Source organism: Epinephelus fuscoguttatus, linkage group LG21, assembly GCF_011397635.1.
Source record: "Epinephelus fuscoguttatus linkage group LG21, E.fuscoguttatus.final_Chr_v1".
Lineage (NCBI taxonomy): Eukaryota > Metazoa > Chordata > Actinopteri > Perciformes > Serranidae > Epinephelus > Epinephelus fuscoguttatus.
The window spans coordinates 36,038,542-36,182,720 of record NC_064772.1 but is presented as its reverse complement, the minus strand read 5'-3'; the positions used below and the strand labels follow the sequence as shown (position 1 = coordinate 36,182,720).

The window sequence follows — 144,179 nt, the reverse complement described above, 5'->3', positions numbered from 1 at the left end:
AGGATTCTTCTCTGCAAATCTGCTGCTGTTACGATTTTACAGGAGGGACTGCCTGTGAAATATTCTGCTGTTTCATAGTCATGATTTTCCAAATCCACTGGCGATGTTCAGGGGTCTCATTCATAAAACAACGCGAAGGAACCACACTGAAATATACATACGTACAAAATACAAAAATGGTGTACACCAAAATATATTCTCCGTCTCAGTGGCGTACGTTTCTTTGAGGCCTCATTTTGTGTGCATGCAGCGTTTATAATTGAGACCGGAGGAGTTTATCCCAGCATACACTGAGTGAGAGCCAGAGTGCACCAAGGACAGGTCACCAGTGTGTCACAGGCCTGACACAAATAGACACACTTTCACACCTATGGGCAACTTAAGGTCTCCGATTCTCACAACCTTCGGACTGTGGGGGCAGGTCCCAGCCAGCCAGTGGATTTAAACTCAGGACCGTTTCATTGACCTTGAAAGTCCTGCTGAGGATTTAAACAGGCTGGTTAGATGTTGTCTTCCTTATGAATCAAGTTAAACAAAAGAGCATCAAAATTACATTGACAACCCTTCGCTAGTGATGGCCTCATGAAGCCTTATGAAGCATTGTCTTTATTTTCTGAGCCCACTAGATGGCACTCATGGTTTAAAGAGAGAGGCTCAAAGAATGGCAATTCAGTGTGCTTTCAACCTTTTGTTGAACCAGAAGCACCTAGTGGGCTCATAGAATAAGGTAAGTGCTTCATGAGGCTTCATTTGGCCATCGCTACCCTTCGCTCCATATTAAAGAGGTCTGAGGATACAGGTGAAGCGATTTCAGATGAATTACAGGCGAGTGGATTAAAACATGTTCCATTAATGCTGGACTTCAAATTATTCAGTTTAAAGTCATCCATCACCTGCATTTCTCCATTCCCTTCCTTGTCCGTTACATGTGACAAGTGTAAATCAGGCGTGGAGATCTTAGGTTACGTTTTCTGGTCTTGCCCCAAACTCAGGAATTTCTGGGTGGACATTTTTCAATTGTACAGTAACATAAGCCCCGTCTCCACCAAACCCTTTCAGTCCAGCACCTCTGGAACCAGCAGTAAGCCTTCAGACATGGTACCTAGACCCTCGGTGTGTTCAGACAGTCCTCTTAAATGTGGGCGGGGTTGTTGTCACTCACTGCTCCGTCCAGCACTCGCTGTATTTCCTCATCAGCGGTGACACAGATGGAAGTCTGCACCTGGTTTATCGTCCACAGAACGAGGCTGCACGCCCACATTTTCACAACAAAATAGAACAGGCTGCAGTGAGAGTCTCTCTCCATGGGATATTTCAAAATAGCAGCTTTGTGCATTTAGTCCTTCTCAGGCAAGCTCAGGGGTTTAGTGTTGCTGTAGCCCACAGGAACAATGCTCGACGGCAGCAAAACATCCTTTATCTAACAGTTAATGTCAAGGTTTGAATGTGATGTTCTGTTTCCTGTTTTATTTTGAAAGTCTGTTGTTTGTCTCCCCATGTCCTGTCAAGTTTCCTGCCGCCCTGATTGTCCGATTACTTTCACCTGTGTCTCATTATCTCCCCTTTCAGACCATATATAAGTCTGTGTCTTCCCTTTGTTCTCTGTGAGATTGTCTTGTCCTTCATGTGAGCTTTCCAGTGTTCTTCCCAGTGTGTATTCCTCGTGAGATTGACCTTTTTGTGTTTAGATTTGGTTACCTCTGCCTGTGCTGACTGCCTTTTGTGTACCGACCCTGACTAGATTAAAAACCCTGAACTCTGGATTTCGTCTCTGTCTGCATTCGTGAGTGAGTCTACAATTGTGTCTGATAGTTCCAGTTTACTATTAAAACTCTCCACAGTATGAACAGTGGTTACATGAGCCTCAAAACCAGACTGCAGTGTTCACAGCTCCACCTTTTAGTACCAGATCTGTGTGCTAGGTACCTACAGTACCTAACTGAACTGAAACGGACTGTACTGCTCTGTGGAAATGAGGCTATACAGTATATAGCGAACAGTTTATAAACTCTGACTCTTTCCCCTCCATTACAGCAAGCTCTTACGTTTGGTATCGTCATAGCAAAAAGAGTTATTTGGTTCCTGCTTTACAGAACGGCTAAATGACACGGTTTCTTGTCTACATCTACAAGAAGTCTGCCACACTCTGTCTAACTCCCTCATTAAGTTTTCTAAAACTTTGGGACCCTCTATTGAACATATCCAAATGGTGAGGAGTCAAGCTGAAGAACCACATTGGACTGTACGCTGAGCTTCGATGTACCAGGACACTTTGTCTCCGTTGGACCTTCCCAGATCGCCCATGGTCTTAACCTTCCTGTGGACATGGTACAAACTGGCGTGTAATTGTACTGTTTTTCATATCGCTGGCAGTATGTTATTCTTTATCTTATAATTTCTTTCCAACATTATTATTATTACTTTGTTTCCGTCGTCATTTTCTTTATTTTTTGTCTGTCCTGTATTTCTTATGTCTGTGTTTTTGTATTGTTAAAGTGTTATAAACTCAGAAATAAAATCTCTTTAAAATAAAAAGCATCAAAATAAAGCTTGCCCATTGAAAAAAAGGATCCCAGGAGAGATCCCATCAGAACTCCCTACAGAAATCCAGAATAAGCCCCCAGTGTCCTCACATACTAGAAATACCCGCATTATAAAGTCACATTCCTTGTATGTACGCTTCCTTTACCCTGCCACTTCAACAGATCCAGACTCAAGAACATAAAACAGATTTTTGATGAAACAACAGACCAGTATGAATAATATCAAAGTAAGTGTGAACATATTAAAGTTTCATTGATGTACAGCGTAGCTCTGCACACTGGAGGAGCATGTGGATATATCTTAACTTGAGCATTGCCCCTGAGGCCTGAAGAGTGAAAACAAACTTTTTACATCAAAAGAAAATATAAAATATTAATAAAAATAATACGTTTTATCTCTGTAGCACTTCAAAAAAGAAGTGAGGGAAAATGTCTGAGCTGTTGGAAGAGAGAATTTAGAAGGAAGGAATGGAGAGGGCCCGGTGCTTGGGTGAGAGGGGTGAGAGGGGTGAGAAGGTTGGCGTTGGCGGATCTAAGGATGCAGGAAAGAGTATATCAGTACAGGAGATCAGTGAGGTAGGACGGCACCAGGTTGTGATGGGATTTGTGGGTGAGGGGGAGAATTTTTAACAGGCTTCTTTGCCGGATGGGGAGCTAGTGGAGGTTTTGAAAGGACTGCGGTGATGTGATCTCTGGTGTGGGAGTGGGGGAGCACACGGGCAGCTGCATTTTGGATGTGTTGTGGTACGTTGAGGATTTTTGTGGATGTGCATTGTGAGATAGTGAAGGTGTCGATTAGTGTTTTGGCAGCTGGGAAGGCAAGGCCAAGGGGTTTTTCTTTTCAGATGAAAAAAGGCAGTTTCTTCTTGCAAAGTTTGAGTGGCGTTTAAAGGACAGGGTTTGACCAAAGATAGCACCGATCTACGGCTGTGTGTGGGAGCAGGAACAGTGGAGTTTCCATGAAGAGGGAGAAACTGGCAGGATTTGTTGAGGGATTTCGGGCCAGTGATGAGGATTTCAGATATGACACGGTTGAGCTTGAGAAAGTTTGCTCGCATCCAGGATTTTATATTCATGAGGCTGCTTGTGAAGGTGGAGTGAGTGGCGGTAGTAAGTGGACATGTAGAGCGGGGTGTTGTCTGCATAACAGTGGAAACAAAGCTTTGATTTACTTTATTTTCACAGACAAGAAACAATAAATTGTGAAGACAATAAAGCTTCCACAAAAATAACATTTTAAGTCCTGTGTGTGATTTATCCTGGCTTCTTATGAGCAGAGGAAATCTCCGCTAGCTGCTAGGCTAATTAATACAATGTAAAATGCCACAGGCTTGTGCTAATAACGTTAGCATGTTGTATTTGTGGGGAAAATGTGTCCAGATAAAGATAAGTGTTTGTCTGTGAATGCTGCGAGTTATAGTGAAGCTGATTTGTGTTCTTGCGTTTGAAATTGACTCTATTAAGCCATGTGTAATGTGTGTTTAATGTGTGTTTTGAATCAACTGAAACTCTGCTGTCAACTAGTGTTTTGGAGGTGTAACTGCAGAGTGACACAGACACACCAAACACAAGTAGGCATCAGAGGAGAGGAGGAGGTCATGAGTGACTTTGATACAGGTGGTTTCTGTGCTGTGTTGGGATCTGAAACCAGATTGAAATGCTTCATAGAGTTGGTTGGATTCCAGGTTTTGAGTTGGGAGGCAACATCAGTAGAGACTGATCAGGGATGCAGCCCAGGTGAAGCAGCCAGGATTCAGTAACTGTGGCAAGCAGCAGGCGGGCAGGCAAGTCAGTGGTGTTTGGATCAAGTAGTTCAGGCGATCGGAAACAAACGCAGTAATATATGTGGAGCAGGGCTGGCCCAAAGTGTTCTGGTGGTTAACAGAGTATCACAGCAACAAAAAAACCCAAAAAAACCCATCAGGCAGCCAGAGCGCCCCACGTCCCCCAACGTTAACCTTTCAGAGTGAAACCTGGAGAAGTACATAAACAACTGTTGGTTATTTTATTATTAACTTGCTTGATTGTTTAGTTTCATATTGCTTTGGTAAAGTTTTGAGGACTCTTGCTCACACAGACTTGTTGAGTTCTGGAAAAGGGCAAAAATCAGTGGTTCTCAACTTGTTTTGAGCTAGCGCCCCACGATCCATCATCCAGGGCCCTTACCACCCCCGTTAATTCAAACGTAGGCTAATTGTCTGCCCTGAATATTAATGTTGATTATTATTCTGTGTTAAATCATTCAAAAAACATCTCACTGAATGCCAAATAACTTTTGCTACTTTTACTTGTGATGGACAGTACTGGTAAAAATAAGTGTTTTTTATATTTTGGTTTTGAGCGTGCAGTTCAGCCAAAAAGCCATTAAAACTGTTCTGAGCAGATGGAAACCCGAATAAACAATCTCTTGACAGCGCTGAGTTTGCCTTCAGCTATACAATTTGCATGCACCAAGAGTGAACAAACAAGTTGCGTATTCATTATTATATAGATGCATTCAGGCGCTGCAGGAGTTTCTGACAGTCTATAGAAATGAAGACAGATAGTACGCATCACCAATCACGCAGAAGTCTAACAATTCATATTTAATGTAAATCATTTCTCGCTGTTACGTCAGAACAAGTCCTGAAAACCGAACAGTGAAATGAACCGAGGTGATGTCAGAACTGCAGGACTTTGCAAGTCCCATTAGCACTTGGACTCGACACGAGATGTGAAGGCTGTCTGCTGGAAGCTGAAATCTTGGATAATGATTGCCTGGAAGATTTGGTGTTGAAAAATAAATAGCTGGATGACTGAACATAAAGAAAAACCCAGAGGGAATACTGATGAGAGGAGCACCTGCTGACCAGAGTCAAATGGTGGTTTAATTACTATACAGGCAAGACATCTAATAATTCATGAATTACTCCTCTTGACATCCTTAAAAACATGTTTCATTACAAAATTAGTACGGCATTAATGTAACTTGACATTAAGTCAAAAACAGCTTTGAGAAAACAGACATCATCTTCTGGATATTAGATGAATGGATGATCCTCTGACAGGCGTGGAGTGTGTGAGCAAAGGTGTCGGGATTTTAAAACTTTTCATTTTTTGTTTCAGGGAATAACATTTTCCTATTTTGTCACCAACAGTTTAAAGAGTTAAGATATACAGTGGCTGCAAAAGTCTGGACACCCCTGGTCAGAATTTCATTGACTATGAGTAGTTAAGTAGAAGAACTGATTTCCAAAAGGTATGAAGTTAAAATGACACATTTCTTCTGTATTTTAAGCATTGCCTTTTTAATTTCAGATTTTAGTTTCAAAATGACAAAAAAGAAAAAGGGCCTGAAGCAACAGTTTGGGCACCCTGCATGGTCAGTGCTCAGTAGCGCCCCCTTCTTCTAAACACTTCTTGTATCCAGCTCAGAGTCTTTCAGTTCTTGTTTGGAGGATTTTCAGCCATTCTTCCTGCAGAAGGCTTCCAGCTCTGTGAGATTCTTGGGCCGTCTTCATGCTCTGCTCTTTGAGCTCTATCCACAGATGTTTAATGATGTTTAGGTCGGGGGACTGTGAGGGGCGTGGCCAAACCTTCAGCTGGCTCCTCTTGAGGTCGTCCATTGTGGATCTGGAGGTGTGTTTAGGATCATTGTCCTGTTGTAGAAGCCATCCTCTCTTCATCTGCAGCTTTTTTACAGATGCTGTGATGTTTGCTTCCAGAATGAATCCATTCTTCCCTCTACCTGTGAAATGTTCCCCGTGCCACTGGCTGCAACACAAGCCCAAAGCATCATCCATCCACCCCCGTGTTTAACACTTTGTTCTCCAAACATACCTCAAAGTTCTGTTTTACCTTCATCAGTCCACAGGACTTGTTTCCAAAAAGCATCAGGCTTGTTCACATGTTCCTCTGCAAACGTCTGACGCTGAATGTTGTGGTGAGGACACAGGAAAGGTTTTCTTCCGATGACTCTTCCATGAAGCTCATATTTGTCCAGGTGTGTCTGCACAGTAGAACAGTGCACCACCACTCCAGAGTCTGACAAATCTTCCTGCAGGTCTTTTGCAGTCAAACAGGGGTTTTGACTTTTAGTTTTCAGAGTGCTGGGCAGCTGTTTAGAGGAGCCCATGGCTGCTAATTGTTGGGACAAGGTTTCAGGAGTCAGAGTATTCATAAATATTTTAAATTTGCATCAGCTGGAGCCCCAACAAGCTCATTAATGTCTGAGACCCTGGTAAAAGTTGTCTGAGAGCTCAAATGTCAAACTTTTGCACGGTGCTCCTTTCATTTTTTTCACTCTACAACTGTACCAAACAAAATTAATGCACTAATCTTGCTTAAAATGTCGATAAGCAGACATCTTTAACTTCATGCCTTTTGAAACTCACTTCATCTTCTATTTAACTATTCACAGTAAACAAAATTTACCCAAGGTTGCCCAAAGTTTTTGCAACTGTATACGGAGCTGTCAGTCCTTTTTACATTCAAAGTTTATAATATCTCTGAACTGTAACTTCCAGATATGCCTCAAAAAGCAAAGCTGTTAGAGTGGAGGAGGTAAAGCACACTACACGTGTCTGACTGAGTGGAACTACAGCCGGAGCTGTCGTGTTCAATCATCACTCTGAGAGCTTGCACTTGACACGTTGGCATTCTCATAATTGTCTTAATGTACTAAAGTGGGATTTGGTATTTCTGAGTTAGAGACAGGGGTGGGGTGAGTTTGTCATGCGGTGACTGTGAGCGTCCAGGGTGCCATCTTCTCCTTCACGGCCCAAGATTTAAAAAACCAGCAGTAAATGAAAACACAGACGCTCGTGTTGTTCATTTGGAGGAGCCAAGTTAGCTCCGCATGATTTAATCAGGGCGCCCTCGGCTTAGCATGCATAATTAAGCATGCTCTTCTGACCTAGAACCGAAACCTCTTTATCCATACCATATCACTCAGTCAATTATTCAAACATTACTTCTCTTACTGCAAGTTCTGCTGCTGTTTTTCACTGTGGACTAAAAGGCGTGTATGACTTGGAGAGGAAGTATCTAAAATAGGTTGTAATATAAAGTATGATCTTGTGTGAAGTAGTTACATATGCAGTTGTTTTAGGAGGCTCTGTTGTATTGGCAAACTTCCCTTTCGATGAAATAGATTACAATGTGGTCAACATGTCAGTATTAAGTTGGATAGTCTGCAAAGAGCTTGTGTAACAAGTAAAACATATTGATGATCTAAATGCAGGCGGCAGTAGGTGAGAACCGTTCAGTTATCCAGAGCGTCGCACTCTCAGAGTGGCAGAGCGCACTCTGGACACTCTGTCTGTGGAGACGGAGCAGCAGAGCGCCGAGCGGAGTGAATGTGTGATTAACTTAACCGTTGGTTCATTCATGTAGAAATATAACGCTGCGTTTCTTCCACCAACAGGGCTCTCATTTTAGTGTAGAGCGTCAGACTGAATTTACCAACGCACCATGTCAGGTCACTCACTCTCCGGGACCGCCAGTGTTACTTGAATAAGTAAACACTGACCAACGGGACCAGACTGGCCGACCCGTATGCTCTCACTCAGTGGATGGATGATGTCACAGGAAGCCAATCTTACAAAGGAGGACCACACTTGTTTGTTTTGCTATGGAAGCTAACGTTAGCTAATGTGCTAAAATGTTAGCGTTGCAGAGAAATCCAATCTTCCTCTTAATCCCTCCCCAGTTTCTGATGAGGTGGACATGATAACCCTTAATACACATAACCTTATTCATCCCTACAACAGGAAATACTTTTTCCCTAACCTGATATGAAGTGTGCGCTGCACATGTGAGCATTTTTGATGATGGCCTCCGTCCAGTCCTTTGGTCTTATCACATTTAACCATAGTTGTCTTTGTTTTTGTTGACGGGCAGTGGCGGCTGGTTTTGAGCCATGACTCCTTCTATTCTGGCTCCCAATAACACAACAAGACAAACACATTTTAACACTCCTATGGAGCCTACAGCCCTGTGGGGGAGAGGCAGCTGCACCAAGAGTCTGGTGTATTTACTGCTGTCATGTCATCGTGGTCAGGACTCTCCTCTAACAGAGAGTTTTAATCTCAGTGAGGCATTTCTCCTGTTAAACGATGTTACATAAAATAAATGTAGTTTGTAGTAAATGAGATACAACTCTGCTCTGGGCACCAAAGAGGTAAATCAGTTCTGAGTTAATGGCTGACAATTTTAAGAACTCAACTAAGTGGTGGAAGTAGAGATGTGAATGGAGAATGTAGTGTCTTTAAGCTTTTGCTGTGGTCTTTCTAACTTTGATTTGATATCTGATATTTGACCAGCGCTGCCGAGTTTGATGGTTTGACAACAACTCACAAGGAGTGAGTAATTGACAGCTGAGTTAGAGACTCCTCTGCTTTTCAGTGCACCGTGGTCTGATTCAAGCATTAAGCTCCGTCTCCACCAAACCCTTTCAGTCCAGTTCCCTTGGAACCAGCAGTAAGCCTTCAGACATGGTACCTAGAGCCTGGGTGTGTTCAGACAGTCCTCTTAAATGTGGGCGGGGTTGTTGTCACTCACTGCTCCGTCCAGCACTCGCTGTATTTCCTCATCAGCGGTGACACAGATGGAAGTCTGCACCTGGTTTATCGTCCACAGAACGAGGCTGCACGCCCACATTTTCACAACAAAATAGAACAGGCTGCAGTGAGAGTCTCTCTCCATGGGATATTTCAAAATAGCAGCTTTGTGCATTTAGTCCTTCTCAGGCAAGCTCAGGGGTTTAGTGTTGCTGTAGCCCACAGGAAGTGAGGATTAGAATATATGACCTTCACATAATCTGCTCCAAATGAATCTATATTTTTAAAGTCATTACTAAAAGTGTGTGTCATATAAAAACTAAAGTGATGGTCAAAGTTGTCACAGTGAAATTTAAGGTGTGCTGATGGATTCACGTCATCAACTCATGCATTGAGTAACATTACAAGTTAACGTTCCACCTTAAAAGTTGCCGGCAGTCGGCCCAGTGAATGAAGTTATTTTTCTCAGACTCCAGCTGCTGTGAGAGGCAGCAAAACATCCTTTCATTTTATAGTTACAGTTTACTAATAAAACTCTCCACAGTATGAACAGTGGTTACATGAGCCTCAAAACCAGACACAACTCAGCCCTGAGCAGAGTGAGCGTCCTCTACTGACCAATCAGACTGCAGTGTTCACAGCTCCACCTTTTAGTACCAGATCTGTGTGCTAGGTACCCCAACAGAGGGGGGACCAAACATGGGGACGCTAAGGAACGCTTCTGTTGGGACCATCCACAACTTTACACTGTGGAAACGTAAAAAATGTGTACCGAACTGAACCTTACTGTTGGGTGGAAACGAGGCTTCAGAGGCAGTAGGAAGAAGAGGAGGGATATGATTTCTTTCACAGACTGTCTGTCACATACTTCTTTTAGAATATAGTGACATTTTTAGCAAATGTGACTCTAAAGGCCTGAACATACTAGGGCGGAACGTACACGGAGCGGACTCGGCGGAGGTCCGCCTGGACCAAAAGTGGACGTCCGCAAGCCCTGTGTGCGCAAAGCTCAGATTTTACGACCACGCGGACTCTGCTCCATGCACCAGTGACTGCTCAGCATGTATTTTTCACATCGACACGCAAGAATTGTGGGTAATATAGTGTGCTTCACGGACAGTTTTACAGGAAACTACAGCACGGAAGTGCGCTCGACTATGGAAGCCCGAATGACTGACTGAAAGTGTGGCTTTAAGGACAAAGAAGAAATGTTGATTACAAACCCAATCACAGATAGTCATTTATAAAAACGTGAAGACTTTACGAATAATCTAAAAGTGATTTATTTTTGCTTTTATCTTATCTTACTTATGATATTTGATTAACTATTTTTGACAGAGGCTCCTGCGCAATATCAAGGACTTGCCTGACATCAAACAGGAAATGATCATTAGAGCAGAAATGACTTTATTTCATGAAACATTCAGTTAACATTTACATGCAGGAATCCATGATACGCCTCATGCTCATGAACCTCATGCCGCTCATGCCCATCTCCCTGAAGCTCCTGTACTCTCCGGGCCTCAGGTACATCATCCTGCCTCTGTAGTGGGGCTGCTCGTACATCAGCCAGTGGCCGTCCATCACGTGGCAGGACATGCAGTCAGACATGCGGTAGCGGTCCATGATGCTGTCGCAGTCGTCCATCAGCTCGTTCATTTGACCGCCGAAGTTCTCCCTCTCGTAGATCTTCATCCTGAACTGGCCTCTGTGCTGTTTTTCAAAGAGAACCAACACAACGTAATGTTTTAATGTTAAGTTTCATGTGCGATGTCACCCGCAGTAGAGTGCTAGTTTTCTACCTACCATGGGGATCATACGGCAGGACCTGATGCAGTCCCTCATTCCCATCATGCTCATGTAGTCAGCGTACTCGCCCCTCCTCATGAAGTACTGGTTTCCCATGAAGTTGGGGCGGTCGTAAACCATGAAGCAGCCGCTCTCCACCCTGCAGGAGTGGCACCTGTTCAGGTAGGAGCTCATGTCAGAGCAGTCGCTCATGCACTCATAGGAGCGACCCTGGAAGTTCCTCTCCTCGTAGAAGATGATCTTGCCCCTCATGTTCATGTTGCTCATGTTGACTGAGGACGTGCTGTTGCTGTTGCTCCTGAACTGCCTGTCCACCTGCTTTAACCCTTTCCTTTTATACCTGACCAGAGCGTCACCACACCCCCCGGAGAATGCCTCCACTCAGCAACTTGCTATTGAAGCCAAAAGAATGCAGCGGTTACGTCCATTTTTTGTTTTTCAGCGCCTGGGTACCTCACAGTCTTTAGAAACAGGACAGAAAACACTCCCCTCAGGGCTCTTAATGTGTGAATAGGACTGTTGTTTGTTTGTTTGAGATAAACAAAAGGAAAAGGCAACAATGAAGACAGAACAATTAACAAAAGATTTTTCAGACAAAAAGAGAACAAGGTGTTAGCTGCTGGTGTTGTGTTGATTCAGTGTTGGCGTATGTATGTGTGTGTGTGTGTGTGTAGGGGAGGTGGTTAACCGAGGGAAAGCGTAGAAAAAGAAAAGAATAAATAAAAAAGCAAAACCAAACAGATGTACGCTATTGAACCCAGCAAACATTCTTCTGTGGAAAAGAACGACTGATAAGAAGAGGTTCAGAAAAGATTCAAAAGAATAAGTTTGTTCATCGACTATTTGAAGATGTTGATTGAACATTAGACCATATTTCACTGTGATCTGCAACAGTTTGAGTTTTCATCCTCTACAGTGTGCAAATCGTACCCTACCCAGTGAGCACCAAGCGGGATTTCTAGTTGAAAACTGGTTGATATTCAGTCTGAACATCTAAGACCTCATTTCAACCACCTAAAATGAAAACACAATGACGATGATACTGATCAGTGTGTGAGGTATTTCTCCAAATTCACATTGCACTGGTGGGTAAAACATAGTCCGCACAAAGACCTAATGTCAACGTACTTAATGTTTAACATGAAGTGTCATAAATGTGGTCGGTAAAAAAAAAAGCTATCCAGCCGAAGCTACACGTAATGGCGATTCCTCCGACGTTCACATTGAGACACACATCTGAATTTTGGGGAGATACGCAATTACCAACTTTATGGGGTGTAACGGAAAAGTAATGTAACAAGTGTAACGAATTACTGTTGACAGGGAGCAATCAGTCAAGTAATTTTATTACTTTTGTAAAGAGTAATGAGTAATGAGTGATATATTACATTTTTTGAGTAACGAGCCCACCACTGCATTTTATACAGCGTCAAAACTTTTTGAAATTTGAACATCCACAACTCCCGCCTACCTCCATTACGTCCTCATTACGTCTATGATAGATGTAGGCGTTGGCATGGTAACGTTAGATACACGGAAGAGGAGAGTGAGTGTAACATTACAACCAAGACAGTCAAACGCAAAGTTTTAAAACTCAACCAGAGTCAGTGATGACTGATGAGTTTTAGAATCAGGTTACAGTGCTAACGTTAGATAGTAGCGTTAACGTTACTAGTAAGTGGAAACGCACAGGGAAGATAACGTTAATGTTTCAGAGGTTACGCTACAGGGGGCTAATGTTAGATAGTAGAGTTAACGTTACTAGTAAGTGGAAACGCACGAGTAAGATATCGTTAATGTTTCAGAGGCTACACTACAGTAGGCTAATGTTAGCGTTAACGTTACTAGTAAGTGGAAACGCACGAGTAAGATGTCGTTAATGTTTCAGAGGCTCTGCTACAGTAGGCTAACGTTAGCGTTAACGTTACTAGTAAGTGGAAACACACAGGGAAGATAACGTTAATGATTCAGAGGCTACGCTACAGTAGGCTAACGTTAGATGGTAGTGTTAACGTTACTAGTAAGTGAAAATACACAGGGAAGATAACGTTAATGATTCAGAGGCTATGCTACAGTAGGCTAATGTTAGATAGTAGTGTTAACGTTACTAGTAAGTGGAAACGCACAAGGAAGATAACGCTAATGTTTCTGAGGCTAAGCTACAGTAGGCTAATGTTAGATCGTAGAGTTAACATTACTAGTAAGTGGAAACACACAAGGAAGATAACGTTAATGATTCAGAGGCTACGCTATAGTAAGCTAACGTTAGATAGTAGCGTTGACGTTACTAGTAAGTGGAAACGCACAAGAAAGATAACGCTGATGTTTCGGTCCAAATGAAATGATTGGTCGGATGTTTTCTTAGAACCATATGCGAATGATGTAATTATGAGTTTTTATTTCTGGTGGAATTCACTTACATTTCAGTGTGCCATCAGCTTATTAGTAGCATTTTAACCTAAACAAAGAAAAGCGTAACATTTCCAGAAAGGTAAGGGTTGCTTTAAAACACAGAAATATATTTTATTCAAACATCACATTTTAGACATGTAGTAGCCTCATGATGGGTCCAACATTAACCCCGCTACATTGAAAAGATAACCTCTACTAATTAACTAATACGTCATATTTAAAGTGACCAATCAGAGTCTGTGAATTCAGCAGTGCATGCTGGGTGGTTTCTGTCCGTCAAAGAGGTCACTGACTGCCTGTGTGATCAGCCAATTGAAAAGCAGCTGGGGGAACTGAACAGTTAGTTTTAGATTATAATAACACTTAACATTCAGCTGATGCTGTTTTACAGAGCAGTAAATACAAGCGCAGTGGAGTGAGCACATCTCTAAGATCTGCAACTTTACGAGAGCAAAGGACACAAAACAGCACCATTACAACAGAATATAGCACAGTTAAAGATAATAAAAGAGAAAAGGTTTACAGTGTTCTTCCTAGAGTTTAAACCTGTGGATAAAATGTCTTATTAGAAAATAAAATTAATTGTTAAATCATGTATTTTAAAATACACAAATACAAGGTCTTTTTTTCTTTCCAGCAAAATAGAAATTACAGAACACTCTAAATTAATTAATTTTCAACACATTTAATTGAAACACTGCCTATCTCTGGTGCATTCATATATTCACAGTGTGACTCTAATTATTCATGCCTACCATGTAATTCACTGAACAGGTGTGAGTTGAAATCAAAGCGTCTCTCTTTAGTTAGCATATTTCCCCCTGCCCTGCTCACTGTTAAATACCTTTTACATTACAGCGTCTGAGAGCCATGCATAATGTAAATGGATATATCCTCCACTGTCGGCAGACTGATTACCCCCGCTGCAGTCCCATCTGCTAAAAGAGGTGTTAAGCATAATATGCCACTTTTAGCTTTAGAGGAAAATGTCATCTGGAGAATATCGAGGTGCTTTCAGTCTGCCTCCTTCCTCTGGCCCCTGCCATCCATCCACACTCTTAATATTCATCTTCAGGATCTGCACAGAGATTCCTCAGAGTGTCGTTTAGCGGGAAGGTTTGTGAAGTTCCCACCTCCCAGCGAGGTTATTAGTCATGAGGAGAAGTATGGAAGATGATTCCATATATCAGTTGCTCTTCAAAGCAAGTAACTGCAAAGGCAGCATACAAGGAACATGATCCGAAAGGCGAGGGCACTGCCAGGGAATTAATGCTGTGCCATGAAAAGGTGTTAAATGCTCCGCCTGAGGGCTACTTTGGTACGGGACCCCTTTGCTGCCTGGTGGAATGTTACACAACACTGTTAGTTTGGATGAAATACTGCCGGAGCGACTCATCTGTCGTTAAAGGAACGAGACAACAAATAAAGTCCTGCGAGCAGCTGATCATACTCATCATTCTGAGTGCGGCGATAGGCCCAAAGCTGTGAGGTTCATCCTCTGGTGATCAGCAAACTGTGTCAATCTTAAACTCTGATATTTACTTACATTTTTATATATTTGATAAGATGGCTCTATTCTGTGGGTTGCTTTTAATGAGCTTGTAACAGTGTTAGTTTAAGAGTTAGTTTTAATCTTGAGACCAAATTGCCTTTCAGCTTTAGTCACACAAGTTTTGGTCGAAATTAGAGTCAAGGTGACAGGTTGTATAAAATAATGTGTGCGTCATGTCTCCAGCAGTGTTTAACAGGTTTAAGGGCTGATTTACGAGCACACACTAGTTCCCATTACATGATTTTCACCGCAATTTTGACGTCGCAGAGGATCTTGAGAGCCACCTTGGGCCGGAGGTGAGTTGGCAGATGGTCTGCTACGAGTCCTCACATGTGAACAAGTCTATGAGCAAGTCGCCCTCTTGTCTGTGACTGGGACTGGATATCTGGCATGCTAGAAAACTGGAGAAGTCTGACACGACTGACAAGATCTGACAACACTGACAAGCCGGCAAGCAACAACAACAATGGCGGCATCCACAGGATCACAGGGAGCGCGTTGTGTTTGGACCCAGGGCAATAAAGAATATCCATGCCTTTATGATGTGTCGTCTCCAAGTTTGGTGGAGTCACCGTGTTATCTGGGGCTCTGTCGGCGAGGCCTCGGTGGAGAAATCTTGTGGTGTGCACACACAGGTCGTAACGCAGTTGGCGAGACTCCCGCTGAGAGAAACGCACGTCACCAGGTATGAACACTCAAAAGATTACAATAGTCTCTGCGACGCAAAATCAAGGTGACAATCGTGTAATGTGAACTAGACTTTACTGATCATCATTTGAAAAGCTCAACATCTGTCTATTTCTGCTCTCAACAAATAACTAATGTGAGCCAACTAGGATTTGTCCCCAGGTTCATTGTAAACTTTGACTTATCCATGTGACTGTTAAGAAGCAGAAACATAACTTGTTTCTTCATGTGCAACATGTTAGTCTGGAGGTTTAAACTGGTGTCCTCTCACAGAGTTGGTGATTCAAACTAAACTTTGATCTCTGTCAGAGAAAACTGATCTGAGTTCAGACTGTTTACTTACAGCACAGCTACACTCACAGATAACTGAGCCTCCTACCTGCCTGTCAAACACCATCAACCCACAAACCTTCTCCAGTCCGGACTGAGTGGAGTCCTGCGGGGTGAAGCTGTGGCAGCCGCTTGCTCTGCTGCCGTTCAGCAGCTAACAAGCGGAGCTAGCTGCTAACAGCCACCGCTGCAACTAACAAACTCCACAAATCCATTCAGCAGCTCCACCATCCACAGTCAGACACACACGGCTGATTATTTACTGCTGAGTTACAGCTCACAACTCGCACCAACCCAAACATCCTGGTGCAGACTATTTACTGGAGTTTACCAGCCTGTTGCTCATGCTGCATCTGAAGAAAATTGCAAGCATGGTTGTTCTTGACTTCCAAAGTCCGATAGTCCAGCACTGACATTTCGTCTCATCAACGAAGTGAAACATAGACTTTTTCTTAGTTTCTATTATTTAGATCTGTTTTCAGCTTGTTGTCGTCACAGAAAAAAAGTGGTTGACAAAAAGTTTTCATCATAGTTTTCATCAACAAGATGAACACTGGCTGGTAATTAGTGATGGCCAAATGAAGCCTCATGAAGCATTTTCTTTATTTTCTGAGCCCACTAGATGGCGCTTTTTGTTCAACAAAAGGTTGAAAGCACACTGAATTGCCATTCTTTGAGCCCCTCTCTTTAAACCATGAGCGTCATCTAGTGGGCTCAGAAAATAAAGACAATGCTTCATGAGGCTTCATTTGGCCATCACTACTGGTAATGTGAAATTCAAAATTCAATTAAAAAATGTTTGTTTCCAAATCTGCGGAGATGTCATCAGAATTCTGTCGGCACAGATTTCGTGGGCCTGCTGTTGCTATATGAAAACAATAACTGATATGAAAGCAAGAATTTTTTTTAGCAGCTCTCTTACGCAGCCTGCACCACTGGGCCGTTAGTTTGTTGGTGTATCTGATTCATTCTCACATGTTAAAGTCACACAGGCTGTCAGTCAGATTTATTACATGACACATTTTTTTCAGCAGCTGGAATCAAGTTTGATGGTGTAACATTTCAGGTATCCAAAGCCTCAGTTGTAAATCACAGAGGTTCCCCACAGTGCACGGTTACTGAGCATATTGTAAGTTCTTATAACCTCCAGACCTCTGTGTATTTACACCCCACTTTCCACATGTAACATTTAAAGATATATAGTTAAATGTCTGACGTGTCGGCTGTTTATTTTATGTACTGTGTTGCTTTGCTAGTGTCTTTAAACCAAATCTACCATCATGGAAGCTGAGCTGTACTACTGTGGACGGGGCCACAACAAAACATACTTCAGCCACCTAAACAATCAATAACAGACACTATATTTGGGATATCTTCTCTGCTCTACCTTACACACTAATCAATCATGACAGCAGTAGGCCAGCAGCTCCCCTGGTCTGCGTAGTAAAATGATTTTGAGATAACGGCTTGAGATCTACAACACTGAGTGCCTGTCTTCGTTCCTCAATGACCTCTGAAGACTTGTGCCAGGTAGGGAAAAGGGGCAAATGATGCATCCATCCCTCCTTCGTCTCTTTTCTGCTGCTCCTCCTGAAGGTTTCCTCCTCCATCCCGTTCTCGATGAAGGGAAATACATTGTACACATAAATAATGATGGCCAAATGAAGCCTCATGAAGCATTGTCTTTATTTTCTGAGCCCACTAGATGGCGCTCATGGTTTAAAGAGAGAGGCTCAAAGAATGGCAATTCAGTGTGCTTTCAACCTTTTGTTGAACAAAAAGCGCCATCTAGTGGGCTCAGAAAATAAAGAAAATGCTTCACGAGGCTTCATTTGGCCATCACTACGCATAAGTATTAAGGTCAATGGTGGAAATGTTTGTCCATATGGGCACAGCCCTCCAACCCAAGGGTGAGAGTTACAGATAAAAACTAATGTCACGCAAGCTAAAATTAAGATGTCGTGCTCTGCAGACCATAATGTTCACCTTTTGCTGAATAAGAAATATTGATGAACAGACGACCTTCTCTCTCTTTCCTGAATCAACAGTCTAAACTGCAACACACACCGCCACCATGCGCCGCGCATCAAAATGCCCGCCTCCATTATATTCTATGAACAAACCCACATCGGCGCCGGCCAGCCCACTGCTCTATTTCCAGCGCAGCCGCTGCTGCGAGAAAAGCCTTTTATGTACATCTCAGGGGCCGTAGTATCAACTCCAGTTGCTTCAAATTTTTAATAAGACGATTTTCATAAAAAACTCACCCGTGAAATCCAAGTTGTTGTTGCCTCAAAGTTTTTCCTCTTCTTCTTCCGTTACTAGCAGTTGGCAACCGTTGGCAACTAGTGTAGGTACAGCCACCTAGTGGGCTGGGGTGGGAAATACACTTTAGTGTTGACGGTGCCGCTGCGCTGCGCGGCGCTGCAGGTATTTAATCTGTTATCACACAGACAAAGTTTTGCAACCTGCAAAATGCTATCTACAAAAAAAAGTTGCGTTTTTTGCCACTAGTAAAACAAATGAAGAAAACACCTTTTATTGTTGCCAGGCAACCACCCCATCACCCCCTTACCCAAACCTTCCCGTGTAATCAATGTACCGATTACTTTGGCTAGCTAAATCAACCTAATTATTTGAGAGGCTGTCAGCAGATAAACAGAGATCTGTGTGGGTACATGAGACCCTAAAAAAGAGGCTGGATCATGGGGAGTACCACCAGTTGGTCCAGGAGCTTCTCCTCCATCATGGACGTTTACAGTACTGCACTTATCTGCTGTTTTCTATTCAGATGTGGTTTGTAAAGTCATATAGCTCTGGGTATCCAGCAACCACTACCACCAGTTTCTCCTCCACTGTTTAAAGTTGTTGTCGTGACCACCACAGAAGCTCCACGTCTCAGCTCATCCGATTGGACAATGGGGAAAAAAAGACGTAGGACACTTTTCCGCTCTGAGTTGAAGTTGTTTTCAACTCAAGAGTTCAGAGCACTCCAGCAAAAATGCCAGGTGCCTAGAGAACATAGCAACACAACAACAGCGAGCAAAAAGTTTCATTCTCATTAAAAACAATTATAAAAAGCCGCCTCCAGCTGCTGAAACACTCTCTGTGTGATCAGGGCTTAAGTGTAGAGAATGTTGTGTGCTGCACAGATTGTAAGGCACTTTGACACAGATGTACATAAATTGATTTCATCTATTTTCATCAAGTCATAAATTTACTCATGCAGTAAGAACAGAAAAATACAGAAACAGAATAATGTTAAAAGGAGGACTGGTCCATATTCACCCCATCCTTCACAATTCAGAGCTTAAATAGATTACAGTAAAACCTAGAAAAGTGCATTCAGTCGAGTGCAGCCAGGTGGCAGAGCGCCACCCGCACTGATCGCAGCCACCGCAGACAATTCATGTAATTCCTGCAGAAGTGTCCCTTCCCAGAATTTAGATACACACCTTGTAAATTTGTGAAGGAGCCAACAGCACGTTGCACAGGGCAGATTGATTTCATTTTTAATAACCAAAACAAAGGCACGAATCTTTGATCCATTTCATACATGCTTATTGTTCCAATAGTTTCCGGGATTATCTGCGCACAGACAGGCACACGCGCTCGCTCACACACACACACACACACACACACACACACACACACACACACACACACACACACGGCCAAATGCATGACCCCCTCCAGGCTTTACGGCTGGCAGTGATAAAAATGGGGAAAAGGCGAGATTAAATTTAGCATCCAAGAAGAAGTCACATCATTCATTTAACTGCTGAGTGAAACGTTCAATTTGTAGCTCAGCAGAGGAACGCTCAGCTCTTGCAGGGAGGCGGATATATATCATTTGTTTCCTGAGAGGAGACGGTGTCAGAGTCTTTCACAGGGCTGGGTCTGAGTCTAAAATAAAAGCGGGAGAGTGGTATGACTGGCAGAGCTCCATCCACACCACCAGATATCAGGGCGGAGTCCCAGAACGACCCCTGGACAGGGCACAGTCCGTTCCCTTTAGTTAAACACCGTGTGTGCGTGTGTGTGTGTGTGTGTACTGAAGCCGAGATCTGTATTCCAAAATGATGGGTGATTTTCCTGTTCAAACATTTCCCTTTTTGCCCAAGATGAAATAATATTTTCTGTATCTGACGATTCCAACTGAAAGCTCCGGTTACAGGATTCAGCCCAGATTTATAAAGTACTTGGACTCTAATCTGTCAATTATTCAACACAAATCTTACTGTTTTTTTGTTTTTCATTTCAAACCATCGTGCAACTAATTTGAACTGGAAAACAAAAACAAGCCTCAGATTGAAGTGCACAACACAAATGAAGTCATTCTACTCGTCAAACATTTGGAAATGAAAAATATGGATTAAGCCAAATATTTACTTCCCAATAAAAATAGTGAAACAAATGAAAGCTTGTCGAGATAAAACAGAGCATACAGCAGCGATGCTGTTGATTTCTTTGACAAAGCCGATGCAGTGATTGACGGTATGATGCATTTATGAGTCGACATCAAACCCTCGGCCTTTGATTTGGAATTTCCCCCTCTCTCATCATTCCTCAGTCGTTTCAGTGTGTTGGAGTAATTCCTTATTGGACGTGTCTTTTTGTAGCTTGAGAATGTTGTGGCTAAAATACAGTCTGCACGTGAGAGACAAATGGTTTCAACTCCACACCTGGTCCTGTGCAGGGACAGATATAAGTGGTTTAAAATACAAATGAAAGTAAAAAGAGGTGCTTGATTGAATGAGAGCAACGTCTCATCAAAGCAGAACCTCCAGAGGAATCAATTTTCTGACTGAGGTCAGCTGCATATGCACTTAACCAAAGTAGGACAGAAGTTAGCTTCAAATGGAGGCTCCAAAAAAGGAAGTCAAAGTGCTCACAGAGACAGAGCTAATGTTTAGCATGGTCGCCATCTTAGCTAAATATAAAGTGCAGCTGATGCTGATGGGAACGTCATTAGTTCTGCAGGTATTTAATCATAAACCGAAGTGTTGGACACATTCAAATGTTGATCTGATGCAGCCCAGTCACCAGGAGAAAGTGCTCTGAGGATTTCATCCTGGTACCTAACAGCAGTCAGGGTACAGTTGGCTATGACATGAAGATCTGTGTGACCCTCCAAGGATCTGCCTCCCCAGACCATCACTGACCCACCGCCATACTGGTCATGCTGGATGATGTCACCACGGCGTCTCCAGACTCTTTCACACCTGTCACATGTGCTCAGTGTGAAGCTGCTCTCATCTGTGGAGAGAACTGAGCGCCTGTGCAACCTGACTGGGCTGCAGGTACGGCCTCATGCTACCAGTAGTACCAAGGACACTAGCAGAAGACCAGGCTAGAGAACAATCAGTCAGGAAGGATAAGGAGAGAGCAGCTGTCTGTGGACACCACATGTGAAACCATTCCCTTTTTGGGGCTTGTCTTGCTTTTGCCTCTCCATTGCACCTGTTGTCACTTTGATTTGCACCAAAGCAGCTGAAGCTGATTCACAATCACTTGTGCTTCCTACATGGACACACTGATATCCCTGAAGTTTAGACTTCCTGTTACACTGTGACCTTTAAGTGTTCCCTTCATTTTTTGGAGCAGTGTAGATAAGCTGACTTTGTCATCGGGAAGTGGAGTAGATGGTGAACAGTACGTCACCAAAGTGAGATGTCTACCAAGCTGCAGACCATAGTTTGAGACCAACAGAAAGCAAAATCCGGTTGTTTAATTTGTGAGTCTTTTCTTTGTGTTGAGCTTTTCAGCAACACGTTGGTGTTTTTCGGCAGAAATAGTGCCATAAAAAGTGGTTGTTTTTACTGAGATATCGCTGTGTTTCCTTCTGGGCCTCCAAAAACTGGGTATTTTAAGCTGAAACACGTTTTTTTTCCGAACCATGACCAAGTGATTTTTAAGCCTAACCAGAGCTTTGTTGAAACATAAGGTTCCAATGTGAAACGGACAATGCTAGGGATGCATGGAATTTTTATGGATATCCAACATGCCGATATGTAACAAGTCATTTGGCCGATACCTGATATCAATATTGATATGTCCACTTTTTTCCCCACCAAGTCGGGCGGGTGGGACGGATGGTGGATGGCTCCAACAACCACTGACTTTGACTTAGGAGGCCAGTGTTTGCTTCCTGTAAAATCATCGAGTCTGTTCTTTTTTCCCTAAACCCGACCACATTGCTGAAGGCAATAAAAAGTCAGTGTTGTACCAATGTAGTGCTTTTATTTTGAAAGAGACTGTATGCAAACTGTACATTTCCTGTGAAAACAGAAGTGTATTTTGAAAACAGACAATGCATGTAACAGGCTGAAGTTGACACGGCGTCCCAGAACGTCAACAACCAACACACCCAGGGTACCTTGCCATCGTATCTGGATGTAGAAAGTCCATGACCAAACGCTGATATGTGACGAGGTCGGAGTGAGGATGTGTTGGTTAGTCAGACATGCTAATGAGGTTTTAAAGTCAAGACACTGGCATCGTAACTAGATGACCTCAGGCATCCATTGCTACAGACCATGTCATGCTATCTTATCGGTAAGATTCGGTATAACGCTTTAAAGTTTGCCTAAATTTTGTCGAGGGAACAACTGGCGTGGCTGTTTTTCAAAACAGTGCACTTGACTATTTTTGCAAACTCACGTCTCCTTTAGGAATTAAATATTTAACATATTAGATTTAGGCCTATTTGTTCACTGATGTTTTAATCTTATGATTTAATGCCTTGCAGTAATTTCTTCAATTAATATTTGATTTTACTTTCCTCTGATCTTTTATCACAGGGCTCTATTTTTCTCTCATTTTGTTTTTTAAAGTACAAATAGAAATAATTGTCAGTCTGGTTTGGGAGAAAATGTTTCTCCGTGTTTTGAAATCGCTGTCTTGACCTTTTGTGATATGTAATCATATTAAAACAGCCTGGATGAGTCTGTTACACTGGATGTAGACATGGCGGTTAGCAACACATCCTCACTGTGACCTCGTCACATACTGACGTTTGGACTTTCCACGTCCACATATGACGTCCAAGGTACCCTGGGTGTGTTGGTTGTTGACGTTCTGGGACGCCGTGTCAACTTCAGCCTGTTACATGCATTGTCTGTTTTCAAAATACACTTCTGTTTTCACAGGAAATGTACAGTTTGCATACAGTCTCTTTCAAAATAAAAACAACATCAGTCCAACACTGCGAATTAACATTTTCTTGCTTCAACAACAAACACACATGGTTAAGTTTAGGAAAAAAGAACAGGTTTGGCTTTAGAATCTTTCAGGACATGGACACTGCTCTCTTGGGTGAAAGTTGGTGTTTGTCGCCCCACTCAGAGTTCCGCCACCTTAATTTTGGTTCTGGTTCTGCCAAGTTTCCCCCTGAAGCCGGCTTTTTTCATTAGTTTCTGATGCCGTAAGTCACTGCCCACGCGCCGGATTTTGACGACTTCGGAGTGAGACCGCGCTCTTGTTATGTGGAATTTATACTTCTGCGCTGAACTGATGCCGTAGCCTGACGTGCACCTCCCCAGAAATGTAACTGCATGCCGTGGCGCTGCAGACCTCCTGTCTGTCTCTGTAAGCTGAAACCATTTCCCTCAGTGGAAACAAAACTTTTATTTACTTTAATTTCACAGATAAGAAACAATAAATTGTGAAGATGTAACCCTTACCTGCTCCTGTCACTTTAAGATAGTGTTAAATGTATCAAATAGGAAATGAGAGTTGACTCTGTTCTAGGTTCAGTGAGGAGACTGCTGATATTTACCTGCCTAATTGTTGAATTAGACCTACAATATCCACCCCAAATACCACACACACAACAGACTGACAGTTTTAAAGGAGATATATTGAACCCAGTAAAGATTCTTCACAACACAGTATCTCAAAAAAATAATAAAATAAAATAGATCGTGAGAAAATTGTAAACAAAAGTGAGTACTGGATTAAAATACTACAGTACCTATATCCATTCAAAACTGGATTCACAATACACAGCTCTATTAAGTACCTTTTGTTGTACCACAATTGGCCAATCGAATATTTCGAACAAAAATAAAACCTCTCTGAGATCTGAATGAATGAAAAAATGAATAAATAACCCATAAAAGAACGAAATGAGTGCACTCAGAAAGTCCTACCACCTTCTTTCACAGTGAATGTCCAAGGTGAGTATTGCGATGGGGGGGGGTGTGTGGAGATGTGATCGTGGATGACCCCTTTTCCGAAGGTGAGTGACAACCAGGATAGAGATGTAGGTGTATGACAGCAGAAAATGGTGGAGGAATCGAGGACCCAATGAAGGACTCTAAAAAAAACTGGGAAATCAATTGTTTACAGCTCTAAACAGTTCTACGCCGTCCCACTTGAAGTCGCAGCTCGTCAGTCGTCTAGTCTACATCTGTGTTCAACTCTGTGTTAGATTTCTGACTTATGACTCTGTTTTTATCAACCAGTTTCTACCTGTTTTTTTCCTCTTCTTGCATCAACACACACCACGCAACATCGGTTGAGGGGACACGCAGAGAGAGACATAAAGTTAAGATGATTACTCGTATCAGTTTTTATCACACTGAAAACAACACGTAACTGCCATCCGAATTAAAGGGACAGTAACACAAATAACCTGGGGTTTACTAACCCTGGTTACAAAGACAATAAAGCCTCCACACAAGGCATTTTAAGTCTTGTGTGTGATTTATCCTGGCTTCATATGAGCAGAGGAAAAGTCTGCTAGCTGCTAGGCTAATTTATACAATGTAAAATGCCATAGGCTTGTGCTAATAACGTTAGCATGTTGTATTTGTTTGGAAAACGTGTTTAGTATAAGACAGTTGTATTGTCAGTGAACCTTGTGAGCTGTAATGGAGCGAATTTTGTAACGTTACCTTTGTTAAATGTTGCTGTTGTCCCTGGCTTCATATGAGTAGAGGAAAAGTCCGCTAGCTGCTAGGTTAATTTATACAATGTAAAATGCCATAGGCTTGTGCTAATAACGTTAGCATGTTGTATTTGTTTGGAAAACGTGTTTAGTATAAGACAGTTGTTTTGTCAGTGAACCTTGTGAGCTGTAATGGAGCGAATTTTGTAACGTTACCTTTGTTAAATGTTGCTGTTGTCCCTGGCTTCATATGAGTAGAGGAAAAGTCCGCTAGCTGCTAGGCTAATTTATACAATGTAAAATGCCATAGGCTTGTGCTAATAACATTAGCATGTTGTATTTGTGGGGGAAATGTGTCCAGATAAAGACAAGTGTTTGTCTGTGAATGCTGCGAGTTATAGTGAAGCTGATTTGTGTACTTGTGTTTGAAAGTGTCTCTATTAAGCCATGTTTAATGTGTGTTTAATGTGTGTTTTGAATCAACTAAACTTTAAAACACTCTGCCGCCAACTAGTGTTTTGGAGGTGTAACTGCAGAGTGACACAGACACACCATATGTTTCACAAGAGGCCACGTGCAGAGCAGAGACTAGGTGTACACTTTCATAGAGCACACTGTCCCACAAATGATCAGAGTAATTATTGATCTGTGTGAGCTATATGATGTGATCATATGTTGCAGAGGTGTTTCAATCATTCTCTGTCGGACTGTCATGCACAGGAAATAATGAATTAATCCAGTGAGAATGCACCGTGGGTGAGATTCATCATCGACTGTTGACTCGGTCTCAGTTAGTTGAGGTGGGGCTTCAGACTAATGGAACACAGAGATCCTCCTGAATGAGGGTGCCAAAGCAAAATGAATGCGATCGTATTAAAATAACTAATGAAACAGAGCTTTTGTCATCTGTCCTCGCTCATGACCTTTGACCTTCCTGCTCCAGATGGAACCATCAAAGGGTGAAAATGTACTTCCTGAAGGCATATTTATCTCTCCGATTAACCCTTCAGCCATGTGAGTTTATTCTGAAAATGCGTTTTCTCTCTGTCCTTCACTTCTTTTCTTTGCACCTATTTTTTTTGCAACATCATTTTATGTTCATAGCAAAATCCTCCCTGACCTTTCCACTACTTACTGTGGGTTGTTTGTAATTTTGTGATTAAAAATCAGAGCTTTCTCCACCGTCGCACACATTGCAAGTCACTGTGGATGAATGCGTCAGCTAAATGCCAAAATTGTAAATGCAAATGAGACAGGTACAAGCACGAGAACACGGGCAGCATTTGATTACTGCTAAGAGCAGCTGGCGCCTTTGTGTGTGTGTGAGTGACAGTGTGTGTGTTTTAGGGGGGCGGGGTTGTCAGAGGTGCCTCTCCATTTAATAACATCTGTTTGAGTAAATATAATATTTAAGGGTTTAAATAAGTGTCTTTTAGCATCGCGTGATTCATCTGTCTCCTGTAATACGCTGCTCCGTTTGTTTGACCAGCAGTATAATTCTTATTCTCCATCTTTTAGGCAGAGCTACAATAAATATGCATGAGAGTGCACCAGTGTGTGTGTGTGTGTGTGTGTGTGTGTGTGTGTGTGTGCATGCAGGGCCATGCAGGGCTCAGTTGGACATCAAATAATAGGCCATCATCAATCTCTGTCACACTCTCCAGGGACTAGGGAGGGGGTGTGTGTGTGTGTGTGTGTGTGTGTGTGTGTGTGTGTGTGTGTGTGTGTGTGTGTGAGTGTGCACGTCGGAGGGAGGGGGAAAGAGGGCCTGGTCAAGTGTGTGTGTGTGTGTGTGTACACTCTACGAGATGGAGTAAATGTGGATGAGACAAAGGAAGGGTTATAGGCTTTAGAGCTACGCACGAGGGATGTGTTTGTGTGTGTGTGTGTGTGTGTGTGTGTGTGTGTGAGCTACTGGGATGGTGTAGGGCATCTGTGTGTGTGTGTGTGTGTGTGTGTGTGTGTGTGTGTGTGTGTGTGTGACTGACATATGGACCATGGTTAGCCACAGCATGTCATTGAGGATATCTTATCAGGGAGGAGAGGCAGCAGTGCGAGTGCTCTCTCTGTTTGCTGATGTTATTATTATGATATGTTTCCTCAGTCAGAGCCACAGTGACATGTTCTTTCTGTCTGGCAAAATCACATGAGTGTCACCTTCCTCGCTGTTGTCCTCTGGCACTAAAAGTTGTTTTTTTCCCCCTCTCACAAAGACTACTTCTCTGTGGAGGATTCTTTTTAAAGCACAGCTGCGTGAGCAATGACGAGAGAAATCGTAAAAATCCCGTTGAGCCTGTGACTGTACTGAAGTTTTCCTTTGTGCTCCTGACGGCTGAAATGCTGTTAATCTCGTTTCCAGTGTAAAAGTTGTGGATGGTACCAACAGAAGCGTTCCTTAGCGTCCCCATGTTTGGTCCCCCCTCTGTTGGGGTACCTAGCACACAGATCTGGTACTAAAAGGTGGAGCTGTGAACCCTGCAGTCTGATTGGTCAGTAGAGGACGCTCACTCTGCTCAGGGCTGAGTTATGTCTGGTTTTGAGGCTCATGTAACCACTGTTCATACTGTGGAGAGTTTTATTAGTAAACTGTAACTATAAAATGAAAGGATGTGTTGCTGCCTCTCACAGCAGCTGGAGTCTGAGAAAAAATAACTTCATTCACTGGGCCGACTGCCGGCGACTTTTAAGGTGGAACGTTAACTTGTAATGTTACTCAATGCATGAGTTGATGACGTGAATCCATCAGCACACCTTAAATTTCACTGTGACAACTTTGACCATCACTTTAGTTTTTATATGACACACACTTTTAGTAATGACTTTAAAAATATAGATTCATTTGGAGCGGATTATGTGAAGGTCATATATTCTAATCCTCACTTCCTGTGGGCTACAGCAACACTAAACCCCTGAGCTTGCCTGAGAAGGACTAAATGCACAAAGCTGCTATTTTGAAATATCCCATGGAGAGAGACTCTCACTGCAGCCTGTTCTATTTTGTTGTGAAAATGTGGGCGTGCAGCCTCGTTCTGTGGACGATAAACCAGGTGCAGACTTCCATCTGTGTCACCGCTGATGAGGAAATACAGCGAGTGCTGGACGGAGCAGTGAGTGACAACAACCCCGCCCACATTTAAGAGGACTGTCTGAACACACCGAGGGTCTAGGTACCATGTCTGAAGGCTTACTGCTGGTTCCAGAGGTGCTGGACTGAAAGTGTAGAAGTGGTGCTATTGTGTGCCTCTTGGATAAAAGGTGAAATGTTGTCAAGAAACTCAAGCGAGTCCAGTTGCCTACGATGCAACACTTACAATTTCCATGACCTGAATAAATGAGAATCTTCACCAACCAGCAACCAATCCGTATCCATCTGTAGAAGATGCCACCTCTGTGTTGCTATGTGCCAGCATGGATCAAAAAGCAAAAGGCATGGGAGGCCTTTATTACTGAGGCATTTCTGGGTTTGAAAAGTATGAAAACAAGACTTGGTCAAATAGCTGTTGCGGTCCAGCCAGAAAGAATGACACAGAAAAATCTGAATCGGCACAACAAAAAATGTTTTGAATATTTCTGAGTTTTGCGTGAATACTGGCTGTGTCTGAAAGCCCTCACGACTCACTACATACTCCATTATATGGTGCGTTCACCATTTTGTAGCGCCTTCCAAATGTATTATTATACCCTGTACAGTGGACTCAAAGTATCCCACAATGCACTGTGAAAGGTAGTGTACAACTGATGGTCATTCAACAAGCAATTTTTTTGCCATGGAATAAACTGTTAGTTTCATACATAGTTTTCTATTTCATACTCCTATTCTTGCTTCCCATAATTGGAATATTAATTATATATATATATATATATATAGATAGATAGATATAGATATATAGATAGATATATATATAGATAGATAGATAGATAGATAAAATATATGCTATTGTAAAATATTTCTGATTGTGATTTTGATTCTGATGAATATATTCTGTCAGTCAGCCATTACACAATTCAACCTTAATTTCCGCTGAATGCCTTTGTGATTTAATGACACTTTGCAAAATTATAGTGTGTGCCAAAAAAAGGCAAGCAAGCATATTACAGCATGAATTATGATCTTTTCTCTAAAGATGATTTTATTAGAGATGCTAAACCCTCCTGCAGTCTGCACCTGTGAAAAATAAAATAAAATAAAGTAAAATGAAATAAAATAAAATAAGATAAAATAGAATAAAATAAATTTAAATTAGATTAAATTAAATTAAACTAAATTGAATAAAATAAAGTAAAATGAAATAAAAATAAAATAAGATAAAATAGAATAAAATAAATTTAAATTAAATGAAATTAAACTAAATTGAATAAAATAAAATAAAATAAAACAAAATTGAATTAAATTAAATTACATTACATTAAATTAACAGTTGATAGATTACTGTGTGAATAAAATAAGGGACATATTCCAACAAAGTTTTCTTTCTTTATGTTACACTTTTTATCATTAGCTTGAACACGTCTGTCCATTCAGAAGTCTTCATTATGGTTCACACACGGGCATAAACTGAAACTCTCTGATCAACAGGACAAATTGTGTTTGCAAAATGTTCTCACATTCACAAACATTAACAACATGCAACAAAAGCAAATATTTCCATCAAACATCACAACTTGTGGTCAAAATAATATATTCTCATATATAGTCGTTACTCAGTGGAGCATACAGCATGCAGCTGTCAGTATGAACCGGTTCACTCTTGATTTGTGTGACATGCCTGTGCCATTTAATGATACTTTACACAGTGTGTGCCAAAAAAGGCAAGCAGGCATATCATATCATGAATTATGTCCTTTCCTCCAAAGACGATTCCTGCTGCACTCTGCACTTTATATTTACACATATTTGAGATGCCCTACTCAAACGCAGTAAATAAGAGAACGTGTTCTTCATTCATTTTATAAAACTGGCCTCCTTGACCTACGTTTGCAAACATCAACACAGAGCTGGCATCTCTTACAGATGAATAAGGACTGATTGCTGACTGAAGTGTTGTGCAAAGAGGTGTCACATAGCTGCACTGAAGATTTATTACTGAGGTACAGTAATTTCTATCAGCCCTGAATAGCTTTGTTCTTTTTGTTTAATGCCGTTAATTCAATATTTATGAGATCTGTGCTGACTGTTGTGATAAATGAAAACCTGTGACACATCTGCAAGAGGGGACTTCTGCTGTGGGGAGGAGGTGATGATGAAGATCAAGAGTCTTTTATTGTGTCTTAGCGATGGAGATAAACTGTGTAGTTGTGATCAGACACTTTCAGTTCAGGCCTGTGTGTGAGCTATTTTTAAGATATGAAACCTAAATGTGTCCAAGCAAATGAGAGAAACTGTAAAATATAATTATATGTAATGATATGTAGTTTAAGGAGCTGTTAGTTCTGCTAATAAACTAAAAGGTGTCGTGTACTGATAAATACCTGTGATATGAATGTGAGTTAATCAATGTGTAGTTATTAATTATAGTGAACAGCAACAGTGTTTGTTTACAGCAGTGCAAGAGTTGCTCCAGTGGGGCGGGGTGTGGCAGCTCTCTCCGCCAATCAGCATCGAGCTTCTCCCGAGAAAGCGCTGGAGAGGCGGGACTTGCGGCGCCATCAGCCAATCAGCGCCTACCTTCCTCAGCGCTGGGAGAAGTTAGCACTCGACTGCCAGTCTGGTCCGTAGCCACGATGGATGCAATACCATGCCTTCTGTTCGTCCTCCTGTTCGGGACAAGGGTACAAGAAAATAACGGTAAGTGTCCTCAAGCGAGAAACACTGAGCTGGGGTTGATATTTGTCGCGTGTTTCTCTGAAGTTACTCTCGCGGGTCCGAGCGGTGCCGCCAGAAACGCTCTTTGTTCAAGAAGCCTGAAGAAGCAGAGTGTGTCTAACTAAGATGGCGCAGGGTCGGCGGCCAGCCTGCTGCTGCCTGTCTGAGGAATGTTTATTGTCTGGGGGGGAAAAAGGAGCACGGAGCTAAAAGTCACATCGGGCTCCAAAGGGCCGACGGCTGTAGCTCCGGAGCAAAGCTGGCCTCTGCTCGGCTACATTTCGGGCACAGCTTTGCGTTTGTGCTCTGCCAACAAAAGAGTCCCGAGGAGCGGTGCTCAGTTTGGCAAAAACAAAGTTGGCAGCATCACTAAGTCGATGTTTGCTTTTTGTCAAACACTGGTTGTTCATTTACTTTGCGGTCGGAGCGTGTCCCTCTCCTGGAGTTAAACTGTAGAAGTTAATGTTACCTGAATGCCTCTGTGTAGTTCACGGGTTACCGTTGTCTCAACATCACGGTTGTAACTTAGTCATTATTCTCCTAACATCCCACGGCAGTGACGTGTAGCTCAGCGGGGTTTGTGTACAAGCTGTGGAGGAAAGTAGCCAGGTGAAGCCGTCACTGTTTCCTCCAGCTAGTATTTATGCTCGAGTCTAAATGTCCCATCCGCATCCTCGTTAATGAGCAGTTGGAGATGTTAACTGGTGGTTTAACTTCTATTTAATGCTCTGACACTGCAGCATCACGTTAGCCTGCTAGCTTTAAATCTGCTGCGAGCTGCAACAGAGTTTGGATATTTTTAGTCACGGTTTGCAGCTGGGGGAATTATTACAGTGTCTCTCCTCAGCACAAACTCAAAATGTGGCACATTGTAATGCAGCTTCGCCCCATTGAAGTCCTTAAACGCACCATCTAAACTGCACATCATTTACAAAACTCGACTTTGAGCATAGCTTTGCAGAGACAGTGACACAGTGTGTTTGCAGCTGAAATGTTAAAAGTCTCCTGAAGATGGTGAGTCTTGTGTAATGGGGTGTTTATGGTCACAGATAAGCTGTACTGAATTGGATTCATCATTCACAGCCTCTGATTAGCGCTGCAACCATCCATGCTCAATGCACTGAGGTTTTTATTTCTTATTCCTGCAACGGGAGCTGCGTCTCTTTGTTCCAGTGGTCAGCACATTGCAAACTGAGAAGCCTCTGTTTAATCATCGATAGCCGATAGTGTTTTCTTCCTATTGACTCACAGACTCACGCGTTTCCTTTGTGTGACATTCCTTTGTGTGTGTGTGGAGAGAGAGAAAGAGAGAGGGAGATGATGAGTGGAGGAGCATGCTTTTCAAACGGCATACATAAAGATCTCATCAGAGCCTCCCCATGCCAAAATCAGGGTCGTGTCCTCATATACCCCGTCGCTGCCTCAGATGCAGGCTGGTTATTAAATTGATATGTTGGCTCAAGGACACACAGGAAGGGAGGGAATTCCGCCGTCTTTGTCCAGCAATGGGATTGTCATGGCGTGGCTCCATGGTCGGAGCTGCATCATTTACATCAGAAAAGAATCCAATATTTTACATGCAGTGGTGTGTTTATGTGTATAAACACAGAATCAGTGCAGCACATTTCAGATGAGTGAAATAAATAACCTGGGCTGCGTATCATATTTATATACATCCACAGATGATTTAATCAAAGAGCACCAGGTGTTATTGACTCTCTAACGTGTCACGTTGCTGTTCGGCGTTCAGCACCACACCCCTGCAGCTCACACACACTTGCTTCAGCAGCAGCATTCACATACACAAAAGCACCCGCACACATCCGAGTGCTGGCAGCGGGCTAAATTGGGTGGTGTCACTATTACTCTCCTCATCCTACCAGCCTCAGTCATCCTGCCGCCTAATAGGCTCTGTCCTCGTGCTCTGTCACTAGTCCCCCCCCCGCCTCCCCTCGCTCCCTCAGCCCTCCCACCCTCCAGTTTCATTTGTCTGCTCCGAGTCTTGTGCTTCTCCCCTGCCCCCTCCAGGCGTAGTAAGTAAACGGGCCGCATTTAGCTGGAGTGGCTGGTATAAAAGATGAGTGTTGTGTCAGCACTCTCAGACTAATGCAAGCCACAGTCCAGGGAAAGGGTGTAATGGTCTGTGCGTTTGTGCCCGACCATCGGGGTTCACGGTTTGGTGCACGTAGCCATACACACAGAATGCATGGTACGCAGATTGATGTGTATAATGCTGAGCTAAGTTCACAAGCGCAAGCTCCACCTAGAAACTTTTATGCCGTTAGCAACATGTGCTGAGGTTAGCACAACAAGCTCATTGGCGTGCAAGTCAGCCACGCTACGGCGAGCCCGAATTTAATAGCAAAAGTAGAAGACCTGCCTGCGGGTTTGAGGCCGTGAATTTGCATTTCCAAGGATTGCAAAAATACGACACACCCTACTCTGCTATACTCTGCTTCTGATTGGCTCACCCTGACAGTGTTACCCAGCCTTAACCAGTCTCACTCCCCATGTCCATGACACACCAAACTGACTCCAGAGACTTAAACGCCTCAAAAAATTGCACATGAACACACGGCTAAGACTGAAGCTGACCAACCAGCACGTTTCTGTGCCTGCGTTAGAGGCAATAACTTTCCACGCCAGCCGACGGCGGTAGTCTGTATTCTTCATTCAAACAAGGGAAACAGGAAGACCGTCTTGATGCTAGTTAGCCAGTTAGCACATTAACCACGCAATACAGTGTTGATAGATTCAAGCATGTTTACTGTGTGCCAGTGAACAACACAAACCATCATGAAATGTTCAATGGAGGCTAAAGAAAAGTAATCTGACCTTATGTAACAAGTTTGTTTCGACCTCACTCCCTCTGGATATTAGCGCTTCGTTTACTTTCCTCACTTCAGTGTCTTTTCTTGAAAAAAGCTGGCAGTGGTGTGGCTCAGTGAAGGCCCAACGTTCACCGATGGCTGACCAGCATCTTGGGCCTTTAACCTGATCAATCGGAGGGAGAGCAGGGCGGCTTGTCCCTTTGCAATCCTAGAAAACATAAATTCCCGGTCACCCACAAGAGCAACGTAAAGAGAGTTGTGTAGAACAGGAGGACGGTGTGTCAGTGTTGCTCCACCGTTGAAGGTCTGCCAATGGAAACACATCCAACATGCTAACGCACATTCGACTGCATCACTCAGACGTGACAGTCAACACTCCTCCTAATGCACAAGCTTTAATTCTTCCATCATTTTGTGTTTTTAATTTAATAGAATAAGAGATGGTTTTCAGTTTTAAAGCCTATTGTGACCTGTTACCTTGAAAGTGTGTATTCAGTGTTCTATAGAAGTGTTGCTTATTTTTCTAATTAAAATAGTTGACCTCAGTTGCCAGTGGGCAAAATGTCGCCTCAGTCCCCCGCCAGAGGATTTTGTCTGTCTGCTCTGACACTGGCACTGCTGTCTGTTCATAATAGATTTAAATCAACGTATCCTCATGCATTTGGGTTTTTCTTCCCGCTGAACTGAACTTGCACCGAACCGTGACTTCAGTGTGCCATTACAGCCGTCCCAGTCTGTCCTGACTGTCCCAGACAACAGAGAATGTGACGGATCGCTTTGGGATGTCGTGTTTTTCGGCTCCTCTTGCTCTGGTGTTGCTACTGGTCATGAAATTGCCTGATAACTTTTATTTTAGGGACATATATCCTACAGTGTGTCCCACTTAGGATGCTGCAAAGTGTACACTCTAACAAAGATGTTGCAATGTTTTGGCAGTTTGAATGCAAGAAAGGAACAGGAAGTAACACGTGCAGAAACTGCAACCAAGTGCGTCACAGTCATGGGAAACACTTTTCTCATTTCTAGTGTCACTTTTTCTCAAAAAGTTAGTCCAGTGTTTTTCAAGAGATGCATCACTTAATTTAATCTCCTCTTTTTTTGTGTGTGTTAACATGTGCTGTTGTAGCCCAACAACGATCCGGTTATTGGTGAATCACTGTCAGGTGTTGTGTTTGTAAACATGTCCCAGAAAGCCAGATGAGCCCTTATTCCAGTTTTGGGATACGCCGCCTGAAGTATTAAACTTAAAACTGAAGGGATTAGGCAATTAATCGATTAGTTAGTTGACGTACAATTACCTGGCAGCTCATTTGTTAATTAAATCTCCAGTTTCCAGCAGCATTTTTTACACTTAATAGTAAACTGAATGTTAGGGATGCACCTAGCCTCGCGTCACCAGGCTCTTCACGTACGGCGAGGAGCCTGGCTTTCATTCACTCTGAATTTTGTCTGGATTCTGGTCCCGGTCTAGAGAGCGGATCCGGAATTCACCAAATTCACCGAAGTAAAACTTTAAATTCTGGCGCACCATCGATTTACAATAAAAGAAAAAGGTTAACTTCATGGCTTGGGGCTTTTCTTGTAAATTATATTCTTTAAATTAAAACGTTTCACTGCATTTTTATTAGCTTGGTGCTTTTATTTTGGCGGAAAGGTACATCCATCGAATTCCGGATCCTGTCTCTCTCGCCCTGGTTCCGGTTCCTTACCAAAACGGCCACTAAACGGCCCCAGACTAGGATGCACCATATGACTTTTTTGCAGACTATGCCAATATGTAACAACTCATGACGGATAACTGATACCGATATCCACTTCTTTCCCACCTAATGTTTAAGTTTCTTTTGTAGTCTCAGTTACGATCATATTTGGGTGATGGTTTACATGAGCACAGAGAAATCAGATTATTCATATTTCCCGTACACATCCCAGTTTCTTTCAGAGTATTCCAGCATCATATTCAGGTTTCTCATAACCAAAATGTGGTGTTTACATGCCCAAAAGCCTGACCATAAACTCATAAAATCATGTCCATGTGACCTCACTTACAGTGATTGAGTGTTGTGATTGATTATTTGAGAAAAGAATCAGCAGATTGATCTGTGATGAAAATAAGTTGCAACCCAACTCCACTTCTTCTGATAATATAAAGCTTCAGGTGTATCGTCACTCTTTGTTTTCTGTTCCTGGTGACCGCATGCATCGATTCAAGCAGCCAGAAAGCAAATATTGATTATGAATCAGGTATCTCTGTCAGTGTAGACATGAGTGGCTGAGATGTTGAATCGGGCAGGTTTTTCATCTGTAAGTTAAATGTCATGTCCCACATACGATTAAAACAAAGGCGCTAACGTACGTGTTAACTCATTCATTGTGTGTATCATGGCCCGACTAAAAACCTGCATTTTTCGTCGCATACTGTCTTTTTGAAGCGCCTCTCTTTTGTCTTTCTCCAGTAGCATTCAGAGTGAAGTTAGCAGTAGTTTAAAGTGTCAGCCGGGGATCACGGCCAGTCACTGCTACTTTGAAATGTATTATTAATGCAGTAAGATTCATTGAATCCTCCGGAGATGTTACTGTACGCTGAAACTGCAAAGGAAAGTGACTGATTGATGCAGCTAAAAGTGGTCTGTAGCCTGAGTAATTGAAACCAGAGGGTTTTCTCCTTCAGAAAAAACAGCAACAAATCAGGAAGGAATATTTTTCAGTGAGGCAACGGTCAGGGGATTTTTCATCAAGACCACTGTGGGAGCTCTGCTTTCTCTTTTCTGTATGTTGTGTTTTTTATCTTGATACTGTAAAAATCCCACAGAGACTGCAGAGAGTCCATGTTTTGCGCTTAGTTTCATCTGCACCAAATTCTCCCGAGCTGCTGGGGGCCGTTTCTGTGTCTGTTTTGTGTCGTACGAAAATGCTTGTGTAGCGTTGTTTTTCTGGGTGCTGTGTGCTGCTGCTGTCAGTACTCGCGGTGGAGGAATGCCAGGCATGCGGGTGACCCTGGACGCCCGTTGTCCCGGCCCAAGGAACCACGACTAATTTGAGAGGTTGTAGCCATGCCAGTGACCATCGGATTCAAAGGCACCAACGCGTTAATGAATGGCCCCCCACTCTGCTCTCCTTCATGGGGAGGCCAGGGAATCACAAGCTGTACTGCTGATTCTATAGGGGTGGGAATCTCTGGGAACATCACGATGCGATTTGATCCTGTGGTTTCTAATCTGATTCAAATTCTTGATTTAGTGAAGAGAAAAAGGGCGCACAGATTTCAGTCTCTTGCTCCGGTATCGTGTGTGCCACTGAAATATGAAGCATAAATGGCAATTAATATAAAGGGTCTGCACCCTTTTTATTTTAAAAAGCATGAAGTAATTAATTTAAAGCACCTCACAGTAAGAGAAAATACAGCGAGGAGCAGGCGGAGCTGCTCTGTGTTGTTATTAACGTTATGCCTCCAGCAGTGGAGAGCAGCCTCTCTGCTGCACTGAGCGGACGCAGGGTTTTCAAGGCCAAGCTCAGCACAGAGTTATGTTTTTCTCCCCTGTCATTTTTGTCAGGCTTGAATTGATCAGCCATCGATCAATATATGAAAATAGTTTAGCTTCAGACTTTGCTGTGGCCTCTTTGAGTTTGTATTCAGCATAATAGTACCTTATTATCAAAGTGAAATGAAGTGAAACAAATGTATACGTGGCACAAAAAGGCAGTTTAGATTTTGACCGTTACAAAATATGCTTGGCTGATGGATTTTTTTGTGTAGCAGTCCCCTTGGCTGGTGAGTCAACATGTGCGTCCTAGAGCCGACGCTGTAACCTCCCCAGAAATGTTAGTACGTGTTGCGTCGAGGCAGGCGTCCTATGTTTATAAGCTGAAAACCATTTCCGAACAAATCTTGTATTTACTTTAATTTCACAGATAAGAAACAATAAATTGTGAGGACAATAACGCCTCCACAAAAATAGCATTTTAAGTCCTGTGTGTGATTTATCCTGGCTTCTTATGAGCAGAGGAAATCTCAGCTAGCCGCTAGGCTAATTTATACAGTGTAAAATGCCATAGGCTTGTGCTAATAACGTTAGCATGTTGTATTTGTTTGGAAAACGTGTTTAGTATAAGACAGTTGTTTTGTCAGTGAACCTTGTGAGCTGTAATGGAGCTGAATTTTGTAACGTTGCCTTTGTTAAATGTTGCTGTTGTCCCTGGCTTCATATGAGTAGAGGAAAAGTCAGCTAGCTGCTAGGCTAATTTATACAATGTAAAATGCCATAGGCTTGTGCTAATAACGTTAGCATGTTGTATTTGTGGGGAAAATGTGTCCAGATAAAGACAAGTGTTTGTCTGTGAATGCTGCGAGTTATAGTGAAGCTGATTTGTGTACTTGTGTTTGAAAGTGTCTCTATTAAGCCATGTTTAATGTGTGTTTAATGTGTGTTTAGCTCTATTCACTATAAATGAGTATTAGGCGAAGGTAAATTATAATTTCCTCGTGATGTGTTTAATGGAATCCTGTAAAATGTAGTTTTTAGGGAGAAACTTAATACAGTTGTTTTCAGGTGAAATTTGTTGATGCTTTCACAACAATGTAAAATAGATATTAGTGAGGGAGTTATGATATACATAATAAAAAGCAATTATTTATTTTTTATCAAGTGAAAGGTTGTTTCATAAATTTGTATGATTGAATTTGGGCCCAGGTGGTGTAATGAAGGGCTTAATTAATTAGTTCAGTTATTGTTTTATAGTGTTCATGTCTTTGTTTCCCTGGCACAGAAACAGGAATAAATAACAACAAAAACAAAGCAGACATCGGTGTAAAAACACAGGTATCAGCTTTGGGACAAATTGTCATTTTAAAAGTCGGTATCAGCCTGGAATTTCAAAATCGGTACACCTGTATTTCCTGGTGTACTGTCTGTGCTGCATGTGCTGAATGCACCGACTTAAAGCTCAGTGATGTATTATTGTACTTGTTAGCTCAGTGATGTGAGACGGGGCAGCAACAAAGAGAAGTCGCTGGAACATTTCTTTTCTGGATTTGGATTTGTGTCAGAAAAAGTGCCCCCGTCTCAGACATGAAGGCTGAAGCTCTCGACCAAACTATAGCACAGCATGTGACCCTGCGTGAACTCGTTTGCTCAAATGAAGCGTATTTCACTGAATGTCATCATACGGTTAAGTGTGATGCGTTTGTGCAACAATTTCAGTTAAGTGGCTTCATACTGAAAAGAGCCCTCTAAGGATAAAGGCATATAGTTCGCCAGTTTCTGAATTTGTATTGAGGTCGTGAGTGTTCTAAATTTTGTGGCTTTTCAGGCCGTTTAAAGGACGGCCAACAATGTTCTGCAGGTGTTGTAGACATTCAGCCCAAAATGTTGTCAGTGTCTTTCAAAACTCAGATAGCTCTGCACAGAGGTGAAGGGTGCAACCTTGAGTTCAAAGTCCCAATATTGCTTTAAAAGAATCTTCCACAGGGTGATTTGTAATCCAGACACATGCTCACAGTGGGATCTCGCACAGCGCCGCCATCACACCAAATGCTCTGATAAAAATAATCTCTTGATGCTACATGCTAATGTCTCACTAATATACTTACAGTATGCCAGCTCCCAAACTAATGTAGAGGTTACAGCTGAGATTGATTGCTGAATGACTCAGATTATTACAGTAAGTTTAAATGCGTTCTTTAATTTCTTACAATAAGCTGATTCATGTTAAATTAGCGACGGAGGCGACTCTCTTAGATTGGTATGGTTTAGTTTATCTCTTTAGTTTCATACATGAAGAGAATCAGGAGCCGACAGCGCCACTGTAGAGCAGAGCAAAAGAAACACCGAGTGTATTAATGTCAACAGCAGCTTTCAGAATTTCTTTCATCTTGATAAAGTGGTCAGACAGACAGACAGACAGACAGACAGACATCACTGCCACCATTTTCCTCCACTTTTAATTTAACAGCTCTCGCTGAAGGCGGTCCATTCCATTAACTTCTCTGGTGCTCTCCTCCCCTGCCTCCTCCACTATCCCTGCTTCAGGGCTTCTCTCTGTACGTGTGTGTGTGTGTGTGTGTGTGTGTGCGCCTGCCTGCCTTGGAAGTGACGTAGTCATTTATCTGAGACTGCCCCGCTGCTGGGCCTGTTCAGCTTCATCCGTGCTGTGTAATGTGCTGTGTGTTCTCCCACCTCCCTCACCACCTGCCTGCAGGACATCATGTGTTGGATGAGCAGCAGCTTTTTGAAGCATCCAAGTCCCACACATCAGCATCGATAACTTCCCCGTACCCTTTTCCCGCCAAGTCGAGAAAGTCATTCTGGCCATCACTCTTTCATTCGAACTCACGTCACGTTATCACGATATTTGCGATATTTCGACTTGCTGATATTATGACATCATACTGTTACCCACGGCAACAACGAGCATGGCTGGAAGCAAAATATTTCCGACCCTGCAGTAGTTCCAAAGAGGAACCGCTCTGTGGTGTCGCTCTGCTGATAACAACCGGTGGACGATTGATTGGAGCGCATGTAGTATGTTCGAGTTTGGGTGAAATGGAGCTTGTGAGAACTTGGCCCAAGTCCAAGACAATTATAACCGAACCTGACAGACTTTCTAATTGTTAAGTCCGAGCCCGACCCGAGCCTGACGCAGTTTGTTTCCTGACATAGTTATTATGGACAGTGTGTAAATGACCATCAGAAGGCTGCTGTTACACACATTCAAACACACAACTCGCACAGCAGCGCAACACGGCACAGTACACACTGTTGCGTTCAGGCGTTGCCACGTAAATAACAAATTCCAGCACTTGAATAGTCCACAGCAGCATGTCAAGTCGGCCGAACCCAAACAAAATGTTTGATTTGTTATCTGATTACTAGCCACGCACTGGTCCATACACGTAATCCTTATTAACCAAAACGCTCTCTGTGCGCTCGGTTCTCACCAAAACTGCCATAGATTCCAATTGAACTGGTCACCGTTAGTTTGGTCAGCAAATCTGCTGTGTCTGTACTGTGTTTTGGTGTCATTTAGGAGCACACTTTGGCTCTGCTGCTGTCTGTATCGGATCGCACACAATCTACAGATGTGTTCACATGTGCGTGTGAATGCTCCAACTTTTGCGGCACCGTTTACAGTACGGGATGTCAGCTGATCTGCTAAAATATCACTTGCTGACTGCTCACCAGAGGGAACTTATTCTCATGCTGACACTGTGGTGATGAGCTGCTCAATATATTGTAATCGCTCTGCTTCAGATTTTGGTTCGGCATCTTCTTTAAGTTTCTATTCAGCCCTGAAACCTCATTATCTCCATGAAATCTACTTTGTTCTTCTATCAGGCCCTTTGGCTGGTGAGTCAAGAAGTTAATTTTGGTCGCTGCGCATTAAGGAGCGAAGATGAATTCATTTAAAGTTCCTGTGTCGTCTTTCGGCTTGTCTCAGTGAGCAGAGATTGAAAAGGGAAGCCACACGTTTGTTTGTCGGTGAAACCCACCAGCTGCACCACCAGATGACTGAGAAACAAACTGAAGGCTGGAAGAGGAAGAATAAACAAAGGAGAACCTTCCTAGGGTGTGTAAAGGGATGTTGTTGTACCTGCAGTTCTGCATCCATCGACATGTCACAGTATATCATGATATCTGGTTCTCAGATGCATCTGTGTTGGAGAGTGTTCTCAGTAACGCCTGATCTGGGGCGGTGTGGACCACACACAGGTGTAAACCAGGCCGTCCTGTATGAGGTGCCGTAACAATGAGTTGGAGCATCCTTTCTGTTGGAGTGTGTTCGGCTCGTATTGAAGCAGAGGCTCATTGTAACAGACACAGCCTTGCCCTGTCTTGCTGGCAGCTTCATAAGGAGAGAGGCTGTACAGTAAAGTTGTCTGTGTTAGGAAACAGTGAACAGAGAGGACATTTGGGAGATGATGAGGCCGATTGTTTTGTTGGACTCCTTGATCAAGGACTCTGCTTTGAACTCGGTCTATCGTAACTGACTGTGCGTGTATGATTGTGGGGGTGTGTGTGTTCATGGTGTCTGGATGGAGCAGCTGGCAGGGTGCTGGCTGTCTAACCTTTAGATCAGGCTGCTGCATATTTATAAGAGCAGCCGCCCAGACAGATGTACGGCCTCTCCTCCCCTCCCATTCTCAGTCTGTATGGTAGGAGCAAAACGGTGCCACAGATTTATTCCATCTTTTGTGATAAACAGCCGGGCTGCAGGCTCACACACGGTGTTCATGTGCACCGTATTCAGACGGCGGATTGCAGACGATGCAGCTGTCAGCAAATTCTGCTTATGCGCAAGCGCAAATGCAACACAGGAGCAACACTGAGCGCCTCTGTGATCTGTGCATCAATTGTTAGGCTCCCTATATTATTTAGAGAATCAATGCACACACACACATGGAAGGACACACTAATACCTCCATGTCAGAGTCACACCACCATCCTGTCCTGTCCTGAGAGGGTGGCATGTTGCTGTGCATCCCTGGTTACCTCTGCACTTCCTGTCTGTGTTTCGCGTGCAAAACTGGCAGTTGATCCCCAGTCTGCCCAGTGTCAAGGACAGTGTGTTGCATCTGTTATAGTGTGAGCCACAGTTTGGTTTACACCACGTCGCTGAGCTTTGGCCCCAGCTTCGACCTGCGAGGACAAACAGTTCAGCGGGCCAGATAGCAGCCTCTGTGTTTGTGTGAGGGGGAGGTTCATCCGGGTCTGGGGCAGTGGGCCCCTTCACCCAACACACACACACACACACACACACACATACACACACATACACATACACAGACAGAGCTCGCATCTGGTGTGGACAAAGGGCTGGCCATAATGGAGGTGGAAGGCGGTGGGGTAGATGGAGCGGGTGGGGCCATGACCTATGGAAATGACTCTGGGAGCTGAAAGGTCCGTCTGAATGAGGAGGAATCAACTCACATAAAATGATCTAAGGAAGGCAGTGGGGGCAGGGCAACATGTGGACGGTAACGTGTGTGTGCGTGTTGGTATATTTGCTTTTACAGGGGGTCTATCATCTGGAGGTGGATATATCAGGAGATATCAAAACGATTGCTCCTAAAGGTAGAGCAGTGTCACCAATCTGTCGTCTCACCTTAAACACCACCCAGTGCAGGACACTGCAGTGAAGGACCTCCAAGATGACAGTCAAACAAGCCCTCACTTTTTTTTTTGCAGTGCATGTATATACTAGGCATTACGGTAAGAGTTTGTAAGAACTGCCTTCAAAATAAAAGCGACCTTCCTGTGAACAGAAGGCATTTTAACATCCACTCAATAACTCAGTCAGTCTGTCAGTAAGCAATAAAATAAGTATTAAATGATAAATAAAATGACTGATAATGTAAGAACTACTGCTGACAAACTGTCTCAGATAAAAGTTGAATTGAGACCAATCTGACAGTACACCACCTCAGTGTCACTTGTACCCCTTTAGCGTGTGTATGGAGGTTTTTAAACACGGGAAAACCCACTAAAAATATGTGATAGACACCTTTTCCGTCCGAAAACTGGTTAACTGGTAAATGGTAGAAATCAGCATGGACGGCAATAAAAATGTTACAGTGGTTACTTCTTTTTATGTATCTCTTACGCCGACGTCCTCGCTCCCCCCCTCCTCTGTTAAATGGTATCTCCCAGGCGCACTACGTCATCAAACCATGTGATGTTTGGTATTGCTGGATTCAGGAAGCTCTCGACTTTTCAAAAATAACATTGTTTTTCTTTTATTTATTCTGTATTTTGCACCACAGCAGCCTAAACACACAAAGTCCAATATCGTGATGAGTGGTGACAAGTCATGTCATGCCGTTTTTCGACGGGAAAAGTTAAAGGATTACTCGCGATCTTATGTGGAGCTGTTAGCGAGGACTTAGCTGTTTTATAAAAGGTAAGAGTCTCACTCCTACCACTATTGTTGGCTGAGATACACCGTCTAGAAAGTGGGATCATAACTTTCACGTTTCATATGGCTTTATTTGGTGATATTTTATGGTGTTTCTGTGTCATAAACAACATCAGCTATCATAATCACACCTGATTTCAATAAGGTACAATGTTTGAAGCTGGCTGAGTGTTGTTTGATCACTGATAGTACTGTTTTGAAGCAGAGTGACCGACTTGTCATTTGGAGCTCCGCCTGGATCTTTTCATGGTAAAAACACTGTAGAATGGTCATACTTTGAGCAGTCTTCTTCAAATTTGAAACAAGTGTTCATTGATAGTGTGCCTACAGCCCCACAGTGTCATTTACCTGCTCAGATGAAGCCACAGACAGTTATTCATCCTGAAACACATTTTTTATTTTATTTTAGGCAAAATCTTCAATTTTTTACTGACTTCAGAGGCCCATTACTCTGTCTCTGTATCACCTAGAGTGTTTCTGACACTTTCACAAGAAACTTCAGAGAGTTTTCTTTCTGGCAAGACCTCATGCATGCATGTAGTCAGAGCGGTTCAGAAGCTACAGTTATTTTAATTTGGGTTTTGCTACAAAATGGGGGTGGAGTGCAATTAATAACCTTTTTTTCTGGCCTGTCTGTGACGTCAAATGTGACACACCAGTTAAAAACAAAAAGTCATGCTTGTGCTGCAGAGCAGTGCACGTAGCTGTCACGTAGGGCTGCATGATTAATCGTAATAAAATTGTGATCTCGATTCATATGCATATGCGATCTAATTTTTCAGTGACCGCGATTCTACCGGCCCCGCCCATGCCGGGAGTCGGGACATCATCTGCATGAAAACAAGCACTCCCAACGACGCAGCGTTACACCACGTGATGCAGAGCGACAGCCAGCCGGCAGTTTGGAAAGCAGCGAGACGGGGGAAACACACTGCTAACTGTAGCCTCAGTTTGTGCCTCATACAGATCTGCTGGTAAAGTTAACTTAGCGTTAGCAAGCGTGATAAAAGACGGTAGAGAGGCGACGTTGTGCAAATAAACCAAAGATTTATTAAATCTCTGTAGCAGTAAACACATGGGCCGATAACAAATCTGTTAACTAATTATGCTAAAGCTTTACAAGCTATTCAGGGCTGCCGACGATAACGTCAACATGACAAACAGCAAGGCTACGGCAAGTTAACGTACTGACACTCCTCATACAGACACACACACACACACACACACACACACTGGACAGCCTCTCAGTCCTTAGCTGCTAACGTTAGCTCATGTACAACACAGGTACCACACAGAAACTTTTACAAAGGGTCATAATGTGCTTCTAGTGACTGTCAAATCGCCAGCGAACATTGTTTACACTGCGGACACGGAGAACAGCGTGCCTGCTGTCATGGGACAAAGATCCTCTGAGAAGAAAGATGGATCACTCTGCTCTGCCGCCATGAACAAACTGGGAGGCAAAGATCCTCTCTGAGGAAGAGGGCTCACTTTGCTTCAGGGTTCACCAAAATGTTTTTTGTTTTTTTCTTTTAATAAATTGAACACACATTAAAGAACATACAAGATCCTGTAGAGAATTAATACATATAATACAATACAATAAACGTTGTCAAATTAAATGAAGGAAGAGGATTTTTTAAAGGCAAATAAAATATTGGGGGTTTATGTAAAAATATACATAGAGACATATAAATAATTATATAATTAAAGATATGTAGGCTATGTTAGGTGAATACTTCCACTTGACTTAATTCCAGGCCTGGAATACCCACCTCAGAAAAATGTTGTTCAACATTGATATTATTGTTAAAATCGTTCAAAAGCTGTAAGAGAAGACAAGAGACTAAAGCTAAAATAGGAGTGTTCCCTCTCTGCTGACCAGAGTTTTCTCCTGTATCAGGCACAATCATAGGCTTTGTCCTTTTGTATCAGGAAATAAGCACAATATATCTTTATGTTGAAAAAAATGTGATTCTCATTTTTTCGAGAATCGTGCAGCCCTACTGTCATGTCAGCTTATTTTGGGGGGATTTTCCGGTGTTTAAATAACCTGCGTACACCTGCTAATATTTGTGGGAAAAAAAGGTGTAATAAACAGGTGAACTTGTGAGTCTTGTTTTCCATCAGAAGTGAAGCCTGCACTGCAGAACCCCCCCTCACATCCTCCCTCAGAGTTTCAGGATTTACATCACCTATTGTTGTCAAATACAGTAAAAGATGGTGTGCGCTGATTTTAGTGAAGCACAGAACATGATGTAAAGGTCGTATTTTTCTTGTTGCTGCAGAGTATCTGTAAGTTTTCTTGAAGGAAGAATGAAATGTGAGGAAACAAACCTAAAAAAAATGGCGAGCCGATCCGTCACTGTGAAAGCAGGCCTGCACTGTGTAATAACAAAAGTTCAAATGAAAAAAAAAACAATGGGGCTTCGAAGCATAATTCCATACAGGAGAGCCAATCTCTTTGCAGAGATTGTGGTTACCATGGTGATAAAAGTAATTAATTCAGCGCACGACCAGGGTGGAGAGAGAGGTGTGATGTGTTCATGTGACTGCACATTCACCAAGGTGTTGCTTGTAGCGCAGAGAACAGATAGCGTGCCGTAGGTGAATGAGACGGTTGCTGGCTGGAGGCAGAGTGATTATGGAGGATGAGGCGCTGCAGACGCCACTTAGGTTTATTAAAGACAGTATTATGGTGTTGTCATTAGGCTTTTCATTAAAGATACTCAGCAAACAATTGATACAGGATATAATCCACCAGTGAAGTGTCCCACAGCAGCGGGCTTCCTGTGGAAAGCCTATTTCTGGTCCATGTCATCATGTAACCAGGTGTGTGTGGTGACGTCTCTATTGAGCTGGCTAAATTTTTAAAATGCTGTTTTTGTGTGAAATTACTTTTCATCCATGCCAGCATTACCAGCTTGTTTTTGTACAGACACAAAGGCCTCTTACATGGGTTGGAAAAACACAGTTTTTGTCTGAAAGCTGCGCTAACATGGAGACAAAAAGATGGGTTTGCAAATGCAATCTTCTTAATGTAGACGCACTCTGTCCACTGTCTTTCTGCCTGTTAGTATTTGCATGACAAAGACATGAGACAGAGAAAGTAATGCCTTGAAAGCAGAGCTGCAGGGCGGAGAAAAATCAGTACACAAAGATGTGTCTTCACATTCACAATTCAAAACTGAGACATTTTGTGTCCGACTAGTTTTAAAAACAGTTTAGAGAAGTCAAACATTGATCTGTTTCTAAAATTCAGACACAAATGCTCTGGAAGGAAATGTTTGATAGCTGGTGATCAAGATCTCTGCAGGATCCCTCAAAGCAACGTTACAAAGGAAATTATATTTTTGTGATTTGGCGCCGCTGCTGCCAACAAAGTTTGGGTTTCTGTGCACCTTCACCACTGTCTAAATACAGATTGACCTGCAGATTGCAGACTGTGTCAAACAGTGCCCCAGTCTAAGCTGTAATGATCTGTCTCACAGTTATGTTATCTATGAAAGATTGTGACGTAGGCTCTAACCTTATCGGCTCTGTGTAACAGAAAGTTTGTGTATTTATGATGTATTCATGACATGTTTCAGATCCCAAAAACCCGTACACCCTAAGCTAAAAAGTAGTCATTGAATTTGAAAAAATAAACACAGAAAACATTTATCCTAAAGATCTCTAAATGTAGAAACGTGATTTACGTATTACTCAAAGCTCCATAACTTATTTGAGCTATATACATTTTTTAGTTTTTAAGATTTGCTCATTTTAATATGCAGAGTGGTTTAAGGTATAAGAAGAGGTTTAATATCCAATGATGGGGGGTGTTGTCTCTTGTATAGTGGGGCTTTTTGATTGCCACTTTAGGTAGTGATGGCCAAATGAAGCCTCATGAAGCATTTTCTTTATTTTCTGAGCCCACTAGATGGTGTTTTTTGTTCAACAAAAGGTTGAAAGCTTCACTGAATTGCCATTCTTTAAGCCTCTCTCTTTAAACCATGAGCGCCATCTAGTGGTCTCAGAAAATAAAGACAATGCATCATGAGGCTTCATTTGGCCGTCACTAACTTTAGGCTGCGCCAGGTCAAACCACACCACGCTGAAATGCATTAACATTGTCAGTTTGAGCATGACAGGCTGCGCCACACTAGACCTGAGCGGTATATTAATTTTTCACAGTATGTCGATATATTTTCAAGCAAGAAATTGAAATATGTTTATGACTGAATTAGCGGAACTTTGTCAGCGGCTTTTAACGTGTATCGCCGTTTAGTTGGCATTAAACGTCAGAAAGAACTCAGTCTAAGTTGCATAAACCCAATAAAAGGATTTTGTGAAGAGCAGTCTTCGTGGTCATGGGAGGAAATTTGCCTCATTGATGTTTTATTTATGTGTGTAGAGAAGTTTGTGTGAAGTTCTCTCTGTCTTATCTGCCTCTGTTTATAATTAACAAACCCGTCAGCTTGTGTTATTTGTCCTGGTTGGACAGACTTCAGCTTCATCTGCAGGGGAGACGTGTTCCTCAAAGGTTTGTCAAGTTCAGAGGCTTCCTGTGATGTGAGCGAGGTGACGGTTCAGTTGGGACTGTTGTTTAATTCAGGACGGGCATTTGAAATGTGTAATGGCGCTGCTCGTCCCGATGCCGGGGAAAGCAAAGGACTGACAAGTTTGATTCTCCTTCAAAGTGCCTCATGTCAAACTCTGGTTCTGTTGTTTGTGGAGCCCCAAGACGGGACTTTGTTCCAAACTGTCACAAACACCTTGCCTCCCTCCGGGGACAATGTCTTTCTAAGTATTTAAAAACGCACAATATCTGCTTCTTTAAAATTCTATTACCCTCTTCCAGACAGGTTTTAGACTCTTTATACTGTAAACTGAGACAATGCAAACTCTCTTGGTGTCAGTTTGACTCTTAAGTGGAAACCTCTCTATATTCATGTCTTTTATAACAGTGTTCTTCATGCTACATCTCAGTGTAACAGGAAAACAGAATGCACAACACAGACTTATATGGATCCTATTTTTTTAAAACACTGGAGCCTGCAGTTAATTTATTGCAACTCCATAGAGCACCTTTCAAACTCAGTGTCTCCAGTTCGGCACACAGACTTAGCGACCTTAACCCTTTGCCATAGAAACGGTCCACCACTTATTGTGATGTCATTTCTGGGAGAATTTTTAAATGCTTCATGTCTCTAAAATGTTTACAACCAAAGCTAAAAGGTTATGAAAATCAATAAACCATTTTAATTAATAACAATTTTGAAATTATGCCATGAATTAAAAAAAGAGATTTTTTAACTGAATTTCAAAAATTAAACACACAAAACATGTCGATTTAAAATATTTTATTTGAACTATGTGCATTTTTAAGTTTTTTTTTTTTAAAGATATGCTAATTTTAATAAGCAGAGTGCAAAGCTTTTTTGATATTTTAATCTGCAGCAGAAATATTTTCGTAGTGTCTACGTTGGTATTTTTTGGTGTTTCATATCCCTAACATCTGTACAACCTGAAAGCTAAAAGGTTATGTAAGTCAATAAACCATAAAAAACGATTAAAGTATTGAAATTGTGTCATAAATAATGTTTAAAAAAAAAAAACAGCAGACATTTGTATTGGCCTTCCTGCACTCCTCTGGGACCACCACACAATTATACCATCTCCTGGACGTAATGACATCATCGCAAGCAAACAACATGATGGCGGGAAAGACAAATGTTTTAGCTTTCTGCCTCTGCAAAAAATTAACGTTGTAGCTATTATAGACAGAAGTTTTAGCTTTATATTTCAAAAAGAATGAATGCTCTCGCTCTTGTGGATTTTTTTTTTTTTTCAGATCAATTTTAAACAGGCTCATGAAAACAACAACTGCCCACGGCTAATGATGGCCAAATGAAGCCTCATGAAGCATTTTCTTTATTTTCTGAGCCCACTAGATGGCGCTTTTTGTTCAACAAAAGGTCAAAAGCGCACTGAATTGCCATTCTTTGAGCCTCTCGCTTTAAACCATGAGCGCCATCTAGTGGGCTCAGGAAATAAAGAAAATGCTTCATGAGGCTTCATTTGGCTATCACCACCCACGGCCACCCGTGAGAGCACCAGTTTTAATACCAGGGTTAATAATTGCAGTCATTTTAGAATTTCAAAGGTTAACAAATAAGGCTTTAGCTTCAGGTTGTCATTGTATGACCAAGAGGAAGTGGCTATTTCTTGTGATTTACCTTAAAAAAAAAAAAAGCTCATTTTTAACATTACGTCAAAAAGTAACTTCAAAGTTTGTTTTTAAATTAGTGTGTTTTAACTTCAAAATAAGTTACAAATATTTTACTTACTCTGAAAAATTCTGACTGATGGGGATAAAAAACAATTAGGGAACAATTCTACAGTTTAATCCAGTCACAAAAAGACATACTAACCCCATTTTAATGGGTCTTACTTTCATGCCCACCTCACAAAAAAATCTACGTTAGCATGATTGCATACTTAAGATGTACGCTCCATTCTTTTATTTTGAAACGGCTGCTCCCCACCCAATCATGAGCGCCTCCTCAAATCAGATCCTTCTAGTTTTCTCCACTACTGAAAATAAGTGAGTGTTGACACACGTTGGCATCAGTGGGGAGACATCAGAGCCTTTTAACAATCCCTGAGTCCTTTCTATAATTACTGCTATCAGGCTGACAGCAGCTCATGTGTACAGGAAAGCATACCTTATAATTATGTGTCACACAAGGTGCCAGTAATTGGGCATCAGTCAACTGCCCACAGGTTTACCACCCAGGTGATGTGTAGGGCTTCGTACCACCTGTGTTTGATCCTCCCTGAGAGATAATGAGCCACACCAGGTAAATACAGGTTAGCGACCGGGGCCGGCTCAGTAACTGTTAGTGACGAATAAACCTGAGATCCAAAAAAGATAAGTAAATGATACTGCTCAAATATACATTTACACTGTCGTTTTGATTTAAGTATGTAGTCGCAAGAAGTATGATGTGACAAGTTCAAACCTTGTGTGATGCAGCATGGCAGATTCTGGTTAATAAGGCTGTCATTTTATGTTCGGTATGATGTCCAACCAAATATTCAGTCGGACAGTTGCTGGTGTTACTTTAATAAGGCTGCGTCCACCAAAGCGTCTCTTTTCGCAGCTTAAAACAGCAGTAGTTGTTGTTCAGCACTTATATGGTGATGGCCAAATGAAGCCTCATGAAGTATTTTATTTTATGAGCCCGCACTGAATTGCCATTCTTTGAGCCTCTCTTTAAACCATGAGTGCCATCTAGTGGGCTCAGAAAATAAAGAAAATGCTTCTTGAGGCTTCATTTGGCCATCACTACTTAAATGTCCTATGTGACGGTATTTTGCTGATGTGTTCATACCGCGAGAATAAATTACATGTGAAGTCAATTTAAAGACGCGATAAGACTGCATTTCCACCAGGTGGCGTGATGTGAATGATGCGAAATTAGCTAACTTAGCAGCGCAAATGAAACAAGTAGCGTAATTTCGCATCATACGCTTATTTGCAATAGTTGAAAAATCTGAACTTCAGCCACCAATTCTGCCGTGATGGCCAGTCACCTTTGAGATCCTCTGGCGATGTCGAGGACATACTGGTTAAGTTCATGCTTCGATTCAGCGATTTCACGCGCGTATGACGTAAGTCAACACAAAAGCCTGGACTATAAAGCTTGTGAAAGGGTCACGATCACAAAGGAGCCTTTGTTGGAGTAGCACGATGGTTAACGTTAGCTACTGGGCTAAAAGCACTAAGTCTGTTTCATATGCAGTGTTACAGAGATATTTAACATGAGTAACGTGTTGGGAATGACATCGTCAGTGTCCGGTATGTCTGATTTTTATCATCAGTCCCCTTCACTGCTTCATGGTGAGACGACCTCGTGCCTGCAGCTCTGCTGGACTCTCCCAGTGTCACAGTGCAGTTGATTTCCAAATAATATTACAGGAGTGGACATCCCATTAATGTTTCACTGGATGCATTCCACTTGCCTGAACACAGAGTTAACTTGCCCGGGGTGAGTGTTGATGTCGAGCTCTTTGACAGGAGAAAAACACGTAGGTAGACACACAGTGCTACCAGACTCCGTGCTCTGTGGCCCATTCGGTTCATCTGAAGATAACATGCAGAGTTTTTCCCCATCGACCAATTGTTTGGTTGAACAGTAGGTAGAATTTCATCCGACCAATACTTTTCTTGGTTGATTACAGCGCTACTGGTGAAGATGTTTCAGAAACTTCAGCTGCAAACAGTCATTCAGCTCTCACTCCCACACCTTCCAGCATTCAGTCTGCTGAGACTCCACTTCAGACATGCATATTCTGTGTGCCTGGCAGCAGAATAGGAGGCTTTCTGAGTACACCTCCAGCTTCCAGTAGACTGGTAGTAGAGCCCACACATTCACTGGAGTGTGCAGGCTCCATTCTGTTTCACTGACGGCCCAATTCAGAACATTATTCAACACAAACAAGGAAGTAGAAGTCTGCCATTTTAGTAGTAAATGGCCATATCATACTTCAACAACAGCAGCTTGAATATCTCACCTTAAGCAGGGACGGGAATTAAGATTTTACTGATATGAATGTCATTATTGATTTGACTTATCGGTCAGGTACTTTATTGATTCTCCAAATGACTCCTCATCTTTTTTCTGTGTGGAAAAAACAGTATGCTAACTCAGGTTTTTAACATCAGTGCAACTGATGTGTGTCTGAACACAGTGTACCGACAGTCTGTCTGTCATCATCTAAAATGGTTGAAAAAATGTTTTTACAGCATTCTTTTCCTTTCATTCAGTTCGGGTTTTTAGTCAGAGAAAATATCTGCTAAGCCTGCCTGCAAGACGCTTTTGTTATTATAACATTGGGTTTACCCTCGGTAACAGACATGTCAGATATGTGGCATTCCCGGAATTTAAGCATGTGTTGCTTAGAAAGACATTTCAGCATATAACTGGTGTTTCCACCCTCACCTAAGATTATAACTTTACAGACTTTACAAGCAGCACTGCTGTGGTCTTTCTTCATGAAAAGAAACCCTGCTTTGGACCTTTACTTTGGCCGTGGAAACTGTAGGACAACAACAGCCCAGCCTTTTTTGATATTTCCTGTAGGGACGTTAGCACACAGAGTAACATTATCAACCCGCTGAGTACTGCCATTAGCATCAAGCTAGCAAAGAATGTTCTTTCTTCATAATGGAGGATATAAAGGAATAAAATGTGTATGTATTTGTATTTTTACTTTTTATCCGCTCCTGTTTGCCTTGATAAAGTTAATGCATTGCGCTGTCATTTTAAACTCAACACTTCCTGTTTCTGTTAGAAATCAAAAGCCCCTTATAACTTCAGCTGAGAGAATCCCTTCATTTTCTAAAAAGGCTTTTATTGTGAAACATTTGCAGGAACTTGTTGTGGAGGATTCAGTGACTGTGTTAGTTTGCATGTGGTACGTCAGATGTAGCTCCGCCCATCTGCTGACACTTTTTTACATTACTACAACAACAGTTCAGCTGGCACATGAACAGACACAGTGACTGAAATAATAGTATAATAATAAAAACAGGACAAGATTAACCCGATGACATCACACATATCATGAAAGATGAACAAGGGTGATTGGTGTGGACCATCGTGTAGTCTGTCACGTCTGTTGGCCAAGTCACGACAAGATGTTATGACTCCACAATCACCTAATGTGACATAGTGAAAATGTTGTGTAGTCTGAACCCGGCATTAGAAAGACACGCTAGCATTGATAAAAGCTGCTTGGCGCACGCAGTTCTGATCGAACAATTTGGATCCGTTCTTAAGTCATGTCATGTGGTGTTTTATGAGGAGTGAGCACTGCACTGGACTTTTTCAGTGATGTCGTAAACAGCATAGTAGTGGATTTACTGTATTCAGAATATCTCTGTAGCTTTTGTAATCCAGCATTGGAGCAGCAGAGGCTTTATTAAACTAATAAATCCAACAATAAATGTCTTCTGTGATCACGAATCACGTACTCCAAGGAGACCTTCAATAGTTTTTCTCCTTTGCCTCTGCCACTCATCTCCTCTGATTAGTCACTCTCTTCAATAGATTGGCTCTTTCTACAGGTTTTTAGGAAGTTTGATTTTAGAAGTCTGTAAAGAGGTGATTCTGCTGACTTTTAATTAAATAGGCTGCATTGGTTGGATCGTAGTGTTTGTGTTTTATTGCTGTTTAAATGTAGGCTGTTACAGGGCTATTTAAAACACATGTCTGGCAATCATTCACCATGGATGAAATTCTGTAATATTAATGGCACGGCTGGGTGATATGGATTAAAAATATTATCGCAGTATTCTTAGGCTTTATCGCAATATTTTGAATTCTTCTCCCAAGTACTGTCGACTACTGAAATACAAATAATCAAATAAACTACAGTTACAGTTAAGTTAAAGTAGCTGCTGTCATAATAAAGTTAAATAAAGTCTTGTTACACAACCAAAGCAGAACCACTGATGCTTTTATTTTGAAGCACCCAGCTCTTTTCAGGCTAAAGTGTTGATGTTTTTGCTGTAAACGTGAAGCTTCTGGTCCACCTGTCAGGTGTTAGCAGTTAGCACAAAGCTAAACCGTTGCCGGTGCACCTTCAAAGGTGAGGATTTATTCACTGTGAGCTGGAAACACACAAACAGCTCTCCAGGTAATATATTAATAGCATTTGCAAGTTGCAGTGGTGCTCCATGGTCGCAAAATGTGACTAACTAGTTGCAATCTGGAGCCCTGCAGATACAAAGACACCCACTTCCTCTGCTCACACTATTGTTATACTCATTAATTTTAACTGTAAGTGCAGTGCCGTTAAATGTGACGATTATTCTTTTTCCTATAAGCTGGAAACCAACAGCTCTCCAATCCATGTATAAATAATCTTTCTAAGTTGCAGTGGTGCTCCATTTTCCCATAATGGCACTAAATAGTTCTGGAGCCCTGCAGATGAGTAACACACCTTGCCTGCTATCGCTCAGGAGAAAGTGATCTGGATGGCCGGAGGGGTGTGTGTGTGTGTGTGTGTGTGTGTATGTGTATGTGTGTGGGATATTGTCCTCGACACGTAGAGTATATTCAATTAAGCGCCCACTCCTAATTAATGGCCATATTGGCCGTCAAAAGAAACGTAAACTCTGCTCAGACTATTTTTATTGCACTGTTACATTTAATGAAGAGCTTCAATAATACGACGCATGGATAGCGAGATTACCGTGTCCTTTCAGGAGGCAGGGTGTGTCCCTAGCATCATGACTGCGTATGATGATTGAAGCCGTGGCCGAATTGTGGCCAAACAGTGATGGCAGTGAAAGCTTGCAGTGGTTTGGATGAATGGAGCCGGGAGGATTGGCTCTGTGTTTCTCTCTGCAGCACTTCATCCTCTTCTCTCTGTGCTGCAGAGCCTGAGCGCTGAATGCCAGATAATTCAATTACTGCCTTGGACATCTCAAATGTGTGTTTGTGTGTGTGTGTGTGTTCGTGTGTGTGTGTCTTTGCCCAGGTATGTGTAACTTTATGGTTTTTGCGAAGGGGTTGTGGAATTAAATTGCTATTGATTTGTGCAATGCGAAGCCATTGTCTTTTGCCGTTCCTCTTTCCCCGCTGCCCTCCGCTGTGAGTCGATGTATTAGATTAAACTTTATCCTCTCTTTTCATTTGGAGCGTCTCCTGGGGCTTCCTCCACGCTGCACTGTAGCCACGCCGATCTGTCTTTCCTTCCTTCCTTCACTTTGCTCTCCCACCGTCTTGTGTTGGAATAATGGCTCATTTAGCTTTAATCCAACTGTCAAGAGTGGCATCAGGTTCATTTAGAGGAAGTACAGATGTTCAGTGACGGCGTGCCACCTGCCTCCTGGACTGTGTTTTTATACCTATGTATGACACATGCAGACTGTTTGTCAAAATGAATCGAGTTTTACTGCATCTGCATCTGTACTGGATGTTTGCAGTGCCTGTGTAGAAGTTTCACTTTATTGAAGAGTATTTTTCTGTTCTATTGAGGCACAGCAGAAAACACTCCTCTTTCCAAACCAAACATAAATTAGTCACTTTACTGCTCAGCGGAAAATTTCCTCTGGATACCTGGCCGACACCAGGCGCCGTGGCACTGCACTCTCAAAGTACAATTTCATAATGTCTTGTGGTTTTGCTATCTCTACTTCTCTCTCCACCTACACATGCGATAACCCGCCACCGAATGAAATTACTTTTCAGATGAGTTGTTTGTTCAATATTTTGGAATTGAAAACACAGGCAGTTTGGTTTTGTTGCACCCCAGTTGGACTTTCAGCAGTTGTTTGCAAGATAAAGAAAGCCACTCGGGAAGGGAGGCAGAGTTTTCCTGCAACTTCAATATCAGCATTTGAGCGTCATTAAAATGTTTTGATACTCAACCTTGGAAGAAATACAGAAGTTGAGTTTGATGTAGAGCTGAAAAGATAAGCCTATTAATTTAATTACTTACATTGATAATCAGCCGATAAACAGCTTGTCAGACAATCACGTCTGGTGTGACGAACAACAGGCCTTTCGTTTTGGTCCGGCGCTCCGCTGACTCACTGAGCTTCAGTACGGCATTTCAAAGTGCTACTCGTTTAGAGAAGGCGACATTTTAATGTTGTGCCTTGTAAGTGCTTTTTATTTTATTTTCTGTTGGCTTTACTGACAGACAGCACGTCTTAACAGGCAGAAACATAGTACCCTCGGCCCACCCTCCAGTCTCCACTGGTTGGCTAACGTTGCCTTGTCTGCTCTGCACTGCGCACCACCTTGGTTGGGTGAAGCTAACGTTAGCTAGCATGCAGCTCATTCAGCGATTACTGCTTACAGCGTCTCGGTGAGGGCACTGCATTGCTATGGTACATGGTAGCCACCATCCAATCACCCCTCCCCCAGGTCACCCCGGTAAGTAATCCGCCTCATTTTGAGCCACAAAACCCGTTAGCGTTGTTAACTGTTAGCACCTCTTGCCGTGGTGACACTGCTAATGTTGCTAACAGAGCTAACGGTAGCCATTAATGCTAAAGGGCTCAAAATTGAGGCATAGTTGGATCGGGATAGCATTACAAACGGTGATCACCAAATTAGCAGCGCTGCTAGCTAACGTTAGCTCCCACCAGACCATCAGTGGTGTGCAGTGCAGTAAAGTTAAGAAAAGAAAAGTTAACCTATAGAAAAACATACATAACCAATCAAATATAAAACATTTTTGACTGATGATGGGTCAACCAATGACATCCCTAGTTGAGCCCATAGTTTCCCACAGGTAGCTCTGTCAAAAATGTGTTTTTAAGGATTGTTTATATAGTTAAAAAGACGATTACCTCCAAAATATGAAACACAACTAATATTGATTAGCAGTACAAAACAATAACTTGGACATGAAATTTTATTGCTTCTTTTATTCACAGAGCTTTAGCTGTACTACATAACAGGGCTGCAGCCAAGAGTTATTTTAATTGTCAAGTAATCTGATTACATTTCCATTGAACTAATAAGTTGTTTTGCCTGTGGAATATCATAAAATAGTGACATATGTCCATCACAAGTTGCCAGAGTCCGAGGTGACGTCTTCAAATGCCTTGTAGTGTCTGACCCACGTTCCAAATCATAAAGATATTCAGTTTACAAAGATATAAAATCCCCCGACTGCAGAAGAAGAACTTTTACTATTTCTTCTATTTTTTTTATTTTTTTTTTTAACTGTTTTTTGGCTTGAAAATTTTCCAGTTCAGTCAGCGATTATTTTTCTGTCATTCGTCAAAAAGATAAACTGACAAAACATTTTATCCTCCTATTGTACAGTGGATGTTTTCTGTCTGAATCACACAGTTGATTCCTAAAATAATTCCAAAATGCTTGTGTGTGTGGGAGTATTTTATGTCAAGGTCATCATGTTAACTTGAAGTGGCGTTTTTGACGTTCTTCCTCCGCTTCCTCCTCTGCTGCACAGTGTGATTTACATTTCCTTTGTGTGTTGACACAGTTGTCTGGTGGAAAGAGATTAAGTATATACTTGATCCACTCGTGTAGAAAGCAGCGTCATTCTGCTGTGTGTTTAATCAAACATAGGTTGTTACTGTCTGTCCAACATGTGTCCTCTCCCTAAGACAAAAGCAGCTCCTGTCCCCAGTGTGCAGGTCAGTCTGACACTAAACAAACTTATTATAACTTTAAACTTACTGACGTTTCATTTGCAGAACTTTAAAACAAAGGATGCAATGAAAAGCTTAATGTGCTAAAGCGTCGCTCTTGAAACGGCCCATTGTTTCTCCTCAAGGTTCGTCTTTGCAAGCTCCTCTGGCCGTGTGATTCGCCTCGTCTTTGGAGAGGAGCCTTTTTGATTGGCTGCCCGCTCACACTGAGCATAGAGACCGATTAGTGGTGAAAGGCTTTTAAGGCCTCAACTCATGTCTCTTTTCTTCCCTCCCTTTGAGCACCCTTTGAACAATGTGACAGACAGGCACCAAGGCAAGAAAACAAATAAGCCCCAGCGTATATTGTGTAGTTTACTTCAGAGGCCGGCCGAGTATAGGCATCAGACATCAGAAAAACATCAGCCTTCCTTTGAAAACGTCTCTTGTTTGGCTGTGCAAGTGCCAGCACTTGGCTTTAGAGGTATTTGTTTTCATTATTAGTTGATCTGCAGACACTTTTCTTGATTAATTAATTGCTTGGCCTGCTTTTTTAAAGTGTTACCAGACCTTACGTCCAATGGGGAGATGTCCTGAGTTTACGATCTGTGACCTTTAAGGCCCCTCTCAGCTCCACAGCAACTATTAGCTGTTCGCTGTTAGCAACATGTGTGGAGGTTAGCACACAAGCTGATTTCCATGTGAGTAAATCACACTAGCTCCTTTCACACCATTTTGCTGCCTCGCTAAAACGTAAAAGGGACATCTGGCATGACAGGGGTGTGATGTTTCAACGATGTGTTAGATGTGTGACTCACAGCGGATATTTAAAAAGTAGCTAAGTCAAAGAAGGACAGCGGTCGCAAATGTCTGCAAATTGGGAAAGCGCTGAGGTTTGGGAGCTCCTTACCCTCCGAGATCAGCCGCCATGTAACCGAGACAGTAAATGATTGTTATTGTCATGTTAATGCCAGCGCGTTTGTTACACATCACGCCTCTTGCACATATTCAGTGGGTCGCATACCGCAGAAGTAAACCTGGAAGCCAGAAAACTTTTCATGACATATGAGCAACTCCACTGGAATGAATAGGCGCCATCTTGGCATCCGATATCCAGTTATTATCATACATCTTCCGAACTCACACCGTGACTTTGATGTATCGTTACACCCAAAGATCTAATCACCTTCTCACCACTTCAAGCTCGGTAAGAACGAGAGACACATTCACAAATCTTCACAGACTAAATGATCAAACAACGAGCGATATTTTGGGCCCCCAAATTCATTGTTTGTGATGTAGACGAACAGAGTTCAGCTTTTGAAATGCTGCAGCACACACCGCATGTCATGTGACAAGAGCCAACCAATCACAGCCTGCAGATAACTTTGTCTTCTTCTGTAAATATCAGTCTGTGGTAAATATGAAGAAGTTAAAAATGTTAGTGCAGGGCTGCCAGAGCCTTGCATCTGTTCCATGGACCATATTTTTGGCCTTATACACACTCAAAACAGCGCCTGGAAGAAGATCAGCTGTGCCTAGCAACCTCAGACACAACCTTCCTCTGCGCCCTTGAAAGTTGGCATGGAGTAGCACCCAGCGCCGACCTTGCGTCTTCCAGGCGGTTAGAGACGGGGCATGTGTATGGCCCCTTACAGTTTGCACGCTGCAGTCAGGGTGCATCTGCAGTGAAGCTGCGTCGCTCGCTGAGCTGAATTCAGGAATGTTGCTCTAATGTCACAGCCAGTATAATTACCATCAGCTGTGACAGATGAAATACGTGCTCTGGCATCAGTGGCAGGACCGTGGCAACACACAACACACAACACAAAAGCTGCGAACACTGCAAACAAACAAAGCTCTTTCACAACATGGTGCAGATATTGATATGTCTCTCTCAAAGCCCCTGGAGAAATTACATCTTTCTGGCTGTAATTTCTGCCTGCACACATGGGCAGTCTCACACTCTCACTATTAGGTTTCTATAAGTACGACTCTGTGACAGAAGCCCCTGATCGATGAGGCTTTGCACACATTCCTCCTTCTCATCCAGTCCAAGGCCCTGGAAGAAGAGAAATGGCTGCCTCCTTTTGCTCTGCGTGCGTCATAGTTAATGCACAGCTCCATCAGCAGGTTGGTGGGAGGTGTTGATATACGACGTAAGGGTTCATATCAGCTGTTTGATGAGATCACATCCTGTTCAGTGTTTAGTGAAAGCAGGTTTCTCCTGACCACAGCCAGCCTGGGTGCTGCGATTTATTGCAAAGGACTACCATAAGCTTAACCACTAGTTATTGCATTTTCTTTATCCAATATAAGCTCTTTATTTGTTTTTATTTCAGACATTTTTATATCTTTATTTAATAGCAGCAGTGGAAAGACGACAGGAAATGAGAGAGAGTGATGCAGCAAAGGCCCCTGGCTGGATTTGAACTGGGGACGTTGCAGTTATTGGTTGGCGTCTTAGCCCTTAAGCCACAAAAATCACTAAGTAGAAATGTTTTGCTGCATCTCCTCCTCAGTTTTGTCATTCCTCTGTCTTGTTATGACGTGCAAACAAAGAATAAGGTCAGGAAAAATGGCTGCAGAGTGGAATGTCCCCTCCAAGGGGACAGTCTTTGGTGTTCAGCAGCACTAGTTTGATTGATAAACTGACCCGTCCACTACTCGTACCTGTCAGCTGGACGTGGTTACAGTAGCGCACACCTTCCTGACCAGAGGTGTCACTCCAGCTCGGTGTGGTGCAAGAGACTTTTAGTAAACGGACAGTTGAAAATAGAACCTGCCAAACTCTGCTGTCAAGTGCGGCTCACAAGACTGATCACGTAAGCTGTCCACTCATAGGTGTAGTAGTTTTTTTTAAAATAGAAAGGCTTAGAGTGTTTGCTTTCCTCCTAAGTGCACCACTTCCAAGCATCGTTTACATCTCAATGAACCCTGCTGATGAAGCGGCCTGTCCTTTTCAGCAGTTAAATAAATGCCATCTAAAAAATCTCCTGCCGCATAGAAATGTTTCGACGCCGTCTAACTGTTAACCACACAAAAAACTAATGGCAGCTTTCACAGTCATAAGCCAGCATTGGCATACAGTTATCTGTGTCACAACAGCCACAATGAGTTGTCATTAATGTTACCCCTAGCTGGTGCTCTAGTGATAAATCCCGGCTCACAGCCTGAGTGTGTCAACACCATGCAGCTAGTGCAGCTAACTCAGGTGAGGCAGCTAACGCAGCTAGCCCAGCATATTATAACAACAAATAGCGTGCAAATCAACTCAACTGCCCCCATCCTTGGTGTTCCCATGAAATCCGACAACAGGAGCGGGGATGCGCCGAGGCTCCACAGCGGGCTAGCAGCTCCAGTGAGGCTAACAACAACAGCGCCCTGCCTGCTGTCCACCTGGAGCGGGGATGCGCCGAAGCTCCACAGTGGGCTAGCAGCTCCAGGGAGGCAAACAATAGCGTGAAGTGAAGCTACGGCTTTGACCCCTTCTGTCTCTCCGCCATTACGTCTTCTTTGTCGTTGAACGTGCTGCTGACTGACGAGCATAGATTTGGCATAATGAAAAGAATTGATAAGGGAATCGTTAAGCATAAAGGCTCATGATGTCGATGAATTGGACCAGTTGGAACCGGTTCTCGATTCCCATCCCTAGTCGTGGATAAACATCTGTCACCCTTGTCAGTGCAGTGTGTCCCACATTGTTGCCCCTCGTTGGGCCCCCTCTGCTTTTTTTTTTTTGTTGAATTAGCATGTCAAATGGGCGTTGACGATGGCAGAGCCCATTGGTGAATGAAATCACTGTGGTTGGCAGTTCAGCTCAGTGCTAGAAAATAGAAATGGAAGTGAGGAAAGTAAACAAAGAGCTAAAGTCAAGTTGAATCAACCTTGTGACATAAGGTCAGATTGTTTTTCTCTAGTCATTGAACCCTTGGCAGAAACGTTTCCTGATTGTTTGTGTTGTCGTTAACTGGCACACGGTGAATATGCTCTGTTCTTTCAACATTGGATTGTGTTGCTAACTGGCTAACTAGCATCAAGACGGACTTCCTGTTTCCCTCTTTGAATGACAATATACAGACTACTGCCATCTGCTGGTGTGGAGAGTTCCTTCCTCTCACGCAGGTACAGACCGTACGTGCTGGTTGGCCATCTTTGCGATGTGGTCATGTGCAACTTGAGGCAGGGGGCTCTTGTCGCTGCTAGTTCCCTGAAGTCGGTATGAAGTTCCCATGGCAGGGATGTGTTACCATCTCCATTCAAGCACAGGTACTTCTTAAACATTCAGACAGATAATGGCAAGCAGCCAAGAAAAAGACCGTGAGGATATTTACTGATATCGCCTCATATTGATCACAGGCCTCAGAACTGAGTCTGACCCAAACTGTATCGTGGCAGACTTTGTGATGTCAGCAAATATCGTATCGTTGTCCAGAGAACTGTCATAATATCATGTCTTGATGAAACTTGTAATTGACAGTGTTAATAATTATTTGAATAATACCATCACCATTGTTAAGCGGAAGAAAGAAAGGTGATTTAAGTGACTTATATAACCATTTCACGTTCAAAAATTCTATCAAAGGGCCTTTGTCTCGACATTTTGAGGCACTGAATGCAGATTCAGGGCAAAAAATGCTATTTAATACTGCGTCATATTTTTAGCAAGTGATTAGTTCTGAGTGCTTTTACAAGCTATGTGTGTATGTGAAGCAGTTGCTAAATTTGCCTCCATTGAACTTTAAAAGAGATGCGTAAGCCTTTTTTGTGCCACAGCAGGACGGATTCGACCCACCAGGACGGCAAAAGGCAGCGTCTTTATCAAAGCTCAGATGTGCTCAAAGTGTTTTATCAATTTAAACACTCCTAGCCCACAGGTCGGCTATATGGGAGTCAGTCAGCGTAGCTCTGCTGCGCAGGGTTGAAAATAGATGGAATTAATTGAAAAATGGCCTCTATGGAAGCTGCCTTGACTTTATATAAGATATTCATAGCATTCAGCCACCAAATACACAAGCCATAGATTTGAGTGAGTACCACTCAGATACATCCATCCATTAGATGAAGCTGCTGGAGGGTTGTGTGGAGGCCAGTCTCAGCTGACATTAACCTAAAGATGGAGGCAGACAACCATTCACGCTCACATTCACTGCTACGGGCAATTTAGAGCTGCCTGTAAACCTAACCTGTCTTTGGACTGAGCATCTGTGGGGAGAACATGCAGCCTCCGCTCTGAAAGGCTCGGGCCCATCAGCAGGTTTGAATCCAGAGCTTTCTTGTTGTGAGGCTTGACCACTGTGCTGCCCACAAAATAAACCTTATAAGTTTCCCCAAGAAGTACTGCAAGCCTCCATTTCATCACTGTGGAGTGTGGGTGTGACCGTTTTCTAATTTTAAGTTGGAGCCAAATGGAAGGCGTTGCAATAAAGAATCTGCAGTTACTCAGAGGGTGATGTCGGCAGTACTCGGGGTGCTTTTCCTGCCATAGACGTATGAATATATTAATCCAATTTTTTAATGTGCAGCCATGATCATTCTGTAGCTGATAATCAGATAAGTTTTCTGTCATGATTCTGAGGACTTGCAGCCCTCCTTGCAGAAGTAAATGCCATATTTAATCTCATTATCAACATACCTGCACCGTATACACTGTGATTACCTGCCATTACTCTCAGCAGGGAGAGCTTCATCAGAAATGTGAGATGACAGGGGTTGATACCATGCTTCACCATGACTAGTTAGCCCGTAGCTGGCTGTAATGAAGGTCTATTTGCAGCAGTAGGTTTATTTCAGGTCAGGACTTTCTCTCTGCTGGACCACCAGCAGCTCTTAAGCATCAAACACAGATTATACATTTATTTTAGATGATGCATATTTCAATATTAAGCAGAATTAGATGAGTACAATAGCAGCATTACCCTTCGAAATGTGTTGCCTTTTGACAGTTATCAATGAAGTTGAAGGAAAAACAACATGCTGGTTGGTTGTTGAGCTGCAATGGGAGCAGATAGCTGCCGGGATGTGTGAGCGGAGAGGAAGTGGAAAGATGCTTTTTTTAGGAGCGGCGAGGCTGAAAATAGGATGGTTGCATGAAATTTCATGGGGCAGCAGGCTGTTGCCTGTGTGGAAGTTGTAAGTAGAAAATAATAGGGACGGTCATTGTGACGTGTGCTGATCGGCGGCAGTTACTCTCCAGTTGTTGGTCTTGTAATGGATTCTACAGGGAATCCTGTTGAAACCCATGAAGCCTTCCATTAGCAGGAGCTTCAATATCAAATGTGCTTATCATAGGGCTGGGCAATATGAAGATATATTGTTGTTGAGATAGGAGACTATATATCGTCCTTGATTTTGGATATTGTTGTTGTCCCCCTCATTTTAAAGGCTGCATTACAGTAAAGTGACGTAAATTTATCAACTTACCAGACTTAATTTGTTTTAACGCTTGCCTTAACCCACTTAGTCGAGAGTTAGAGTACTGATCTGATATCACTACGTTAAAGAAATGAACAGCTTTGTACCACAAACCTTGTAGGAGCATTAAATGATTGTTATAATGAGCCTTTTTCATACAGCGATCGCGCGATAAAACCACTACAGAGTCCCTTCTTTATGTCACCTTTGCATTTTTACACATTTTACACAGCATGCAGGCATTGCAAAATCAAAAGAACGTGATGGGTAGCGATGGCCAAATGAAGCCTCATGAAGCATTTTCTTTATTTTGTGAGCCCACTAGATGGCGCTCATGGTTCAAAGAGAGAGGCTCAAAGAATGGCAATTCAGTGTGCTTCATGAGGCTTCATTTGGCCATCATGACTGAAAGCACACTGAATTGCCATTCAGTGTGCCATCACGACTGAAAGCACACTGAATGGCAATTCAGTGTGCATGCTGTGCATACACAGCATGCAGGCATTGCAAAATCAAAAGAACGTGATGGGTAGTGATGGCCAAATGAAGTCTCATGAAGCATTTTCTTTATCTTATGAGCCCACTAGATGGCGCTTCTGGTTCAACAAAAGGTCGAAAGCGCACTGAATTGCCATTCTTTGAGCCTCTCTCTTTGAACCATGAACGCCATCTAGTGGGCTCAGAAAATAAAGACAATGCTTCATGAGGCTTCATTTGGCCATCACTAGTGATGGGCGTGACATGTAACACAACAGCGTCGACCTCTAGCGTGGCAACATACAGCGCGTTATAAACAATAACAATGGCATTAACAATCATTTATCGTCTCTGTTACTCGTCCTCTGCTCAGACCTCATTGTTTTCCCAATTTGTGGACATTTTCGGCCTCTGTTCATCTGTTTATGAGTTAGCCGCTAACTGCTAGCACCTACTTTTACATCTCCCACGATGGGTCACACACATGACACGTCATCAAAACATAACACCAGTCCCACCCATGATCCCGCCCTCCATCCATTACTAATATGTCAGCACATAATGTAGCTGATACAAATGTGAATGTGCACTGTTGCTGAGATACTTGTACATGTTTCAGTTACAGAAACAGCAGTCCTGTTGAAGTGCAGTGCATGATAAGTGGCGCCAAGCTTTTCAGATTCTGAGGCTCAAGTACCATATGATACAATCGTTTTTACTACTTGATGTTTTGGTGCTCAAGAGCTGGATGTATAAACCACAGGAGCAAATCTCTACAGGAATGAAATTCTGTCAGGACTTAAAGGTTTGAAATATCAGTGTTGTTGTTATTCTGATTGCGGTGTAGAGTTCAGCCAACACAATAGATGAGACTCCCCATGTCACGTAGCACCAGGCTACAGACACGGCAGCAGGAGATCTTCGCTGACATGCTCAGTCTACACTGAATCAAATTCCTGGGGGTCACACATCTAATTAGTCATCAGACCTTCTATGATAGAGGCAGACAGGTTTAAAGTGCAACAGGAAGACACTTACAAACCAAATGTTCCTCTTGTTAAAGTATTGCTGCTTGACGATAAAACCCTGTGGAGAAAAACTGTAATCAATTATTGATACGAGCTCATTTTGTTCACCCAGCCTGTTGAAACGCCTCAGCCTCTGGCTCCCTCGTGCCACAGATGAGTCAGATTGGAGTGAACTGCACAGAGACATGCTAATCATTGAAATGGCTCTTTAAGTCGTCCTGATAAGACAGACAGGGAGAGCCAGCCGGAAAAGAGCTCGATAAGGACGGCCGTATTAAAACACCTTGGCTCCAATTCTCTGTTTGATTTAGCATGAAGCGCGTAGGCTCAGTTTCTCCACCATGAACGAGATATTCTTTTTGTTGATGTACATGATAGTCCGCTCTGTTACCTTGGACTCGTCCTGCATGACACTGCTCTGCATTCTGCTGGAGCCACAGCTCTGTCCTTGTGGCAGTTCAAATGTCCAATCCAAGTGTTGGAGAAGTGGAGCGTCTAAAGCACTGTGTTGTTTTTCAGCAGACAGTGTTCCAGTATAGTGCAGAGCTGTTTCTGTGCACAGTGGATATATCTGTGCAGCTCATTTATAATCAATGCTGTAACAGATACTCTGCGGCTGTGCTTTACTCATGCACGCTGTCTCAGCTACATTTTCTATCCTTATGTACTTAATTAGCAGAAGGTAGACTACAGCTTTACAAGAGAGGCATGAACACAAAGAAAAAGCAGAAACACTGTGTAAAGGTATTCACCAGTCCAGGGTTAAATGGGCTCCTTATATGGGAATAACACAGTCAACCATCATGTGTGTTGAGATAAATATCCTTCTCATTACTGTGGACTATATAAAAAGACTGGTCCTCACCAGCGACATGAAGAGAACTACCTCATTTTTATTTTAAAGCTCTTCTGTAGGATCAGCCTCAGTACATCACTTCTTAAATATGAAAGCACTGCTCAGTAGAGCTGATCTCGGGCCTGTTAAACAGTGTTTATCCCTCAGGTAAACACTGAACCTGGACAGACTGCCTTCTACTATTTGCACTCTATAAATGGATTGAATCACAGAGGATTTTAAAAGTTAGACATCTAATCTCACTGGTTGATTTCAGACTTTTAGCTTCCAGTGTATTTAGTGTCTCTGATTGGCTCTGAGGCTGAATGTAAATGTTTGTTATTCGTTCTATCTGCTGTACTTGGGTCTTTCTTGCAAATGAGATCTTGCCATCGTAGAGTCAACGGGGCGTGACGGATGTGACATGTAACACAGCTGCGTTGGCCTCTAGTGTGACCTGTATACTGCCTGTTATATGGCGGCTGATTTCGTCCTCTGTTCGGAGGGTAAGGAGCTCCCAGACCTCATTGCTTTCCCAATCTGTGGATATTTTCAGACGATGTTCTTCCTCTTTGAGTTAGCCGCTAACTACTAGCAGCTGCTTTTTAAATCTCCCACTGGGTCACATGCATAAAACTACTTCAAAATGTCACACCCATGTTGCCCATGATCCCGTCCTTCTCGCAGTCCCATATATAGACATTGTTTCGGCCCAGTTACTACCTCCATACCGCAATCCTACCTTTTATGCAGAAAGGAGAGGTGGCATAACAGCGTGATATTTCCGCCTTGATCAAGCAGTGTAAAAGGAGCTCATGTTAGCACCACAAGCTGTGCTGACACTGCTAACGGTGCTAAAAGAGCTAACATATAACATTGTGATAATGCTAATGGGGTTTTGTGGTTTAAAATGAAGCTGCTTGCTCACTGGGCCGATGTAGGGGGCAATTGGAGAGTGGGCACAACAGCGCCGTCCCACCACCATGGGTCAGCGTCACCAGCGGTAATCCCTGAATGAGCGGTGCAGCTAGCTAGCTTCCAACCTACTTGGGTGGTGCACAAAACAGCAGCAGCGGCTAATGTCAGGTAACCAGTGTAGCATCAATACCGTATTGGCCTTGATTTGGTTCAGCATAGCTCTACTTCACTGAACAGACGAATAGCAGTGTTGACTGACGTAACCAACGTGTGTAATCGATCAAAAATGTTCTCTGCGGTTAAGCAGGATAAAATTGAATCATTACCCACAGTGTAAATCAATCCTCCTTAAGGTATCAAATTCAAGAGCAAGTTTATTTTGCAGAGCAGTTTCATACAAATGCAGTGTAAACATAGACACACACACACACCCAGAAATCAGATTCCCCAGACCTCACTCATAGACCCAACACCAGCGTATCCTTTACAAATCCTTCCTGTCAGCAGTCCACCCAAGAAACATCCCATCTCTTCTCCTGCAGTGCTGCCCAGAGCCCCATGAACTTTGGAGGTGCTAACACAGCCTCCAGAATAATTTCTTTACTGCTGTCGCTGTGAGCACGCTCTGTTTCAGCCCCACACCAGGCTCGCATACAAACACAACCATGACCAGGCAGATTACACTGAATTCATTTCATGCTTGTATCTCGGAATATTGACTCACACTGTCCGCAGCTTGTAGATTTCTTTTCTTTTATTTGTTCTCGACACTCGTCTCAGCATTTTCCCTTTTATTGTTGTAAGAATGAGAGGGACGGAGCAGGGAGGGAGAGGGTCAGAGAAGGGGAGGAGAGGGGAGGAGGGAGGGAGGATGTTAAAAAGGAGGGAGCACAAGGCGAGGAAGAGAGAGGAGGGGTGGATAGAGGGATTAATGTGGTTCGGCCCCTGCTGACGGGCGGCTTTGTAATGTATTGTTCCTCTGTTGCCTGGCTACTACACAGCCAACAATGCACAATGTGTAACGTAGCTATAAAACGGTGTTTTCGTGGATCAATGTGGTGGGAATGAAGCGATAAGGGTGCAGCATAGACTGAGCCTCCAGATAGGGCCGCAGTTACTCGAAAAATAGAGACTACAGAGAAATTCTGGGCCACTTAGGAAGAAGTAAGAGGTCAGAGAGAAGTTGATAAATACTCCACTAGTCAATTAGTTGCCTGACAAAAATAATCTGCAACCACGTTGATAATAAATGAATCATCATTTTATTTATCCAAATCCAGTCATTCTGTTTCAGCCTATCTCTTTGTAAACTGAATATCTGTCTGACATTGACATGAGAAAAACTGAGTTCAGCTTTTGGAACACAGCAGCGCACACTGCATGTCATGTGACGAGAACCAAGCAATCACAGCTGACAGATATCTTTCCCTTCTCCCGTAAATATCAGTCTGTGATAAATATAGAAAAGTTGATCATGTTAGTGCAGAGCTGTCAGAGCTTTACATCTGTCCCACAGACGACAGGCCGACACACTTATAAACAGCTCTTGGAAGAAGATCGGCTCTGCACTCAGGATTTCAGGTAAATAGGCTACGATACGGTGCTTGTTAAGCAACCCACCGCCGTGCTCTTGAAAACTGGCACAGAAAAGACACAACACCCAGCACCCAACCTCACGTTTTCCAGGCGGCTAAAGACACGGCATGCGTGTGGCCCTTAGGCTACATCCACTCTAATGTGTTTTTGTTGAGCATGTCTGTAAAGGCATATCGCGTGACCATTCACGTACACTGGGTGTGTGTACACAAGTAAAGCCAGGAAGGAGGCTGTCTACTCATACCGCGGAGATGGCGAAAAGTAAGACTAGAGATTTATTTGCTTGGACAAGAAGGTGAAGGCAGCGGGAAACAGGTTGGGAGTCAAGAAACGCAAGGAAGTCCAGCTGCCTACGATATTAGTACTTACGATTACCATGACCTGGATGACTGAGTCTTCACCGACAGGTTGGGAGTCGTTGCAAAGCAAATTCAGTGATATATAATCAGGAAGCATCATCCATTGCTGGAGGAGGTCATGGCAGTGGGGAAGAATATAACCCACACAAGGACGATAAAATCTCAAATGTTTGGCTTAGGCTTAGCTGTAATGTTCGCTGCAACTCATAAGACCCAATCGGGAAGTGAACATTAGTGTTTGAATCATCATTCCCAAAAGTCTCAGACTAGAACACAGCTGTGGAGTTTCCAAACTGAAGCAGTTTCAGCAGTTTTCAGGGTTCTTCCTCTAGTTTTAGGGGTTCCACATCACCAGAGTTCGGACGCGAGGCGTAAACATAGCAATAGTTTTGCATTTTAAAGCCTATTAGTTTGGATGCAGCCTTAAACAAGGTGAAGACAGAGCCATTCTCTGAATTATCTGAAATTCTTCAAGAATGAACAAGTGGCCTACTTTCCCACTCCAGTCTATTTCACAGCCTAGTGAACTTAAAGCATGGAGGAGGGGAGGGGAGCTGGCAGAAGAGGCTCAGCCTGGCTTGTTCTCAGCTTTAGGGCTCCAGGATTCTTGGTTCGAGATGGAATTCGGTGTGTTTTCAGAGGCTGCCAAATGCGGCGCTGGGTGCAAATAGCAGGTTGCCGGCTGTGGGTGGAGGTCTGACCTGCCGCACTGAAAGGTGGCAATGATGTTGCAAGAAAACACAACCGTAAAATCCAAATTCAGACTGATTGTGCTTGATTTCACTCTGGGATAGAGAGCTGTAAGAACTGAAGAGCACTGACGGTTGTTTTGTCAGGTATCTGCTGGTATCTCCAAAAAAAATCATTTATTGTTCAGCAGCCAGATTTGTCTTGTTCCTTCTTCCTTGATATCACTAACTCGAGACAGTTTTTGTGTTTTACAAGCGCACTGAAAAGACTTGCTGCTCATTTCTGATTGATGTGGTGACAGATGTGTTGTGGCTGTATCCATGCTGGTGAGGCACAAACACACCCGTGCATAAACACAACAGAACGGAGACTTTACAGTGTGAACACACACGAGTGACTCGTCCTGCTGACACTGGCGCACACACTGGAGTGGCAGTGGATCTTTCCTGGCAGGCCGAATGTGACACAGCTGCGTCCAGAGGACATCAGGGGTGATAAAGTCGCAGTAACAACAGATTGCATCAGGCAGTAACCAGGTTACTTTACCTCACAGCCCTGTCGAGATGCTCGGCATGAGACACCAGACATAAGAGGAGGAGTGGGGACAGATGGAGGAGGATCGCTGCACTGCTGAATCAAACATCCGGGGCTAATGACAAATGCCACGCTTGCATAGATACCACACTATTCACACACATAGTGACAAGCCCCCTGCCTTCACACCTCACTGACTTGTTGAGAGGCAGGAACTTGCTCTCAGATGCACGCTGTGTTAGTACAGCTCTACTCTATCTAAACACCTCCACCTCCCAGAGGAACACACACACACACACACACACACACACTTCATATTAAAGTAGGCCGGAGCAGCCTTGGGAGCAGCGAGGCAGGCTATTGGTCCATGTTGTGTGTGTTTAGTCTGGCTGGCTGCCTGGCGTCATCTAAGCAGCGTCTCAGATTAGTCAACCACATTCAGTCTGACTACATCGTAGTCGTCTGGCGTTGTGTCTGTCTGCCCTCTCGTACTTCCTTTATCATATCAGAGACTGTGTGTGTGTGTGTGTGTGTGTGTGTGTGTGTGTGTGTGTGTGTGAGACTGTCCTGATTACAACAGGGCCACACAGGTTTTTTCAACAAGTGTCAGATCTTTTTAGGCCTTAATTAGAAGCACACTGTCCTCAATACTGATGTTCCACCACCTGACAGGTTTTGGGGAGGTCTGGGATTTCTTAAAGTGTCACAAGTATAATATTAGCAGAGAACAATGGTATAACATGTACATACACACGCACTACAAATTTGTTTTTACGCACACGTAAACGGTGGCGAGAGTTGATCATCTCGAGCGCTCCTATTTTTCTTCAACCAGCCCCTTTTAGTCGGCGAGTCAAAAAGTTAATTTCGGAGACTGTTTCTAGAGAAATCATTTTGTCAGGATGTCACTGGTGTCCTGTGTTGACCTGAGAGCTTGTTCATACTGAAAGTAGCACTCAGTTAATCAAAGTGTACAATATTTCTGTCACTTCCCTGACTTCTTCCCTCATTTATTTGTCTGCGTTTGGTAATATATCTCCCTTCACCCTAATGAAGGTGAATCAAATCTTGTTCGTGGTAGATTGGTGGTGGTATGAAGTGGGATGCAACTCGTGCTGCCTGATCTGAAACTACTTTGAAGGAAGTCTAAACAGGGCTGCACCTAACAATTGTTTTTATTATCAGTTATCTGCCAGTAACTCACTAGAATGTCAGGATTATGTCCTTGGATGTCTTAATTTGATGCCTCCGCATTGGCAATAGCTGTTGCTGAAGCCAGTATGTTTTCTAAAGAACATCCTGAGGGGATTTCTTCAAAATTGGCACTAACGTCCACGTGGCCATAACAATTAACTGATAAGAATTTGGTGGTGAAAGGTCAAAGTCACTGTGGCCTTGCTTCCATCTCATTCTTGTAAACACAGTATCTCAAGAAGGCCATGAGGGAGTTTTCTCAAATTTGGCGCAAACGTCCACTTGGACTCAAGAACAAACTGAACTGTGCTGATTGTGTAGATTGTCTGTGCTGCAGTGTGAAGATGTGTCTGAAGCATCTATGTTTCCACAGACATGGGTGTAAACTTTAAGTGCAACTTGCAGTTATACAACCACTGAGCGGTAATTCTAGGTGTTGTCAGTTATGTGTCAATAAGTCACTGGGATGTCAGGAAATGGGGGGAATAGATCATCACAATTATCCAGAACTCAAGACTACTTGCTCAGATGTTTTTTTGTGATTGATCAATAGTCGAGACGCCAAAGATATTGAATTTCACATAAGAACCGTTACTGACTTCTGCAAAAGTGGTCATCATGAAACTGCTGACCATGTGATTTTCTTCAGTTTTGTTTCTGTGCTCGCCATTTGTCAATGCTGCGAGCACCACAATTGAGATTCCAACGAGAGACAGACAACTCAGAGACAGATATCTGAGAGTGTGCTCATATCGTAATAAACCAAAGTACAAGGTGAACATCCACAATCACCTTGCTCTGCAACTTCTGTTAAAAAAGCATAATGTCAAGGTAGCTTGGTGCCTTGTTCAACTCAAGCCGAGCCAAACAAAAACGGTTACTGTCTGACTGAGGAAATACAGGCAGGGGGACAACGTTCTCCAAAGTGGCCCCTCACCCTCCTCCTCAAAATCAAAGAATAAAACGATTTCCCTCAAAATGTCGTCGAATTTAGTCATTTATTATTTTTAATACCTCAGTGTGTCCTGGACTGAAAAAAGCTCTCGAATGAATGATTAGAAAAAAGTAAAATCAAACACTGACTGAAGAAATGACTGCTAGGTATTAAATGGAACGAATGAATTATTTCTTCATTTATTCAGTCTTTAGGGCCACAGTAATCAAATACTGGTGAAATTGTGTGCTGAACTGAAATAGTATAAAGAGTATAAGGCTGTCAACTCTCTGTTTTCCAGTCGCACCCAGTTTATGCAATTCAAAGACTTATCTACCCTCCTTTCTGACATTCATTTCGGAACTTTGTGAAACTAATTTGAGCGGTAAAACTTTGAGCCGGTGCTTGTTTTGGCCGGAAAATGAACAGTGGAACACTTGAAGAATTAATGTTATGTTTGAATATGTTGTCTCCTGTTGGGTTGAGCATTTTCAAAAGTATACTTTCTCCGCCTGGCGTCTCGTTATATTAACATTTTTCAGTGTTGTGTTCACGTTTATCGCAGCTTCCTCTTGAATTTGTGCTGCTCAAGGTTTGCCACCTGGTCGCTAGTGATGGCCAAAAGAAGCCTCATGAAGCATTGTCTCTATTTTCCAAGCCCGCTAGATGGCACTTCTGGTTTAAAGAGAGAGGCTCACGGAATGGCGATTCAGTGTGCTTTCAACCTTGTGTTGAACAAAAAACGCCATCTAGTGGGCTCATAAAATAAAGAAAATGCTTCATGAGGCTTCACTTGGCCATCACTACTGGTCGCTACCTTTTCGTTAAGTCCCGACCTCAGCTGCGAGCTGTGCCCAGGCACGTCCCGAACACAGCAAAGTAAGAAGAACATCAGAAAATACACCGTCCCACACCGAGAGTGGATCACAAGTGAGGATTTGGTTTTGAGGAAAATCTTGCAGGGTATAGTATAGGATTTCATTTTGTTTCGTATATTAGTTGCATGCAAAAGCCATCCATCAGAAGCACGACACATGCATGTTGGATTTTTGCCAATATCCAATTGCTGGCCGATTGCCGATGCAGGTAACAGTATGCACATGTGTTTTTCCATCCAGTTGCAGAGAACATCAAGTCAAGACAGTCCTGACAATAGTCAAAACCACGGCAAATTTGACCTGTTTCAAGTTGCATAATTAAATCGTCATCTTACTGGCCTGTCATTTTAAAGCCATTATCTGACAGTACCGATGACGTGCTGATATTATGGCGCATCCCTACTTAAACATATTGTGTGTGTAATTTGTGTTTCATCCTGAGCATTGGTTATCAGTAAACCGTGTCCCACGCACTCACATTTCATTCTTCTAACCAGTGGCATTGTAAACAGCATATTCTCTCTGGTGTTGTACAGGCTAATCTGCAGATGCTTCATATACAGAAGGGCTCTAATTAGCCGCTTGCACACACGGGGACACTCGCCATGCTGCTGAGAGAAAGTCTTGATATAAAGAGGGTGGCTGCCCCCTCAGAGGACAGGGCTGCGGGCGCCTTATTATTTCCATAATTGTTCAGTTGTTTTATTGAAGCGTTCAGTTGTGTGTTTGGGGACACATTGAAATTCAAAATCTCAGCAGGTGACTGCTTCATGAACTTTTCCTCGAACTCTGCTGCTCAGACCAAACCAGCTACTAACTTTATGATGAAGGGGAAACGGAGGGAAAGAGGAAGATGGAATGATCAGTTGCCCTGTTTAATATCAGAAGTAATGGGTTTGTTCATCTGCCGCTGACTCGTCTGTGTTGTTGACTCAGAAACCAGTAACCACCGCCTGCATCCAAAGATCTGTCAGTCTGGTTAGGTTTTCGTCTTCGTCCACACACCGGCTGATTCATGATCTGCTGGAGGAGCCCAGTTAGGCCCAATCTTTATCACTCATCACCACAAACTGCATGTCAGAACCTGTGTGTGTTGTGTGTGTGGTTCACAGAGATCCTCCCAGGGCTTCTTCTGCGGCTCTGCTGAAGCGGTAAAGACAGTGAGCTCATACAGTGGCTCTGTTCAGACATGGAGTACCTAATATTTGTGGCCTCATCAAGTTAATGTTCCTCATGACTTCATTCAGAAATGACGGGACTGTTATGGAACAGACAATAATACAAAATAGTAGGGTTGGGTCGGTACCTTTTTTTAGCACTGTTCTGTTTCTGTAATAAACATTAAGGTCTTGAACAAGCTGCGGCCAACAAACATTTCTGCTCTCAATCACACTTCATGTTTGCCGGCTAACTGCGATTATGTTTGAATCCAGTTTGAGTCTGACATGTTAGAAAAATGCTAGGCATGAAGGGTCTTCGAAAAGTCATGGAAAAGTGTTGAAATGTTCTCCCGGAACATGCGATGGTACCCTGAGAGCTACATCTCTGTCTGACACAGTCGACAAACACTTGGAATATCTACGTAGTTTAAGAAATACAATCGCAAACAGCAGTGATGCAGTGCAGAGCAGATAGACCAAAACTGTCAGTGCTGCAGCGATAGTTTCGACTCACTTGGAGGTCGACAGAGCTCTGTGGTCGACTTTCCCGTCGTCACAGTACTTTGTGGTGCTTCTGCATCTCGTCTGAACCTGGTGTCCTCACCCAGGATTGTGTTTAGGTATCAGAATTTGGCACCGATTTATTTAAAGTGAATCGGAATCTGCAGTAGTGATGTAATTTGGTCGGCACCCATTAAAAGTATAGTTTGATACCCAACCGTACATACACCAGCACATCCTGGACAGATTGCTTTGTATCATGAACGGGGTACTTCTACTGTTTACCTAGGGATGGGTACCTTTAAGACTTTAACGATACCACCACTCTTATCGACACTGCTTATCGACCTGGTACTTAACAGGTACTCTTGATTTAACATTTATAAAGCCAGATTTCACAAATCACAGTTTGCCCCAGAGAGCTTTACAACATCCCTCTGTCCTTGGACCCTCACAGTGGATAAGGAAAAACCTTCAATGGGGAAAAATGGTAGAAACCTCAGAGACGTAAATGAGTAACTGTTATAGACCATAACATACCTGAGGTGGACGGGTAACAGGAGATGAACTACGAGCTAGGCGGTTGAAAACGATGCATTTGTCGCTGTTGTGTTTCTGCCCTCAATTTCGAAGGAGTTGTCGAACTTGTGGCAACAAGCAGTGTCGGCATCAACTCTTGTGTAGTGACGGCCAAATGAAGCCTTGTGAAGCATTTTCTTTATTTTCTGAGCCCACTAGATGGCGCTTTTTGTTCAACAAAAGGTTGAAAGCACACTGAATTGCCATTCTTTGAGCCTCTCTCTTTAAACCATGTGATAGTGGGCTCAGAAAATAAAGAAAATGCTTCATGAGGCTTCATTTGGCCATCACTACTCTTGTGAAGTATGACCATAACTTCAGAACGTTTTGCTCTCTCTGCCATTGTCACTGAGAGCAGGGCCTCTGTTTGTGCGGCCCCGCCCCTCGCACACAAATTGAATAGCAAAAATGCATCCGTGTCGAATGTCTTAATCTTGATGCAAATTCGTGACTGAGTACGGTCTTTAATAGTTTGGCCCCTTGGCCCTCATAATACCGGGTTTCGGGGATAAAATAACAACATGATAACTTTCTAGACTTGTAATTAATCTTGTACTTTGTCGTATAAACCTCTGATAAGCCTTTAAACACATGGATCTGGAACTTGAACTAGACTTTCTGGATCATATTTCATCCTCTCAGTGCATCCTGAACAAGCTCGGCTCCACAACAAGAGTAACTCAGTCTGCACGCCCAGTAGCAAACTCAGAAAACACGCCTGGCCACTCCAAAACTAGTTGTTGCTTGATCAGATCTGTCCGTTGAGTATCAGCACGTCGCTGCTTACTGGCAAACAGCAGGACTTTGAACCACCACTTCTCATATTTAATAAATCCAACACCACATGGAGCAGTGTATTTGTGTTGTTGTCTAGACATGTGAAGCTGACACAGTACGACGTGAGTGTGTGTCGGTGGGGCAGACAGATCTGACTTATCTGCTCTGAGGCTGAGTCAGAGGAGACAAGTGTCAGCTGGCTTTTATTTTGCCGTCTCCTGACGTCCGCTGCTTGGTCTGGCGTCTTTTTTCCTTCTTCTACACACACACACGCACGCACACAGTCGTTGTTGTTGTTTTGCTGTTGTAATTATATCCACCTCCTGCACTTTGTCTGGAATTCACCTCCAGACAATTCCTTGAATTCCTTGAGTGAGCGCTGAGATGATGTTTTAACATTCTCAGACTGGTGCTGTTTCCCTCTCAGTAGTGTAATGGACTCTTACTGGCATTTACTTAATAATTCATTGTATTTAAATCCTTACGTTGGCACTTTGAAGATGTTGCACCATAGGGTGGATTTCCACTGGTGTTCCTTTGATACTGTTAATACCATCTGCCCATGTGTGTGTGTGTGTGTGTCTGTGTGTGGATGTCAGACACTCTCTTTACTCGGCAGACCGTGTGCCTGCGCTGTTAATTATTCACAGGTTGTGTCTTAGAAGGTGTGTGTTGCTTTAACCTGGCCAGCCATGCACGATGTGCTTCTGAGCTGCATGATGATGATACCAGACTCAGCGCCCCTGTTTGCCCTGTGCTGGGGCAAGGACACTGTGGAGACACACACACAGAGACAGTGACCTGGTTTATTCATACAGCTCCATAACACCACTACTAATGGTTTGGAGCCTGAGGGATGGCTGAGCAGACTATCGTACATTAAGCACATCTCTGACTCTGCCAGTGTTTAGAGGTGATTAAAGATGTCCTCCTGACCTGTGGCACCAACATCTTTTCAGAAACAGAGGAAAACAGCCAGGATAACAAGACATGCTTCACATTCTCTGAATGTCTCTGAATAAGGCTCAGCTCAGTTGAGTCGAAACACAAAAGAAAAGTGTGTTGGCCTCTTTTTTTGTTGGATTTGACAATGGGTGGCTGTAAATCAACACTTCTATGAGTCAGATATTGTTCAACTAATTTATTCTGTGATGGTAGTGTGCAGTAGGACCCGTCATAATAGGGTGCTACCTTACACCACTGCCTATAATATCTACTGATTGGAAGTGGGGGTTATTTTAACCTTTGTTTCCTCTGACACAAAACACTTCGGCGTGGACTATCAAAAGCCATGTTTCCATCAGCCTGTTTAGATGCGCACCTAGAAGTATCGCATCGGAAAATTATGATGGAAACGGCAAAATTCGAATTAAAATCCCCTATTTCGCACTAACTAAAATACGCCCGTTTTAGCCGGGTTTTGGTTGATTCGAAAAAAATGTTGATTCACAAAACGGGGGATGGAAACAGTTATGTTCAAATGAAGTCTGACGTAGCGCACCTCTCTCCATGGTGATATCCACACTCCGGGTCGGGAAGGTGGTAATGCATTTACAAGCTGGTTGCCAACCGCCAGAAGACGTAGAAGAAGAAGAAGAATGCGAGACTTGTTTTGTTTCCAGTTCTGCGGAAAACTCGCGCAAGTTCATAGTTTTCAAAGTCCGTACATTTAATGGAAACACACAGGATTCGTATTTCTTTTAATGCGCATTTCCCAATGATTCACTTTTGGATGGAAACATAGCTATAGTCAGTGTGTGAGCTATGAGCATGTGCGGAGGTGTTTATACTCGATATGTTGGTCACTACAATATCCTCCAAACGCCAGGGAGGATACGAACAAAATACTCACACGATGAACGAGAAGTCAACAGGTGTTACCGAAAATAACTGGTAGTAACGGCCAAATGAAGCCTCATGAAGCATTTTCTTTATTTTCTGAACCTACTACATGACACTCATGGTTTAAAGAGAGAGGCTCAAAGAATGGCAATTCAGTTTGCTTTCAACCTTTTGTTGAACAAAAAGCGCCATCTAGTGGGCTCAGAAAATAAAGACAATGCTTCATGAGGCTTCATTTGGCCATCACTAGTGAATGGTTGTCTGTCTATGTGTCAGCCCGGTCAGCATTTGCGTAGTGACGAGTCTGTCTCAAGCTTTTTGACCTGTTAAAGCAGCTGATCACTGCGCAGTTTCCACAGTGTCAATAATGAGTCGTTAACATGTGACTTTTGCGACACAGTCCCATGGAGGGGACGACTGAAGGGCCCAACGTACATCCTGACCCGTTTCTGATGTCAGCCATGTGCTCTCCAGCTGTACCACAGCTGTCCGTCTGTCTGTCTCACGCACAGGGCGCAGCAGCAGAGCAAACATTCAGAGGAAAATAAGTCTGTGTGTGTAAAGTATGACTGGAGTGATGTAACGTCTCACATGTCCTCAGCGAGAGTCGCTGCAAAACGCCCACACAACACACAAACACAAGCAGGAAGTGGTGTGCAGATGATGGGTCTCAGCCTTGGATCTAAGTGCTGAGATTCAATGAAAAACAGAAACAGGAAAATAAACATGTTTTTAAACCTTCCTCTGAAGCAAAATGAAAAGTGCACATGAAGTTGGTTATTTGTGTTTCAAAATGTTCAAAGGTTTAATTTTCTCTGCTGCCAGTAAATATGTGGTGTCAGAGGACTGGCCGTGTTGGAGTGTTACTGGGAAGCCATTGTTCAGATGCCACTCATCACTCCCAAACTTTGTTTTGCTGCCAGATGACTTTGGTGTAATTACATGTCTGAAAACTAAACGAGCTGCTCAGTTAATATCGTGAACCTTCATGACTTGTTACGTTCGTGTCTTCTCCGACATTTCAAGCCTCAGTTTTAACTCTCCATCCCTTTCTCCTCTCCTCTTCCTCCTCCAGCCCTCCAGTGTTACTGTGACCGCTGCAGTGCCAACTCCAGCTGCACGACAGACGGCGTCTGTTTCGTCGCCATCCGCAAGTCGGGAGGCCGGCTTACCACCGAGCAGCGCCAGTGCGTGCACGAAAACGAACTGATCCCACGAGACCGGCCCTTCATCTGTGCCCCATCTGTCAAACATGACACGGGCATTTTCCCCATGTGCTGTACCACGGACTACTGCAACAAAGAGCCCAACCTCGAAGTCTTCCCTGGTAAAAACACACACACATACTTTAATACACCTTTGAGGGCCTATTATTGGCTGTGTTTATATGCATACTAATATTCCGAAGGCCCGCCTCTCAAATCATCCGATTGGACAATGAGGAAAAAAGCAGAGATGGATGTCGAGCGCTTTTCTGCTCTGATTTGAAATGTTTTTTAAAACGCCAGGCAGGTAGCGACGCAAAAACAGTGAGCAAAAAGCTTCATTCTCATTAAAAACCATCACAAAATGCCGCCTCCAGCTGCTGAAACACTTTCTGTGAAATTGGGGTCTGATTCTGTTTGAATTCAAAGCAGGTCCACTGGTCTTTAATGTTGAGTCATAGCAAAAAAATACACCAGTAGAAACATCCTTAAGCAAACTCTTTCTCTCTGCTGTTGATCTCCATGTTCGGTATGTTCCAGCAGCTGAAGTAGAGCACCCATCGTTCTACAGAACAATAATATTACATACTGACTTTAACACCTGTGATTTAACTGTAGTCCATTAGAAATAACCACAGGCCCAGTCAGCACCTTTCTGACACGACCAAAACTGAGCATTTGAAGTTTGACATTAATACTACTTGTGACAGAGAGGTTGTGTGAAATTATATTTCACACTGGATTCTTTTCATCTGGTTTCTCAGTGTATTCAAGGACACCCGATAAAGGTAGGTGAAAGTTGGATGAAACCAGAGTACTTTTTTGTAACTGTGCCTGTTGGTGACAAAAATGTGACAGCAAGTTTGAGTCGTCCACAGTTACACAGATATCTGTCCTCACAGGGAAGGGGATGCAAAACAGCTCAGTGTGACGTGTCTGTAAAATGATTTACGGTTGTCCGTCATCGGCCGTCTGTGTCCAGCTCTTTAACCAGTGTTAGCTGTGTGAAATATGTGCATCAGAAATTGGACATTTAGCACCACATTTTCACCCACCCTGTCCATTACTGAGGCTTTCTGTCACACATCAGTCACTTTCTGACCTCAGCTCCTTTTGATTTAAAGGAATAATAATGTGACACTCATTTCAAGAGCAAATACAGACTCCACATCAGTCGCACCTCTTTGCTAACGGCTTCATCCAGTCAAACACTTTACAATATTCCAATGGCTTCAAAATACACATAAACACCTTCACTTGGCTTTGCACAACACTTTTCTGCTGACTTGTGCTTCCTCATGTACTTTCATTTTAGTTTTCTGTTTTACAATCATGTGATGATAAAAAAGGGAACAGCAAAGTAATGTTTGAGGTGAAACAGAAAATCATAGACAGCATTAAGGATTTGTGTGTTACAGGGAATTTATACTTCTTGAATCGACACTGTAGCTATGACGGAGGCACTAGTTCCTGTGAAGTGCTGTAAAGTTTAGTTGATTCAAAACACACATTAAACACACATTAAACACGTCTTAATAGAGACAATTTCAAACACAAGTACACAAATCAGCTTCACTATAACTTACAACATTCACAGACAAACACTTGTCTTGTCACTCTGCAGTTACACCTCCAAAACACTAGTCAGCGGTAGTGATGGCCAAATGAAGCCTCATGAAGCATTGTCCACAGTCACCACAATGAAAGACAGGAAACTGACATGTACTGTACCTTTAAGGAAGCATGTAGATTTCAAATAACATGGGTCCAAGAATTGAGCCTTGGGGAACCCCACAGATCATTTGTTTCTGAAGCAATTTGGGGTTCAGTATCTTGACCAAGGATACTTCGACATGCAGACTGGAGGAGCCGGGGATCAATCCAGTGACAGTCCGATTAGTAGTGATGGCCAAATAAAGCCTCATGAAGCATTTTCTTTATTCTATGAGCCCACTAGATGGCGGTTTTTGTACAACAAAAGATTAAAAACACACTGAATCGCCATTCTTTGAGCCTCTCTCTTTAAACCATGAGCGCCATCTATTAAACACACATTAACACACACTAAACACACATTAAACATGGCTTAATAGAGACACTTTCAAACACAAGTACACAAATCAGCTTCACTATAACTCGCAGCATTCACAGACAAACACTTGTCTTTATCTGGACACATTTTCCCCACAAATACAACATGCTAACGTTATTAGCACAAGCCTATGGCGTTTTACATTGTATAAATTAGCCTAGCAGCTAGCAGACTTTTCCTCTTCTCATATGAAGCCAGGGACAACAGCAACATGTAACAAAGCTAACAGTACAAAATTCAGCTGCATTACAACTCACAACGTTCACTGACAAAACAACTCTCTGATACTAAACACGTTTTCCAAACAAATACAACATGCTAATGTTATTAGCACAAGTCTATGGCATTTTACATTGTGTAAATTAGCCTAGCTACGAGCGGAGATTTCCTCTGCTCATATGAAGCCAGGATAAATCACACACAAGACTTAAAATGCTATTTTTGTGGAGAATTTATTGTCTTCACAATTTATTGTTTCTTATCTGTGAAATTAAATTAAATAAAAGCTTTGTTTCCACTGAGGGAAATGGTTTCAGCTTACAGAGACAGACAGGAGGTCTGCGCCGCTGTGATGTGTAGTCACGTTTTTAGGGTGATGCACGTCAGGTTACAGCGTAGGTTGCGGCGTCCAACTTCAGGCCCAGCAAACATACTTTGGGCACACTGGGAAACACATTGAAAAACTCTGACACAAGAGATATCACTTCTAACCAACCAACTTTGAGCAGCATGCTTGCCTTTTTGGAAACCAGGAAGTGAAACAGGTGAACTCCTCTTATGACTGTTTGAATATTGTCTTTGTAGAAATCAGGCGTGTTGGCCGCCATGTGCTGTATGTAGCACACTGACTGTAGATAAGTACCTCATACAGCCCCATTTTACAAAGTCTGAACCATCGCAGAACTCCTGGAAACTTCCTCCACGTAGTCAGAGTCACTTTTATAACAGAGTTGTAAGTTTTTAATGTGACGTTGAGCGACACATTCAGCTGAAGTTTTAATGACAGAAATGGGAGGACTGGGAGGGGACGTGTCGTCTGTACAGTGTGCAGGGTTACCAGAGTGCATGCACAGGGACAGCCTCTTTAGGATGAATTATTTAACGTCAAGTGGCTCATTTGTTTACGACAAGCACTCACTTTTTTGGTGTCTCACCCACACACACACACACACACACACACACATACTGATGAAGACACTAGATGCCTCTTTTGGCTTGTGTGTGTGTGTGTGTGTGTGTTAGCTACAGGCCAAATCTCCCATCAGCCTAGCAGATGGAATGTGCCCCCGCACCACTTGGCCTGTTAGCTTCCTGGCTGGTGGCGAGCACTTCAGCCCCGCCACTTGCCAGCCCTCAGTGTGCTCGCAGTGAACCTTTCCAGCAGTTAGCCGCCTCACTCGATCTCTCACGTTGATCTCAGGGCCAGGTGTAACCCGCTCCACTCACAGGTCATAAACCTAACTTTGGAATCTGTCATATGTTCTGATGATCCCTGTGTGTGTCTGTCTCCTCTCTGTCCCACAGTGCCCACAGTAAAGCCTCCTCCGCTGGGCCCCGTGGCCCTCGCAGCAGTGATCGCCGGCCCGGTGTGCGTGCTCTGCCTGCTGCTGGTCTTGGCATTCTATGTTTGCCACAGCCACAGGGGTCTGGGGGCCGGGGGAGCTGGGGCCCATCACCACCACCACCACCGGGTGCCCAATGAAGAGGACCCCTCCATGGACCACCCCTTCATCACTGTCGGAACAACGCTGAAGGACCTCATCTATGACATGACCACCTCGGGCTCTGGATCAGGTACAGTGCTGCACCTCAGGGTCCACGTGTTTCTGGACAGTCTGTGCCGATTGTGTGTGCGTGTGTGCACTGGACTTCAACTAATGATGTCATCTTGGGCTGGGCGATATGGAGAAAATCAGTTATCACAGGTTTTTTTGACCAAATACCTCAACGTCACAGGGTTGACTCATGGGGCATTCACAGAATATTTATGCAGCGAGGTAGCAAAGGTAACGGAACACACCTATCAGCACCTCTGAAGCTTACCTATCACCTACATCTCACATGTTTAATCTGTGCAAACATGAAGTGTAAAAAGCACAAGGTCTGGTTCCTGGATTCGCTAAGTCGCTAAGTAACCTCACAGTGGTCACAAGACTGCAGGGAGTGACTGCACCTGGGCAGGAAACCGTCTCTGAGGGCTGTGGTGTGAGGCTTGTTTGCTGCGGTTCATTCACAAGGTGTATTTGTTAACATATAAAGGTCAGACTCTACTGCTCAGTGCAGCACAGCTGTGCTTACAGTCTCAGGTTTGCAGTTTGTAGGGCTGTGACTCACTATGCGTCGCCATCCTCACAGGTCCACCTGGTTCCTACTAAGTTAGACCTGTCTGTCTCAGATCTGCTGCTTTTCTGTGCAACGTTCTAAAATTGTTTCATCGTCTGGACTCTTTGGTCTGAACTGGGCTTTCAGAAAAATAAGTGCAGTTTCAACAATATGTCTCAGTTTTTCCACATTCAGCCCGTCGACCACTCACTGTCATTACATGTGCATTTCCCCAAATATTTCCACTCCTGTGTAGAAACACTTCACCACACCACACTAAAGAGGAGGCTGTTGAGGAAGCAGGTGAAGTTATCCCCTGCCTTACAAACCACTGACAAATAAAAAGTTGTGGTAGCACCTTAGCACAGGGATTTTACTAATGTCGTCCATGTTTAAAACAAAGTGTTGCATTAACAGCATTTAATATAGACGGAAATTCAAACTGACATTGATGCTTCAGTATTAAAGGCAGCCGTCAGTTTGTGTGATCCTGTCTTTGTGAGTGTGTATCTCCATTTTAAAGGACTTAGGAGCACACACACTGTCCTCTCTCTGCGTGCACACATGTACAGACTCTGCAGCTGCACACATCTTAAAGTACAGGTCTCTTATAAAGAGTGGCTGGCCCAGATTCAGGCTGTGAAGCTGCATAAACACTCACACACAAAGACACACAGCACTGGCAAAATCTGTTCTTTATGCTCGCCATAAATTAGCACCTCTCTGTGGAGACTGGCACCTCCGACATGCTGCCAAGGAAAAATTTGGACTCAGTTTTTCTAGCTATTTACACCATATTGCACGATATGCGATTGTGTGTGTGTCTGTGTTGTGTGTGTGTGTTGGCAGAACTGTGTGGGCTGTTTTAATGACTTTGCTGACTCAGAATATGTGTGTGTGTGTGTGTGTGTGTGTGTGGTGCCTGTTGAAATCGGAGGAGGATTTTCATTCCTCTATCATTTTGCGTTTCCTCATCAGCACGTTGGCAGACTAGTGATCCGGAAGAGTTACAGTTGTTGTGCTGAAGGTCCAGGTTCCTCTGAATATGCTGAGTTATTGAGCAGAAGGTAAAGGTTATGTTTACCTCCCACCAAACTAGTAAACATCAGCTGTTCAAAGGTGAGGAGGCTTGAGAAAGATGCACCGCTCAGGTAAGTGAGAGATGAAGCGCTCAGACTGAGAATGTCAAACAGTGGTAGAAGAGCGGAGCATCTTTCCTTTAATTCAAGGGGTTGAGTCAGTGGTCCTGAGTATGGTGCCATGTTAGGGCCACTTTTAATAGAGAAAAAGAAGGAGATTTTGAATATGAAGTTGTAATAAAGTCAGTTTATTTGAGGATTTGGGGGGGTACTCACACTTACAATATGATATTTAATCATAGGGTTGAATAACAAACTTGGTGCTTTTAAGAGTACTGACCAAATATTTGAGCACTGATTCACGTTAAATTATTTTGGGTACCTTGAGTGCATCTGGGTGAGAGCACCGGGTTCAGACAGGAGGTGGAAGCGCCCCAAGCCAGGAAGCCGGCCGTGGAGCTCCTGGCAACAGAGAGCGGAAGAGACCAGCAGACACAGACAGAGCTAGAGAGCTAGAGAGAGAGAGAGGTTACCCGTGATGAAGCTCAGCTCTGTGTGTGATCAGAAAAAAGCAGAGGAGCAGAACCGCCTGTCATTCATTCATTCAACCTTTATTTTAATCTGCAGCTATTACTGTGCTCACAGAGACGGCGAGACTGCGTCAGCCTGCAGATTGTTGGAAATGATAATACAGATAAAAGGAACTGTTAGCTACCAGTGCTGAATTCCAGGCTCTGGTAGCAGTTAAAAATAAACGGTACCCAACACTATTAAACAGTGACGTAACACTAAATTCACTTTTTTGAGTTGTATTATACCATCACTTTCTTACACCGTCACTTGTGGAGAATATTGCGTGTTAAAAAATACGCCCCTATTATTTTCTATGTACAACCCCACACCGGTGGCAGCTCCTGGACACACCGCCCCACAGCACTCATTTTTCCCTCACTCGCTCTCTGCTTGTACAGACCAGCTCCTGCGGCAGCTCGACTCCTCTCCTCACCATTGATAAAGAGATAAAAAAGAGTGGGCGTCGGTGGCTTGGTGGTGGAGCAGGCGCCCCATGTGCAAGGCTGTTGCTGCGGCGGCCCGGGTTCGACTCCGGCCTGTGGCCCTGTGCTGCGTGTCACTCCCTCTCTCTCTCTCTCTCTCCCTTTCACACTTGTCTGTCCTATCAGATAAAGTTAAAAATGCCCCCAAAAAATATCTTTAAAAAAAAAAAAAAAAAAAAAAAAAAGAGATAAAAAGAGAACTCGGCATCTGTTGCCGTGTCACGTGTGTGACGAAGACTGGACGAGGAGAGATTCGTTGTTGAGGTTGAGAAATATCTCGAGCTAAACGTCCCACAATTCTGTCGTTAAAAAGACAGTGCCCTGTGTGTGTGCCAGGGGCATCACGTGCTGCTGTGGCACCCGCTTTAGAGTGAGCCGTTTATTAGTGATGGCCAGATGAAGCCTCGTGAAGCATTGTCTTTATTTTCTGAGCCCACTGAGGCACAAAGAATGGCAATTCAGTGTGTTTTCAACCTTTTGTTGAACAAAAAGCGCCATCTAGTGGGCTCATAAAATAAAGAAAATGTTTCATGAGGCTTCATTTGGCCATCACTACCGTTTATATCTACATAGGGAGAGGGTCCTCGTCTATAGAGATCGCCATGTTGCGCTGCCATGTTTCTACAGTAGCCAAGAATGAACAAAACAAACACTGGCTTTAGGTATGGACATTCACATTCTTAGGTCAGCCAACGTAGTGAGCAGCAGGTCCGTTTGTTCGGGGAGGTAGACATCCCGGAATAAAGGAATTCTGACTGGCACATGGGAGAAGGTTCAGCGGGTTGCTGACTTACCTCACTTTTACCTTTTGTTTATCATTACGTGACTGAAAAACAGGAAATTAAAATGAAAGTACATAATAAGTTAGTCAGCAGAATAGGGCTGCAACTAACGATGATTTTATTGTCGACTAATCTGTCGATTATTTCTTCGATTAGTCGACTAATTGTTTTATTGAAAAATGTGTTAAAATGTTGAAAAATGTCAATCTGTCTCTCCCAAACCCCAAAATTTTGTCATCTAATGTCTTGTTTCGTACTCACGCCAAAGGGTTTTAGTTCACCGTCATGGCAGAGTGTGTAAAGCTGCCAATATTTGAACTTAAGCTGCATTAAGGGTATTTTGAGTACTTTTATAGTACTTTTCTATGAAAAATGACTCAAACCTATTATCCGACTACTAAAATAGTCACCGATTATTTTAATAGTCGATTAGTCATCAATTAGTCGACTACTCATTGTATCCCTACAGCAGAAATGTGTAGTGTAACGTAATGCAAAGGTGTAAAGATTTTTACTTTCTATTTGAATGCCCCAGCTTTCCTCTGTAAATGAAACAATGCCACCCTGTCGACCACTAAAGACTCACGTGAAGAGTCTCTCAGACACTCCCAGGCCCCGCGCAGCTCTGTCAGATGGTTGCTCCAGTGTTCCACTTCCTGTCGCCTGAACTGACACGCTGGACATAGTGTTCCCTCATAATATAGGAGCAGAGTGTCCCAGGGAACATCACAGACTTACACAGATTTGCAGGGGTCAAGAGGACACCATTACTAGATGTTTTCTGTAAAAAGAAAAATAAGTGTTGCAAACAGCACCATCAAAAGGGACCAGAGAAGTGTAAATAAGTGAAGATTTAAAAGTTAAGATTTAGTGTTGAGTCACCTTTGAAGCTGCAGTTGAAACAAGCCCATCTGAGTGTGTTTATATGGCCGTGAATAATCCGTTCATGATCAGGTTTTGGGAGTATTTGAGATCCTGTTAGCCCTTATCCCATTTATAATAAACCCAAATATGCTACCTGCAGTACTGTGAAATTCTCTGTGCTATGTTCACACTATATCCTGAGTTTGATTGTAACCGTGTTAAGCCTCATAAATAGGTTTTTGATGTCCGTGTAAACACACTCCCTGATGCAGTATTTTCAGGTTTATGAACTGAGTCTTCTGCCTCCTCTTAAATTTAATAATGTCAGGGTTCTTTTAACTGCGGCATTTTCCACAGACTTTCCTCTGTATTTCTTTCCACACACTTTTCCCCCGAAACAAACGATATGTTCCCTATCACCAACTTGCTGTCAGCTTTTTAAATGTTTTTATTATGCCTCTGAGCCGGCGATAGGTGGTCAAAGGTCAAGATCACTGTGAGCTTACATTTGTCTCATTTTGTGAACCTGATATCTCAAAAGCGCCCTGAGGAAATTTTCCAAATTTGACACAAACGTTCTCTTACACTCTGGTTAAAGGTCAAAGTCATGGGTGTAAACTGTGACTGCACCCTGATGGGTTCATAGAGGCAAACAACCGCAAGCTGGTGATTCTAGTTTCTGTCTGTCTCCAGGTCTGCCACTGCTGGTCCAAAGGACGATCGCCAGGACCATCATCCTCCAGGAGAGCATCGGGAAGGGCCGTTTCGGGGAGGTGTGGCGGGGTAAATGGCGCGGCGAGGAGGTGGCAGTGAAAATCTTCTCCTCACGGGAGGAGCGCTCCTGGTTCCGCGAGGCTGAGATCTACCAGACGGTGATGCTGAGACACGAGAACATTCTGGGCTTCATCGCTGCCGATAACAAAGGTGAGAAACCTCCAGGAGAGCTGTGAGAGGCTGGATTCAGAGCTGCAGAACAGAACATACAAGAATAGCTTGACAAAAAGAAATGAATGAAACCAGATGATGAGGCTAATTCAAGTGCAGTCAAAGACTCAAGATTGATTCAAGCATATCAACCAAACCCTGTAAATGAGATGTTCTCGGGGATGAGCTGTGTGGGCTGCTTTAATGACATGTGAACCTTGAGCTGTCAGAGCAGCAAAGCAGCTCTGCTGAAGGTGAAGTTAGTGCAGACGAGCCTTTACTGTGAATAGACTGGCTGGTAGACAGTGTGGGGGAGGAACAGTTCACAGTGAAGGCCAAACACACATTATCACATTGGCGAACAACTCTAATAACACACACACACACACGCAGGAGTTTAAATGGGTTAGTGTGTTCGCACAGTTTGACTGATGGGCGGTTTCTCAGGCTCTTATCTATACATGGTATGTAGGACGTGATGGAGCTATGGTGGCGCTGTCTGAGGAAAACGTGTCTTCATGACTCAGTCAAGTTTGGACGCACAGAAATAGCCGCAATCACGGTGACTCACTCTTTCCAGGGTGATGTCCATCTCAGATTAACGGTTAATCTGTTTAGAAATCAGAAAAAAATGCCCTCCAAAGATCTGACAGTCATCATGTTTAGATGTTTTTTCTACTATCAGCAATAATCCAGTGTTTGCTGTCTGTATCCATGGCTACAGTGCAAACAGAAACTGCAGCAGCCAATGCAGCATTTTATAGGAAACAGATTCATGACGACATTTACTCAGAGTTTCCCGTACACAAATTTATTTGTGGCGGCCCACCACAATTTTTTACCATTTAAAATCCGAGCGCCAGTAAAATAGATTAATTAAAAGAACTACAGAGTGCTCCAGGGATGAGTTACCATTTTAGCGCTCTTGGTTCCCTCGTCTTGAAGTCAGTGGGTTTTTGGTTTGAGGCCTGAAATAAGGTCTGTGGTTCACGCAAGCTGAAGAGACTTTCATGGTTTGTTCTACAACAGAAAATACGACAGTTGATCACTCTACTTGTGATTTCTGGGGCTTTTATATGTCTTTAAAAAAGTTGCTAACATGTCGCTAAATGAGACTACAGAACACCATCATGCTGTGCACGGCTTTACAGGCTCATTGTGGTGGTGACATTAAGTCATGAGACCAAAGTGGAATTTGTTTATAACCCAACGTTAGCTTTTTACTTCTGGTGACTTCATTCAGGCTTCAAAAATCCTAAGTATTCCTTTGTGAAGAAGTTTCATAAATTTTTGTCGGCCGTTTGGCTTATTTTCTGCAATGATTAAAAATCCAATGGAAAAATCCCAAAGGCTTTTTGATGAGGGAACCAGTGTGATGCTAATTTATACAATGTAAAATGCCACAGGCTTGTGCTAATAACGTTAGCATGTTGTATTTATGGGGAAAATGTGTCCAGATAAAGACAAGTGTTTGTCTGTGAATGCTGCGAGTTATAGTGAAGCTGATTTGTGTACTTGGCTTTGAAAGTGTCTCTATTAAGCCATGTTTAATTTGTGTTTAATGTGTGTTATGAATCAAATAAACTTTCCAGCACTTCACAGAAACCTTGTCGCTGACTAGTGATGGCCAAATGAAGCCTCATGAAGCATTTTCTTTATTTTCTGAGCCCACTAGATGGCGCTTTTTGTTCAACAAAAGGTTGAAAGCACACTGAATCGCCATTCTTTGAGCCTCTCTCTTTAAACCATGAACGCCATCTAGTGGGCTCAGAAAATAAAGAAAATGCTTCACAAGGTTTCATTTGGCCATCACTACCGCTGACTAGTGTTTTGGAGGTGTAACTGCAGAGTGACACAGACGCACCACGGCACAGGTATAAATGCCACTTAATAGTAGTTACTAGATGTAACTCCAGTTCTATGAGCACCAGAGCTGCGAGGAGAGGAAGAGGGAGTGAAAAAGCACCTGGATGCAGTGGGCGGTGTGATCCATGACCAGAAGATCATAGTTTATAAAAATGGAGTGCAGTGTCAACACAGACACGTGCAGACCAACTTCGCGCGGTTCATGAGTCAGCTGTCTGTTTTAGACTTAAGTCTGCAGTGTAGTTCTGATAAAGCAGAGGATTATACAGTAACTTAACATGATCAAGTTCAATTTTTGGTTCGTATCAAATCTAACCTAACTGTAACCCACCCAGCAGCTGACGCCACGTGGGAAACACTGTATGCTCAATGTCTTTGTTACCTACGTTTATTTTTCTTTCTGGTAGGAAAATCTTAACATCTGTTTATTTCTCAACAAAATGAGAAGAAAAACAATATTCACTAAATCTGTCTTTGTTTTAGTTTGTTTTTTTATGACACTTCTAAAGTTGCGAATGTCCCATCTGTATGGTCGTTATATCTCGGACACACAGAACACTCTCCTCCGCCTGTGTCTCTCCAGAGACAAATATTTGTGTTAAACTGTGGGTATGCAGGCAGAATCATCCCAATTAGATCAAACTCGCACTGTGGCATCAGATTAAATCAGCCAGGCCCTAGTGACGTTCCCTCTGGAAGATCAAAACCACCTTCATCTTTAACCCTTCATGTCCTCGCTCCTCTTCCTGTCTGTGTGTAGATAATGGGACGTGGACACAGCTGTGGCTGGTGTCTGATTACCATGAGCACGGTTCGCTGTTCGACTATCTGAACCGCTACACAGTCACTGTGGAGGGCATGATCAAACTGTCCCTGTCCACAGCCAGTGGCCTCGCCCACCTTCACATGGAGATCGTGGGAACACAAGGTGAGACACACACACACACACACACACACACACACACACACTTCTGTTTATCACAGACAAGTAATACACTCTCCTAAATTAATGTCTGATTCAACTGATTCGACAAGCAGAGTCATATCTTCATAACACTGAATTGGAGAATAGGAGGCCTGTTATAAAAATGTCCTCATGAAGAGGAAGACTAACAGCCTCACCTTGGTTAGACGAACCAAACACCTTAAGTGGACATGTCTTGAGCTGGACACACGTCAGCTGGAGTAAAATGCTGTATGAAGGTCCAGAAAGGAGAGAGTCTGGAGCAAGATAACAGAGACTGGACTTCCTCTAAGTGTTATCATCTGCCTCAGCTGTTGCACACAAATGCTTGTTGTCACAGGAAATTACTAGGAGCAGTCCCTTTACTGCTTGTGGCCAAAAGATACAACCTGAAAAATGTCTCCAGCAGTCAAAGACCCCATTTACAACCAGACACTTCATGTGTCCTGGGTGGATCAGTCATCTGATGGAGGAAGAAAAGCCAAATGAAGATTCATCCAAGAAACTGTAGAGGCGATGTAAATGTACCCATCTCTGCAGACACACAGGTCATCTTTAATCCTCTCATTTAGATTATTATTACATAATTTCCGTGAGATGGTTCATCGCAGACAAAATAAATTTTCACCAATGATTGGAAGTTGTGTGAAAAGGGTGCCCAAGAATTTTTTTGAAATATATATTTGTGGCATATCCTCCTTAAAATTTAGGTCTTATTTATACCAAATTCTCTGTGGGTTGTTACTGGACCAGCCTTGTCAAAAGGTGCACAAGGCCCCATCACACAGAAAGTGTAATAGCAGCTGGAGGCGGCTTTTTGTTATTGTTTTGGATGACAGTGAAGCCTTTTGCTCACTGTTTTTGCCTCGCTACGTGCCTGGCATTTTTACTGGAACACTTTGAACTGGAGTTGAAAAAACCTCAACTCAGAGTGGAAAAGTGCCCGTCATCATCCCCGCTTTTTTTCCTATTGTCCAACCAGATGATTTGAGAGGCGGTCAACTGGAGAAACTGGTGGTAGTGGTTGCTGGATACCCAGAGCTATGCGACTTTACAAAGCACAGTTAGCACCATCTGAATAGAAAACAGCAGGCGTGGAAGCAGATAAGTGCAGTACTGTAAACGTCCATGATGGAGGAGAAGCTCCTGGACCAACTGGTGGTACTCCCCATGATCCAGCCTCTTTTTTAGGGTCTCATGTACCCACACAGATCTCTGCTTGCAACCTCCAAAAAGCTTTCTATGTGATCGGGGACTAAGACTTGTTGATATCTCATCATGTTTTAAAGATATTTAGCTAGTGAACTTAAAAAGGGGCGTGGCTAAGCACATTATTAAGCCTAACCTGCCTAATTGTTAGGCCAGTCAACACGCAATGGCAGGAAATGTCCAATTAAGTATCTGTAACATACCCTGAAAGTTTTATTCAAATTGTCCAATAGAGGGCGTTACAAATACAGAAAGTGGGCGTGGCATAACACAGATCAGACTGTAAATCAGAAATTGTTTGTCCAATCATCACAAAACTGAACGAAGATATGTTTTATAACAAGGTTGAACCACATGTGTAACATTAATTTGTTTTAATCACTCAATAGGTAGTGATGGCCAAATGAAGCCTCATGAAGCATTTCTTTATTTTCTGAGCCCACTAGATGGCGCTCTTGTTTTAAAGAGAGAGGCTCAAAGAATGGCAATTCAGTGTGCTTTCAGCCTTTTGTTGAACAGAAAGCGCCATCTAGTGGGCTCATAAAAAAAGAAAATGCCTCATGAGGCTTCATTTGGCCATCACTATCAATAGGGGGCGCCACCAGTTCCAAGTGCATTGGCCTGATGTAAAATTTGGCCATGAATCAATGACAGTTTGTCTGAATATAACGCTACTCGATGGATAACCGTGGACTGTATAAAAAAGACGAATGACATGGCAGGTCCCTAAAAGTGAAGCCAAAACATCTCAGTCGCCCCCTGGTGTTAGCAGATGGGACATGGGCCGAACTAGAAACTCCAAGTGCACGTAAAAAAATGCATGTTTCTCTAAAAATGGTTTCTCTAATTTTAGGTACTTATCAAACTGATGTTTGTTAAAGGGTTCATTTTTCTGCTCAGTTTGGTTTTATTTAGTTTTTTTGATGCTACGAAAATCTGTGTCGATGTCATGATTGACAGCTGTGTGTGCTAATTGGTGTGTTCGCGATAAACGGAGCTGCTCGTGATTAGTTGGGTGGAGATTGCTACTGTGCCGAGTCTGACACCAGCACAAGATGGCAGCGGCCATATCGAGGATATTTTGGCTTCATTTTTGTACAGCGAGATGCTTCGTCCATCTTTATGATACAGTCTACGGTTGAAGCAGGTCCCCAAAATGTTTCTGCAGTTGACCAGTAGGGGGTGACGTTAGTGAAGGGTGTGGCCTGACACAAATTTGGTCGTAAACGAATGAGCATCTGTCCAATGGTCATAAAACCTGTAACTTATCTTTCATGCAGATGTCGGAAACTGTCAAAGGTCTTGATACTTGGCAGTTTGACCTCTAACTCTCTGTGTTGTCTTGAACTCTGTGATCACAGCTCTATTTCCAACTGAGTTTCAGTGAGTGTGGGCCCTCTGTTGAAAGTACGACTCTCTGTCTCCCGCCAGGGAAACCTGCTATCGCACACAGAGACCTGAAGTCAAAGAACATTCTGGTGAAGAAGAATGGGACCTGCTGCATCGCCGACCTGGGTCTTGCTGTCCGCCACGACTCGGCCACCGACACCATCGACATCGCTCCAAACCACAGAGTGGGAACCAAAAGGTAACTGCATGCTGTAGGGACCCCTCTTTAACACGCTTTTAGAAGCAGTCAACTAAGAACATCCTCTTCTTCGTCTTCCTCCTGTATCCACTGTGGTTCTGTCAGGAGTAACTGGAACTCTCTGTTGGCTTTCTTTCATTATGACACGAGTATTCTTTTGGGATAAACTCACCTCTGTTTCACTGTAAATGAGTGTTGTGGTGCTTCAGCACGTCTCTGAGCTATAAAACCCGTCACAGCAGTGAATTGGAGGTGTAAATAAGGGAGTAAGGCCGTTAGAGTGTCAGCCTCTCTGTCTCGACCGTTTAGACTCACAGAGGTGACTGTGGTTCAGCTCTGAGGTTTATCACAACTTAAATCATCTTGTCACTTTTGAGTAGCCCCTCATCGCAAAGGGTGGAAACAGAGTGTCAGCTGGTGCTCCGACTAGCAGAGATAGCATTGTGTTACAGTGACAATACCTGAGGACGTCACGGACCTTGAAACGAATCCTCTGCTAACTTCCCAAACACTCTTCCAAGACCACAACGTAGCCTCGAGGCTTTGGTCTCTTATTCATTTGCAACTCAAGGACTGTAAAAACCAAACCGGGTGAACTCAGGATGATTTGTGGTTTCTGTTAGGATGTTGTGACGGTGCCAGTATCTGATGCAGCGCTTCGAGAGAGAAGATTTGTTCAGTACTGAAACCTGTCAGCCAGTGTGTGGCTCACTGCTCACTGTGTTTAACAACAATGGAGCTCTATGCCACAGAGGAAGGAGATACTGTATATCAGGCCTGTTTGTGTGTACTGGTGGCGACCAAGGCCGACTGTTGCGTCACCTTATCTCACCTGTGTCCCGGCCAAAAGTGGCCCTTGAACACACCACAAGTACTTAAGCCAACAGCAACCCAGCATGAACGATCTGCGCCTGCGTGAGAGGAAATAACTCAGGAAAACTGGGAAAACCAACAGGACTGATTCAAGACGGTAGTTAGCCAGTTAGCACATTAACAACACATTCAGATAGGCCGCAAACAGCTGGTAAGAGCCAAGTGCTTACAGTGCGGGACACAGTGCAAAAACTGGGGCGACAGATGCTTGCTGACGGCCTGACATTGACTGACAGCCGACTGTGGATTTGGTGTGTCAGGGTGGTAAGAAGAACGTAGAATTTCACCCAAATTATCCTTTAATATAAAGTTGCCGATCCAACAAAATCATAAAGAAAAGTTGAGCGACTGACGTTGAAAACTGTGTTACAACAGCTTCTTCTCCTTCTACCCAGTTAGTAATTGTCCAGACTGCAGGTGGCTGCTCACCGTCACTGTCCCTTTGTGTGTGTGTCTCTGTCCACATGTCTCTTGCTCTATTATGTAGACACGTCTAGCTTCAGGGTTGGAAAGTGAGCAATGCATTGAGGCCATAGTCAGCACTCTGTCCCTTCCTCCTTCCCACAGTGATATCAGCATAGCTTCAGCCGGCTCTGTTTGTTTTTTTGTCTTGTTTACGACTTTCTCCTGCCTCCTGCCTCTGAGTCTGGGAGCTGGTTTGATGCTGCAGGCCTTTTCCAGTGCCACTAAATGATTCAGTAGGCCTCGGGTCAGTGGAGACCAAAGCTCTGGCCTTGGCTGAGATCCATGTCACATATTGATGTTCTGCTCTCACCAGTGTGTTTTAAACTCCTTATCATAATACCTCACATCCAGCAAAGACTTGATGTCTTTGTAAGATCTGTGAAATGTGAAAGCATGTTGCTTTCATTAATTAAATCCGTATCGTTTCATTTAGGCATCTTTTTTTAGCACCACTATATTTCAGCCTGTCCTCCTTTCTGACGTTTGGCCTTTTCTAAATATAAAGCTGTTTGACTTGGAACAGAAACACGCTGATATTTTGTGCTGTCAGGAGTAAGAGCTCTAAAATCCTCTGCACTTTGTTAGAAACAGTTTCTGCATTTCCTGTTGAGAGCCGTGTCTTCTTTTGGAACCATAGACAAGTGTAGTAGATTACATATTATGCATCTTAGAATCACTCACGTTTCTCCTCTGATGAGACACATCACTGACATTTATCAGTCCCTTCAACATTTCACAGGCTTTCTTGAGGGGGATTTGTGCAGCTTAAGATGTCGAATTTCACAGCAGCTTTCCAAAAACAAAAAATTGTGAAGCATGTTTTTATGCAAGGAAATAATGGGAGCGAGTGAAAACTGACAAATAGTTGTAATTTTTTTTTTTGATGATTCATTAAAAAAAATCAAAGGCAACTTGTTCCAGTGAAAATAAAACTGCAGTTTTGAGTTTGTGATTTTAACGACACTGACGTAGCACCATAGAATGAACATAGCTACCATGATGTCACCCATTGGTTTGTGGACTCCTGTTTTGAAGCCTTGAGTTTGACATTTTGGTCGTCACCCATCTTGCCAGAAGTGAGCATATTAGGACGAGAGGCTGGCGCTGTGGAGGAGCGAGGGGTGGATCTGACTGAGAAGATGAGGACACTATGAGCAGACAGCCTGTCACTCAAAGCCTGCCCTTAACTGTGCGTAACTTTAAGCCTTAATGAAATGTAAACAGGTGAGTTATATAAAAATCGGCCCCCTGTGTGTTTGTCATAAAGGAGGAAATTAGCTATAGAGACCAAAACCTTTTTTGTACCAGGCTGTAAACATGTTTATTTCCACTGTAAAGTTGGGTATTTTAATGGACGTCTGTGAGGACTGACCAAGCTGCAACCTCCCAGGCTGAAAAATGAAGACAATGTGGAAGTGCCAAAAACTTACAGCAGAAATAAACAGCCTGGTTGAAAAAATTAGTTTTGGTCTCTATTGCTAATTTTAACATTTCAAATACTTATAAAACTCACTCGATCACATTTTATTGAGGTCCATATTTACGCACATTTAATGGCGGGGCCGCTTGAATGACAGGCGGTCATTAGTGATGGCCAAATGAAGCCTCGTGAAACACTGTCTTTATTTTCTGAGCCCACTAGATGGAACTCATGGTTTAAAGAGAGGGGCTCAAAGAATGGCAGTTCAGTGTGCTTTCGACCAGGGGCGGAAATCCCAGGGGGGACAGGGGGGACATGACTCCCCCTTCAGTAAAGCTGCCCCCCCCCCCCAGAATCATTTGAGATACAATTAATAATTTTTGAACAATGCAGTAGTATTTATTGAAAGCACAATGTAAGCGGTGCTCATTATAATCGTGCAATAATGTGCTATTTAAATCTTAAAAGATTTAGTCCCCCCCTCCCATTCCTAGTAATGGTATATCCCACACTCTTTCCAACGGGCAGGGCTGCTTGGCAGCAGTAGCAGCGTGTGGCTGGAACCGCTGCCCACATTGCGCATCGCAGGGTAAGATGTTCACTCACACAGACACAGTTTAACTTACACAAGTTACAACACATCCCATTTACTGTTACAACAAGCCCCAGGCCCAGGCTGATAATATAAACTGTCTGCAACATTTCTCCTGCATTGTTCAAAAGCCTACTCAATTACGAGTGCCGCTAAGCTAAAAGCTAATGATTAAGCTCAGAGTTTAGTGATAGTCAGAGAGGACAGGAGAGAAAGAAGAGGGAGAGGACAGGACAAGAGCAGTCAGTGGCGGAGCGGCTCGTAGCTAATGGCTACTTGTCTGTAGGCTCTCCACCTGTCAGTGAGACAAACATGAAAGACGTGCAGTCTGACCGACGAGGAGCGGTCATTACGCGCGACTATTATGCACGGTTGTGAGGTGCGCAGCGGCAGATCTCACAGCACACTGTTTATAAACCACTTTACCAGTTTAATTGCAGGAAATGTTTAGTTTTTAGTTTTAGTTTAGTTAGTATAGACATTGACTCTGCCTGCTGGAGAAATAGAGAGAAGATTAAAGCGTCAAATTGCGGTAAAAGATGCTGTATAAAAGACAGGCTACAACTTCTTTTCCTTGTCTCCCCTGGAATTATTCTCTAAAATTTTACTGTTTATTGTCCCCCCCAACTATGAAATGGGATTTTCACCCCTGCTTTCAACCTTTTGTTGAACAAAAAGCGCCATCTAGTGGGCTCATAAAATAAAATGCTTCATGAGGCTTCATTTGGCCATCACTAGCCGTCACCCCTAGCTCCTCCACAGCACAGGCCTCTCATCCAAATGCGGTCACTTCTTTCTCCAAAAACAAGATGGTGACGAATGAAGTGCCAAACTCAAGGCCTCAAAACAGGAGTCCAGATACCAATGAGTGATGTCACAATAGCTACGTCCATTATTTGTACAGTCTATGCGATTGTGTCACTTCTGGCACCAGCCTCAATCAGCCATTCAAAAAACTGCTGCTTTTGGCACTTCGGTGTTGGCTTCATCTTTCAGACCCAGAGGTTTCAGTTTGGTTACCACAAACCAATAGGGGTGGGAATCACCAGAAGATCCACATACGATATTATCAAGATACTTAAAGGGATAGTGCACCCAAAAATGAAAATTCAGCCATTATCTACTCAGCCATATGCCGAGGGAGGCTCAGGTGAAGTTTTAGAGTCCTCACATCACTTGCAGAGATCCAAGGGGAGAGGAGGTAGCAACACAACTCCACCTAATGGAGGCTGACGGCGCCCCAGATTCAAACGTCCAAAAACACATAATTGAAACCACAAAATATCTCCATACTGCTCGTCCGTAGTGATCCAAGTGTCCTGAAGCCCCGACATAAAAAGCTGTTTGGAAAAACGTCATTTGAACTCTGTTTTTAGCAGTTAGAGCTACAGGCTACAATGAGGCTAAAAACAGAGTTCAAATGACGTTTTTCCAAACAACTTTTTTTGTCGGGGCTTCAGGACACTTGGATCACTACGGACGAGCAGTATGGAGATATTTTGTGGTTTCAATTATGTGTTTTTGGACGTTTGAATCTGGGGCGCCGTCAGCCACCATTAGGTGGAGTTGTGTTGCTACCTCCTCTCCCCTTGGATCTCTGCAAGTGATGTGAGGACTCTAAAACTTCACCTGAGCCTCCCTCGGCATGTGGGTGAGTAGATAATGGCTGAATCTTCATTTTTGGGTGCACTATAAGTGCACTTTAAGTCATGATACAATATTACTGCAATTTTAGATATGCTGCAATATGATGACTACTGCGATATATTGTGATTTACTTTTCCCACTATAAATTTTGTCCCCAAAGGAAAACTTCGTCAATATCTGTTTTATCTAATAAGGTTAAAGTTTTCAGTCTGTTCATCTCACTTCAACCATTTTTTGTAGCAGCAAAATGTATGTATGTAAATGTGAGACGTTTATGCCGCTCACGGTGGTGTGCAGGGGACGATTGGTTGAATTTGCAGAAAAGTTGTGGTGATTGGACAGAATTTCAAGGTTACAGAGAATTCACTGGAATGTGTTGAATAAATAGTTGCAGTTGTGACATTGCGACATCTCGGAAGAGCTGAATCATTCTGAAATGATGAATTCTCACAAGATGCTCTTCATTCGTCTCAAACACAATGGCTCCAAGGTTAAATACACTGAACTTGAAAATGTTCAGGCCCTGGCTTTATTCAAACACAGTCTTGAATCAAAAGCCCCTCCTACAGACAAATTCTTTCTGTGTGTGTTTATAAATTAAATAAAGACAGCTTGTTTTTTAAACTAATTAATTTGCTTCCTTGCCGTTCGCTACATAATTAAAATTTCTCTGAGGTTTTTTGGAAAATATTGACGAAGGTCTTTTGTGTCGAGCTAGAAGCGTTTTCTGTCTCATTTATGTGAAGCAGCGGCAGTTTGCTACCGGAGGCCCTCTATTCATTATTTGTTCACCACTCAGTCAAAGAATTCAATTAAGACTATTTGATTACACTGTGGAATCCCATCTTGTTACAGATCACCATCAGTGCCGACGGGCAGAGACGGAAACTCAGCCATTTGTTGTGGTCAGTTATCGGAGGTTTCTGTGCAGAGCCCTGGTATTATGTTCACATGATTTAATCAGGGCCATGTGTAATGGGTCATAGCAGCAGTGTGGCACTTGTCAAATCGGAGGCTGTAGACTCATCACTCACATTTGCCCCGCTGCCTTTAGATGGCTGCAGGGATTTAAAGGGACAGTTCACCCCAAAAATCAAAAATACACGTTTACTCTTACCTGTGTGCATCTCCTGCTGGCTCACCCAGAACCACGGATGTTGAGCACTGTGAGCCGTGTGCCATCTATTTCTATTATATTAGAGAGACGGCAGACATCTCTACGGCTGATATCTCCAACACTTGGCAACTCACACCAAAACAATCTAGAGTGATAAATTGCCCCACAGGTAGGAGGGAAAATATGTATTTTTGATTTCTGAAATTAGTACTATCCTCATCAGTCCTACCATCTCTTTAAGTCTTTAGTTTGCTCTTGTTGACAGAATAAAGAAATGAATAAGAGCCAGACGTGACTCCCCTTTTCCCATAACCATTACCCAACTGGCCACCAACGTTGTTAGATGTTGATATGTGGTTGAATTCAGGCTGTGGCATCGGGTGACCAAAATTCAGTGTCGGGATGTATAGCGCCTTTCTGTACTTTGAACCACTCAACGCGCTTTTTACACTACGGGTCACATTCACCCATTCACACACATTCCTACACTGGTGGCCGAGGCTACCACCTGCTAGTGACAGCCAAATGAAGCCTCTTGAAGCATTGTCTTTATTTTCTGAGCCCACTAGATGGCGTTCATGGTTTAAAGAGAGAGGCTCAAAGAATGGCAATATGGTGTGCTTTCAACCTTTTGTTGAACAAAAAGCGCCATCTAGTGGGCTCAGAAAATAAAGAAAATGCTTCATGAGGCTTCATTTGGCCATCACTACCACTTGCTACTCAGTTTTTAACACACTCACACACCGATGGAACAGCCATCAGGAGCAGTTTGAGGTTCAGTGTCTTGCCCAGGGATGCTTCAACATCAGGACTGGAGGAGCCGGGCATCGACCCGCTCTACCTCCTGAGCAACGTGTAATGGCAACGTCAATTTGATTTAGAGTACTGGCAACAAATTACATTGATATTTTGTTGGTTTCAAGTTCTGTTTTTGAGTATGTGTGACACGTCTAATGCCAGTGTCACCCTGACGTAGGAGAACGACATTCAGTCGTGAGGTATGGAGAAAAAAACGTAACGTCTGCAAAACATCATAATGTTAACGTCCACACAACATGAAATTCTAACATCGTTAGATATTTAAAATAGAGTCAACCCAGTTTTCATCCCAACCAGAATTAAACGTCTGTGTGACAAAAGAGTCCAATGTATTTCTGGCATCGTACCAATGTCTGGGTTCAGCTTGGTTCATCAGAGATAAAAGTTGTCTAAGAGCGTTAAATGCTTTCACACACTGCAGCATAAGAGAAGATGTGGAAATTGATCAGACAGAGGAGATCAATTAATCAGGATCAAATAGATAAAGATCCTTTATCTTGATGCTGACTGGATTATGGCAGAAAGAGCGGGAAGGGTGTGGTGTCAACAGAAAGTGACGGATTGAAATCAGAGGTTACCGAGTTTGGGACAGATGATTCAATCACTTGTGATTATTAAGCTTTAAATGGATTTCATGATCACTGTAGCCTTAAAGAATATTTCACCTGTGAAATGAACGTCTGTATATCAGTTACTCACTGCGTGTTAAGCTGATGTCACGAAGAAAACGTTCGTCCACATTGAACCAAGAATCCAAAAAAAAAAGGCAAACCCTCTTCATGATGGTGACCACGTTCAACAACAGCAAAACTACATCAAAACAACCGTTTACAAACTCGAGCAGTGTAATCCAAGTCTCATTTTTCCAGCCGTATGCTCAGAACTTCCCAAACTGCATATTTGCTTAAACATTGGGATGAAAACACTTCAGTACAAACAGTCTCATGCAGGGCCAAGTACTGTGTCTGGGCACTTGCTTACGTTTAAACTCTGCTCAAACACACACGTCCCCAAGCACACTCAGGGCGCTCTGCTCGTAGACAGAAGTGTTTTATAATGTAATGTTTTAGAGAAAATACACCTGTTTGGGAAGCACCGAGCAAACAACTGGATAGATGAGACTTTGATTATTCTGCTCGAGTTGTGTGAGAGTTTGTAATCAGATACTGTGATGTAGTTTTGCTGTTGTTAAAGCGAAGCTCCCCAGCGACTTCCGTTCATCAAGAATGTTTCGCTTTTTTGGATTTTTTTTTTTGTTCATCTTGGAGGCACGCCACAAGGTGAAAAACATTTTCTTCACAAATTCAATATAACAATTGATTGTTTTCTGAATGAAGTGTTCTTCAGGGGAGCAGGGTGCTGGTCCGATTGATTACTGTACACCAACTTTTTGCTTTGCACTCACATCTCCACTTTGTTCAGGTCTTGTTTTATTTTCACGGACATTAAATTTCACCACTGGTTCCATGATTATTCTCTCCCTAATAAAGTGTATGCTTTTATCCAAGCAACATGTACAATGCCATAACTTCATTGAAGTTATAGTTTGATAGCAGTGCGTTATCTTTCTGCTCAGGTACATGGCTCCGGAGGTCCTGGACGACTCCATAAACATGAAACACTTTGAGTCTTTCAAGCGAGCTGACATCTACGCCATGGGCCTGGTCTTTTGGGAGATCGCCAGCCGCTGCTCTATGGGAGGTGAGGATCATATGAGAGTTGATTGTGGAAATATTTACACACAAGTATCTGCATAGATTGTGGGAAGATGCATAATCAGACACATGTGAAAACATGTAGCATGAAAACACCTCAGTGTATTTTAACCTCATCTTTCTGTCAGGCATCCACGAGGACTACCAGCTGCCCTACTACGACCTGGTCCAGTCAGATCCATCAGTGGAGGAGATGAGGAAGGTTGTGTGTGAGCAGAAGCTTCGGCCTAACATTCCCAACCGCTGGCAGAGCTGTGAGGTAGGACGCACGTCAATGTCTCAGTCTCTTGTCAAGGATGTTTGATGTTTACAGGGACAGAGCAGGATTCTTTCTCCCCCATGATGGTATCAGTGGTGAGACTGTAGGCTTCAGTCCACACATCAGAGAGAAAAAGAAACACGAGTCTGAACCTCGAAGTCCTTCTCAATAACACCGCTCAATCACATGATACACACAGGCGGGCGCGCTCATTCCCACAGTCCCCAGAGAGGAAGCAACCACTCAGCCTGGAGGAGGAGAAAGTGTGTGTGTGACTCTCGTGCGGTCTCTGGTTTCAGTTTTAACAGTAAAGTACTCGCACACATACACAGGCACACGCACTTGTGGTCGTGGTTTGTTTACCGTGGGAGTCATTATAGTTTAATCTTATTCAGGGACATTTAAGCAGCGGCGCTGTGTGAAGGCGGATCCATGAGCATAATGTTTGGAGACTCTGCAGGGCCTTTATTCGATTATTTTAATGAAAGCTTTGATTTCATTTTACTAAAAATAGCAAATCTGATTCTACTTTTTGCTGCATTTTGTTGTAGTTACTGTTTTTATGCCTCCGCACAGCGATAGCAGTGGCTGGAGTATTATGTTTTTGACTTGTCTGTCTCATTCTCGTAAACAATGCCTTGGGGAAATTTCTTTGAATTTGGCACAAACGATTTGGCAAGAAAGTCCACTTGGACTCAAGGATGAACTGAACTAGTTTTAGGTGGTCAAAGGTCAAGGTTACCGTGACCTTGTATCTGTCTTCTTTGTAACGTGACGTCTGAAGAACAAATTGGGGGAAGTTCCTCAAATTTGGCACAAACGTTCTCTTGGGCTCAGCGATGAATTGCCTAGACTTTGGTGATCATAGGTCAAAGGTCCAGGTTGCAAAGACTGTGTCTGTCTCATTCTTGGGAATGCAATAGCTCAAGAACACCTTGAAAGAATATTTTCAAATTTGGCACTAAGGTTGCAGCGGTGTACCGGTTTCAGGGTGTACTGTGATAAGCAAACTGACAGTTATCATACCGTGTACTGTACATTTGTTTATTTACAGTATTGGGGAGAGAGAGATTCTTGCCTATACATTTTCAAAAAGGAGACTTTTTATGCATACCTCCATTTTATCTATTTTTTAAGGGCTTTACAGTAGTGAAAAGGCGATTTTATAATTTTTTTTTATTTTTTTTTTTTCCTGAGATGGCTATCGTACTGGCAAAATCTCATGCTCTATTTGGCACAAATATCCAGTTAGACTCAAGGATGAACTGATCAGATGTTATTGATCAAAAGTCTAGGTTCTAGTTCTTTGAAAAGCATTATCACAAGAACACCTTGAGGGAATTTCCTCAAATTTGGCACAAACATCCACTTGGATTTAGCTATAAACCATTCTAATTTGGTGGTCAAGAGTCAAAGGTCCAGGTTCCTGTGACCTTGTCCGTCTTATTCTTTTGAACGCAATGTGTCAAGAACACCTTGAGGGAATATTTTCAAATTAAATTTCTGCTGGATATCATACTGTATACATTTTTTTATCTGCAATATTGGGGATTTTTTTTTTTTTTTTTTTTTTTTTTTTTTTTTTAAAGGGACATTTCTTACGCACACCTCCATTTAGGAAAAAATGGTTTAAATTGTCGTAATAAAACATTTGTTTAACCTAAAATAACCCCTCCGCTTTCATTCCTTTATGGGTCATTCTGACTGATACTAATTCTGTTATACCATGATATTGTGATACCGTGAAACCGCAATTTTGTTGAGACAGATATCGTCCCGGGAAAATCTAATACTGTTGCAACCCTATTTGGCACAAACATCCAGTTAACATCAAGGATGAACTGATTAGATTTTGTTTGTCACAGGTCAAAGTTTAAGGTTGCCGTGACCTTCTCTGTCTTATTCTTTTAAACGCAATATCTCAAGAACACGTTGAGGGAATTCCCTCAAGTTTGGCACAAACGCCCACTTGGATTCAACAATGAACTGATTAGAATTTGGTGGCCAAAGTTCAAGGTCAGTGTGACCTCATACAACATGTTTGTGGCCATAGATAGCCAAGATTTCACACAAATTTCTAATAGGATACAATGATGAACTGGGGACGTCACTGTGACATCATAAAACACTTTTATGATCATTATCCAACGTTGTAACTCAGGAGCAGAAGGGCAGACACTTGGTCAGATACTGAGTTGGTGACTCTAATCTTGAATCTGTGCCGATTGTATGGACCTTGTGTGCTGTCGGTGGGGAGACGTGTGTAGTATCCATGTTTTCACAGACATGGATGTAAACTGCAACTCGATGGGTTCGCAATCTGTAATTCCAGTCTCATTCAGTTTGTATTTTCCTACAAGCCTACCACACGTAGGCTTTCCACAGACACACGGAGAAAGTGATTGTTTCATCGTGAGGATGAGCTTGTGGCTGATGGTTAAACACTGTTTGATCGGGTCCAGTGTAGGTGAGCACTAGCAGAGAAGTAACCTCAGCTCTGCTCTTAAGCTGTTCTCAAAACGAGCCAGTTTTTAACTGCCAAAAATCACACATCTCCACTCATTGTAACTGTTGTTAATCTGTAAACAAATACACAATAGCTGGATATCCTAGTGCCTCTAATCATGTGCATCACGTCAGGCCAGTCTCTCTGATTTTCTTTTAACGACCCTTTTTTCTCTCTCCTCTGTGGACTCGGCACGTGCAGGAAGTTATTTTCATTGTTATATAATCACACAGCTCACTTCATTTGTCTGCATGCACTGTTGCTGCTGTTAGCACTGCACTGCTAGCCACTAGCATTTTGGCTCAGCTACTTCCATTTTTGCTCATAACGTCTAAGGTAAGAGCCGTATTCAAATACAACCAAGCCTGTGACGAAATGTTGCACAGTGCAAGGTGTAAAATAATTTCAGTATCCACCCCGTCGTTCGGATCTGCTCCAGAATTTAATGGGTTCTTTCATGGCTCATGCTACATGCTAAAACGGGCCAGTAGTCTTTCTGTAATCCTGCTGATAAATTACAACACACAAACTGAGCTGAATACGTACTCTCCTTGGTGAGGGGAAAAATCCAAACCATAGATATGTATTTAACTTTATGGTCATAATGCGACATTGGACATTTTCCTGACGTGGTGAGTTTCTGCTGCTGTCAGTTCGCTGCACATCTACCACTGTGAAGCTGAAGAGTGAGTGAGTGAAAATTTATATATGGATGTACTTTGGATTTGCAAATTAAACATGAGAAAATCTTTAAAAAAAAATGATCGATCCAAAAGCACAAATTAGTGCTCCCACTCCGCACATATAAAACCTCTCTTGTATTTATGTCCAGTCGCGCTACGTGTTTGTGTAATTTGTTGTCCGCACAAGTACTACAGCTAAGTAAAGCATGATAGCAGATCCAGCTGCAGCTCCAGTCAGCCCGACCTGACCAAACAGTCACCACCTCTCTGCTGTTCTTTATAAACAGACTCTGTTATGAGCAGCCAACTCTGCTGCCCACACACGTCTTAAAGCTGGGTGTAAACGTTGGAACAGATTAGTCCTCATCACGCTACATCAGCACTCACATTCTGCTGTATATTTTGACCTCGGCCACCTTTTGTCTGGCAGCATCCAGACGGCTGTGATGTTTGTGATCTTGGATGAGTCTGTCTTCTTTTATGGATTCAAATCTTTGTTTGTCTTCCATTTTAATGCAGAAGCCTTGTTTGTACCAATCATGAATCCTCACCTCTGACCCACTGAAGGTCCTGGAGAGCGCTCTCACTGAGCCTATTGATTTTAAACTGCACCTGTGGCTTGTTTCTCTGCCCAGGTAGTTTCTGTGTGCGCTCAGCATCATCATGAATGTGTGGTGTAACTGTTTGAATGAATTTGTTCCTGTCCCTGTTTCATCTGCTCCATCTTGGTAAAATCTGATGTTCAGGGTCAGTATTTGTCCCTCTGGCTGTAAACTCTCTGTGAATATATCGTCAGAGAGTTTCTGTTATAACTCTGAAAAGCTGCAGAACAATACTGAGGTTTTCATCTAAACTGCATTGCATTGATCAAGAACCAAAAACAAATACATCATCAATGTGCTCTAAATCTGAACGGCGGACTGTCTGTCCAAATGTTCCTGCGACCATCCATCCATCCATCCATCCATCCATCCATCCATCCACCTGTCCCATTCTTGTGAACGCGATAGCTCAAGAACGCCTTGAAAGAATTTCCTTAAATTTGGCACAAACGTTCACGTGGTCTCAATGATGCACTGATTAGATATGGGTGGTCAAAGGTAAAGGTCACTGTGACTTCATCTGTCTCACTCTTGTGAACGCCGTATCTCAAGAACACCTTGAGAAAATTTCTTTAAATTTGGCACAAATGTCCACTTGGACTCTGCAATGAACTGACTTGAATGAACTAGCTTTTGATGGTCAAAGGTCAAGGGCACCGTGGCCTTGCATCTCTCATCCTTGTGAATGGAATTTCAAGAACACTGTTCTTCAATTTTGGCACAAATACCCACTTCAAAATCACCATGACCTTGCACCCAACTCACTCTCGTGAATGATTATTTTAAGGACAACTTTAGGGAATTTCCTCATATTTGGCACAACCGTCCACTTTGAGTCAAGGATGAACTAATTCGTATTTGTTTTTCAAAGGTCAAGGTCAAGGAAATTTTTAAAATTTGGCACCACAAGGCAGTATAATTCTAGCTTTCTTTCTAGTTCATTAACTTATCTCCCTCAAACTTACACTCTCATAACTCAGTCAAATCGGAACAAACCATTAATGACAGACCACAGTAGAGGGCTGCATTGGGATTGGGTCCCGCTGGGTACCACGGGACCCAACCCAAATCTTGCGGGAGCAAGAGTTTGAACTTTGCTGCGGGCGGGAACGGGCGGCAAAAAAAAAAAACACTGCGGGATCGGGATGTAGCCTATAGCGACAGGATGGAGTTAACAAATGTTGTGGACAAGAAGCTCAAACAAGGTCTGAAGACGCACTGAGCCCTCTACTTCCCAGCGCTCTCAAAGCTAGCACGTTTCATCTTCAGTATCCAGTGCGCCTTCAGAGCGGGCCTTTAGTGTCTGTGGGCGCATCTTGGAAGAGAGACGCACGGGATTGGGACCACAGTCGGTTAGCAACATTCTCTTCCTCCGCAGCAATATTATGGCCAAGTGATTCATTTGTTAAATTCATTCGTTTCATTCGTTAACTTTGTTTATTTTATGTTATTTATTAGTGTTATTTGAGCCACTCACAGCCTACTCCCGTTGCTATTTGTTAATTACATAAAGAGGCGTGATGATACCGGTGTTATTGAGCATAGGCTTTATCTTTATCTCATTAATGTTTCTTATTCAGGTCTCTCTTAGAAAAGAGACCTTAACCTCAATCACTGTGTGGTTATATAAAGGTAGAGAAATAAATAAAATACAGAGGAGGAGAATAGAATATGAACTAGCCTTTATTTCATTAAAAACTAAATGAAAACAATGAAATAGGAGCGCTATTCCTGACCAGTGCGTCAAAAGACATGCAGGCCAGGGAAACGAAACAAACAACCCCATGAATCTCTTTATTAATAGCCTATAAAATGACGTGTTTTCTCCTGCGGGACGGGAGAAGACACAAAATCAATGCGTCTCTATTATTGTGCGGGCATAAATTCTCAGAGTTTTGCGGGAGCGGGCGGGAGTGGACATAGACATTGCGGGTGCGGGCGGTAACAGTCAGAAATTCAGCAGGAGCGGGATGAAGAGAACAGTCCCGCGCAGGGCTCTAGACCACAGCTCTGATACACACAGACAAACAGGTTTAACAAGCTGAAACTAGACAGTTCCTGCAGGTGGAGAAACCAGTCCCGCTCAGTCTATTATTAGCAATAAATGCATGATGAAGAGTGCTGGTGTGACACTCTTCCTCCCTCCGAATATCTGACCCCAGAACCCCCAGAATTTGCCATTTTATAGTTTGCCTTGTCATTTCGTTAAATTACTATTAGCTGTAGCGCTGTGCTAATGCACTCTGTCAGTTAACTTGTTTTTGCTGCGTATTGTTTGTTGGTAAAAACAGCAACTGTGACCTTTGGCAAGAAAAACTGTCTTAATGAGCTGCCAGACTTTGGCAAGGATGTAGAGGAAGTATAACCAGTGCCTGTCACGTAAAGTAATTCTAACAGCGTGTACCAAATGTTTTAGTATTTTAACAAGGATGAACTCGGTGAAGTGCAGACAGCACCAACACTTTATAATCTCTACACACAGACTTTCACTGTCGGCTCGTACTGGCGACACTGTTAGTATTCATCAAGCAATTGAGTCACAGACAAACACAAACTGCTGCGTGCTGGAGGAAATAATAAGTATGTATATTAACAATATCAATAGGTGTTGTTGATGTTTTTCTAATGTTTAGTTTTCCTCAACTATGTAGGAGTCAAATTAAACTGTACACACTAAAGCATAAACACAGATGCTCATCTGCTGTTCCTGATTAATTGTATGTTTCACTCTCTCTATTTTCTCTTCTTATACTGTGCAGCCACTTTTACAAATCAACAGCAACAACTGAAATGCTCCTTTATGGGTCCTTGTGACTATGGCTTCATTATAATACACCCCTCGCCCCTGACACTTAGCCCCTACCCCTTCATGGTGTTAGGGCTACATGACCCTCTTAACAGGGCGGTGACCTCCAAACTGAGCTGTCCATTTGAACTCAGCAATGAAGTGTTACGATTTTGGTGGTTGTAGGTCAAAGATCAAGGTCACTGTGACCTCATCTGTCTCATTCTTCTGAATGCTTTATTTTAGAATACCGTGAGGAATTTCTTTATATTCTGTACATCCACTTGGACTCAGTGATGCACTCATTAGAATTTGGTGGCCAAAGGTCAAGGTCACTGTGACCTTGCATCTGTCTCATTCTTGATATTTCATGAACGCTGCAAAGGAAATTCCTCAAATTTGGCACAATCGTCCACTTGGATAAAGCAATGAACTCATTAGAATTTGGTGGTAAAAGGTCAAGGTCACTGTGACCTCACAAAGCTGGTTAAGCGGAAAAAAACTCAAGAATTCATACACTAATTATGACAAAGAAATGTCCAATAGAATAAAGTTATGAAGTGAAGAAATTTCCTATCCAAAAGGTCAAAGGTCAGCTCCACTGTAACATCATAAAGATCTGCAAAAACATTTTTCTGACTATCACTTGACATCATATCTCAGGAACAGAAGGGGAGACATTTGGTCAGATGTTAAATTGGTGACACTAATCTTGGGTGTCCACCTTGAAACACAGCTGATTGCACAGATCTGTGTGTGAAGCATCCATGTTTTCTCAGACATGGATGTAACCGTACCTTAAACTTGACTGGTGTGTGGAGCTTTACAGCTGCGAGGTGGTAATTCTAGATTTTAAAATTACACTATCTTATTATCTTGGTTTAATGTAGTTTAGTGTATCATGGTTTGTGTCGCAACATTGTGAGATTTTCACCGAACAACAACCGTCTCAGAAAATATTGCGATTTTGCAGTATCACGGTATTTAAGAATGTATATTATCATCAGTCAGATTGATCCTTAAACGAATGAGAACGGAGCGGGTATTGATAGTTGAACAAATGTTTTATCACTATAATTGAAACTTGAAACTATTTTGTTGATGGAAGTTTGTGTAAGAAGTCCGGCCTTTGAAAATAACTAAAATAAAGGGGAGATTCTTCGTGAAGTTGCTTTTTTTAAAAATATATCGTACATAAGCAAATGTACATGGTATGATAACCGTCAATTTTTATTTCACGGTATACCTTGAAATTTATATATATCGCTGCAACCGTAATCATGGTCCTTTTCCTTATAACACGCGTAACAAATAGAAACACTATTCGGAAGCTGATATCTTGGTAGCTAACTAGCTAGCTCACTAACGTTACATTGTAATTGCTGATTTCTGTCTGACAGTCCCCCATTTTGACATATTTCCATATTGCATTCCCACCTCTGATGGCATATGACGCCCAAAATTTAACTTAAGTCCAGAAGCGAAGTTGCTGCACTTGTTACTGTTCCTCTAGTATCATCAGTTGCATGAGTTGCTAATGTTTGCCTACAGAGCTTTGCCACTGGCCTGCTAATGAAGTGTTGTTCTTTTTATTTGATGACAAGGTTGATCGATTTATATCGTGAAACTTAAATTCGTACTCGTACTCGAGCAGTTTATGTCACCATCAGATAAAGGTCAGATGTCATTGTGATGGCACCATTGTTACCACCATCGTGTCTGTTACGTATACGCTATTGACAACTACTGATGACGTATCAGGGTCTTGACCGGTTGTCCCATTTCATAGGGAAGATTTCAACCACTTCCGCTTATAGAGCTGTTTCGAGGGGCAAAGGAGCGCTCGGAAATTAGCGGTAGGGGTAAAAATAAGAAATTGGATTGGGTCTAAACACGATCAAATGAGACTCCATGGGGTCAAAAGTGGAGCGTATTTGAGGATTCTTGACAGGCGCCCTTGACAGGAACCCATCATTTAGAGTCAAGTCCTGTAGAGGTGTTAGTCTGGGTTGCTGTCGAGGCGTGGTATTCCCAGAAGGGACTGTTTTTCAGCCGGCACACCATTCCACCAACCAGCCTGTAAATCAGAATGGCAGGTTAAAGTAAATGAAGCCGTATCTGAAAGCACTTGAATCTGAAAGCCTTGACATAAGAAATGAGCTCCAGCTAGCTCGGCTGAAGGAGACAGTGGTAATGTGAAGTGTGTGTGTGTGTGTGTGTGTGTGTGTGTGTGTGTGTGTGTGGCAGATTGCAGTGTAAAGTTGGCACTAATCCACCTGATGAATGGAGGACTGGAATGTGTTGGCTGTCTTAATGAGCTCTGTAGGAAGTTCCGTAGAGGGAGCACCAGCATCTCAGCAGACAGACGCTGTGAGAGACTGAGGCGGAGACACACACACACAGACATGTTGACTCATACATACCAGATGCTGTTTACAGCCCCGCCAAGGAAGACGTGGAGGAATTAGTGTAAACTCTGGAGGCACTATTTCAAAGCCTATTTGCAAATTTAGTTGTAAGTCACCATCTAAGTGAAGCATTAGAAAAGACTCGGATTGTCGGTCGGATTCATTTTCCAGAACATACAAAAATCAAACCATGCAGTGATGTAGTAAGAATAACTAGAAAAGGACAGATGCATATTTGGCTGTTTGGACCACGTTTGGAAGCAGGTAGAGGTGTCAGGAAACAACAGCTGATAAATAACTAATGAAATGATTTTATCTTCAACAATTTCATACCTTGGAAGTATTTAGTCTCTTATATCAGAGATCTTGTATCTTGAGCCACAAGATTCTAGTCCTCTTCATTTAAAACAACAATTTATTAAAACCTCTGAAAGACAATCGAAACAATTATGAGACTGAATTTGAAGCTTATAGTTAAAACAAAACTGGTCTGTTGTTCCAAAATATTAAGTCATTTACAATTTAATGGAAAAGCAAGAGACAAATTGGCAAAAGTACGTCAAAGGTAAGTTGCATCTCACCACAAATGTCCAGGTTTTAATGCTGACGGAAGCACTTCCCATCAGCAGATATTAACCTTGTCTACACAGTGGTCTAAAAGCTTGTTCAGTCTATTATTTTATTTCAACAACTGTTGCGCCAGAGTTTTAGCTATGTAGCTATACACAGAACAACCAATTCCCAGATGGAAGATGGAGCCAAGATAGTAATTAGAGGATTGTTTAATTCTGTGGGACCTAGGAAAAGCAGCTGCTGTTCTGGTGACAGCTAATGAGGATCCAATAAACACGCAAATCCAGTTCAGCGAAACCAGGACAGACGATTAGCTTAATTACAAATGCACAGAGCGGAATCTCATAAAGGTTAGGACACTAAAAGATAAGATAGGATAAGGTAATCCCAGAGTGAAATTTGCAACCTCTCAGCAAAGGGACAGTGCAAACAGGAAGCACCAGTCTTAATTGTAAATGGACTGCACTTGTAACATGCTTTTCGCGTCTTCCGACCACTCAAAGTCACATTCACTCGTTCACACACTAGTGGCTGAGGCTACCGTACATGGTGCTACTCGGTAACAATTCACACGCACTCATACAATGATGGAACAGCCATCAGGAGCAATTTGGGGATTAGCGTCTTGCCCAGGTATACTTCAAGATGAAGTATGATGAAGATGAGGATGCAAGATGAAGATGTTTAGTGGACAATGCTGTCTACCTCCTGAGCCACAGTCGCCACAATGAAAGACAGGAAACTGACATGTACTGTACCTTTAAGGAAGCATGTAGATTTCAAATAACATGGGTCCAAGAATTGAGCCTTGGGGAACCCCACAGATCATTTGTTTCTGGAGCAATTTGGGGTTCAGTATCTTGACCAAGGATACTTCGACATGCAGACTGGAGGAGCCGGGGATCAACCCATTGACAGTCCAATTAGTAGTGATGGCCAAATGAAGCCTCATGAAGCATTGTCTTTATTTTCTGAGCCCACGAGATGGCGCTCATGGTTTAAAGAGAGAGGCTCAAAGAATGGCAATTCAGTGTGCTTTCAACCCTTTGTTGAACAAAAAGCGCCATCTAGTGGGCTCATGAAAACAAGAAGATGCTTCATGAAGCTTCATTTGGCCATCACTACCGATTAGTGGACTATCTGCTCTTCCTCCTGACTCCAGGTTTAGCCTAGCTTTGCTCAAATAGAGAAATTAAGTTTTAAATCCTCATTAAACAAGTCCACAGCCACAGTCTAGTACACAGTCTTGTTGTTACATGCAGCAACAGAGAAGTGTATTCCCCATGACATCAGACTGAGCCAACATCATGTTGTAATTAAGTCATATGAACTCGTGTGTTCTCTCTCCTCTGCAGGCCTTGCGGGTGATGGCGAAGATAATGAGGGAGTGTTGGTATGCCAACAGCGCCGCCCGACTCACCGCTCTCCGAATCAAGAAAACCCTGTCTCAGCTCAGCCAACAGGAAGGAATCAAGATGTAGACACAGCTACCAAACACACACACACACACACACACACACACACACACGCACACACACCTCTGACTGGCATCCATATCGTTAGCATTACAGCATTACTATCTTCATTATTATTCATTGACTGTTCCTCCCCTTTGGGTTGAAGGGAAGCGAAGACTTTTCCCCCTTGTGCTCTTTTTATTTTCTCATCCCATTTCATTCATCAACAAACTGCTGAGTCCTGCACACGAAACTGAGGAACCGTGTGTGTATGTGTGTGTCTCACTGGGCTGCCACACACACATGAATGGCTGGATGGATCTAATGAGGGATGGTTGTGCCTGAAGGGGATAACAGAGGCATTAAAGGAAGCCTCCCCTCATTATCCTCCATCTTCCTTTACTACATTCAACACATGAAGTCTCTGAAAGACCCATCGGGGCGATTGGTGTCCATCTCAACTCCCGCCTCCACCACTCATCACATCAGCAACCAATAAGAGCTCAGACCCCTCAGGTAGAGATAAGGCCAGCCAGGCAGCTGGGAATCACCTGGGAGGCCTCTGAGCTGCCGGATCATCTTCACCATCACCCGCTCATTTGTATATTAGCATTTCATTCTTGTCTTCAGAGTGTTAAGCTACTCTTCAGTAGGGCTGCAAGTTGCTCATTTACATCTCTGAATAATTTGAATCATGGAAAATCTCCGACCATTGGAGTCACTAAAATGTGTTTAAAAAATCCAAATGGAACTTTTGGATTGATCCAAGCCATGTGATCTGTCAATACATAGTTTAATGAATGTAACTATGTGCACCGCCCCACACTCACATACAGTGAGGGGTGTACTCACATGCAGTTTAATATCAACATGTAGAACATTTCCATACCAGTTAACCTGTTTGTCATGTCTTTGACAAGCAGGCGTTTTTCTTGGGAAGTACATTTTCCATTTTGCTAATGTGCGCTGCACATTTGGTTCAACATGCTTTTGAAATACACAGAACAGTGGAGAGATTTTTTTTCGCAGATTCACCTGAAGCAATTGTTTATCTTGGCCACTGGTCTACTGCTAGAGAAGGGAACAGCAGAAAAAAGCTCCGACATTTACCGGCTGTCAGAATCCTCTTAACCTCCGAGCTGACAGTGACTCGGCCATCATCAAAAGTATTTCAGAGATTCGACAAAGAAAACTGATGTGAAGCTGTTTGCAGTCCTACTCTGGAGTCATGTTACAGTAGCATTGGGAACTGAAGCTTGGACCTGGGGGTCATGGGACAGTCTGTAAGCCGCCCTGTGGGGTCCAGACAAACAACGGCTTCAGCTGTTCTTCGTCTAGTCAAGTTGTGAGCAGAACCTCTCATCTCTGCAACAATTTTGCACCTGTTTTTTTTTTTTTTCATTTGTTACTGTTGTGTGTCCCCGTCTCCCTCCGTACGGTCGGGGAGGCGGACAGGTCAGTTTAATTTATTGTGTTTTTAAATTTTCTTTCTGGTGGCAGGGGATCTTTTTTGCAAGACTAAACTGGACATGATGACCTCATTCATTTTTGGCGAACATGCTGCAACATATGCAATATACAGTAGATAAATGTGTCTATTTTCTATACTCTGCTCTGCTAAACCACAAACAGCAAGAACTACAACACCAACAACAATCAGCTGCCACCATGCCTTCCAAGCCAGCTGTTACCGGAAAGTGCCAGTGCTTTAACAACCCAACTCCTCTCATGTCGGCTGCTGTGGAGTGTTTGCTCTCACGTGTATGCAGCTCTGTGCGCGTGTGTGTCAAGAGGAGGCCTGCGGGAGCCATGCCGAGCATACAGCAAGCTCGTACTATGCACACCCAAGAAGTAAGGACGGGAAGCAAGGAGGGACACACACCGCCTACACAGCACCCACAACCCAGCCGACTCTCTGGTGCCATTTTGTCAAACCCCTCCCCCCTCACCACCTGAGCACCCAGCCACCTCAGCAACAACTCATCGTACAGCTTCTCCTCCCAGTGGACTGAGTCTGGAAACTGAGCTCCAGCACCTCAAACTGTGTTTAGTTGGAAAAACGATGCCACAAACGCTCACGGCGGCTTTGGAAAACAAACAAAAAAAAAAAGACACAAAGACTTTTAAGCATTACTGATGTTGCCCTATAAATGTAAACTCTTGGATTTCTGATTTTCGTTCTTTTCACGTGTTTTGCGCCGTTGACAGCGCAGCAGCGTAAAATCAACCTTTCAAGCGTTTTCTTCTTTGTAGGATAATCAACAATGAGGTACATTCATTTAAATATAGCAAACGGAGATTTACTAAGCCATAGATTTTCCAGGTTGTGTATTATTTTTTTCCTTTTTTTTTGTGGCAAGGTCTTTTTCTACTAGAATGTACATTTACGAAAAACAAAAGACGAAAAAACATGCGTAAAAAAGACAATATTGTCATTTCAGCTTAGCAAGCCTTAAGGGACCAACGCATAAGAGTCATGATCTGCTCTTATTATTATTTTCTTTGTTTGTAATTACATATATATATATACATATATATATATATCCATGTATATATATTTGATTACAATGATGTCTATCTAAAGGACAAAAAAAAATATATGTAGCACCTGATTTAACAGTTTGTTTCAGTCAAGTGTTCGTCCTGTTGCTGAAATTGCCATACATCTAAACCCATTTGATCTTAATTTACAGATTTGCTCGTGTCCACTGAAAGCACTTGTCAACACAAGTCCAAAAACAAATCCATTATTAGATTCAGTTTAAACGCAAGTGTAAAACCGTCAATAATGAACACATCCAGTAAATTCGACCTGCCAGACAGTGATTTGCTCAAAGAAATCCCACAGAGTCTCTTGATTGTTCAGCAATAAGTGCACTTCTGAACCACTGCGGGGTTTACCTGTGTGGCAATTTGGATGTCGATGAGTCCGTCTGTCTCCATTGTTTTTCTTTATGGATACATAATGTATTGATGTGCTGCTACTTAGTTGTCCACCTCGCTTTCCGAGTGGAGGTGAGAGCTGCCGTTGGATGTAAATACCCTCAGATTGCCTGAATCTGATCATTCTGTGCCATGTTGCTCCGACACAAATCCAGCCCATAGTCACGTTGTAGGCAGTCCTCTCAAAGATCTGCTGAAGTGTGTGTAAGAGTTGTCGTCAGCCGTGGAAGTGCAGGGGTCCGCCCCGCCACCCACTGCAGCAGCTGCTGAGTTCTTCAAAGTGCTGATCAGTTCAGTGAGAATGGGAAACTGCAGCTTCATGGACCATGGTTGAAAACCACTGTGCCAACCTGTTGATGAGCATGGGCGTAGCTTGTTCTCTCTGCTTCGATGCCCACTCATTAAACACAGTTGGATATGCATTGATACATATTTCCCTCGACTAGAAGCTCAAATGTAGAGGGGGGGGGGGGGGGGGGCAAAGGCATCCAAGTTTTGAAGGGTTGTGATGTGTAAGAAGTTGCTGCCCATACAGTAACTGATTGTGTAAAAACAGGTGGATAAATTCATACAAACGTCACGTCTAAAAGCCTTTTGAGCATTTAAGTCCCTTGTAACAGAGTATCAGTGATGATGCACCTCTTGCAAGGCAACGATTACCAGTCAGAGGAAGCTCAGTGCTCGTTACTTGCAGACAGCACTTTTTGTTTGCCGTTCATGGTTTCTTGAAGTCCATCTGAAATTATTTTACATTTTTATCAGTTTTTAAGGCGCTGAGTTCAAACAAAACCACTCCAGACCAAATTGAAACAAATGAAAGAAAAGTAATTTGAGCCTGACGGTTCGTTCTTGAACATGGAAACAGCAGTTGACAAAACAGTCTCCAATAATGGTCCACTTATTTGCTTGTTCTGGAGCTTTCAGCTGTATCACATGGTCTTCATCAGAGGGTCGCTCAGTTAACATTAAACTGTAGACGTTCAAACTTTGCCTGATTCTGCACCTTAGGCCATCAAGGACTAAACGTCTAAACATCTGGGCCCTTCTGCTGTCACATTTGAACGCGCCAGAAAATCCAAAATCCATGTCAACGTGTTAGTCTGACTGAAATCTTACTAAATCAAATTTCTCAAAGTCGGACTAACACACCCAGATAATGTGATTGGAAGTTGAATTCCACCTGCATGTACACAGTCAATCAGACCCAAACTGGCTGCGGGCTTTGACCCAGAAGTTGAAGGCATTAAATGCGTAACGGAAGAAGCCGGTAACAACATGGCGATGTCTACATCCAGAGCTGTGACTTTTTAGACGGATGCAGAGATACAGTTCATGCTGAAAGAGCTGAGTATTTTAAAATGAAAAATGTCCAGTACTAACAAGCTGAAAGGGCTCCTGTGCCTGTATACTGGGACAAGGACAGTAGTCCAGTTAAATGGCCCAGTCGAGCTGTAACTGTAGCTCCACTTAACTGTGCATGTCGGCCGAAAGCTCCAGAGCAAATGAGTAAGTGGACCTTGAGTGGAGAAACCCTTACATTTAATGAACATTTTTAAGTGCTGTTGCATCTCTGAGGACAGAATCTACTTATATTAAATAAACATTTATCCCATAGCTTTTTAAACTGTACAAAACATTTCTAATGTAACATATCCATTCTGGGGAAAGTGACATAATCAGTTGTTTCAGGTTTTATTCTGTGATTCCTTTGTCATCCTTTGAGAGACTTTGGTGAGAATAAAAACCCCAAAGTCTGACAAAAAGCAGGCAAGTTGTGATGTACCCACCGGTGTAGTTCCACTGTTCAGAGTTGTTCTTGTGAATGAAGTATTCTTAAATATGTAGAAATGGTCGGCAGTGGCAGAATAGTGACGTATTATTGTAAATATCTCGTGGAGTAAACAAAAGAAGAAAGCTGTCCTGATATTCGAAGAAAGCAAAGTGGATATCGCTGCTATTTTAAATACAAAAAGGGTGACAGACTATGCTGAATTAAATGTTTAATGTGTACAAAAGTGGCCAAACTAGTAGGGAAAACTGGGGCTTGCCAGGGAAGACCAGGGCCAAGGATTCATCTCTCGAAGCCATGTGGGTTTGTGGGGCAGCAGGGGGTGGGGCGGGGTGGGGGGGTAGCTGTAAACTGAATTTCAAAGTATTCCTTTAAGTAAGCCCTGGCTTGACCTGCTGGGCCTTTGGGTGGGATCGAGACTGGATAGTATGTGTATTCCATTAGCAGTGTCATTCTCTGGGACATTAGCAACAACAAAAGCTCAACTCAACAGCACCTCTGGTATGCCTCTACTGGGACAACCTTCATTCTGTCTTAAAGTCACCAGCAGCCTTGTACTTTTTCCTTTCAAAACCCAAGATGACTTAACTGTAAAAAGACGTTTGCACCCAGCTGTTTATCTCTTGTGGTCTTTATACAGCAGTCTCTCTGTCATTGATTCTTTCTTGCCTTTCTTTCTTGTCATTCCATGTTCTCTAATTGACTTAACAGATATCTCCGAGCTACAAGGGCCACGCTTCACTGCAGCCGGTTCCCCGGCTTCACAGCTTCATACCGGGTGAACAAACTCACATCCATCCCTGCCCACTTTTTACCTCTCTAAACTCACATCTTGAGGCCGGTGTATGTTTGAAACAGAACTAGTTGGTTCGACACAATGAATCGTACTGAAGTGGATCACAGCTCGTTCGTTCAGACAGTCCTTCCTCAAAGACGTTCATGGTGTGGCATGAACTCTGCTGTACACGGATTGACCAGTCACAGAGAGCTTGTAATGTTCTCACTCATGTACACCTGGCCGATCACTGAAGTGGATTTTGAAGATTCTCAGTTAAAGTTACAAAAATTGTTGGACACAACTCGGACAAGCACTTCGTTCAAAGCATGCAGATGCCTCTAGAAGAGAGCTCCATTAATTTAGCGCCGCACTCCTTTAACATTGTCTGATAAAGCCCAACTCGTACTGGATTTCTGGGTCCGATGTCGATATTAGGGAGAAAAAAAAACATCCCATACTGGGTGTTGGTGTGTCTTCCTCAAGCTCGGGTCCTCTACCAGAGGCCTGGGAGTTTGAGGGTTCTGCGCAGTATCCTAGCTGTTCCTAGGACGACGCTCTTACGAACAGAGATCTCAGATGTACCTGGAATCTCCTGGAGCCATTCTCCGAGTTTGGGGGTCACAACCTCCAGTGCTGCGATCAGGTGTTGAGGAACCAGGGCTACTGAACCAAGACATTACGAATACATATATATAAACACGCTGATTTTATCGGCCGACCTATATCAATAACTGATATACGGGCCCTGTTGTCTGGCTTCAGTAAACAGTAAAAAAAAAAACTAAAAACAGAAGGTATATTTAAAATTGACGCCGCAGAACCACCAATTGATATTCTGCACATTCGTCCTTGTCAGTACCTGGTGCCTACATTACCCACAATGCAATTTGACCACCAACAGTTCAATCACAGATTCCAATGTGTTATGCTCGTAGCAGCAAATACATCCTGGAGCCTGCAGCAGAGTTGAGCAGTGGGCTACAGAGGTCTGCTAAGAGCACTTCTTTCTAACACATCTCCAGATTATCAAACTTGTGGTCTTCAAACCCAACTACGCCGACTCAAATGCCACAGCCTGGGGACCTTAAGTGCTGCATCATAAGCAACTAGACTTCTTCGTTTCAGAACTGCTTCAAAACTGAGGAAGCCTCTCAGCTGAGAGGGGTAACGTCTTCAAGATATTCAAGCAAGTCCAGTTGCCTATGATGTAGCACTAAAGGTTACCATGACCTGGATGACTGAGAATCTTAATCTACACATTACTTGAGGACATTTTTCAGACTAAGCTAAATTCCTCTAAAAGTCTTGTCTGGAGTGCTTGTTGGACGGCAAAATGTGTCTGAAACTCCTCTCATACATCTTAGCATTGTTGAATTTGTACATTTCTGAAAAAAGCTGATCAGACGAACACCATGAAGGACTGTCTGAAAGCGTACGCCATTATCTCCGTATATTCACAATCGTCTTATCTTGCCTCTCTGTCTGACAGCAGGCTTTTCATCCCTGCTGCCCTTCAGGCGGAGCTGGGCAATACAAACTAGCGTGTTTGAAACATACGTCCGCCTTCAGGTCACAGAAGGGGCCGTGCTGAAGGCCGTCTCTGCTTTTGTTTGGAAAGATTCAAGTGGAAACTGTAAATGCTGTTTTTTTTTTATTTGTGGGTTATTTGGGTTTGGTAAACAGTTTTTGCTTAGGTATTTAGATGACTCTGGGGGCCGTGACCCATTTTAAAACTCTGCGATAAAAACCCGCTTTACCTCCTCTTTGAGAATCTTACCTTGCCTTCTCTCTACTTAGCTCAGATTAAAGAGGGGAGGAGGTCTCTGTACACTGTTGATATGCAGCCACCGTGCAATTTCAAACCTCGGTTCACTGGTCAACACAGTTGAAGGTTGTGAACGGGAGCAGCAGCGCAGCTGAGCCCTTTTGTGACTCAAACCAAATAACAGATGCGCTCTGTTTGTCCAATATGCAGCCTTTTCATGCATTTCTTTTTACGCCAGGAGAAGTAGAGGACGAGCAGCTCTTCTCTGCTCCGTGTGCAGCGATGGAGGGCCAAAAACAGGGAGGTAACACAAACTATGCCAGCAGCTCTACGGCTTCGAACCACGCACTGAGAAATTCCCACAGCTGTGAATGTATCGGCCCTCTCAGAGTCTCCAGCCAATCCGAGCACAACCTGCGTAACTCAGCCCCACCGTCGCGGCAGCAACTTTGTGAGCATGCAAATATCCGGGTCTGTTTCTATCTATGTCTCTTTCTCTTGTTATGCAAAGTCCGGGCCAATCGTGTCTGCCCACTCAGTCCCTCTGGATCACACAGGTTGAACAACCTATCTATGCTAGCATGATCCACACACTGTGACGAGGAACGCGTCAGGGCCAAAGGATTATCACGTTCTCCCTTCACGGTCGCCCTCCATCGTCAGAGACCCGCTGTACGGTCTCTGCTGCAGTGGTCAGAAGCCGGGGGAAGTGTTGGGGCGGATGTGACGAGCGGTTTGAGTCACTTTAGGGTTCGGTTGTCTCCGGTTCGATGCTGCAGTGAGGCCTCTGTGGCAACAAGGGTAGCAGAAAGCTTTATCACGTTTTATTTGGTGCCTAAGTTTGACAAGATTTCTTTTACTTTTCACCTCGAATGACAAGACTGCATGTGATTGTGTCTGCATTGATGTCTGCATTACCTGCTTTATAGATGTCATCCAAAAGCTGAGAAGTATCTTAAAAAGCATAATTAACATATTAAAAAGGTCACTTAATCAAAAAGAAAATACCTCCTTTTAAAGACCAATGTGTTTTACCTCACTGTATATATATTCTCGATTTGTTTACTCCAAGTTTGCAATTTATCTTTCTCTTTTGTTTCTATGAAATGCTTAAAAAAAAGTTGAAGAGAATATTTTGTTTTCTTTTCGACTGTACTTTTTTTGTCAGATGGCATTGTATTGTGTTTGTGTTGTGCCCAAGCAGTATACTATTCCTCCTTTACCATGCTCTGTATATGACCTGTTGGTTGTGTTCTGCGTGAGCTGTACAGTCAAAGCGCTTTACAAATGTCCAAGCCCCCTTCTGAGCTCTGGTACAAATGCCTTGTTCAATATGTTCTTTTGTTAAATGAAAAAAAAGAAGAGAAAAGAGAGTCAAAGTGGAGGTGGAGGAGGCTGGAAGTGAGGGAGGGACTGTAAAGCCAAAACCCCTCAACAAGCGCTGAACCCTCCTCACCTCGGCACTCTTGGATTTCTAAACATATTATAATCTTGACTTTTTTATATAGTGTGTACAGATGAATGAGAGATCAACATAGGAACTAGAGGATTGACACTTATGTTAACTTCTAACATAGCTGGAGTAGAAAATGGTGTGAATAAAGAAACAAAGTTTCACTACAAGATTTGTGTTTGTCTGATTTGTTTGTTATTTGCTGACAAAGCTCTGTATGATAAAAACTGACAGCATCTAGGGATGGGTGTCGCTACCTTTATCGGTACTCCTTATCGATTTGGTACTTTATCGCTTCTTTTTCTTTTTGAAATAATTGTTTTTTAGAAAATATATATATATATATTAAAAAATAATTTGAATATGACTAAATGTTTTTAGAGCAGCTACGGTCATTTTTACAACAGCAAAATTCTTTGTGTCATTCATTTTCTTTAACCGCTTATCCTGTTGGTAGTGATGGCCAAATGAAGCCTCATGAAGCATTTTCTTTATTTTCTGAGTCCACCAAATGGCGCTCATGGTTTAAAGAGAGAGGCTCAAAGAATGGCAATTCAGTGTGCTTTCAACCTTTTGTTGAACAAAAAGCGCCATCTAGTGGGCTCAGAAAATAAAGAGGCTTCATTTGGCCATCACTAGTTGAAAGCACACTGAATTGCCATTCTTTGAGCCTCTCTCTTTAAACCATGAGCGCCATCTAGTGGGCTCAGAAAATAAAGAAAATGCTTCATGAGGCTTCATTTGGCTATCACTACCTTTTGGGGGTCACGGGGGGCTGGAGCCTATCCCAGGTGACTTTGGGGGAGGGGCGGGGTACACCTATCGTAGGGCTGACACATAGAGACAGACTGTACGTGTTTCTCAAAGTTGAGGATCCTCAAATGGCTGAATTTGAAGGAGGCTACATCATCGAACCCCGCCAGAGGGCTGTTCCAATGTCAAGGATCCTTCCGAGTTTCACCGAGGACTAAGTCCTTCATTCAGAGGAATTCCAAGGATGCATGTGTGGATCCTCAGCAGGTATAAAATCCCCACAATGCTTTGCATAGGATTTGCTGGAAGTGAGGGCAGGGCCTCTTCAATGAAACGGCAGGATTTAAATAAATATTTTTATCATACAAGCGTTTAAAAAACTAGACAGAAACCTTTACACTTTCCAATGTGTCCACTACCGAATAATGACATTTTTAAAATAACGTGATTCTGATAAAACATTAAAGTTTTAAATGAAACATTTACAGCAGTGATGGAGCGCTTAGTGTCCCCCTCCTCACTCCACATGATCTTTGCTTTCATTGTGTCAGCTTCAGTTGGTGGATTTTTCAGGGGAATCGCGGTGAGAATGGTAGTAGACGCATTAGAATATCCTGCAGGTCATTTGTTTTGAGGTGAACAGCATCATGTACAGGCAGCAGGTCAGCTGTTTCAAGTCGCATCTGTTCATATCATTATAGCGCAGTGTGTGGTGTCATAAAATCTGGAACACTTTGAAATGACAGAGTGATTCTGTGTGTGAGTGTGTGTTCATACTGTTAATGATCATTTAAAAAAAATTCAGCTGCTGTCTTTACTTCATTACTTCATTACTCCACTTCCTCTTAAATATGATCCAGAAATATAATCTCCCTAAAAGTCACGTGACTCTGACAATACTGATACATGTGTTTAAAACTGTCCAACAACATTAAGGAGTGTTAAAATGATCACAGTCACTGAAACCTCTTCAGTCTGCTGAGGGTTAATGACACACACCTGGGGACACTTGTTAGTCTGTTCCAATGTGTGTTCACTGAATGATTGGAAGGACTCTTGCCTTGCCTCTGCAGGATCCTTGACTCTGAGAAACACCCAAACATTCACGCTCACATTCACACCTATGATTTTATACACCAGAAGAACTCTGTGACGACCCCTCCGCTCCACCAGGTGTGCCTGTAATCCTGGCTGTTCTTCCTGTTTCAGGATGCAGGTCAAAGCAGAGGGTCGTCATTGACCTCATGAGCCACCTGGACCCAGTGTGCTTCATGATATAAAAGCTCACCACCTCGCCCTCCTGCCTCACGACGCAGCTGCTGTTCTTTGGTGACTGATCACTCACTTCACCTTTTATCCAGTTATATATCAATATTTTGTAAACCAAAAATCTTTTAACAATTTGTACCCTCATCTTCTCACCTATCGTTGCAGCCTAAGAGCTGGGTTGTAATAACTTCTAATAAAAAAAAAATGAACTGCTCGGCAAGAGTTTATTTTTTAAAATGTGCAGCCACACCGAGCTGGTAAAAGGGACTTAGGACTAGGCTTTTAATTTAAGTTTTATAGTATTCAACACAAATTACTTAAAGGTCCAGTGTGTAAGATCTGAATATGAATAAGTAGTGATGGCCAAATGAAGCCTCATGAAGCATTGTCTCTATTTTCTGAGCCCACTAGATGGCGCTCATGGTTTAAAGAGAGTGCCTCAAAGAATGGCAATTCAGTGTGCTTTCAACCTTTTGTTGAACAAAAAGCGCCATCTAGTGGGCTCATAGAATAAAGAAAATGCTTCATGAGGCTTCATTTGGCCATCACTATGAATAAGTTCCCCAGACAACCCCACTTTAAAATCAATCTGGGATCTTATTTATAAAACAGTGCTTAGGATCCATACTAAAAATCAACTTATGGACAAATCCAATATTTATTTATTCGAATCCCCATTAGTCACCACCAAGGTAGCAACTCCTCCTCCTGGGGTCCACAAAAAATGGAGTGTGCCAAAATATGTTTGACAATTTCTACAATCAGGCTTCAACCTCACCCTCTGAGTCGCCAATTTCTCAAAATGTTCGCATGGGTCAAAGTTTCTCCCAACAAGTCTGTTTCCTAGAGATGGCCAAATGAAGCCTCATGAAGCATTTTCTTCATTTTCTGAGCCCACTAGATGGCGCTCATGGTTTAAAAAGAGAGGCTCAAAGAATGGCAATTCAGTGTGCTTTCAACCTTTTGTTGAACAAAAAGCGCCATCTAGTGGGCTCATGAAAAAAAGAAGATGCTTCATGAGGCTTCATTTGGCCATCACTACCGATTAGTGGACTACCTGCTCTTCCTCCTGACTCCAGGTTTAGCCTAGCTTTGCTCAAATACAGAAATTAAGTTTTAAATCCACATTAAACAAGTCCACAGCCACAGTCTAGTACACAGTCTTGTTGTTACATGCAGCAACAGAGAAGTGTATTCCCCATGACATCAGACTGAGCCAACATCATGTTGTAATTAAGTCATATGAAAACTTAATTTCTGTATTTGAGCAAAGCTAGACTAAACCTGGAGTCAGGAGGAAGAGCAAGTAGTCCACTAATCGGTAGTGATGGCCAAATGAAGCCTCATGAAGCATCTTCTTTTTTTCATGAGCCCACTAGATGGCGCTTTTTGTTCAACAAAGGGTTGAAAGCACACTGAATTGCCATTCTTTGAGCCTCTCTCTTTAAACCATGAGCGCCATCTAGTGGGCTCAGAAAATAAAGAAAATGCTTCATGAGGCTTCATTTGACCATCACTACTGTTTCCATAGATCATAACTTTCAACAACCCTTTCCAGCTCCTCCTGGGGTACCCTGAGGTGTTCTTAGTCCAGACGAGATATGTAATCCCTCCAGTGTGTTCTGGGTCTGCCTACTCTGAGCTCCGTACCCTGTCTCTGAAGCTGAGTCCAGACACCCTAAAGAAAACATACTTACTCCATTTCTGTCATTATATCTCCCTAAATCCTGCACACTGGACCTTTAAGAAAATATGATGGGACTATGAGAGCACCTCTGCTAACAGGTACGAATCAATGCTATCTTTGATCAGGAAAAGGGGGCTGTAAGGGGGGCGGAGGCTAGAGGGCTGTCTTGATTATGTTCAGCAGCCAACACTTTGACTCTGGATACCAGGTTTCACGTCCTGGGAGCCACACCAATACTCAGGCAAAGGTCAGTGACAGATCATTGGTTCGATTCCTCCTGTTCTACATCCTCGCTGCAGGCTCTGATCCAGGTGCTCATCATATCCTGGCTGGACTGCAGCTCCCTCCTCTCTGGAGCCTCACAGTCTGCCATCAGACCTGCTGCTCTGGGCAGCTTCCAGGTGTGGAAATGTGGAGCTGCATGTTCCTGGAAACAGATCATTTGTGCGCCGCCCAGTTAAATAAAGGTTCGGAGTGACAGTTATGTCCCACCAACGTGAAAGCAGCAGCAGCGGCGCCCAGAATTCGGAGTGCACTTGCCTTGTGTCATCTATTAGTTCCGTGTAAACGGTTGATGTGCATTTATTAGGTCAACGAAGCATTAAAAGCGGAACTTAATCCCAATATTGATTCCCACGACACTGACTAACCTGTGGCCAGCGGCTCATTTGTGAGTGGAATTGACTGCAGGTTGTCCTGAAGCTGTGCTCTGTATCCAGGCTCATTCTGATCCATCAGCTCCACTGAGCTCACTGACAGAGCTGATTAAGAGCAGCCAGCAGACAGCTCTGATTTACAGGCCGGCAAACAGAAAGTGACGCTGGAAACACACACACACACACACATACTTCCTTATCTCCTTCATCTTTGCTAAAAAGGATGAAAGTTTAACTGTTTCAGGTTTCATCCACGTCGTCTTCTTTTGCTCTATTTTTACCTCTCTGCTGCTATTTCGGTGTCTGTCTTCTTCTGTCCACCCTGACTCTGATTTACCTCTTTGTTCTCGTTACCTTGATCTGGATCCACATGACATCACGTGTCTGTTTAAGGTCACGTGTTTTGCCTCTGTAGCTGCTCCATCAGCTTCTTCACACTGTATCCACCTTATTCCTAGCGCCCATGATACCTCGCGTGAATTATGTGCGCGACTTCTAGTGATGGCCAAATGAAGCCTCGTGAAGCATTTTCTTTATTTTCTGAGTCCACTAGATGGCGCTCATGTTTTAAAGATAGAGGCTCAAAGAATGGCAATTCAGTGTGCTTTCAAACTTTTGTTGAACAAATAACACGAGAAAAAGAAAAGCAAAATATAGAAACAAGGAGGGGGAAAAGACATAATTTGCATTTGTGTAAATAAGTTTATCTCAGTCTGAGACCTGTTACAGAAACCGTGCTAGATTTAAATCCTGTTAATAAAAGCATCTCTCCTTTTTCATCACAACACAATATATATCCTTTACAAATGGAGCATTACGTGTTATTGCCAGCTCAAGGATGTCATCCGGAAGAACCAGAATAACCTCATCAAGTGAAAACCTTCAGGGGTGAGGGAAAACGATTAAATAAATAAATAAATAAATAAATCATCCAGTCATAATGAGACTTTTTATCCATAAAAATACTGCTATTACTGAGCACCTAGTGCTTACCTTGATTTCAGAGAACATAAAAAAAAAAAAAAAAAAGCACCCACGCGAAGAACCTTGGTGAAATTATTGATGAAGACTTCAGTCTCAGTGGCCCCATTAACACTGGAGCAAAATCATCATCCTGGCATCTTAGAGGCAAAGCTAGCGTGAGAAACTCTGAGGTAAAGCGAGATTTAGAAAAGAACACTGACGCTTTCATTGTGTATGTTTGTATTGTACGTTTGGTCCCCCCTCTGTTGGGGTACCTAGCACACAGATCTGGTACTAAAAGGTGGAGCTGTGAACACTGCAGTCTGATTGGTCAGTAGAGGACGGTCACTCTGCTCAGGGCTGAGTTGTGTCTGGTTTTGAGGCTCATGTAACCACTGTTCATACTGTGGAGAGTTTTATTAGTAAACTGTAACTATAAAATGAAAGGATGTTTTGCTGCCTCTCACAGCAGCTGGAGTCTGAGAAAAATAACTTCATTCACTGGGCCGACTGCCGGCAACTTTTAAGGTGGAACGTTAACTTGTAATGTTACTCAATGCATGAGTTGATGACGTGAATCCATCAGCACACCTTAAATTTCACTGTGACAACTTTGACCATCACTTTAGTTTCTATTGTCTCTCTTGGATGACACACGTTTAGGTGACGATGTAACAGGACAGATGTGGCATGAAAGGGGCAGAGAGGGTGGGGATGACATGCAGGGGCTGCACACTACCAGTCAGCAACATTTCATTGGTTGCAAAGTTGCAGAAAAAAAAAGTGAAACTTGTCAAAAAATAGCAGCTTTGTGCATTTAGTCCTTCCCAGGCAAGCTCGGGGGTTTAGTGTTGCTGTAGCCCACAGGAAGTGAGGATTAGAATATACGCCAGTTGAAATTCATATATACATTTTTCGAACCCTTAAAGATCCAATCACGGATTACTTACTCACCTGGTAGAGTGGGTGCCCCATACAAAGGCTGTGGGTTCGATTCCAACCAAGAATTTTCCTGGTGGACCAACAGTCGTCATCGTCTTTGTGTCCAACATGTTGCTTTTTTAATAAACTTGCTCTGCCTTCAAACCTGTATCGTCTCTATTCAGTGCACCTTCCCGCAGCCCTCCTCTCCCAGCGTCTCCTAACACTCAGTATGTGTGCTGTATCTCTCCCTTCGCTCTCCTCTCTGTGTGTTTTCCTGAGTGTGTGTCACAGCGGAGGCTCGGAGCAAGCGCTGGGAATGAAAGGTCAATAGCAAAATGAGGAAATCGATGCAGTGAATCATTAAGCGAGCCTCCTGCACCCCCACACACTGCAGCGCTGCGGTGTGACGCTCTGCCTAGGAGCCATTGAGCTGAGGACTGCAGCAGCGTTTTCTTATGGAATAAAAGTGCAAACTACAGTAGATCCTGAGCTGGGGGGGGGGGGGGGGGTATATGCAGTCACATATATACTCTGTACAGGATATATGCTGTGTTGCAGGGGCTGCACAGATTTCCCAGGAGAGTGTGGAAATTGTGCTGCAGCAGGTTTCTCCGTGAGCGTGGTGTGAAATAAGATAATATGCAGTAACACATGTCATGTGTACGTACGTGTGTGTGTGTGTGTGTGTGTGTGTAAGGTACACATGAGTGCGTGATGTCGCCATCCCTTGGTGAAACTAACCAGCACCAGTTCCTCCCGACAGGGCGCTGGCTGCAGCAACAGCCATAAATCATTCACAAATGGTCTGATTAGAGTTCCGACACGCTGAATCATCCTCCAGGAGCTCCTCTGTACTTTTGGTAATGATGATATTTCACCTGCATTGCATTGCAACACTGACTACGCCCGAGGGAAGGGATGGACTTTGGTAAGTTGTCTGTGAAGCAGGGAGTGGCACTGTATTTTCCTCCTCGGTCTGTTTGTGCCGAGGCTAAGAATAGTTTGACAGGCTCTCTGCAGATCGACAGTGATGTATGGATGTTGGCCTGATGCTGCTGCTGCTGCTGCTGCTGCTGCACACAAAGAGCAGCATCTGTCAGCAGGCTGAGGAGCTGAGGCCTGACGCCTCCCTGCAACAGTTATGAAAAATGAATAAGGTGTTTAGTGGATGTTGCTTCAGCTAATGCATTAATAATCATTTTTAAACTATAGATTATTTCCTTAATAAAGAGTCGTGTGCGGTCGGACAGACACAAATATTACACAGTGACTCTGCACCGTCTGAACTTTACAGTTTTGCTGACCATGTGCTCATAAATATAAAAGTAAAGCACTACACATTCATGGATTGATTTTTGGACCTGATAGAGATGAACGGAAACTAATGGACGCCTGAATGGGAGAAAAGTACATTAACATTTGTGAAGCAGCGGAGCAAAGTCTGTGAAATGATCACACTTGATGTGGAGTCGATCAGACTGTCAGTGTGTCTCGTCTTTCTGTTTGATCATCAGTGCTACTTGTTTTATCCTCCTGAGATCTGAGCTTTTGTTTGGTGTTCATCTTTAATTTCTCACAGCTATCTGGGATTAGTGATGGCCAAATGAAGCTTCATGAAGCATTGTCTTTATTTTATGAGCCCACTAGATGGTGCTTTTTGTTCATTCTTTGAGTCTCTCTCTTTAAACCATGAGTGCCATCTAGTGGGCTCAGAAAATAAAGAAAAAGCTTCATGAGGCTTCATTTGGCCATCACTATCTGGGATCAGTAGGACCTGATTGGTATAAAAAAAACTGAGCATTGTCTTTCAACAGGAAGTAGACTTTGAAAAAAAAAATGATGTCCTCATGTGGGGACGATGGGTGCCATCATCCTGGGTTTGTGTTTTCTGATTTGCTGCTTCTGTTGCTCTGTTTGAATTTTCTTTACTCCATACCCCAATCAAGGAATGTCCTCTTATCTGTAGGAACAGTCTGACACATCTAATTGGCCTGTGTTGTGTTATGTTGTAATAATACAGTAATAAAGTCCCAATGTCCTCAAACCAGTACTACCTAATAATGATGGCCAAATGAAGCCCTTTATTTTATAAGCCCACTAGATGGCGCTCATGGTTTAAAGAGAAAGACTCAAAGAATGGCAATTCAGTGTGCTTCAGTGGGCTCATGAAATAAAGAAAATGCTTCATGAGGCTTCATTTGGCCATCACTACTGCCTAATTATTAGTCTCTCAGCTTGTTAATGTTGCTAAAATTGATTAAATGTGTTTGACATATCAAACTACAAACATTATTAGGCATTAATTAACAAGTTTCAATCATAACATTTGATCAGGGTTTGTTCCCTGTCCACTTCTGTGTTGGGATCAGCCGTAGCCTAATTTGGCAGAGATGGCAGCCATCTTGTTTTTTTACACAGATTTGTGTTTTGTGCTTTTACCACCACTAGATGGCACAAAAAGTGTCCACGAACGAGGACAGCAGGTCTAAGTTAAGCAGAATAAGGTTTAAGATGCTGCAATCCCAAAATGTAATGAACTCATTTGAGGCCGCAGGGTTGCAGGACGTAATGATGTTGTTGTGCGTATGTATTTATTCTCAAGACTTTTTATCTTATTGTATATCTGTTGGCATGTACGAAGAGTTGTGTTAGCAATAGTGATGTCGGTTTGATTTGATTCAGTCAGAGCTGTGGAATATTACATCATCCATATCTTCTCACATCGTCTCAGCCTTCCTTGCCCTCAGGTATACACAAACTAACTTCTTTTTAAAATACAAAAATGTGAAATTATCAGTGCATCCCTAATATCTATGATTATTTTGTTCAGTATTCCAATTATTATTTTTCGACTGGTCATTAGTTACTTGTGGCATCAGAGACCAATGAAAAAAGGCATCCTTTAATATCTGCATGATACGTGGCCAGTTGCTGTTATAGTTTAACGGCCTCGAGGTGGCGGATGGTTCCAACAAACACCAGCTTTCACCCGAGAGAGCAGTGTTTGCGTCGTACAAGATTCTTAAGCCAAACCCTGTTCTTTTTTTCTAAACCTAACCACGTCGTATGGATGTAGTGCTTTTATTTTGAAAGAGACTGTATGCAAACTGTACATTTCCTGTGAAAACAGAAGTGTATTTTGAAAACAGACAATGCATGTAACAGGCTGAAGTTGACACGGCATCCCAGAACGTCAACAACCAACACACCCAGGGTGCCTTGGACGTCATGTGTGGACGTGGAAAGTCCATGACTAAAAGTCAGTATGTGGTAATAAACAAATAAACAATAAACTAAACTAAACTACTGCAAAATCAGACTGGATGTAGTGGAACATCCACACTGCATTTTAGCTACTGTGTACTGGGACGTACTAGAACTCTTTCTGGCATACTGTGTAGTCTGGTTTTACTTCCTGTCTTTGTGTGTTTTCCCGCCTGTTTTCTGTCACACCTGTCTCGTTAGTCCTTCCCTGTTCCCAGAGTCTTCCCTTCACACCTGTTCTGTATTAGTCTTGTTTGCTCCACCCTAGTGTTCCCCTCCACACACTTGTTGTCTCCATTTCCCTCCTTTTGCCTGTGTCTTCCTCCTCCAGCTGTGTCTCGTTCTCGTGATTAGTTTTCTGTGTATATATACCTGTGTGTTTCCTTTTGTTCTTGGTGTTGTTTCCTGCCTGGTGTCTTGTGTTCTGTTTGGATTTCTTACCTAAATTTATCATATCATCCGGTTGGTTTTCAGTTAGTTTTGGTTCTTTTGTCATTTGGACTTTCTTTTTCCTTCCTGTTCTGGATGTTTTTCATCAGCTGTATTAACCTCCTGAGACCCCAGCTTTTGTTTGGTGTGCATTTTTAATTTCTCCCAGCTATGTGGGATCAGTAGGACTCAGTAAGTATAAAAAACTAAACTTTGTTAATGATAATTGAGTCCCAGTGTCCTCAAACAAGACGATAATAAAGTCTGAATGTCTTTAGACAAGTACTTTCTCATTAACAGTGTCAACTTGGAAGATCGCTAAAATCTCACAGTCTCTGAGAGAATATGAATTCAAGTTAGAATTTAAGACAAAATATTAAGAAGAAGAAAAATATTGTCTGATTTCTTTCCAGACATCGAAGGTCAGAACACTTTGTGGCCTCGTCGGCACAGTCGAGGGGAATTTGCCTCGGTGCAGCTCTCACAGACAGAGGACACACATTAGTTTATAAATATCTAAAAATAAGAGGCAAAAACAGAAATCACATTTATATTCAAATGCACCTCATATAATAAACAGCATGTCCTGAAGTGAATATTCATTTTAGAGTTTCTTGTGCTGCAGCCTTCCCACTGTTAAAGTTCTTACTGGCTCCTGGTGTCAGTGCATCAGAGTTCAAGCACGGCGCTGCCTCAGGATACGTGCTGCTCCTGAGGCGAGATGTCCTACATCCAAAGCTCTGGAATCTCCTTCCAGACAGGAGGGATTTGAAGAGGAAGCCGACAGGATGAGAGGAGTCAGGGATCACTGTCTGCGTCCGATACCTGTGGCATGTGTAGAGGAGACAGAGGCAAGGTCAGAGCTTTGATGCTGTGTGTACAACTCTTTCAAACTGTCCCCTCTCAAGGACAGCTGTGTTGCCTCACCATGCAGCTGGGAGACATTTCCTTGAGGGCTTTCTACCAGAAACGGATCTCTTAGCTCAGATGAGGAAAAAAGTTGTGGTTAAAATGAATAGATTCCTGTTAGAAAGGGCGTCTTGGAGAAAGTGTGAGAAACTGTGACTGAGAACCACCGACTCCCAGATTGTTGCTACAGCTAGCACTCAGGCTGCAACTCAAAACGCCCATCAGTTCCCTCCGTCTCATTCGCTGCACAGGAAGAGAAAAAGAGCGACGGAAGGGTGAACTAGTGATGGCCAAATGAAGCCTCATGAAGCATTTTCTTTATTTTCTGAGCCCACTAGATGGCGCTTTATGTTCATCAAAAGGTTGAAAGCACACTGAATTGCCATTCTTTGAGCCTCTCTCTTTAAACCAGTGGGCTCAGAAAATAAAGAAAAGCTTCATTTGGCCATCACTAGGGTAAACAAGTGTCACGGTACAGTGAGAAAAAAATTGTAGTGAAAGGTTTGTTTTGTGTCTGCACAGTATTCTAACTCAGAGGTAATGAAACAGCTGTGCTGATGCTGAGAGGCTGTGCAGGCTGACTTTTTTCAACACAGAAATGTATCAGGAATCAATAAGCAGTGGTGGGTGGAGAGCAGAAAATCTATACTCAGGTGAAACCACAATTTTCCTCAAATGACTCAAGTAAAAGTGAAACTCTTCTTAAGTTTCAGTAAACAAGTGCCTGGTTTATAAATCACTCAGAGTACAAGTTGCTTTTATTTGTTCAGATGTAAGCAGAACCTTTAAAATTATTATTCAGGAGGGCAGGTCAGCTCATCTAACAAATAAAGACAATCTTATAATAATAATAATCTTTCATACAAGAAAGTCTGTTACAGTAAGGGCAGTATAAGCTCTGAGTGCTTCACATGAAAATAGAATAAACATAAAACAGATCCATCCATTTTCATCCACTTATCCGAGGACGGGTCTCGGGGGCAGCAGGCCGAGTAAAGCACCCCAGACGTCCCCTCTCCCCAGCAACACTTTCCAGCTCCTCCTGGGGGACCCCAAGGCGTTCCCAGGCCAGACGAGATATGTAATCCCTCCAGTGTGTTCTGGGTCTGCCCTGGGGCCTCCTACTAGTGATAGCCAAGTGAAGCCTCATGAAGCATTGTCGTTATTTAACTTTGAGAAACACGTACAGTCTGTCTCTATGTGTCAGCCCTACGATAGGTGTACCCAGCCCGTCTCCCAAAGTCACCTGGGATAGGCTCCAGCCCCCTGTGACCCCCAAAAGGTAGTGATAGCCAAATGAAGCCTCATGAAGCATTTTCTTTCAAAGAGGTTCAAAGAATGGCAATTCAGTGTGCTTTCAACCTTTTGTTGAACAAAAAGCGCCATCTAGTGGGCTCAGAAAATAAAGGAAATGCTTCATGAGGCTTCACTTGGCCATCCATACCTCCTACCAGTTGGACATGCCCGAACACCTCTAAGAGACACCCAGGAGGATCCTGATCAGATGCTTGAACCACCTCAACTGACCCCTTTTGACGTCAAGGAGCAGCAGCTCTACTCTGAGCTCCTCCCCCTATCTCTAAGGCTGAGCCCAGACACCCCACGGAGGAAACTCATTTTGGCCGCTTGTATCCGTGAACTTATTCTTTCGGTCCCTACCCAGAGTTCATGACCATAGGTGAGGGTTGGGACGTAGATGGACCAGTGAATCAAGAGCTTCTCGCCTTCCAGCTCAGCTCTCTCTCTTCACCACGACGGAACGTTGCAGTGCCCACAAAACTGCAGACGTCCCACCAAACCGCTGATCCATCTGACGCTCCATTCTACCCTCACTTGTGAACAAGACCTCAAGATACTTGAACTCCCTCACTTGAGGCAATAACTCCTAACCCAGTGGTAGTGATGGCCAAATGAAGCCTCATGAAGCATTGTCTTTATTTTCTGAGCCCACTAAAGGAGAGAGGCTCAAAGAATGACAATTCAGTGTGCTTTCAACCTTTTGTTGAGCAAAAAACGCCATCTAGTGGGCTCAGAAAATAAAGAAAATGCTTCATGAGGCTTCATTTGGCCATCACTACCCAGAGGGGGCAATCCACCAGTTTTCGACAGAGAACCATGGCTTCAGATTTGGAGGTGCTGACTTTCATCCCGACCGCTTCACTCTCAGCTTCAAAGCGTCCCAGGTCATGCTGGAGGTCACAGTGTGATGAAGCCAACAGAACCACATCATCTGCAAAAAAAGGAGATGCAATTCTGAAGTCCCCAAACTGAACCCCTTCCTCCCCCGGCTGCTCCTCGAGATCCTGTCCATGAGAATCACAACCAGGATCGGTGACTAGGGACGACCCTGGCGGAGGCCAACAGGGTAAAACAGAGTTGTAAAACTATAAATCTTAAAATCACTTAAGATTTAAAAGATTTGCATCAGCGTGAAGCGTAAAAAGAAAGAGTTTCAGGGCTGTATCAGGAAGTCAGAGCATGTTAAAATCTAAAGTGAAAGATACGTTTTTAGCTTTCTTTTGAAATATTTAGCGAGCTAGCTTCCCTGATATCTATTGGTGGTGTGTTCCATTGCTTTGGGATCGTCACTGACAAAGGCTGCATCCCTGATCTTCTTCCAGCTGTTGGTGGGAACCTCCAATGAACCAGCAGCAGATGATCGCAGTGTTCTTTGAGGCAAATATAACTGTGACATTAACAGTCTCCCACTCATGCTCCATCTCTTCCTCCCTCTTTCTTATCATAACATCACAGATCAACATCACATGGAACAGTAACATGGCTAACGTTACCACATTTTCACCCACAGTATATGAAACGTACTTCAGTGTTCTTGCAGAGGTCAGAAGAGGAGGTAAAAGCAGAGATCTCAGTTTTGAGGAGACACAGCAGCACTTCATGATTTTGGTATAAAAAGTGAGGCCTGATGTTGGCAGGGATTGTCGCTGGAAGCTGCTTCTTCTTCGGGGTTTTGCTCTGTCAGCATTTCAGCGTGGTTTAAAGGACAGGTGATGCTTCTCTTTCTTCCCTGCAGCTGGAAGCTTCACAGAGTAGTTGTAACCAGGCCAGCCGTTTGGAAATATGGGCAGGGGCACAACATTTTCTGATGACAGCCCTGTGTGAATTTTTCACCAAGCAAAATTTATATTTCCATGTGAATTTTGTATCTACTGTTATTTTCTTATTTTGAGAAGGAGACATGGTCACATGGCTGAAGAAATGTCCTCCAGTGAATGATCAGAGAGTAAAATCAAACACTGATTGAAGAAATTAGATCAAATCATGAGTGAACAAATATTTTTTTCATCATTTATTTATTTAATCTTGAGCCTACTTGAATCAAATATTGATCAAACTGTGTGCAGAACTGAAACAGTGTAAAGAGTATAAAGCTATCAACTCTCAGTTTTACAGTTATACCTACTTTATGTAATTCCACGACTCCTCAGGGACCTCAGTATGCAGAAATATTTAAATACACCTTCTTGAAAAGTGGCAATATTCCTTTTTCCCTGGCCAAAGTTTTGCAGAACTTCGGAGTGTTATTTTTCCCCTTCTGTCCATCGTCTCTCTTCTCCTTTTATGTTCTTGTTAGGAAATATAATCGACCGACTGACTAATCTTTGCATCTCTATTATTCTCACTTTATATTAATGCCATCAGCTCAGCTGTTTTAATATAATCGGCCATCATGTCTTTGTTCAGTCTGTGTTGTGTCTGGAGGAGGACTGAACTCTGCACCTTGTCAATGATCATCTCTTCATTACAGGCTTCTTCCTTCTGTTGGCATCACCTGGTCCATGGCAGGCTCACTGCAGTTACCGGAAGTCACCACTCGGGGGCGCTGCTGTCTGTCACATAACTGCACCACATCAGAGTGGATTCAATGCCCCTCTCATCCCCACTCATGACACGATCGCCTGTTACCAATCAGGAGCCCCCTCTTAATGCATGTCCCCCGCAACGTCAGAGCAAAATGACGCCCTTGTCTTTATCACTGTATGAGGATTAAAATAAATACGTGAGTAAGCTAAACATGTTTCTGTATATAACTTTATTTATTTGTTTCCACATTGAAGACAACATGTATACAAAAATACCCCTGGGAACAGTCACATAAAATCCAGTATGAAATAATAATGTGACCCCATAAATAAATAAATAAATAAATAAATAACTGTTCAGCTCCCCAGCTCCTGCACTCATCCATCATCCACCCCTCCTCCTTCTCCTCCGTCCTCCACCACTCTGCAGTTTGATTGGATTGGCCAGGATTGGATTATAATTGATTGTTCCCTATTGATCCCTCAGAGGGAAATTCCGTCGCAACGCCCTCCTCCTTCCTCTCCTTCATGTGCCCCTCTTCTCCCCTCCACATTTATAAAGACAGCACACTATAAATCTACATCTGAGTAATGCATTATTTCTCCACCACATCACCTCACGCCCAGCTCTGTGCGTGTCTCCATTTTATTTACATCATAAACATCCAGTGAAATAAAGAGATGCACTTTATGGACACAGGCTGTTTTTTTTGTCAGACATTTAAATATTAACACAACTGAAATGGACAGATCCTCAAACCTCCGACTCCACAGCTCCAACTCATCTGTCGGCTGATTTACAGACGTGTTTTTCTGATTGGATCATCAGTAATCTGGGCCAGTCTTAGGGAGTGACCTCATGTAGGATCCTTGTGTCCTGAGGGTAGAAGCTCTTCCTGAGACTCTCGGCGTAACTGGTACCGTCTTCCTCAACACATCCTCACTGTGACCTCGTCACGTATCGACGTTTGCTCACAGACTTTCCGTGTCCAGATGCGACGTCCAAGGTACCCTGGGTGTGTTGGTTGGTGACGTTCTGGGACGCTGTGTCAACTTCAGCCTGTTACATGCATTGTCTGTTTTCAAAATACACTTCTGTTTTCACAGGAAATGTGCAGTTTGCATACAGTCTCTTTCGAGTTGTTGTTGGACCCTACTTAGACTTTCGTCACCTTAACTTTCATTCTTGTCCTGCTGCGTTTTCTCCCGACGCCGCCAACCACTGTCAAACTACAACTGCAACCAGCTGTGTATCTGCTGACGTTAGAGGACGGTACTTTTCGTCGGTGTCTTACAACGTAAGTCACTGTCCAAGGGTCGGACTCTGACAACTTGGGAGTGAGACCAGGTTGTCTTCCCGGTCTCAGCAGGGTGAAAAGGCCGTTATCCCGGTGGCTGGGATCTTAAATGATTCTTTTATTTATTATTTTAGCTTTTATTTACTTTAAATTCACAGATAAGAAACAATAAATTGTGAAGACAATAAAGCCTCCACAAAAATAGCATTTTAAGTCTTGTGTGTGATTTATACTGGCTTCATATGAGCAGAGGAAATCTCTGCTAGCTGCTAGGCTAATTTATACAAAATGCCATTGACTCGTGCTAATAATGTTAGCATGTTGTATTTGTTGGTCAGTGGACGTTGTGAGTTTTTGTAACGTTACCTTTGTTAAATGTTGCTGTTGTCCCTGGCTTCATATGAGTAGAGGAAAAGTCTGCTAGCCGCTAGGCTAATTTATACAATGTAAAATGCCATAGACTTGTGCTAATAACATTAGCATGTTGTATTTGTGGGGAAAATGTGTCCAGATAAAGACAAGTGTTTGTCTGTGAATGCTGCGAGTTATAGTGAAGCTGATTTGTGTACTTGTGTTTGAAACTGTCTCTATTAAGCCATGTTTAATGTGTGTTTAATGTGTGTTTTGAATCAACTAAACTTTACAGCACTTCACAGAAACCTCCGCCGCTGACTAATGTTTTGGAGGTGTAACTGCAGAGTGACACAGACACACCACCACACAACTATAAGTGCTCACAACAGCGTAGGCCACATGTGCAGGGTCTGCGCACAAATATAAATCCAGCTTAAATCACAGCCACATCCTGCAAAGTACCATACTAATAACGTCTCTCGGTAACAGGGGTCTGATCACAGAGTATGAGCCCCCCTGGGATTAACAGTCAATTTACTGTTAAATAAACTGTTTAACTGATCATTTGGTGCAGGATATATAAAGTCCCTCATTAGAATTCATATGGTAATGTTGTCATCAGCCCCAGTCAGCCCATAAGACTAAAAAAATGATCACGAGAGCATCAAGAGGGAAACTGCCAACAGTGAGGTTCAGCTGAGGACACCGGGGTGTGTTTGGAGTATTTGGGCCATCTTGCGTATCGGTGTATTATGCAGTGTGTGTAAAAAGATTGGTCTTGGGGGGTATGGAAAATGACGAGTCAGCGTTGGCACAGTTTACTGTGTTTCCATGATGTTCCAAGACTCCCTGCTCTGATGAGACCAAAAATACACATCAGACAAGCTCTGCACGAGGCGTGTGTGTGTCTGTGTGTGTGTGTGTATGTGTGTGTGTGTATGCTGCTCTCTGGCAGCAGCGCCTCTAATATGAATGCAATTATGGAGCAGCAGCAGTAGTGTTGCTGTTTGTAATTAGATGTCTGTCTGTCGAGACCATAAATCGTTGAGGCTGATATGACAGGCTTCTCAGAAGTTGTAGCACAAATGCATTAGTTAACACCAAAATGTGCAACAATGATTAATAAACCTCAGAATTATTCATGCACATGAGTTACGACAGAATATTCAGTAGCATGATTGAGCTCAGCTTCGAATATCAGAATGAATGAGTTAAAAATTTAACAGAATTTAAATCCACCCTTTGAAAAGAGAGATTAATTAATTTAGTACACAGCAAACCACATAATCAAGCTCTTTATAAATGAAAAGCTTTATCAAACTTATAACTACACAAACAACAAACACACACATGAAATGAACAAATGGTAAATGAATGAGCACGATGAACAGTATGAATACAGCGATGAAGATTTAATGAGTAAAGGCTGACCACCGTTTAGGTTTGGGTCTTTTCGTCAGATTTGTTGAAAATAAAAAAATAAGTAACACCGGACTAATCGTTAGAGGACAGAAGAGAAGCACTGGGAGTCCCCTGACCTGATACTGGGAGCCGCTGTCCCCAACACCGCTCTGTTCATCCCACTACAAGCTCTCAGACTATGTGAATGTCAATGTAATTAAAAGTCCAGGCCTGGAGAGTGACCACTGGGCAGAGGTCATTGTCTTAATGCTGAGCCACGACCCACTTCTCTCTCTGATTAATTCCTCTGTGTGTGTGTGTGTGTGTGTGTGTGGCAGGATATGGCCGGCTATCCCCTCGTAAGGCGAACAGGCTGCTGCACATTCCCCCAGAATTCCTGCAAACTGTCATCATGGCGATGTAGCGAGTTGCCATGGTGATAATCTCCCTCATCTCATCTACAGACACTGTGATCAAAGTCGCACAGAGCTTGTAGATGAGGTGGTGTTTGCTGGGGAAATGGAGGGGCTGAATGGGGTCACTGTAGGGATGCAGTTTTGCATAAATGTACGCATGTGAATTCCATTTAAATTCATATATAAATGAATGTATTCAGAGACACCAGAGCCCTGCTCACACTGCACTTAGCTCCAGGCTAGGTGAGCTGTTAGCCTGGAGCGCAGAGAGTCACTGGGGATAAAAGTAGCCAGTGCCAAGCTAACGGAGATTGTATCATGGTTTTGTTGTCCGGTCTCAACATCTTCATTTTATTTTCATTTTTATTTAAGAGTTTATTTGGAAGAGACAATGCATACTGATGAACATCAGTATAAATACACCTGTAAATACGCCGGAGTTAGCAGAACTGCTAATTTACACCCGTTGTCCCTTGGCAGGTCACAGAGAATTAAAATCAATCATCACGTCATCAGTACGCATGTGCTTTATCTTTACATTGTAACTATGGTGATAAGCACAACTGAAACAAGACTAGTGATGGCCAAATGAAGCCTCATCAGGGGTGGGTAGAGTACTGAAAATCTGAACTCAAGTAAAAGTACAATTACTGCCATAAAAAATACTCAAGTAGAAGTATAATTACTATTTGAGAAACCTACTCAAGTAAAAGTAAAAAGTACCTGGTTAATAATTTACTCAAGTACAAGTTACTTTCTGTTTGAATATTTTTTAGGGTGTGCGGACCAGTGCAAAATAATGAAAAAAACATATAATATATTTTCACCTATATAGCAGGCTATGTGCTTACTTACTTCAATATGCTTGCAGAGATTCGACGATGAGTTTTTGAAAGCAAGGATCTCCTGTTTTTTTGGCAGGCACAGGAGGCACTTCATGAAGTAACTGTTCTTTTTTATGGATTTTGGCATAAAAAATGTGGCGAGATGTGGCCAGGGATGGTCGAAGGCAGCTCCCGCTTGCTCTTCGTTACGACCTGGCTCTGACATGATCTTCGCGGTCGGCGTCAGGCCAGGACTGGAGGACTGGTGCTTGCTTGTTCACCAGGTTCAGATCATGGCGCTTCAGCGTGGTGTTTGTAAGTACAGTTTTAAAAAAGGAACTTAAAAAGTACTTGTTCCTCAAAAAAAAGTACTTTTTTACTCACGTGTGTTACTTGTAACGCGTTACTACCCACCGCAGAGCCTCATGAAGCATTTTCTGTTTTTTTTGTGCGCCCACCCTCTGGCTCCCTCCTTAGTTAACACCATTAGCTCTGTCACCAATGTTGTTAATAAGTGTTGTCTAGTGATGGCCAAATGAAGCCTCATGAAGCATTTTCTTTATTCTATGAGCCCACTAGATGGCGCTTTTTGTTCAACAAAAGGTTGAAAGCACACTGAATTGCCATTCTTTGAGCCTCTCTCTTTAAACCATGAGCGCCATCTAGTGGGCTCAGAAAATAAAGAAACTGCTTCATGAGGCTTCGTTTGGCCATCACTAAACAAGACGCATCTAGCAAGCTAGCTAGGTACCTCCGACCTTAATGACTCCAAATAGTTCATAGTTTCGAATGATGTGATTAAACCAACTGACTAGAACATGAGCCAGTTCAGAGTGCATGTGGCGCAGGTGAGTTGGGTGTTGATATCAACAAAGGAAATCTGAGAGGAAGAGGAGGAAGAGTAAGATGTGGTGAAAAGAAGGAAGAGTAAAATCAGGAACAGTAATTTAAGATGAGCGACTGTGACAAACGTTCATGTAATGACAATGACGGGAGCAGAACAGAAAGTTGAAACCCAGGCTGTGCAGACTGTCTGTAGCCGTCACGAGAATAGAGAACAGGTGTTTGTTTTTGTTCATCAAACGTTTGTTGAATACAGATGTTTCAGTTCTTCACTTCGTCAACAGAGAGGGGACCAGAGGAAAACATACAATAATTTATTGATGTCTGAAGAATCAGGTCCGGACGTTGCCCTGAGTTTCCTTTTCACACATGTAGCACACAACAGCAGACTGGAAATACAACGTTTGGTTTAGGCAAAAGGTGGCATCAGGGTAGAGTGTGCAGGAGGCAGGACATGATCCGGAGCACACCAAGGTCACGTAGCCACTTTGGTCAATTTGGTCACAACAACCTTGTGTCATGTCGTTCCTTGAATTTGTTTGACGATTCCGGCCTCGACTCGAAGTTCCCAAATCTGTCCAGTTAGTTGTTTTTGTTGCCATCTTTGTGTAAATGACCTTTTTTCTTCACCATTGCATGTTTGTTTTCTTCTGGTTTCACACAAGCCATATGACAGACACTAAAGTTCTCAATCTCAGCCCAAGCCTGACAGGGAAGGGCTCGGGCTGTGGGAAAGAATTGGGTCTTCGTCAAGAGTGTTGTAATTTTTTTCAGCCTATTGAGAACTCTAATAGAAACGTCATTAACACGTTCACTGACTCACTTTGAATTCTCGAACTTTTCTATTCACACATGGGCTTAATCTGACATTACATAGAATTTGTAGCTGCCATGGTGAAGTCTATTTAAAGCCGAATCCAACTGATTTAGACATCTGTGTTGTCCTGTACAGCTCCTCCAGGTAATATCTTGTTCATTTCCAGTTTGCTGTGTGAAAGGGGCGTTCGTGTATGCTTGTAACCGCATCTTCCATGTTTGTAGAATTGCAAGGCCCGAGGGTGAAGGACGTCTGTGTTCTCTCAAGAGGCTCTCGCTGTTGATATGGACCTTCCAAACAGCTCCATACGACTGTTTGAAATATGGCACAGAGTTTTTGGAAACAGGATATGCAAATGCATGAAGCTAAAGCAACCTTTGAGTGCAACTCAGAAAGGGTCAAGGGTCAACAATATGGGTCATGGTTTGGGACAACATCAGTTTTGACTGTTGCATATCAACTGCCAGTTCATAAATTGTTGTCTGACATACTCCCTTTTCCTCAAACCAATAGGAGTCTTTCTCTGGATAGTGCTGAAAGGTTCGGCCTGTGTGCACCACTGGGCGACTTTATTTAAATCTTAATGTCATCTCTATTACTCAATTTTTTTTATATAGCCCGATATCACAAATCATAAAATTGTCTCAAGGGACCATCTGCAGCGTGTGACACCCTCTGTCCTCAGAAAAGGACGGAAAAGAGGGTGGACAGTAAAAGACTAAAGGAGCAGTAACAGAGGAGTGATTCCTCTCACA

At 42.9% G+C, this 144,179-nt stretch overlaps 1 protein-coding gene across 1 annotated transcript; it reads left to right on the top strand.

The window, feature by feature from the left end:
* Window positions 1–30,451: 30,451 nt before the first annotated feature.
* Window positions 30,452–122,965, top strand: tgfbr1b (transforming growth factor, beta receptor 1 b). The gene is made up of 9 exons (XM_049565531.1): window positions 30,452–30,550; window positions 79,270–79,521; window positions 83,016–83,285; window positions 88,287–88,517; window positions 91,144–91,311; window positions 93,988–94,144; window positions 102,654–102,778; window positions 102,921–103,051; window positions 113,964–122,965. Exons 1-9 carry the CDS (start codon window positions 30,487–30,489, stop codon window positions 114,087–114,089), a joined length of 1,524 nt encoding a protein of 507 aa, XP_049421488.1. The 5' UTR covers window positions 30,452–30,486; the 3' UTR covers window positions 114,090–122,965.
* Window positions 122,966–144,179: the final 21,214 nt, after the last annotated feature.

Bases quoted from the DNA above. Each gene is read 5' to 3' on its own strand.
- tgfbr1b (XM_049565531.1), top strand. From the start codon at position 30,487: ATGGATGCAATACCATGCCTTCTGTTCGTCCTCCTGTTCGGGACAAGG. The intron at 30,551-79,269 runs GTAAGTGTCCTC...TTCCTCCTCCAG, and splicing joins AAGGGTACAAGAAAATAACG to CCCTCCAGTGTTACTGTGAC. The intron at 94,145-102,653 runs GTAACTGCATGC...CTTTCTGCTCAG, and splicing joins CACAGAGTGGGAACCAAAAG to GTACATGGCTCCGGAGGTCC.